At 35.3% G+C, this 144,179-nt stretch overlaps 1 protein-coding gene and 1 long non-coding RNA gene across 3 annotated transcripts; both read right to left on the bottom strand.

Annotated features, from left to right (window-relative positions):
* Nucleotides 1-29,500: 29,500 nt before the first annotated feature.
* Nucleotides 29,501-140,334, bottom strand: PUM23 (pumilio 23). Of its 2 annotated transcripts, XM_089800506.1 has the most exons (10): nucleotides 139,980-140,334; nucleotides 128,809-129,184; nucleotides 128,383-128,688; nucleotides 127,405-127,575; nucleotides 120,262-120,405; nucleotides 84,229-84,348; nucleotides 61,085-61,270; nucleotides 31,227-31,375; nucleotides 30,733-30,915; nucleotides 29,501-30,370 (listed from the first exon to the last, which is right to left on the bottom strand). In XM_089800506.1, exons 1-10 carry the CDS (start codon nucleotides 140,174-140,176, stop codon nucleotides 29,707-29,709), a joined length of 2,496 nt encoding a protein of 831 aa, XP_089656632.1. In that variant the 5' UTR covers nucleotides 140,177-140,334; the 3' UTR covers nucleotides 29,501-29,706. The 2 variants fall into 2 exon arrangements, with proteins under 2 accessions (XP_089656632.1, XP_089656633.1); XM_089800507.1 differs by lacking the exon at nucleotides 120,262-120,405.
* On the bottom strand, nucleotides 32,929-34,154 carry LOC149539180 (uncharacterized). Its single transcript, XR_016356169.1, has 3 exons — nucleotides 33,920-34,154; nucleotides 33,167-33,812; nucleotides 32,929-33,019 (listed from the first exon to the last, which is right to left on the bottom strand). It is a non-coding gene; the product is annotated as an uncharacterized LOC149539180 (long non-coding RNA).
* Nucleotides 140,335-144,179: the final 3,845 nt, after the last annotated feature.

Below are 144,179 nucleotides of genomic sequence, written 5' to 3'. Positions count from 1 at the left end.
AAACTCAAGCTAATCTTCACTTGGCTGTAAATATTTTCCATGCTACTAAGGCTAAAGATCCCCAACCTTCATGTGCTACTATGCCTACTCCAAGAACTATTCCATTCCCTCTTCATTCTCCCTTGTCCTTAGAAGTAGCTAAATGTCAAGAGGATTCTCAAAAATGTTAAGAAAGATCAAGATCAAGGACCCCTTCATCTCCTTCAAGATTTCACTCTTCCATATCCTATATCTTACCCACCTCCTAAGTATGATGAAGACATCATTTCCACTATTTCCATTAAGCTTACTAAAAATTATAAGAATAGTGCTCTTTCTATACTATCCAAAGAAGCTTGTCAAGATCAAAGTATCCCCTCTTGTTCCACTTCTCTATATCCACTTCAAAACTATGTTCAAGCTTCAAATGCTCCTATAAAATCTACTCATGAGTCTTGTAAGCATACTTTCAGCACTCCATTTTCAAACTTCAAAATCAACCTCACAAATTAATCTTAAGTTGGTTTTTGTTATTAATGATGCCTTTGTAAAGTTCAAACTATGCAAAAGTAGTATCCTATGCTCATGATTAAACGTGAACTTGAACTTGAACCCAAAAGTTCAAATGTTCAATGTTCAAAGCTTGAAATGTAGTTCAGATATGTAAGGTGCATGATTCAAAGTTCAGATTCAAACTTCAGGTTCAGTTGCAAAAAGTCAAGGTTCAAAGTTCAAAATTCAAAAATGTTAGTCTTAGTCTAGAGTCAATATCTCCAAATTCAACTATTGGATTTTACTCCATTTTGGATATGGTGTTAAGAGACAAATTTTCTACCTTCTTACTAGAGTGATTGGCAAAATTTTATCAAATGTAAAAGATATTGATGTTTTAGTATGAGCCTATCAAAACAAGTAGATATCCTAAAGTTCATGTTGAACTTTAACCTTGAACAACCAAGTTCAAGTTCAACTTCAACTTCATTGTTCTAAATGTGGTGGTTCAAAGTTGCAAGTACCCCAGTGGTTCAATTTTTGAGGATAAACTAGTTCAAATGGTTCAACCAGTTCAACTGTTCAGACAGTTTAGAATCATCTTGGTTCAAAAGTTTAGGTTAGCAAGTTGTCATTTTGATTTTGAACCTTCAACAAACAAGTTCAAGTTCGCAGGTTCAAAGTGTCTAGTTTTTAACAGCAAGAACCTATAATTATAGATTTTCTGATAGGAAAAAAAGGGTCTCAGTGAAGGCATAATAACTTTTAGTCCAATTGTTTAATTGAGCTTATTTTTGGATATGATTGAGAAAACCTAGTTCTCTAAAACTTCTCCAAATAATTTTTTCATATTCTCAACTAATCAAAAGTTATGTGTGTTTTACTATACCACTATCAAAATTATCTATGACAGCCACAAAATGCTGACAGAAATATCATTCTTAGTATGTGGGACATATCTCTTGATACCACAGTTGGATCAATTTCATTTTTGGATATGTTTGAAAAAACTTAATTATCTAAATCCTCTACAAATATATTTTTCATATTCTTAATGGATCAAAAGTTACACATGTCTAAGTGTAGTATTATCAAACTTATCCATAAGAGTTGCAAAATGATGACATAAATATGTGTCAAGGGGCATATATTTTAATCTAACAATTGGATATATATGATTTTTGGATATGTTTTATAAATCCTAGTTTTGTAAATCCTCTCCAAAAAAATTTTTCAAATAAGTTACAATTTAAAAGTTATGAGCATTGGCGTGAACTATAAAAAATGTCAATGACAATTATGAACTCATGATAGCATCTCATCACCAAATTGCATATTTTGACAGATATATTTTATAAAGTAGAAAAATGAGAGGAACTTGAAAAGAGGAGGGGAGAAAAATTAGAGATTTTCCAAGAATCAGTTATGATAACTAAGAAGTCACCTAAAACCTAAGAGGATAAATATGTAGCAAAACATCAAAACAATGGGTTCTTTTTCACGAGTCGTGTGGCTACAAGGAAGAAGACATTTTCTATTTGTAAACATAATAGGGAGAATTCTTTAATTTTCTATAGATTGATTGTAATAGTAGGGATGAAATAATAGTATTGTTGTTTTGTTATGTTTTTGGAATAAAAAGAAATATATTTATGTGCCAAATCTTGAGGTCTAGGTACTTTTTTTTTGGAGGAAATAGATCTTATGGGCTTTTCTTTCCTTTTTCAAATGTAAACTTGCTTGTCATAGCTTGCAGTAATGAAACATTTAATCTCTTTCATTTCCTTATTTACATGAAAGGTTCAACAAATGATTGTGTGGCTATTTCGTATACTTTCCTCCTTTTTCTTATTCTTAAAACTTGTAATCGCATTTGTTCCATGTTGATGGGCAGATGTTAGAAAACCTTTCTGTCTTCAGGTAAAAGACATAACCAGACATTTAATTCTTTGTAGATATTTATAAGAGGGAGTTGTACCTCTCAATTTAGAGGATGGTTATCAATCAATGATAACCCATCCCACTATTAGTATCTTTGTGTTCTTCTATTTGGGTGTCTTGAGTCATATATTATATTTCTTTTCAAAGGACAAATGTGTTTACTAACAAGTCTATTGATGACCTTGGTCATGTTGCTTACTCTAAAGATGTTGATATCCATATTCATTATCCATTTGCATATGCTAAATCTATCCTCGGTCCTTATCCATCAAAGCTAAAACCTTCAAATCTTCTTTCCATATTTGGGTCGTATGTTCCTTCATCTCCTACATTTTCTACTCCTAACTATCCTATTATAACTCAAGACTAACAAAGATACTCATCCTTGATGAATATTCATTCATCTACCCATCTAAACTAGTCATATGAGCCTTATTCATCCACAAATCCCAAGTCTTTTGAAAGAAATTTGGATGTACAACATAAGAAATGCAAGAATCCATTAAAAACTAAAGATCACTATATTCCATATAATTGACATGTGAATGTAAAGAAAGAAAGAAAATTTAAGAGACTTTAAAGGTCCACTATTCAAAAAGAAAAATCAATGCGAATATGGGTTCCTAAATCTATCATTGAAGAAATCCGCTCTAAAGAACCCAAACAAAAGGAAAAATCAAAAGCTATATGGATTCTGAATTCTCTTTTGAAAGACTTGAATATCGAAAATAAATCAAAGTTGACATTCAAGATTCCAAAGGCTTCCACTCCATCTTCTTCTAAACATCTTCCTCAAAATATTTTAAAGCCTTGCACTCCATCTTCTTCCAATAGTATCTTGGCATCTCATATATCTAAACCTTAGGCTATTTCATCCATGATTCCTCCACCATTCCACAACCCTTCAAGGTGTGTGTCAATGTTGATCTTGCCTACTTTCTCACCTACCCTTATGCAATATTTTCAAGCCTACACTTACCTAATATCCATACTCCTTCTATCCCTCCATGGTATGAACTCTTCTCCTCCATATACCTTTCCTATTATCATCTCCCTTCCATCATTGTATCAGCATCATTGTTCATACCTTTCTATGGACTTGTCCTATCATGACTTATCCTTCCTATAGGAGCATTGTCCAAATTGAAAAAGCTTGAGCTCTTTCTAAAAAGGAAAAGAAAGGGGGGGAAAAAAAAAGAAAAAAAAAAGTGCCCTGGTGAAAACCTAGTAAATAGGCACCTTTGTAGCAAAATTCAAGAGAAATAAATTAGTCCTATGGTGAAAACCACTTCTTGTGGTGCCTTGAATAAGTACCATAATGAAAACCTGGCAAATAGGCATCATGAGTAATCTTCCATCATCCATATTTCCTCTTTGATTTTGACAATGTTGAGCTATCCTTGCATATTGACTATCTTATCCATCAACTTCCCCCATTGTGCTTGCTCATTCATTCATAGCCTCCATACCTAGATTCATTATTATTGTTCCATTCTTTCACTATCCTATCTAGTTGACCCCTTGGTCTTGATCACATTAATAAAAACATAGTTCTCATAGGTCTCTTGACATACCTACTCTTTTAGATTACACACTTTCATGCTATCTTTCTATTGGCTTCCACTTCTTATCTTATATTTTATCTCTCTTATTGGCTTCAACTACTTATCCTACATGATATCTCATTTATTGGCTTTCTTGGCTTGTCCAACACATACTTCATATGGCTATCTTTACCTAGCTTAGGTACTCTTGAGGAGTCAGTGCTTAAGGATCACCAAACACTTGCTTCATGCACTCTTTCTTTCTTATCCATCTCTACTTATTCCCTAACTTGCTACTCCATCATGCCCTACACCTTGCTAAACATTGGGAAAAATCGATGTGATCTTGCTTGAGAGTGAGTAATCTCTAAATCATTATAAAAAATTCAAAAAAATTATATATGATGCTGAAAAAAACCTAAAAAGCATATAATGTCCTGAAAAAATGATCATCTTAGTGAAAACCTAGCAATAGGCACTTTGATGTATCACCAAAAGAAATCAAATATCTCAAAAATCCAAATAATGTATAAAAAGTCCTAAAAAAGATCTTGCCAAGTGGGGAAAACTTGGAAACATGCACTACTCGAGACCCTTGTACTTATGTTTATTAGCATATCGCTTTGCACTCTAAGCTTAATCCATTTCATTTCATTTGTCCTTTAGTATTCCTGGTTTGGAGTTGATCCTAGTCTAGGTCTAGGGGGCATAGCTAGTCTTTTGTTTTATCTAGGGTCTCTTTGTTGCATTAGTGTTTCTTTGGAACCTCTAGAAAATAGTGTTTCTCAACACTTATTGTTGGCATCGAGTGTTTCTCAACATTTATCATATACCTCTATTACAGTCTAGAATGTCATGATGTTTCTCATTGGCAGATTTGATGTCCTAGGAAAACAACTTTGTGACACTCACACATGCATGTAAAAAAACTAAGACTTACTTGAACTTATTTTCTTTATGTGTTGTCAATGATGATTTCTTTGTTGAATGTTCTTCCCTAATAGTCTCTCGGTGATGTATTGGACTAGAGGACTGGGGCATGGAGCATGTTTTCTTTTGATTTATGACTGTGGGTGTTCTCTTTGATTTTATCTTAGGTATATTAAGCATTTTTCTTGGTCCCATGGACAGGTGGGATTAATTAAAAGGCATCATCCTTGTTTTTTTTGTGAGTGCATACTTGTGGTCATCTTGACTTTCTTGTGGCTTGATGCAAGCACAATCTTGCTACATTAAAACTAGGGAATCTAATTGTGTAGTCATATTGACCTTTATGTCTTTGATGTATAGGTTGGACTCCCACATTTTATCTGATATAGATCATATTCATATCTTCATAGGTCATCCTAGTGATGGTTGTATGATCTTTCGATGTCCCTAACAAGGCTCTATGATAAGAAAATACAAATAAAGAGGAACTACTTTTCCAACCCTTGCATCATGTAGCTTGCATTTTAGGGTTCATTCTTAGGAGTACTCTTGCATTTTGAGTGTTGGGAGAATCTCCTTCATCTTTTATGGAATTATAGTCAAATCTATTCATCTTCACTTTCTTCTCGATCATATCTTTTCATTTTCGTGATCTTTCATGATGCCTCTTTGTTATCCTTTCATCACAAGGAGTTAATCTTATCATCACATCTATCTAACCTATTTTGACTTAAATTCAAACTCCTTGGATTTGTACAAAACTTGCACCCTTAACTAATTTCAACATTCTAGATCCATTTTTGGGATCAAAATCAAAATATGAGTTCATCTTTCTTATCCAATTGGCTTTTTAAAATTTTCTCTTCCTTGGCATAGTTGACTATTCTTTTGAGGCATTATCTCGTCTTTTTCTATTTTTTTGACCTAATTTTAATGCTCTAACATTCTTGGTCAACTTAATTACACTGGGACATGTTCTATCATTCTAGTGGTCACTTATTTTGCATCTGTTAATCTATTATCTTGGACTTAGTTTTATATCAATTTGATCAAATCTATCTATATGGGTTTCTGCATCTCCTCTATTATCATTTCAATTTTGATCCTAAGGGGGAAAACATATCTATTGCTTGATACTTGTTGTCATTCTAGAGCAAGATCTTTGTTTATTTTGTTCAGTTTTCTCAGTTTCCAATTGGCCTTGCTTAGTCTTTGCTCAGTCTTTGACCTTCTTTTTTCAACCTTCCTTGGTCTTCGATCTTTGCTCAGTCCTTGCTTAGTCTTCTCAATTCTTGCATAGTTTTCTCGCATAGTTTTGCACTAATGAAAATACTAAATGAATTTCAGATTAGCATTTCCCCCCTTTTACATTAGTGAAAAAAACATTTCTATGTAGATAAAGCTTGTACTTAGTGAATAATTTGATAATTCCCCCTAAACAAGTACTTCTTGGTTCTTCAAAACTTCAAAATCTATTTCAAAAATGTTTTGCATTATCTCCTCATATCATCTACCTAATGTGACCATATATGTATATATTTTTCCTTACTTCATACTTATCTATCCCATACTACTTATTATTATCCCCCTATTTGACAATAATCCCAAAAGTAAAACTATTTACAAGGTAAACTTACATTTTATCAAACAAAAATTTATGTGCAATCTTTGCACTCTCCACTTGGATCTGTCAAGCTTCTTTTATTTATTCTAAAGTTAGATGTTGTGAATGTATATGTAATGAAATTTTTATCATATGTTCATTCACAAACATTTCAGTGGTTTCAATAAGCTCTTTGGCCTTCTTCACTTTTTTATGTATCATCTCTAGAAGTGGTATGAGGAGTGCCTAAAATTTGAGTATCTCTTATATTATTGTATCCTATTCTTTCCTCAAATATACCTACAAGCTCATTAAATGCTTGATCTTTTGATAGTGAACCTGAAATGACCAATGTTCCTCGGTTAACTTTCTACACATATCTTCAAATATTCATCAATATTTTTCAATTTATCCAAATCATCTCATGTGAAATGTGGTACATCACACAACTTCTTGAATAGTTAGGTTATATCCTTAAGAATAGTTTCCACCTTGGTAGCTAAAGTATCAAGTTCAACTTGTTGAACTGCAATGCTCTCATTTAGGTTCTCCATGATTTATTTCTTCATCATCTTCTTTTCAGTCTACATCATTTTCTTAGAAGAATCAACATCAAGTGCATTAAACTATTCTACAAGTGATCCAAGTTGATCAATTATTGGAGCTTTATCAATGATTGACGCATCACGAGTAATTTGTAGGAAGATGTCTTTTATATCTAATAATATATGTTTGTGTTTCACTTCTTGCCTCAATTTCTCTTATGCAACTTTCATCTCCATGCTTCATCATTGCATCTGGATCCAATTTGGTAGGATCATAGACTGGAACTATTATCTCTTCATCTAATATTACTTGATCTTGTCTCTTTATTTCTTCTTCTTCTTTCCCTAAGATTGTATAGAGCTTGTGCTAAGTGATATCATTGGTTGCATTGGAACCTTCTTCTCCTCAAATTTCTTTATTTTCTCATCATGTGAATACATATCTTCCTTAATTTCACTATCATTATGTTTCTCATGGGCCTTTGTGCCTTCATCTTATGCAATGTTTTCTTCCTATTGAGATTGTTCCTTGGTGTATTATGTAGGAAAATATTCCTCCTCTCATTCTCTTTCTCTTTCTCTTTCTTTGGGTCCCAATTTGTTGAGAATGTGCCTTTAGTAGATGTCCCTAATGCATTCTCAATAGTTTTATCCTTATTCTTCTTGGGGGAAACATTCTCTTCCATTTTTTTCTTGGTGGTCTTAGGATCTTCAAAATTATGTGTATCTCCAGGTTTCTCAGTTGGCATATTAGTATCATTTGCATCCATAAGAACATTAGTGGCTAAAAAATCAATAGAATTATTTACATTGTTATTTGTACTAGTAGGGGTTGTATATTCATGAACTTGTTGTAAAATGGTAGCTACCTTCATTAGTTTCCCAATGGTTGACTCGAAAAGTGGTGTTTCTTTACGTAGTTGTTCATTACTCTCCATTACATCTTGATCCTTATTTACGCTTCCATCTAGATCACTGTGTAGTATCTACAATTTATATCCTTTCTTCCGTACCCTTCACCAGCTGAGGTATATTATTAATTACTTCATTCGTCATGTCCATAATATCTTCACTATCCAATTGACCATGTTCTTGTTATTTTTTTCAGTAGCATCTTTTCATTGTTCTTCGTACAGGTGATTAATCATTCTCCACAGGTTTTTACTTTCTTCTTCAACTACCTGATTGCTTCCTTCTATGATTCTTAATGATCTAGTATTTTTTAGTAATCTATTCTTGTTTTGTTTTGAGACATCATCAATTTCAGGTACTATTAGGTTTGACATTGTCAATACTAATGACCTTTCCCTTAACTAACACTCGATGTCAAGTGCATATCTCCATCTTCCAATTATTTTATTGTATAGTTCATCAAGAATCTTGTTTGAAATTTAAATAGGTGCATACCTATTACTATACATATTTTCAATAACAACTTCTTCAATCTTCATTTTGTTTTCATCATTTAGCTTATGAAATTTTAACAAGTGCATTGACCCAATTGCTAAATTTCCTTATTAATTCAGCTAAATGGGATTTATGAATATAATTTTATTTTTTAAATTTATTCCTTTAAAAAATGACTTGGAATAGTGCATCTACCTTTATGCATGTTCAATTTCATTATGTTATGTAGTGATCTATCATCTTCCAATGATTGATTTCATAAAATTTGTCCTTAATATTTTCTTGCTAGCTTTGCTCTACTTTAGCTTACCTATATCTTCAAACTATCATCCTCTTCACAAATTCAAATCTATTTTCAATCCATTCTTATATATAAATCGTGTAGCTTCCTCAATAAGTGACCTAATTAGGGTTTTAGATCCTTCTGGAATGCTCATAAAATTTTTCAATGATCCTCATTAATTCTCCCTAACTAAAAAATAATACTTTATTTTTATTGATCCATACTTTTTCTAGGGATCCATAAAATCATGTACCAATCCCAATACATCTTACCAAAAATCATCTCCTTGATCTCCATAAGTTATTTCCTTTCTCGGTAGGATTCAATCACATAGAATTTTGTGCATTTACAAACTCTAATATTCAACCTGTGTTGCTCAGTAACACTAACTAATCCACTAAGCAATGTTTTGGCCCTCGGTAATACAAATACTCAGTAGCATACTTCATTCAATAATATGATATGCTCAATTAATACAGTGCTTGGTAGACAGACATTGCTTGGTTCCAATTCATGTTCGATGTCTGACTCTGTTCAGTAACAAGGTTTGTCGACCTACCTACCTCACATTCATTGACCTTACTATTTAGCATTTTTTTTTTCTAATGCAAACACTAAATGAATTAACATGAGTGTGTGTGTGTGTGTGTGCGTGCACATGTATGCGTACATGTGCATGTGCATGTGTGTTTGTGTTTGCATGTGTGTGTGTGTGTGTGTGTGTGTGTGTGTGTGTGTGCGTGTGTGTGTGTGTGTGTGTGTGTGTGTGTGTGTGTGTGTGTGAACATTATTATTTATATGTACACATATATACATTAATATGTAAATATGTGTATATATTTTCTTATATGTACATATAGTGTGTGTGTGTGTGTGTGTGTGTGTTTGTATGTGTGTCCTTATCTATTTTTTTGTCTTTTTGTTCTTGTACTTGTTAGTTTTTTTTTCATTTTTTACTTTTTTTTTTTTAATTTCTTTTAGTTAATTATTTTTAGTTATTTGGTTTGTGTTGAAATTGATGAAATATCAACACCACAACTCCCAAGAATTGTATGCATGCAAACACATATCACGGAAAGAGAGAAGCAAAAGTTATCAAGGTGGGAATTCCCAAATCCATAGATGAAACATTCTTGATGAGAAAAAAAAAAAGAAATTTCTATTTTCAAAGTGAATGAATAAATTACAAAGAGACCAATCCTTATAAAGGAGATCAAAACCCTAAAAGGTAAAAACTAGGTTGCATGATAATAATTAATAAAAGAATTAATTATTATATACCCAAATTTTAGCTTAAGTGAACTAAATAAGTGACTTAATAATTAAATCAATGTGATTTAATTAATAAGAAAATACTTTATTACTCTAACAGTTTATTTTTATTTTTATTTTAACAAACTTATAAATTGTTAGGTTTCCTTTACTTATTGGTGTACCTATTTTCCTTTTGTGTCACTTGGCACTATCTCTTTATTCCATCCCCCCTCCTCTCATCTCTTTTTTCTATTATTAACTTGTGAAGTCTAATACTTGTCTTATTTTTCTCTTAATGTTCTCTTTCTTTCATCCTAATGATAGATCACAAAGTGTGATCCAAAATATTGATGCAAAAATTACTAACATAGTCAAATTCAAAAGTGATTGACAACTCATACTGTGGATTACTAACAATACATTAGAGTCCCAATTACAAAGTTCCACCAATTTTGAATGTGACTGCAAAAGTCAGAGTGTGTACTCTGCATGATTACATAGAAAAATTAATTGTCTTATATTTATATGTTCTTCCAATCTAGAAGAACAAGAGTATGGTCAAACATAGTCCTATGGAGACCTCGTAATCTAGAGTTAAACCCAATATCCCAATTGGAAGAGCAGAGGAATATGTCTAGCCTAACTTGAATTTTGTTTATGTGATTTAACCAAGTGAAGTGTTTCCCTTATACACAATGTCAATCATACTTATATTCATGATGAGATTTTATAGGTCTCACACAATATCAAAATAATCACCTAAACCTCCTAGTTTTCCTAAAGGGACAATAGATAACTAAAATCACTAGTGAGAAGCCAATGTCAAATAGAAAATTGTTAGATCAAGAGGTCTCCTTCTAGACTCATTTCCTACCAAAGTAAGAGTTGGGTACTTAAACATTGCCTATAGACTAGGCATTTGTTGGACTAACTGTCAATATTCCCTTTCAGGATTTGTGACATGTATTACCCACCTCCTATGTTATGTAAGTCTAGTGGGTGCATTGAGCATTGACAGGTCAATCTTTTGGTGCAATGATAACCCTAGCTTGTACAAGTGGTAGCAAATCTTAGTCACATGTTTGGATCTCCTTGGGTAATGCTAAGAGGGGTTTTTTGGATTAACTATTAACATTCCCCTTCAAAATGTGTGGCATGGCTTAACCACCTCCTTTGTTCTATAATTTTATTGATTATATTGGGCATTGATGGGTCAATTTTTTGATGCAACGAAAACCCCATCTTGTAAAATTATTACCATCAAAGGATACATTGACAACCAAGAACTTTTTTGGGTAGAGAAAATGAGTTCCTCGTCTAATTTCTATGGATTCTAGATGGTAGCTATACCATGAAATGGGCCATTAATTTCACTTATACAATACTAAGAACTTGACCACAAGACCCTCACAATACTATTGAAAGAGAATTATGTCATATTTCTTGTAAATGGAGGACATTGATATATTTTCAAGAATATAGTCTCTTAAGGAATATTATTTATGCATTCTACAACTATGTCACATTCAAGTCTACAACTCCATCACATTCAGTGAAAGGAAACTCATTTCTTAATTTTGGTTGTGGAGTTCAGGGTCCTCTATATGTCATTGGTGACTTCCCTTGGGACTTTTCTTTACCTTGTAACCTTAGTGTTTATCCCAAAATCTATATTCTTGCTTTTATTTACATTTTTTTGGGTCATACAACCATCATCATTCCTTAGGGTATTGGTCGATGCACCTGATGAAGAAAATGTTTTTCTTAGACAGTGGGGTGTAAGAAATAACTTAGATGAAGTTGCACCCTCAACCATGGAGGAGTGAGATAGGGTATCCCTAGACTATGGTAATCCCTTAGAAAGGGGTGATATTTCTAGTTCCTCCAATGAATATGTTCGTTCCATAGTACTTGAAAACAAATCCTCCTAATCTTCTTTCTTAGTTGTTTCCATAAGTTTCAATATCTCATTCATAAAGGGATATTCATCATTTTGAGAGTCGGATCCCCCCACCTCATGGGATGCATTGACCCTTAAAGGGAATTAGTGATCACCTATAACTTTTGTGGTTTCTTATTAGGTGCCTTATTGTAACAAATAGCAGGACCTAATATTGAGCATTTGTAGTAGAAAATCATGTCATTCCATAATTTGAGTGATATTTCTAGCATTCTGATCCAAATTGGGGTTGTTCAACTGAGATCAACTATAAGAAAAAATGACTTCTATTTTCTGAAAGAATGAAGGTGTTTCCCATAATCCCAAAAGTTTGAAGAAAGGTAGACACATTGTCAACCATTATTAACTTCTTCTTTTTTAAAAGCACATGCATTGTACTGGTCATAGCACTCCCCTTGATTTTTTATCTCTATAAAACTCATTGCTTAACCATATCAATAGTTAGTTGAAAATAGAAAAATCAACCGAGGTGTAGTTCATCAAAGAGATAATATGGTCAACAATAGCATCAAGGACCGTGATAGTTGTTCCCTCCATTTTTGTGCCCTTTGAAAAATAAATTCTTATGCCTCCCTCTAAAAATAACCCACCAGGGTATGTTTCCAATCCTAAGGAGTTTGGATCTAACACTGGATCCCACCTTGTAGGTCTCCCTTTTTTGTGTAGAAGCACAGGCAGTGGAATGCACATTTTCAAGTCCAATAAGATCCCAAAAAAAAATCAACAATCCTACACCTACTATTGGAGGCTCCCCCAAAAGGGGATATGTCCCTCCTTACTAGCAATGACCATGAATCTGAGAGATTCAGATTATCGCATAGTGTAAACTTTCAAATATTGACCATAAAAAGAACTGTGTACTATACTATAATATAAATATTATAAGAATATGGATTTGATCAAAGATTGATAAACACAATATTGTTAATAAATAAGATTTAATAATGATTAATTAATCTTATTTATTATATAAATCACAACATTACAAAGTTGGTTAAGAGACTTGACTTGAAAAATATAAACCTTTGTATTAATTTATCTATTTAATTATTTATTTCATCTATTCTTTCATTATTATTTACATTTTATTTATTTTTCGTTAGATGTTCAAAACCCCATGGAATAAGAGCCAAAAAGTAAGGGAGATTGATTCAACTAAAATTCATACAAAATAGTATTACTTATTAATACATAATTTTAAATGGTGGTGTTAGAAATTGACCGATTGATTAAACCAATTAGAAAAAAATATTAATTTAATTTAAAATTGATAATAAAATACATTAGTAAATTGATAATAAAATACATTAGTAAATATGTTAAAATATACAACCTCATGGAAAGCTCTGCTCTGTTATTGCGAATAATGCCGATTCCTCGATTTCTCGCGAAGTCTCAAAGGAAAAGCTTGCGAAAGTATGCAAAATCAAACGGTTTTGGGCCGAATTGGCAGAAGACTTCAACAATAGAAGACACAAATTGGCTGCAAAAAAAATCACAAAACACATCCGATAAGAGATATTCAGTTAAAACAGCGAATAGGTTTGAAATATTTTTAAAAGATGCTGAGGACACTCGCAGCTAGTGACGTAACAGAGAAAATGAAGACCATGGGAATTATGCCCAAAACCCTCTCTTGCAAAACCCCTTGATCCTATCTAAGGTGAACAAAAGTCTGAATCATCAGTTTTTTATGGTAGAAAAATTGGACAATCAAATTCACATCTTCAACCTCACAAGATATGCCCGCCCCAAGAAATACAAGGCCTTGGCACTAGATTCATACCAATCGGTTTCAACCCAAGCAGGAAATCTCTCTCCTAAATCTGCTTCTCCAGGATCTTACATTCCCCCTCATCATAGAATCAAAGATTCATTCAATCCTGTGAACCCTAGTTCATCACCTAGGGCATCTCTGTACGACACAAAGGAGGATCCAACCAAAATTTCAAGCAAGGCTATTGAATCCGCTTGGGATAAATGCTCAAAGGGAGGCCTTTTTGCTATATGGAATGGTCCACAGGATGATTTCCCTCTGTTACTCGAATGGCTAGAGGAGTTGTACGAAAACCAAGTAAGTATTTCCACTTTCTCAGACAACACACTATATTTACAATGCTTAAATGAGTCTATCAAAAAAGAGTTTTTACTATCACCAGAATGGTTTTCTAATGGTCACTGTGTTAAATTTACAGATTGGACACATAATTTTAAATTAGAAAATTTAGATTGCAAGATGCCCTCTTGGTTTGTCCTGACATCCCTCCCTCTGGAGCTTTGCCATGAAGATATCATTAAAGCCATAGGGTCGGAGGTAGGAGAGGTCAGAGGCATTGATGCTTCTTTCTACTGTTGTAATAATGTTAAAGTGTTAATCAGTGTTCAGCTTAATCACCCAGTGGAATTTAACAAAAAATTTATAACTAGTAAAACATCTTATTATATTAAGTTTCAAACTTATAAAAAAAGAATAGTAAACATATTAAAATTTTATAAACATCATAAAATCATGCCTAAGATCCTTCCCCTTACCTCGGATATTAGCAAACAATTCTCTTGGTTGAGAGCAATGAAGAACAAAAAGATGGAAGAACAGATCTCCCCTACAGAATTCCAAATTCAGGCTTATCAAAAAGAAAGGAAAGAAACAAAAGATTCAAATAAGATATTACCTAAGAATAGGAGTCTTAAATCCATTATAGTGTCTATTCCTAAAGAGGATACAGAGCTGGTTTTGAAGGGATCTCATACAAAAAGACAAAAAAGGAAAAAGAGAAAGGTTGCAACTGAACATGTTAAAGAGACTTGCAATTCTAATCCCTCAGCAGAACAATTGGTAACCGAAGACAAAGATGCCCTAGTGAGGAGTGTCACAATGTCCACAAAGATCAAAAAAACAAAGTCCAGAGCAAGACACAGAAATACTTAAGGTTCTTGCAAAGCACAAAGGAAGCGATAATATGGAAGATGAAAATGAAGAGAGTCATTGAGAAACTGATACTATAGAGGGGTCTTCTTTGTATAAGTATCAGACGGAGCTTCATGAGAATAAGGAAAATGAACGAAAAGGAGGGATACTTAATAGAACTTCAAAATTATTGACTCATAAAGACATAAGGGAAGTGGAAAATGATATGCTTTTTTCTTCACCCAAGGATAGGATGGAAAAAGCAGTTTCAAGAACAGAAATACAGGAAACTCAGCAGCTGAATGCTGATTTAACCCCTGAAAAAGAGTCATCCTATCAGCAACTTGAAGGAGCCAGGAAAACTTCAAAATTTTGGCAAACTCCAGATGGACAACCCTCCTCGCATTTCACCCCAATGAAAATTTAGTCAACAATATGGAATGTAGGTAAGAGCTCAGAAGTCTCTATTATTAAAATTCTTCAACACTTTTTAAATGAGGATCTAGATTCTACACTAGAGACTGGAGTGACAGAGTTTGAAGATAACAATCTTGAGCAGTTATCAAAGGAGCTTATTCAAATCTTTGACTTTGATAACCTAGATAAGAGTACCACCCCTCAAAAAGAGGAGCCGATCCAAAAAATTATTAAATTAGGAGGAGATGATTATACAGTTGAGGATCTCCAGAAGGATATTATAAAGATCCAGTTGAAGGAATGTGAAATGAAGCAAGTCAAACAGAGTGGGACTAAGCCAAAAGATAAGCAGGAAATAGATAGGACAAACATGGGAGAGTCTACAGCAATAGCGAACAAAGAATTTGAGGAGGACAGTCTCAGGAGTCAGATTTGCAAGGAACTGGAAATGGAAGAATTTGACAAAATAGAGAAAGGCTTTGCCTTAACAGAACAAGAATTGGGTATATTTCAGCAAGAGCTTGGCATACAAATGAATCAGGAAGGTCTAATCTTTCCAAATTATGGTAAGCCTAAAGGAAAAAGGGGTAGGAGATCATTGAAGGAAGTACATGAAACTGAAGGCCTAGCCAAAGAACAGAAGAAAATTGATGAGCTTCTCAACATGAGGAAAGGGAAGTACCTTCCTAAGGCATTATGAAGATAACATCTTGGAATGCTAGGGGCCTTAATGCCCCTAGTAAAAAAAGGTTAATCAAACAATATTTTAAAAACTTTAACTCAAAAATTATTTTAATTCAAGAGACAAAACTTAATAAGGTAGAAGGAGCTAAAATTAGCAATTCGTGGGGACTATGGGATTCAATCTTTATAGAGGCAACGGGTGCTTCGAGTGGCTTAGGAATTATTTGGAACTCAAGGAAAGTATCTCTAACCTCTCTAGTAAATAATAATAATTGGTTGTGTGTCAGTATTCAGAGTCTAAAATCAGACATGAAATTCATTCTTATCAATGTATATGGTCCTAACAGCATAATAAGGAAAAAAACTGTTTGGGACGAATTAAGTACGGTTATTTCAAAGCACAAAGATAGTCTGATTATATTAGGAGGTGATTTTAATACAATTCTAAGTTTAGATGAGAAAACAGGGGGAACTAAACACCTGTCACTTGCATCTATAGAATTCAAAATCTGGATTGATAAACTTAGGCTGTTAGAAATCCCATCAAGTAATGGAATATTTATGTGGAATAATAGAAGGAAGGATAAGGACTACATTGTGGAAAAGTTAGATAGATTCTTTATTGTAGGTAATCTCTCTTCTTACAATAAGGATTTTCAATCCTCCATTCTGCCTTTCGCAAGATCGGATCATTTTCCTATTTGTTTAGAGATTTCAGAACCATCTAAACCTCCCAGAAATCCTTTTAAATGTGAGAAGATGTGGTTTCAAGATCTGAGATTTTTGGAATTGATTAAGACTTGGTGGACTCAAGCAAAATTCGTTGGGTCCAAAATGTTCGTGTTCGTTTCCAAACTTAAATTGTTGAAAGAAAATATTTTGAGGTGGAACAGAGAACACTTCAACAATATTTTTAAAGAAAAACGGGAAACTGAAGAAAAACTGGCAAATCTAAATCAGGAAATTATAAAATATGGTATGGATTATGAGAAATATACTTTAGAAAAAGAACTCCTCATGAAACAGGAAGCTATCTTATCCAAAGAAGAAACCTTCTGGAGACAAAAATCTAGAGAAAAATGGTTGGATGAGGGAGATCGAAATACAAAGTTTTTTACTAATTCTACTATACATAACCGATCTCTAAAGAAAATCACGAGTATCTCAACTCTGCAGGGTTTACGTATAGGAAACCCACTTGAAATAGCAGACATAATAGTCTCTCATTTTAAGGATTTACTTAATAATTATGAAGGGTCTAACAGGGAGGCACAGTCTCAAATGCTCAAATTTATTCCAAAACTGGTCACTATAGAAGACAACAAAATCCTAAATAGATCAATAACTCTAGAAGAGGTAAGGACAGTGGTATTTAATATGAGTCTAGATAAATCTCCAGGCCCTGACGGGTTTCAAGCCTTCTTTTTTCAAAAATGTTGGGATATTCTAGGGGAAGATTTATGGAGAGCAATTGAAGCATCAAGGAATGGTGGATCCTTTCTAGCTAAAATCAACTATTCCTTCTTTACTCTTATACCCAAGAAGGATTGTCTGGATCATCCTGGAGACTTTTGGCCTAGAGCTCTTTGCAATACTATTTATAAAATATTTTCAAAATTTATAGCCAATAGACTCAAGGTCATCATGCCGAAATTGATTTCTGAAGAACAGACAGATTTTGTTCCAGGAAGATCTATTTTGGATGGTATAATTATTATTCAGGAAGTCATCCACTCGGCTTCCATAGATAAAGAAGCATGTATGCTTATGAAGTTAGATATACAAAAGGCTTATGATATGGTTGATTGGCATTTTCTCTGTAAAGTCTTAGAAGCGTTTGGCTTTTCGCAACAATGGCTTAACCTAATATTCAAGTTTATTTCAACCCCAAAGATTTCAGTTCTCATTAATGGGACGCCCAAAGGTTTTTTCGATATCTCTAGGGGTATTAGACATGGAGATCCACTATCTCCCTCTCTCTTCATTCTAATGGTTGAAGCTTTCGGGAGAGCAGTCTTCTTCGCTTATAAGGAAAGAAGGATCTCCAGTATCTCGGTTACCAGGAATCTTCCTAATATTACACATCCACAGTATGCAAACAATACCATTTTACCTGGCAAGAGCTCCATCCAAGAGGCTTTGGGTTTTAAAAGCATACTTCAGCAATATATGAATGCTTCAAGTCAGAAGGTTAACAAAGAAAAATCTGAAATTTTTTTTTTGAATACCTCTCTTGATTTGGAAAATAGGATATGCGGAATTATGGTTTACAATAAAGGAAAGTTCCCATGCAAATATTTAGGTATCTCCCTGGAAAAGAATTCAAGGTACACCAAAGTATGGATGGATACGATCGATAAGGTGGATAAGCGGATTGGTAGTTGGAAGAATAAGTGGCTCTCTAAGGCTAGGAAGATCACCAAGATCCGAGCAGTCCTATCAGCCACTCCAATTTTTCCCATGGCATGTCTTCCCCTCAATAATTGGATGTCCAAGAATTTTGAATCAAAACTTAGAAATTTCCTATGGAAGGATAAGGAAAGTGACAAGAAACTTGCTCTCATTAAGTGGGACAATTTATGCAAACCCAAGGAGTGGGGGAGTTTAGGTATTAAGAAACCTCAATGGCAAAATGTGGCTTTAGGAGCTAAACTAGTACGGAGGTTATATCAAGAAATTGAACAAAAATGGGCCAAAATATTATATTATAAATATCTAGACCCAACGGACCCGGAATCGGTGTTCAGGATGGAAAAATTACCCAAAGGGTCGGTGTGTTGGAATTTCATGACAAAATGCCAGGGAATTATTAGTAAATTTCTAACTTGGGATGTTGCGGCAGGGAATAAAGCTTTGTTCTGGGAAGATTCTTGGGATGGGCTACCCCCCATCCATTCATCCCCCATCCTAAAAAACCTTATTTCTAAGTTGAAAACATTATGGGGCAATAAGGTTAAAGATTATAAAGTTAAAGAGATGGTGGATGGGGAATTGCGATGGAGATGGCGCTCTATCGAGGATTTAGATTTTGATCCAGATTCAGTTGTAGCCTTTGAAAAGATCATCTCAAATAGGAAAATTAAATAATTTGAAAGGTTGGATAACCTCATCTGGGCTGGTTCCAAGGATGGCTGTTACAGTGTAAAGCTTGGGTATTTATCTATTATTCAATCACAGTAGTGGAACTATGTGGAGATCCCTTTAAAATTATGTTGGGATCCTGGATGTCTACCCAAGGCGGGTTTCTTTTTATGGATTGCCCTTCAAAATAGAGCTTTGACTACAGACAGATTAGCCAGATATGGTATCATGGGCCCTAACTGGTGTGTCATGTGTAAACAGAGCAATGAAGATGTAGACCATCTCTTCCTAAATTGTCCTTTCACTCAAAATTGCTGGGAATGGATTAAATACAGACTTAAGTGGTCAACCCCTTTTCAGAATTCCCTTAAGGGGCTCCTTTGTTCCTGGCCTTCACATTTGGTTCATGGGGTATATAGCAAACTTTGGAATATTTGCCCATCCATAGTGGTTTGGGAACTATGGAAAGAAAGGAATCATCGTATTTTCAAAAACAAAGAGAGAAATCTAGACAGTTTTCTGATAAAACTCGAAGTATCTATTACAGAAGGTATGAATTCTTCCCTAAGGAAATCCTCTCATGAAGAAGGCTCTTTCTCCTTTGGGATGGAATGATGAAGAAACAATGGACCAATCTGATTAATCCTCCACTAGTTTATACAGCCAGCAATAAGGAGGCAAGGGCCAATTGCAAATGGGTTCCTCCTCCTCTAGGATGACATAAACTGAATTTTGATGGTGCTGTAAGAGGGAACCCCGGTATAGCTGGTGTTGGTTGTATCATCAATGATGAAGATAGTCGATGGATAGCAAAGTTAGCATCTCCTCTTCCTCCAGTCTCAAATAATATGGAAAAATTTGAACCATTGGAGAAAGGTCTGCAACTTTGTCATAATTTCGGTCTATCTAAAATTGTCATAGAAGGTGACTCTCAAATAGTCCTGAATGCTATTAGGAAAAAAAAGACTCCTAATTGGGCCTTGAACTCTGAACTCCAAGAAGTGTTGCTACTACTGGAAACTTTTGAGGATGTCCTAATTAAACACATTTATCGAGAGGGCAATAAGTTGGCTGACGGACTTGCTAATAGGGGTGCTGATGGAGAATCGCTCTTGATATACAACTCTGAGCCTCCTCCCCGATGTAGTTTCCTAGAGAGTTTTTCTTATTTTTTCATACTTTTCCTCTTTTATAAATATATATACTCTTATAAATGCATAAATTCTTAAGTAGGCATACGCATAAGCTCTCTCTCTCTCTCTCTCTCTCTCTCTCTCTCTCTATATATATATATATATATATATATATATATATATATATTTGTATATACATATTTAGTATTCTTAGATATATCCAATATTTATACTTGAAAATAATCAATTATATATATTTTAATATAATATCTAATAATAAAATACAGAAGAAATTGACAGTAAGAAGGATAAGAAAAAAGAGATATTTGAAAGTTTTTTATTTAAACCCTTATCATCAGTTCTTAATTAACCCATATTAATAAGATAATATTAGTATGTAGCTTTTTTTGATATTCACACTAATAATCAGAGATTTTTCCATTCAAAGTCTCCTACATTAGTGTTCCTTTTGCAGTTACGGAGGAGCCCGATTCCTGTCATAATTGTTCCCCCTTAGGAACCTTTTTCATATTCTATGGTGACGGACTGATTTAGTATACAGTCTACACTCAGTATGAATCGCATAAGGCTTATCTAAAGCATTAAGGTATAGAGATTAATCAAATTGATCTTTTTCCTAACTTACCACCTCTTTAGTCTAGTTGTTTCATGCTTTCCAGCTGTCATCCAGCTCAAGATCTTGTTAATTGCTATTACTACTAACTTAGATCCTTGGAAGATATCTTAATAGGTTATGATTACAAGATTAGGATGGAGAGGGTTTGGAATATGCCACCTGGCTCATAAAGTTAAGGCTCTGCAATATGTGATCAAATACTCAATGCTAAGTGTGAGTGGCTGAGGTCATCGCCAAATTGAAGCCTTTGATTAAAGGACACATAGGAGAGGTCGAATCATGATGGTTTTCCTTTGTTAAATAGAAGTGTATGTTGAGAGGGATTACTGATTGAGAGTGATAGTCTTTGATTACCACCTCTATGTGTTTGCCTATTGTCACGATGGAATCCAATGTGTATGTCTACCATACGACAGAGAACAGGATGATGGCCTTTCTCGGGAAGGCAATATCGAAGAGATGGAGTCATCTCCTGAGAAATGCAGATGATATGACGCATTTTTCCATGAGTAGGGTGATAGGGGAGGATGTGTTTGATTATAGGGCGACTTGGAGAACCAACAGTTCGATAATTGGATCATTAATTGGGGTAATGGTGAGGGCGAAGATTGACAAAGAAGAGATTGTTAGACTCTGTGTAGACATTTTTAACCCTATATGGAGATGAGGGTTAGAGAAGGTGGTTTTTAGTATTGATGACAAGGGCAGAATCCCGTACCTTGAGAAATACATGGGTCTCCTCTTGAGAGCGGAGGAGTTAAGGACGGCCCCTCGACGGCAGTGTTTTACGGTTAGGGATAATCTGGTTTTTTTTAGGGCTTGGCCACGAATGGAAGCAAGTGTCAATTTCCTTCTGGGCTGGCGTGGAATTAGGGTACCAGAGAACATGGAGTGGGTAGTCAAGTGCATCAAGATGTTCAATACTTATGTGAGTCCAGGAGTAGTATTCAACGACCTCAACGCCTTGGAATTCTGCATTCTCAACGCGGAAAAATCGAGCAGACTAAGAGTTGATTATGTGCTCCCTCCTAATATGGTCATGGATGATCCAGAATCTGTCCCAGAGGTGATCATGGTTTCATGGAAGTAGTAGAAGCTGTTCACAATTTTGGACTCTAGCATTAGTCTGTTGTTTTGTCCATAGATATTATGGCTCTTATAGTTAGCTTACAATTTGTTTAGGGTTTTTTATATCGGTATAATACAGGGTGTTTATCGATCTCTATTATAGCAATATATTGTTCTATTTCTGTAACCTTTGACTATATAGAATGGTTTTGTAATTAGTATGGAGCTGAAAATCTGTGACATCTATGTAATGAAATGTAAATTTATAATAGAAATATATTTCCATATGATTTTGGTGTTTTGAAGAGATCAGATTTGTAGCCCTGTTTAATTAGATAAGTTTAGGAAGAGATTTAAGAATATAGTGACTGATTAGAACGATATCAATTTAGGGATTGCTCTGTCAGCGATAGTTGATTTTCAGATATGGGATGTGTCTTCAAGAAATGGTATTTTTCTTTTAAGTTACAAAGGAATTTGATTACTAGTATAGATGGGAACCTTGATGGAGTGTCTCAGAATCACTTCAAAGGTGACATTATATGATATTTCCTCTGTTCTAGATTTTGGTTTTCGTTCCTTATTAGATCCAAGGGTGTCGGGCTGATATACAATGCTGTAGAAATCATGTTACCGGCTTTGACTAGATTAGTAGGGTTGTTTCGTTATTTATTAATAAGGTTTGTAGATGTATTAGGCAGATTATGATATTTGATAGTTTGGATAACTTTAATATAAAATTGTTGGGTTGCATTAATTTATATTTTAACATTGTGATTTCTCGGGCTTCCTTCTTTATCTTGGTTCCAATTTGATAATAATTACTCCATAAGAATGGGAGATTAGCAGTAAGATCTCCTCAGTGAATAGATTTGTTTATAATTTATTAGGGATATAGCCTAGTGACCAGGAATTATATTCGATCCATTACATTAAGTTCCATTTTGACTGTGTCAATAGCTCTGGGGGGCTGGATTTTCATTTATAATTTTCAGTTAGGAAGATATATAAGGTAGAAGTAGGTTAATGTGTAGACTCAAATACTGACATTAAGATCGAACCATGGCTTATAAGGGATTGAAGAGTAATGACATTTGTCTTAGCTCGGTGATCATAGAACTCTCATGTTAGATCAATTTCACATCTTAGCTTAAGCTAAGGGTTAAATAATTTATAAATATGATTAATAACTATGACAGATCATGATCTGTAGAATGTTATTAAAAAATAAATAAATAAATTTTATTTCTGTTTTTTTTTATTGAAATTTTTTCTTTGTTCTACTAACAATCCTTATTTCTTGAAGTAAGAGTCTCTAGACAGGTTTTTTGACATTGGATCTTCTAATTTAAACAGAAGGATACTAATCGGAGACAATTTTCATGGGAATGCCCATGTGATTTCATGTAATTCTTATATAATTTTACGTAATTCATGTCACTTATGAGATCCAGGGTATATGCCCCTATGGAAATGTAATAATATAGGACATTAGTCCCGGGCAAGACTGGAGGTTTTCTTCTCCGTTCTTTCCTACCAATGCCCGTTTGAACGGAGTAACTCTTTGTAGTTTGTTTTTTTTTTTTTTTCTTTATTTAATATATGATCCAAGGCTTTGACCGTTTATCGATCAAAAAAAGAAAAAAAAAAATGTTAAAATAAAGTTGTTAAAAATTAATAAATTAATAAAATTAACTAAAAATCAAATCAAATTTAATTACTATTTAATAAGTTGTCCATTCAATTTCCACCATTAGATTAATGATAGCCCACCATTAGATTAATGATAGCCCTTGGATATGGGACAACCTATAACCCTGGTTTCCTTAAGCATGGTAAGCATGGCAAAAAAGGGATTTTCCACCTCATTTTATTTCATTTGTACAAGTGAAGATTTTGCAATAAGAAGATACGTTGGTGAGAGATTATTGTATAGAAATGACACATATAAAGGTATACTTTCATTTTTATTTTATTTTATTTTTCATTGGATTAAAAACTTTTTTAATGGTTATAAATTTTTGTATCAACATATTAATAAGAAGTTGTTCTATGGACAAAAAAAAAAATTGAGAAAAGGTTGTTATGTTTGATCATGTGAAATTTTATATTTTTTAAAGACTAACCTATTACTCCTTCAAAAATGTATAATAATAGAATATATTATATTGTTCACACAATTATATGGTACAAAATTGCATATATATATACACACTTGGTTCAAGAATATCTTATATATGAGATAGAAATTTCTAAGGAATGAAATATCTAGCTAATTATATCAAGAAGAAATGAAATGATTTTCTGCTAAATATTAACTCACACAATTCATTACTTAAAGAAGTGACAAACGCTACAAGTTTTTGTTTGACAACTACTAATGAAAGAAGAAAAAAATTGTTCAAATTTTTCAAAAATTGATAGTAAACCTAGAATACATTATAATCTAACCATTATTAATCTAGGGAAGACATATAGATACAATAGATAAGTTGATATATATACTTAAAAAAACTATCATTATCAAAGATCAAACTCATATTTTTCCTATAAAAAAGTATTCACTACCGTTGTATAACTAAAAGATTTGAAACTCAACTATATGATACTTTGCCACATTTCATCAAAATATACTACTTAAATGTAATTTACGTATAGATCAAATAATTTTTAATCATAAATAAATAAATAAAACTAATATATAAATCACAAAATGCGAGTGATATAAAAGTTAGACATAGAAAATTTTTAAAATACTATTAAACAATAAAACAATATTTAAATACTACTAAACAATACACGTTTTATATGTAAAAAGAAAGACAGCAATTTTTTTAAATGGAGAGGACAAAAAGGAGGTGGAGGGGAGCGTGTCTCCCTCAATAATAGACATGTATTGTGCCATTATTATTATTATTTTTATTGTCATTCATGTATTGTGCCATTATTATTATTATTGGGCGGTGCCAAAAAAAGTGAATATCTATTATTCGCATGTTACCACCTTAAAAAGTAGTTTTGTTAGGATTCACATCTGTTTGTCTTCTCAATAAAGTTGACATTTTCTTCCTCACAAATCAATGAGACACCTTGCAATTTAGACAAAAGCATTACTCCATTTGTTTGGAATTGATTGATGGGTTGATTCTATGGACAAGTATAAAAGTATTTTAGACAATATTTGTTAGTTATTGGTAATGGAGTTTGATTTTCAATCAATTTAAGATAGAATATTTTATAATTCATATGTAAGTTTTAGTTTGGATTATATTTCATTAAACTAGAAATAAAAAGTTGAGATGGATTATAAAGTTAGTTTTTATAAAGAAGTAAGAGAGGAATGTGAAAAATCAAGAATCAATGTATATAAAAAAGAAGTTAATAGAAAATAAAAGTTATAATACAAAAATGAGTGTCTAACAGAAAATGAAAATTAATAGAGAAATAAAATAATGAACATGCATAAAGGTTTGGAGAAAGATGGTCTAATAGAATAAATAAAAACCAAACCAATAGAAAAAAGAGACAAGTAAACGTACCAATAAAGAGGGTCCACTACATAAAATAAAATTAGGAGCAAATAAAATATGTGGTGCAAAAATGGAGGGTCCAATAAAGATAATGAAAATTGAAGGTGATGGGAGAGAGAAGGGGGAAAAATGATAATGAAAGAGGGTCTAGTGTGGAGAATGAAAGTTAATAAAATGTGAAATAATGATGCAAAAAAGGTGGGTATGAAAACGAAAGGTAATATAAAATAAAACAAAGAGAGGCTCAACTTTAGTCCTTCTCTTCAACTCCCCAATTCATTAATATAATTAATTAGATAGATAATTAATTAATACAAAAAGTTTCCACCATGAAAAATTATATTTTTGTTTTTAATTAAATAATATATCCTATACTATTTCTAAAACAATGGGTACATTGATTTTCCTTGTCAAAATATAGTAAAAGAATTGTCAATGTTGAAAAGAAAACAACACACTTACCTTGGTATTTGTTCGGTAGGAGAAAATCATGGTGATACTCAGTGATAAATCCTTAACTCATGTTGGGTTGTTGCCTTGTTTGAATTGAATATAATGACATTAATCTACTTTCTTAAAATTATATGATAGAACTTTCTTCCAAGAAGATGAAGTAATCTTAAGATCAATCAGCTAAATAAAAATTCAAGATTGAATTATATTTTAATTAATCCCATGATATCTATTTCTCATGATCTAATTATATAAATGGAATCAATATTTATGCTAGTGATATTATGATACATAATTTGCCTTACTAGCCAAACAATGTATAAGGTAACTTTGCAATGAAAAGTGTAGTGTTTAATTGGTAGGACATTTACATATGAACATATTAACCATCACCTTGGAGTTGAGAAACTCCTCTAAGATGCAAGTCAATGACACTTCATCTAGAATATTCAAATTATCATTTCAAACACCTTGACAAACCACAAGCTCCTCTAGAGATGCTCACCAAGTCTTCTTTAGCCTCAAAGAGATTTTGTCCTAAAGCCTTCACCTCATCATCTCCACCCAAATTTGAATCTCCCATGGTGTGTCCCTCTTCCTTGATGTTAATTATATCTATTGCCTTTGCAGTCTCATTCTCTATAAGGGCCTCATTTGTTTTGTAGGATTAGTAAAACTAGTTTTTTATTCAATACCAGATTTTATCAAAATCAGGTTTTGTATTTCAAAATCTCATTTTGGGAAAATTGTTTGTCCCGTTTGGTTCACCTGGAAAATGATAGGAAGATACAACTCCTCCGTTTGGTTCATAAAATTAGAATTCTAAGCTTGTGGAGGAGGAAGTTGGGGTGCGCATGGAGATTTGCAGGGGCGTCGAAGAAGTGTTGCAACAAAGTACAACACAAAAGATTGTGAGGTTATTCATGGACAACAACTTGGAAGTGTGTTGCGGAAAATGGTGAGACAACTGAAAGATATTGCAAATATTGCAATTTCTAAAGGGTGGGTATCTACAGACAAAAACACATGCAAGAGCTCTTGGATCACTAGCATTAAAGACTTTGTAAGCAAAGTAAATTTGTTTGTTTTCTCCACTCAATCCTAAGTCATAAATTATTTTTTGCTATTTTATAAGTTGGGATTTTCCTTTTTGGCCTTTGGACTATGGTTATGTTAGTGAACATTTTTTCAAAAAGAAACTTCCTGTGAATAGATGTTTCATTATTCATCTACTCAGATTTCTTATATGTAAGATGAAATGAAACATTTGTGACCAAATATTTGTCTTATATGTTATCAGAGAGTAGAACACACAATGTACAATAATATAATGAAAAATCTCGAGAGCCGAACGCACAACGCTCACCAATAAAATGTAAAATGGTTCAAAAATTAATCCATTTAAAAAAATTGCAATCCTAAAAAAGTTAAACCTAGAATTCAATTCCCAATTCCACCTATCTAAATGGAAGTGTGGTAACCTCATTTTGGGGCAAAATTAAAATGCTGCAAATCTAATTCCACTTTATCATTTTCGACCCAAACGACGAATTTGACAAAAAATAGATTATCAATATCTCGATTCCAATCCAATTCTGTGAAACAAACGGAAACTTAACAAATGGGGCCTAAAAGTTCGCGCAATGTAGAATTAAAAAAACTCATTGTGGTGGTAATTTTGGTAATATCATTGCAAATCTTTTAAGAATGTCCAAATTGGAAAAAAAAAAAACGTAAGAGCATTACAAATTTCATTCAAAATAATTCAAGGAATAATTAGGATAATAGTAAAAAAGAGTTAATATATCACGAGCCATTCTATTAATATAGAAACAATAATAATAGTAGAAAAAGAGTTATTCGACCTTTTGGTTCTATATCATTACATGGTATTTATCATCACGAGACATTCTATTAATATAGAAACCATACAAAGTGGAAAGAAAATATGATTAGGCAACAATTCTAGAGCACTCATATTGCATTTTGCACAAGTGGTAATGGAAAATATCAATAATAAACATAAAACATATTTTGAGGCCTTCGGAGAGGAATTTGCGGTTCAACTCTCATCGGTTTTATAAATGGAAAATTCTAAGGCGTTGGATTGATGGGCAACGTCTATACAGCCACGAAAATGCACTTTCATACGAAGGAGAGGACTTTGTCAAATTTTTAAGAAGTTAGAAAAAGCAATGTAAAGGAAGTGCATTTTCGTGGCTGTATAGCCACGGGCGGATTGATGAGGCTGAAATTTGAATTCTTGGACACCTTTCCAATAGTATAAGTGGTTTCACATTTCACCCACCAACTACCAAGCATTAAGTTATGAACTTGAAAATTTGGAGAAATAAATATATAATATTTTTATAATAGAATTTTTTAATTTAATTTTTTACATCCAAACTATTCATCCAAGGGGATATTGTGACTCTTGGAATTATTTGCATTCTATATAAACTAACTTCTTAAAATTTACGAAGCTCCTTTGTGTTGCATACATCTCTTTTCGAGTTTGTTACTTTCAAGTTTATTTTGCAAAATCAATAATTTTGCAGGTTGTACATCAGGTACAATCCTTTCGATTAATAATTTAAATCTTTATATTATATTACTCTTATACATCATTTTATTACCTCATGATGACTTTGTGTTTAATAGGTATTAGAAAAAAATTGTTTAATATCATAAAAACATAGAAAAAGAAGAATGTTGTTATAGTTTTTTTTTTTTTTTTTTTTAAATCCATTTTTTGGACTACAAAGAGACGTTTGAAGGATATATGGTTTGGGGTAGAGAGAGAGAGAGGAGAAATTAAATGAGTAATGCAATGAAAAATCATATAATGAGCAGAGTAGCTAACAAAGATTAGACAGAGTGTTACGATGATTTTCAAAATAGGAACTTAATGCAATGTGTACATTATTTGGAGTTGGAAAGTTTTGAATACTAGTTTGAAGTATATATGGTCTGGTTCAAATAAATAAATAGGTGATTTAAGGAATGTCATGACAAAAAGTTATGTAACGTGGAGACCAGCCCCCTCAGAGGTTAGTAGTTAAAATGTTTTGACTTTGATTTGAGTGGTGATAGTTCATTTCTCCAAAGAGTTTTCTAATAGATGACTTTAAAATCGCACGTATAAGACGGAGTTAAAATGTCCTCCCCTTTCACTCACTCAAAGCACAATATCTTCACAACTAATAAGAAGAGTGCCAAAATGTCATGTTGAAAAGGTAAAATGTAATATGTTAAAACAAATAACTGCATCTTTAGATATGTTAAAAAGGATCTTTTTATAGACCATGATATTGTGCTACAGGAATGTTGTAAGGAAAGTAGGGAATTTTTTATGATGTAATGTGGAGAATTTTGTGAATCCTTACTGTAGATATTTTGGCACTTAACCTTAGATTTGAGTGGTCAATTGATAGTTCATTCCTCGTTAAAACCATTTCATAGATGACTTAGGAAGGTATATAAAAGATGGAGTTGAAATGTATCAAGTCATTTATTTCAGTTGCTTGCTTCACCATCTACTGAGAAAAATTATTTGCTAGGATAAACTCATGAATGCCTAGAAATCATGAATTCAAGCCAGAAAAGTGAATGTGTCTGCAATAGCTTCTATGCTACCTAGTGCTATAAAAGTCCAAGAAAATATTTTATGTCCATACATCTTTCAGTGACTTAATCTTCCTGTTAATACAAGAAACAAAGACTCGAAATATATTCCTGAGAGACATATCCGCTGCTTCATATAAACTCATATGTTGAATAATATTTTCAAACTTCAAGTACCAAGAGCATAAATGCATTACCAAAAAGTAAAGTTGCATAAACAGAGAATAATGTTCTTAAATATAAACCATTTGTTTCCCCTGTTTCTGTTTCTTATTAATAGAAGTTGATGGATCCCTGCCGTGACCCCTCTTTTTCTTTTTTGAGCCCCTTTCTAAGAGATTAAGGACATTACTTAAGGAAGGATCAATACATGGTTGATCAGGCACAATGCTGACGGAATTTGTGTGGGCTTCATTCACCTCCCTCCCTGTAATTGACTTGTATGTTTTTGAATTCTTAGAGAAAATCTCGTCAATATCATCTTTTCCAGGTTTTTCTATAGAATCTCCTAAAACTGATGGAACTTTCTTGGCCAGCTTAACCCTGTGATTGTCTGATTCGTTTTCATTTGATCTAGATTTTCCATATGCATTTTTTGCCTTTGGTTGTTTATGCATGTCAAACCCTAACTCAGCCATTAAATTCTCAAGTTGTGATTCACCTTGCTTATTCAAAAAATTCTTCTCCAACTCAATCTGTATATTGTCTAGCTCTCTATCCCTCTTATTTTTACCTTTCTTTTTAACCACTTCTTTGACTTCCTCATCAAATGGCATCAACCCATTTATATCTTCCTGCCTGGCCTCAACATCAGAACCAAACACTTCACTGAAAGCCTGACGTGTTGATTGCTTTGAACTTTGGGATGACCTCCACTGTTCGGGACCTTTTGAATACCTGTATAGCATTCATGTAAATGATAAAAATCAGACTGCACTGATATCCATGTTCAAAAAAACAAAGAAACATGCCAAATGTAAAGTATAAACATTATATAAAAAACATGTCATTCTGAGAATTAGAGATTTTCAGGGTCCCTTCCTCCACAATCCCAACCATAAGAAACAATGACTTTTATAAAACACAGAGCAAGCATAAATGAAAAGCTGATATATAAGAAAAAAAATGCCAGGAATCTGATCTCTACTTTCAGAAGTTGCATATATAATTATATTCCAGAAAGTTGTGTTAAGACAGAAATGGAGGTAATCTAAGATCTTAAATGACCACATAGGTATGTCTTCAAGTAAGCATTATACCTAGTAATATCACAAGTTTTTAATAGATGTGGACCATGTTTTAATCTTGAGAGTTCTGCTTGCACCAAAGTGAGTTCAGATGCTATCACTTCTTTAAGAGCCACATCAGCTGCAAGAAAGCATTTTGACACTGTAAATGAGCTAGATGGCTGCTGCGCCAACTCGCCAAAATGGCCACGAAACCTTCAAGAGAAAAAAGGAGATGTTAATATCATCAATCGAAGCTTCTTAATAGTGGAGAATATTGAATAAGAATGAAATGGTAACAATAATGACTAAATTTCTTTTCTATAAATCTATTAGTGATGTAACCCATCAAAACTCCAATTTACTTACAAAATCTCCAACAAATTCAAGATACACTTTGGAGCTTTTTAATATTCTAGCATGCCGTGAAATGCATAAAACGTCTCGCAAGTTTCTAGTAACCTCCTCAACTTCCCACAAAGTACAATATCCCTGAGAATAATTAAATTAGTGTAAGAGAAACTTACTTAGATATGAGTCTAAGTTTATGCTTCAGTGGAGCTTTTGAAGAAAGGAAGGCTTCAATAACTCGACTACCTCCAGGATCTTTTGCAGCTTCTAAAATATAATCTATTTCCATTGATGCAATGCTTGAGCAAATTTGTTGAATGAAATCCTGTTTAGAGACGCAGCAACCTCATTAAAGCAAACCATCACAAAGGTGCCAATTACAACTCTAACTTTAAGAACATGTTTCGTTAAAGGAAGCAAATAGCTTACAAGAGATTTTCTACATTACTTGTTTTCTTTCAGTAGAGAACCAATTTAATAAGATTCGATATGAGAAAGAAAAATGTCTTGCCTGCTTTTAATGCAAAGAATTGAGCATAAGAAAACATTGTGTCTTATGTGGGTGCACTTGGGTTTCAGAATCTATACTGTGAGATTTAGTTCCACATTTCTCGGTGTTGTCAGTAAAATTAGCTATTGTTAATAATTGTTGGTTAGTCGAAGGGGTGGGTAATTTGGGATGGTCACGACAGTTGGTAGTCACATCCCTTCAGCACTGATATATGGCATGACTTGAGACCAAGAATCATCATTATTGTGGAGTAACAATTGTGCTGCCATTGTGAGTATGTCTGGTATATATGTATAATGTGACTATAAACATTCACTGATAATAATAAAGAAGGCTTTGTGAATTATCTGATTAATTGTGTTGCATTATGTTTCTTTCTGTTACTATACACTCTCCTATGTATTAATCCGTTACCCTACAGGCAAACACTCAGTAATCTCAAGTGTTCTGGAGCAATAGTAACACCAAGTTGTAGAGACAACTTTCCATACACAATTGTGGGCAAAACAACATGGTGAATGGAAGCTCCACAAATTGTTGAGAGTCTAAACTCAGTAGAATCCAGAAAACTAGGGAAAGAACTTTCTATAGGTCCAACATTTGCTACAAAAGAACGATCCTCAAATCAACAAGTGCACCTACAACTGAGAGCTGCCTGAATTTTTTGCCACAAATCCCATTTGATGCCACATTTGAGTAGTAGAGTGCTAAAGAGGTTTCAGGAAGCACAGAAGTCACTAAAGTCACGAAAATTGTTGAAAGCATTTTATAAATCACTAAAGGTGCTTGACTCGCTCTGGAAGCCCAGTGAAGTGTACAAAACCAGACATGACCAGCATCAATCTGGGAATTGGGTTTGGTTTTACTAGAGCAAAACTAGGCTTCAAGGGAAAAGCACGATGCTCAATCCCATAAGGTACAAACCCTATCTGGCACAAAAGTTATTCTAATGCCTTTAACTATGTTGCTGAATCAGGTACAGGAATGTGAACAGGTAAAAAATACTGACATGGCAGAATTTTTTTGGGGGCTTGGATGCATTTTTGGTACATTAATACAGAAACAATATCATATATGCAGCTACAAAATTAAATTAAATTAGAATTTCATTTACCAATACATGCTAAACAAAATCATCATAAATTTCAAATTTTGGAACATTAATTCAATTTCAGGTTTCAATATCAACAAGGTCAAACTAGAATCTCATGATAGATAAGTTCAGAGTTCTCTAATCACCATTGTAGGTCTTACGAATATCAAATGACCAAACTAAAAGCACTAAACATTATGGCATCTAAAAACATGAGCCCTGGGTGCACCCACAGGAGATTTGTTTCAGAATCCAATTCCAGTATGTTTTGTACCTGGAATCGTCTGAAAAATGCCACGATTCAGCAACTTAGACCTTGACACTATAGTCCTCTAAAAATGTGCATCAGTTGTCAACATGGCCACCTATGTTGGATAAGAATGAAAAAGCAAATATTTATGTTAAATAGAGACTTGTACTGTGATTCTTAAAGACAAATGATTTAGGACACAGAAAATATCTTTGACAAGGCAAACTTAGTAGTACCACTTGAAATTTGTTTCAAGGGGTACCTGACAGAAAATGGCTACTGCATTTGTCAGAAGCAATTTTGTCCCGCAAACAGGTGCTATTGCCCAAAAACAGCAGCGAATTCCAAAACGATCAAGAAACTCTAATCTCTTCAAAGCCCCAATAGTTGGGTGTCCTGTAGTGCCTGAGGAAACATCTCCAGCATTTAATTAAAAGATGAGCTTCTGCCCATTCAGAAAGCATGTGTAGGAAGTGAGAAACTAGTGAATTTAGAAGTATAACATAAGCACAGAAGGGCATCTGGATGTTGGTACATTACGCGGGGGGATGTGAGTGCTGTAATATACTATACATATAGAAGTTGAAGTGCTAGTTATGAAATGATGTATGATAGTTTAGAACTAATAACTAGTTAAGAACTAATAAATTATAATGCCAAATACTGGGAACAGAGCAAAATTGCAACATGAATATCAAAATATTACAAAGATGGTTACAATGAGTGATACGATATCAAAACATGTACATACATTCATATATATAGTTAGTGTGTGTGTGTGTAGTAGTGACCTTTACAATAGTCAGTAAACCCCCTTTCTATCACTAGTGTTGGAGCTGCAACTTTTGCTTGCAGAAACCCCCAGTGGCAAGATGGTGGAGCAAAGGTGGTGGTGGGGGGACGAGTCCCTGTGTTAAACGGGAATTTAGTTAACTTTATAAAAAAAAGGATCTGCCAATATGTGTACATATTAAAAGGGTGAAAATGCATACAAAAACCAAGCCCAATTTCATGCCTTAAGCTTGGAAGAGAGGTCAATATATAAAGCAGCACTGCTGGAAATTAGTCATTTTTATGGTGGTTGATGTCTCTCAGAGCATGCTCATTTTTGTTCATTGGCCCATCCTTCAAATCTTCTATTGTTTACCAAGTCTTCCTTGACCAAATCTTCCATCTCCAGGTATAACTACTCCCATTGTTTGTGGTTGTGACGCCACCTTTGTTAGTAACTTCTGCAGAAACTATTGAAGCTGCAAGGAACACAACTGAAAATGAGCTCAGTATATTACTCACAAACTAAGAGTAATAAAATGCTTTGAGACCTTATATTTTCAAAACAACAGACTCCATAAGGGAATGGCGGCACAACCCCAATCATTCTTTCACCAAGATGACATATATGAGGTATATGGTCAACTTCCACCATTTCTCATATTGTAGCTGCCAGAAAGTTACAAGCTTAGTTCCTAAACAAAACTTAGCAAACCAAAAAAATGACTTGGACTTGGGACTTGGATAAATCGTGTCAAAAGCTTGGGGAAAGAAAACATAACAAAAACATGAGAAATAGCATGGGTTTATTTTTTTCTTTGTAAATCAATGATCAAAATATTGTAATGCTTTGTAAGTTTATTTCTGGTCTCAGTACAGCTATTCAAATATTGGATATTTGTGCTATGGAGCCCCTTCTTATTCTGCCTGTTGGATTTCTTCTGCTTGCAACTGTGAAATGATGTCCTTCTACCCGCAATTGTATACAGTTTTCCATGTTCCTTCATTTATGAGAGTAAAACCTCCATTTGTTTCTATGGAGAGACATTCAGACACTTGATTCGAGTTTAAAAATCCCTATGACTACTTGCAAAATGCAAGAAAAAAACATGTGTAGGTCCAAAAATAAAACTTGTGAATCAATCTACAAAAATCACACATTTTTAATGAAACTCGGGCAAGTCACAAGTCTCTTGATATACCATAGTTACACCACCCTGGGGGATGGGGGAATGGGGAGGCAAGTTTCCGGGACAAGGGGACAGAGGGACCTTAATTTGGGGACGACAGGGGGACGGCGGGGGGACCGAGGGGGTTGTATATTTTATACATATGGTACTTAAAATGCTAGTTATGACAAGATTTATTGCAATATAAGATACTAAGATGTAAAAGAGTAAATACTTGAACATTGCATTGAATTGGAAAATCAAACATTGAACATAAATAGTCAAATCAGCAAATAGTTAACACCGGGATGCCCCCCCATCCTTGGCCAAGGTGGTGGAATCTGGTGGCACTGCTGGGGACAAGGTAACGAAGTCCCCAAGTACCCGGTGCGGGGGGTGAAAGGGGGCGGACGGATCCCCATGTTACTATATGATATACTATATATATGGTGCTAAAAATGCTACTTATGAAAAGATATATAAGACATAAAGATGTAAAATAGTAAATTATAAGATCTGATATCTTTCCTTATTCAAGAGACCAAAATGCAAAGTGAGAAATTGCATAGGATTGAGTTCTGCTTGTATAGAGACTAAAGCCTCCATTGTTGTCATGTTGATGGTGCTTCAGGGCGCATTGCTACTTTCTAGAACCCCAAAACTATTAAGGGTGCACAGATTTGTAAGAATCCCTGCAAATTCTATCCTCAAATTCTCAGTCTAGTGAAATTGGTATTTTGTTGAACAATTGGTGTGTAAGTTATGATTTGACATTTCCAAGCTCTTAAGCCAGAAACGCATAACAAATGACCAACTTTTCTCATGGGCTTTTTGTTTTATATCTTAAGGAACATCACACAACGAAATAGTTGCAATAATGATATAGATTCCCAAGGTAAATAGCATAAACATTGAGTAAACATTACAGAAAACAATTGTCTGACATTCATGCAAGTTCTCATAGAGCATATACATATAGACATTACATCATAAAGTTAGCATTCATCCATAGATAGTCCAATGTTCATTTATAGAATATGGAAGATCTGCCCACATCATTAACAGCCTTTGAACAGTATGCAAAACATTCTGATTATTCAGATTCTACCAGCAAACATTCAGTCCTTAATTGCAAACATTTTAGTTCTGATTTTAATACAAAATAGGAGGGTTTTATCTTGATGTGTGCCCCTGTTAACTACATATTCACATACAGAATGACCTACCCCAAATCGCCGTGTCATGAAGGTATCATCTACGGCTGTAGCTAGAAGTTGTCTCAATGTGGCTCATGTATAAACACCAGCAATGCCAAGCAAGGATGCCAAGTAGATAAAGGACGGGTTTCTTAGTGATGTCTCCTTGGCTGAATTTTAAATCCTCCACAATCAATATGCCACTTGATTAAAATCTAAAACTTGAACAAAATGATGAGAAACCATTACCATCCCTCTAATGAAAGTTCGACCTGCAAACTCCACTTGGGCACTTGATACCCAAATCGTAAATTCAGATGCAAATTCACCTCACATGGAAGGCATGGGTTTTCGACCAGCCTTCACTAACTCCCAAGGGTTTTTGTCGTAAGAGTATCCAGTCACTAATTTCCAGCAACAATGGAGAAATGGTTTCAATATCCAAATCACATAACATATCCCAATAAAAGGATACCCCTGCTTATATAACTTCTTAAGTCAGTGAAAACTTGTACTTTTTGCAATGTGGGATAAAACATTCTTTACTTTTAATTCCTCCTTATGAAAAAGCTTCTCCAACAAGCTGGAATAACTAAAGTGACTTTATATCATAGCTTTATTATAGTCACTCCTTAATTCAATTAATGATACACCTTTAATAATTATTTATAATTAAAGTACAGATTTAATACTAATTATAATATTGCAACTTCATAACAAATTATAAATCAAATCTGACTTCACTAGGAGGTAGCCCACTACATTAACTGCTAACCATGGCACCTTACTATAAATAGTAAGCATCCATCTCTAACAACCGTTGACTTACTATAATTAGTGAATGTTTGAATACCTAAACAAATCAACGGTGCCAAGGGTCAACACTATCACTGAGGCCAGTCCAGGAGCCCTGCCAAATATAGAAATGTTGGATATATGAATCACTATAAATACTAAGTGAACCAAATGAAGAGGAATCCTAAATGCTTATGGGCTCCAGAAGGGAAAGGACCTCATGTTTTGCCAACTAGGAAGCCTCTAACCATCTGACTTAGCCTATGAGAGTCGATGATAGGCTAATCCAAGCAAACTCTAATGCTTGAGAAATTACCGTCTGCCCTCCTTGAGATTGCTTGTTCTTAAGCAATTACGACAGCAAAAACTCCACTATACTAGAAGTCTAAAGGAAGGCTAGAGAATGTCCCACACTGAAACACAACAATCTAAAGAACCAAATTGCACAAAAATGAACAACAATCTATATGTCCAACCTCTACACAATGAAACTGTGCATCTGAAACAAATCATGTACATGGGGATTGAAAGTGAAACTACAAATAATCCACACCATTTACACACTGCAATACTCCCAAATGAAACCCCACAACACACTGAAGAATGTCCAACCAAATATAACTAGATCCCAAATCCTGAATAGAAGCCTGCCAAGATCATCCTCGGACTTTTGTTACATTAATCAGATCACAACATCACCGCGTTGGAAACCATAAAGCAATCAAGTGGGATCCATCCAAGTTGTAGTTCTATCCCACCTAGATCCCAGAATAAACAAAATTCACATCCATACATCATAAGGAGGTAAGAATATCTATAAGATTTGCTCCACCAATTCTCACACTACACTTTGTTAGTCCCCCGTGGATGTGAAATCCAATACATCCAACTACAAAGGTGTCAAAATTCAAGTACCCAAGCCTTTTGTGCCATAACCAACTTTCATTCACCTGTCCCATAAGGAAAACATCTTCATGATTGTTAGTATTTGTGATATCTTTTAAATTGTATACATTAACTTTAGATATTTTACCTAATGCAACCAACTGTCCGGACTTTAATTTGATTTGACAACCATGATCATCAAAAACAACTTCATATCCATGATCACAAATTTGACTAACACTTGGAAGATTGTACTTTAATCCATCAACATTCTACACATCATGAATGGACATTTTGTCACTAAGCATCAAAGAACCCAAACCTTTAATTTGCCTTGAAGAATCATCACCAAAACCAACATCGCCACCTTTGTAGTTAATGAATTTGTCAAACTTTGTTTTATCTCCTGTCATGTGTCTAGAACAACCACTATCAATTATCCACAAGTCCTTTTCTTCAGAATGTAGAGCCATTTGAACATGCATAGATTTATTAATCTTAGGCCTCCATATCTTAATCACTTTAGTATCAAATTCTTTATCAACTTGTAGAATAGCATAAGATTGATCATTCTGAAATGACTTAGTTTTGCAATTCCTCATAACATGACCAAAGGGATTGCATTTGTAACATCTTAGACCATTCATTTTAGGAAAGGAACTGCAATTACTTATTCTATGTCCATATTGATGACACATGAAGCAATACCCATCAAAGAAAGAAGTAAACTTGTTTGTGCATCTCTTACCCATGAATGAAGTACAAGATATAACCTGATTTTTATCATTAGAAATCTGATTAAAATCTGCATTTTTACCTGCATTTGAAGTGGTAGTATTCTGATTTGTATCCTTACTTTCATATTTAAATATCTCACATAAAGATTTATCCTTCTTAATCACTAGAACATTGTCCAAGTTCAAAACCAATTTCTATTAGATCATCAGTTCTTCTTGGTTTCCTTAACATATCATCCAAAGTAGTGTTCTCATATTTTCTAACTTTCTTTTATATGATACTACTTCATTCATTATCCTTGTACATTCTTGAGCTTTAGAACTTAATTCTTCCTTAGTGAAAAAAGAAATCTCTTTTGTTCCTCAACTTGTAATTTCAATTCTATAACTTGTTGATTTAATTCCTTATTTTCTTTTTCAAAGTTATCTTTTTCCTTTAAGAATTGATTTTCTTGAACACTTTAATTCCTCTTTAATTCCTTGATCTTTTTAAGTGCATAAAGAAATTCACATTCTAAATCAGCCTCAACAAGTTCAACATCGTCATCACTATCTAATTCTTAACAAGTAGTTTCTATAGCCATGAATAAAACTTCATTTTCATCACATTCAAAACTACTAGATTCACCATTTGATGCACCAGCAATCAAACTCTTCTTCTTAAAGAACTCTTTTTGTTATAGAATTTATTTTTACTTAATTTCTCTTTCTCATCATCTACTTCATCATGACTATTATAAGGACATTTAGATGCAAAGTGTCCTATTTTACCACAATTAAAGCATTTGTAAGGAAGTTTACCTTTGTATCTACCTGCTCCTTTCCTTAATTTCCTTGATAAATGTGCTTCAAGAACATCAAGATCTTCTAATTTTGAAGAGACTTGCTTCACTTTCTTTTCCACCTTTAATGTTGCTTCTTTGCTTGTGGATTCCTGCTTGCCAAACTTTCTCATTTCATAAGCTACAAGTGCTCCATGAATATATTCCATTGTATACTTGTTAATATCTCTAGTTTCTTCTATAGAACATATCTTAGAATCAAATTTATCAGGAAGAGATCTCAAAACTTTCTTTACAACATCAATATCATCATTTTTTTCACCATGTCCTCTTATGCCATTTACAATTTCATCTATCTTAAGGAGTCTTCTATCTTTTCATCATCATCCATCTTAAAGTCTTCAAATCTTGCTTTCAAATGTTGTATCTTGGCTTCTTCAACTATATCATTACCATGATATGTGTCTTTCAATTTGTCCCATACTTCTTTAGAAGAACTGCAATGCATTACCTTAACACTAAAATCTTTAGATAAACTATTAAGTATAGCAAATTTAGCTTTCACATCAATTTCGTACTTCCCCTTTTCATCGAGACCTGTAGGTGAAGTATTAGAAACTTTATAACCATTAACAACTGAAGCCCAAACCTCAACATTAATAGATAAGAAATATGTTTGCATCATTACTTCCCAAAAATCATAATCTGATCCATCAAAAATAGGAACATTTGAAGAACTATCTTGAGCGATAAAAGAAAGTATTCCACTCAACCAAAATCTACCCAAAGTTGTTAAACTTGATGTAGGGAACCTTTCTCTGATTCAAGACAAACCCTTAAGTGTTATACAATTAACACTTAATGTTCACATTGGTTAAGAAAACGGTTATCAAAAAATAGTTTTGGTCTATGTGAAAGTCAACAAGCTTTTTTATTAGTTAGACCCTAACTATCATACGTTTTTGGAAAGGTCATTGAATTAACTAAAATGGGTCTCTGTTAGTTTTGCATAACACGTGTACAAAAAGAGAAAAACTCTGTTTATCAGAAGCAGTTACCAAATTGTTATGACTGTTTTAGCAGTTTTGAGCAGTTTTAGTCCAATTGAAGTTTGGGGTATGTACCTACCCCCAAAATGTCGACTTTTTTGGTTTATAAGTAGAGGATACATTCCTCTAAAACATCCAACAAGTGGTTTTGACAGAAGTTACAGGATTTGTGTGGAATTCTTTGTAGAACGAACTATTTGCAGGAAGATTTTAAACAATAAAGAAGAGGGTAATGCTTTATGTTTCTATTTTCCTATTTGTGATTTGATTTTCATTGCAGAAGTTTATCAGAGGTAGTAGAAGGGTTATATATTGCTTCTTTATTCATTCATATCAATATTTGATCAGATCTTTTAATAGAAAAAGAAAACATATTTGGATACTTGATGTTTTGAGGAGAAACAAGGGTTTATCATTTAAAGAAAGTTAATAGTTTGAAAGATTTTAGTTCAAGTCATCTTATTGCAATCATATATTTTGTTTTAGATCTGATTATACAAGTCATCATCTGATAAATTCATTAGAAGAGGCTTGTATACTTTGGTGCAATTTTTGATGTAAAAGAATCAGTAAGAGAGAAGAATAGAAGTATATCCCTAATGCCCCCAAAAGGGGTTATTACAAGTCCTCACTCCTCGAGATTGCTTGCCCTCAAGCAATCATGAGTCCACAAACTAATACCAGGGTCCCATATCAATCTCAAGGAAGTTGCTCCACTAAGTCACTGCATCACTTTGATACAAACATGCCTCAAATTGTGAAGTTGCGCATCAATTTTCCACCACAATGCACTGGTCATACTAATATCACAATCCTAGGTAACTCCATGTGCATAATCTATCAAATCAACATGCCAAGTGTCACTATCATATGTGATAAAATCCTTAATCCAACTGAGAAACTCACTACAATTGAGGTCACAAGCATTGCTAGAGTCAAACAAAGATGGAAATAATACTGACCATGTGACTAATCCTCCTAGATCCCACAAATAAAAAGGTCATCCACCTTCCAAACTGTCTAGAATATCCTGTTGCTCCAAAATATCCCACCGCTACAACACTACTCCTCTAACATATATATCAAAATTGTGATTATACTGAAGAGGCAAGCTAGATACAGCTTCGTCCTTCATGAACAGAAGTGTAACAACCCAAGTGCTATCATCATGTTCAACATCTATGACAGTAAAGTGATTGTAGGCACTAGATAAATGAGAAGAAGAATTATTCAATGTATACTCATCAGCACTGTTCTCTCTCCCAATCTGCTCCTTGGCCGTCCCGTTAGCTAAGTTACTATCCAAGGCTGATATGTAATCAGCATTATACCCCTCTGTCAAATGTAGTAACTTGGCTGCAATCGGTATCAATTTGTGACTCGATCAATATCAAAAGGTGCCTTATCACTCAAACTCAAATAGTGGATTCTCTAGTATCCATTCAGCATCCATCTCAAAAAGTGAATTACTCTGCTTCATCCAATCAACATTATGCTGGCTGAAGGTATTATCGTCATACGAATTATTATTCTCAAGTGCTGCTACACAAATAGTAGATCCAAAAGATACCTCATCACTTCTAGAGTCATCAACCAATGGGCATGAAATCCTAAGGCATGGATACTCCATCACATTTCCAGTTGGCTGATCCATAATTGATTCTTTTTCAACCTCGTGATCCCTACTAACACCATCAGCTTCAGCCCTGCTAAGCTGCCCATACGACTGAGTTTTGTCTATTTTTTTCATCCCCCTCTATACACTGAAACAAATCTTCTTCCCTTCCTTCCTCAACCTTGCTTCTTGTTAAGAATGATTTCAACATTGTTTGATGACATTGGTAATCATACTACAAGAATCCGAAGAAGTAATATGTGTTTGTTTCAAATCAACCAATATGGTGGAAAAGAAATTTTGTGAATCATCATCACTCTCTTCAATGATCAAGGACATAATGGACTGTATAAAGGATAAGACATCTCTTTTGTGGCCCCTTTTAATAGCAATCAAGAACTGATGAAACATATCATGAATTAATTCTTCACAACAAAGATCCAACATAATCACAGAAGCATGAAGTCTTGCTACTGATTCCAAAATTTGGACTACCTTACCAAATAATGGATTATGGATATCACTCAATCCTTGAAAGCTTTCTACAACCAATTGAAATACCCCTTTCATCACTTCCCTATTGTATGGATGATGTGGCATTGTTATCCTCATAACATGAACAATGCCTTGAGTGACTACAAGTCTCATTTCTTTATCTGGATGTCTCAACAACACGGACTTAGCCAAGGAAATCACAAGAAGGGCGTTCACCTTCTTACCTTTAGAGCCTATTTGTTCTATTGTGGATAAACAACTCTCTATTGCTCCTGAGTTGCAAAGTAATCCATACTTTGATTGAGGCAAACATGCAAGTTTCCTTTCGATATTATAAAGCTCTTCTTCAAGGATTTGTTCCTTGTCCTTGGCAATAAATTTTGATATATGTCTGAACATGTTGGTTTGATGTTCTAAATGGTTTATTCTACAAATACAATATACATCTGCCAATTAACAATCACTTGACTTGCAACAGGAGCTAATGGTCTACTCCAAGAAAGGAAATCACATATATTTGTAGCTAAACATCCTTGCCAAATATGAGATTTTACCAGCCCACATTATGTCAAATAGTTGGCAGATATATTTATTAGCTTAACAATTTAACTCTACTAACAATGTGTTGATTTCCAGTGATACAGGCATAAGAACAGAAGGCAAAGCCTTTTGCAGTTCGCAACTGTCAAAATGACCTCTTAGTGAACGATGGGTTGCCAACAATGACCAGTTAACGACTGAGGGAACTCCGTAATCACTTTCATGTAGAAATGAATGTATAGAACCTTCTGGAAATCTCAACTAAATAGATTCAAGATCTGTCCAAGATTGCATAGGGTGCTCCAATATACCCCTTTGTTTATCGAATTAAGACAGGCAGTGATATCAACCAATACAGAGTCTTCAACAATTTGCAACCCAATTGTTTCAAGTGAATGACTCTGGGCATCACAAGATGTTCAACATATGATCACCCATCCTCTGCACATCCATTGGAGAATAACACATAAGCCTGCAATTCACGACAGCTAGAAATTATATTTATTTCCGGCCAAGGTCTTATCGACGACAAGCTAAGTGTCGGGTTTCTCAGAGATGATTAGAGATCAAACTTAATATGTGAAAGCGGCCAATACATAATCTGCTAGATTAAAGTCCATGATTTTCACATGATAAAAATGAAATGATAATTGGGGTGAATCTCCTTCTCAGCTCTGCGATGGTCTTCTTCCAATTAGAACACTGTTTTTCATATATTGAGCCAAGAACTATAACCCTCTGTATGAAAATAAGTCTTTGTCGTTTCAACAATAGTTCAGCCTACTGAAAATTTAATATTTGAATCTAGTAAAATGAGCCAATGACCTTACACAACGGAAACTTTAATTGGGCCTGACTATAATTTCCCTTAATCATAATATTTATCACCACTTTAGGAGCTGGAGGGCCCAAATCAATCACACGCATAACAATATTTGTCGAAATATTTCCTTTTGAATTTATTAATTCACCCACGACATATTGAAATATTTTCTGTGTAGTTTTCCATTAATGGAAAGGTGGTAGACTTTTATTTTCTCAATCAATATACTTGACTTCCCGTCAATTACACACCATGTTCAAACTGTAAAGTCCTCTGCTGGCTACTCCTGGCAGTTGCAGATGTATCTGGAGAGCTTGAAATATCGCAAATTTCAAAACTACCTTCAATGATTCCACGTCAAAACATGCACCCCCTATGTGGCCAAAAACTCAGTTATATCCTTTTTGAATAATCTACGCCCAGAAACGGTTCTACAGTAGTGCTCAATAGAATTGGTAACAACTCGGATGGGAGCATTACAATTCAACATTTTTCAAAGACTCATCCAATAGATAAACTCCTTATAAAATATCCCCCAACAAACTGTGGTTCGGACGGCTTGTATTGCTCTGCACTCTGCAAGGAATGATAATAGTTCCGGTGGCATTTTCCAGAAATGAGTATTATTCATGCCAAAATGTAATCTGCAGCAAGATTATGTGTTTCCAGCACAATTTAATTTCCACAAGTATTATAATCAATTCACCCAAAATTCAATGACGACAATTGCTCTAGTTTCAAAGAACTGTCGACAACCAGTTGCTGTAAAACCCAAAACTAAGTGTCTCTAACCCACCTCAATATCAGAGAGATTTTATAAATATTCTTGAAGATGAAGGAAGAGTTTGATGTTTGCAGGATTAGTCACACAGTGATATAAAACAATCTAACCCGATGATTTTATTTTCAGTACATCCAAGAGTCTCAACTATAGTCTTGGATTTAGAAATAAAAGGGTACGCCCCAATATATATAATATCCATAACCAACGATTTGTTCTCCTCTGTGATGCTAAGTTTTTCTATTAAGCCACGATACAATGGCAAGGACCTTGCAAGTTTTCACGAGTATTAAAGATGTTAACGTGATGTTCATTCCGAACAAGAATTTTTTATCCACGACAATATCATACAATGGAGCAATACAAAAATATGAATTTTCCAGCAATCGGCCAATTTTTCTTATCACTCAAAGTTGTTCATCTTCACAAAAAACTCACTAATTATTCACCAACTCATTGCACAGGTTGAAGGTCACTCTGTAATCTTGCTTCAACAATCTACATGGTTTTATCTTCTAAACTGATGGAAAGAATATCGTAGGTGCCCACTTAGCAAAACCAGACAAAAATATTCAGAATCAATCTTTGAATAAAATGTCTTCCAAACATTGAATTATACAACCTCCGCACTATTAGAGGTTTTGACTAAGGGCACAACTACGATACAAAGTCGCTTCCTCTGCCAATTTATTTCCAATATCTTTCATTGCAACAGAGGAAAAAATTCTTAAATTTATCTTGTTGGAAGCCTCCGAAAATTTTATTCATGCAAAACATCAGAATATTGCAGTCTGTGGCCTTCCCAGGACAATACCATCAAAAAGGAATACTGCAATAAATAGACTTCCCAGAACAATAGCAGCAAAAAAGAAGGAAATATTATCTCTCAAAATGAATTAAAACTTCTTCGAATACCATCATAAACTAAAGGTTGTTGGCATTTGCTTGAAGAAATATGAAACTTCTCCCACAGGATGGCAGGGTCGATGCTCTGATACCCATTGTAATATCCCAAATGAATATTCTCCAAAAATTATCTCAAGAATAAATTTCAGAATACAACCATATAGTTTATGCAATAAACTTTCAGATTTGACCAGACAATAAACAACAATTGCTCATATAGAAAATCTCAAAAATGTCTACTATCTTATGATATTCAGCAATTACAGTAGCATGACCAACAAAGTTCATATAAACTCTTTAGAATATGTTATTGCATTATACATCAGCAATACAATAACCAGCTATCAAGAATCCAATCTTAAACATAGTATTACAGTCAGATTGGAAAACTAAGAAAAAACCTGCAAGAACACGTAACACCCGGTATGACGTCTCCATGGACAATGAGGTTGCATCCACTGTCTACCGACACAACCAACACGAGGGATTCCGTCCTCAAGCTAGATGAAAGCTGAAGCTTTCCAAATAACTCTCCAAGAGATAAAATGAAGTTTGTATCATAAACCAAGCATGTCCAAATGAGCTCATTTTCCCTCTTTCAAGGACCCAACATGTGACTCTTGAGCTTCCTTCCTCTCCTTTCGTCCTTTTCCTTCTTTGACACCTTTTAACTCCCTCTATAATATTAAATTGACCCATTTTATAAATTTGTTTTAAACTCTCATAAGACAAATTTAATATTTTACGAATTTAATTTTGGAGTTGCTAATGCCCCCAAAAGGGAACTTTACAATCAACTAAAACAAATAAACTACTTAACTCTCAATTTCGACAATAAAGGGAATCTTCTTATCATGGTGATTTTGTACTGTATGGATAAATAGCAATTAAGATTAGTCTGCACAGATAATAACAACCAATAGGTGAATCTTAATTGACAAAGAGACATCGTGAGACATTGTGATTTGGATGCTCATAGATGAAATTAACTTTGGAATCCCTAATGCCCCCAAAAGGGGACATTTCAATCGACTAAAACAAATAAACTACTTAACTGTCAATTTCGACAATAAAGGGGATCTTCTTATAATCATGATTTTGTAGTGTATGGATAAGTAGCAATTAAGATAAGTTTGCACAAATAATAACATTTTTTTCATGGCCCCAAGCTTAGAATTAAATTCTTACCAATAAGAATCTCTAGAAGAGGCAATTCATCATCCCCAATAGATGCTTCGTGTTGAAAAAGCTGAAAGCACTTTTCATATCCTCTTCAATTGTAAGCATGTATTAGAGGCTCGGGAATTTTTATAGGACCTTTGAAATCTATCTTGGGTCTTCTCAAGTTCCTTTATTGAAGGTTAGTCTCGATGGTTGGCTCCTACAAATAATCCCTCTCTCCACTTTTTGTGCTCTCTTGTGATGCTACATATTGCCTTGGGCATGTGGAAAGAAAGAAATAACAAAAAATTTAGAGAGATTGTTTTGCCAACATGCTGGCTTTCAATATTTGTTTGGCTATCAAAGAAATTTTTGTTCCTAGGATTCCTAATTCACCCCTTTCTGGACACAAGTTGTTGGTGTTGGTGTGGAATATGATAAACAAGTGGCTTTCAAATGGCACCTTCAGTGTGATCCTTTTGCCCTTATCCACAAATTTAATCACGCCAAAGACAATGTGGTAGGGAAAGCTCCTCCCAAAGGTTAATTTAATATTAAAATTTAAAATAGATGGTGTGTCAAACGAGTGGCTCATGATCGCAATGGTAGGTTTGATTCAGTGGTGGCCCTCCCCTTGGGAAACCAAACAAAACACTTTGCCAAAGCTACTTACATTGGTCTCAGTCTAGCCCTATCTAAGGACCTTGGGAAGGTGTGGCTTGAAAGTTGATTCCTAAATTATTGTTAATTGTTTGAAACGGGTTCAAAATCCTACTTGGTTCATTCTATGCACTTGTTGGAAATCTAATAGGGAAAGTGAGATATTGAGAGGGGTTGGGGGCGAATCAAATCTATAAAACTTCTTCATTTCAAACATCAAACATAATTTACATCATCATATAAACCCTCATTAACACATTTATCTCACATCAACATAATATCAGATCTACCTTCTAACTTGATGAATGTAAACTAATAAACACATCAACACACAAATTTGGTAACCCAGAAATCCTCCAAGCTGAAGGTAAAACTGTGGTGTGGATGACACCCACAAAATTTTCACTACTGTAGCAATAAAGTTGTGCATGTTAAGGCTACAAGGTTTTGATCACTTCTGATGAACTACCCTATGAGGAGTCTACCCCGTTAAAGGCTAAAAGAACAACCAAGTTCTACCTTGGTTAAAGGATTTTTACATCACAACTGAGTAATATGTTAGGAGATTTACATAAGCCTGTTAAAGCTACTCTATTAAGAGATTTGAACCCTGAAACACTTGTTAGAATGTTCAGTACCTGATCCTTCAATTAGCACTTCAATGCTTGATAACAAATCTCCTGTACGAAATATATTATCACCTTATTGTGATAGATCTTCTCTTCCTCTGCTCAAAACTCTTCACTGCACTACTCAATCTCTACACTCTGAATCCTAATTCACCTCCAAAATTTCACTCTTCATCCATACACGCTCATACATACTCATACATCAAACTAGGTCATAAACCCTCCTTAAACAGATGATTGGGTGAACCTTCTAGATCCAAATCAACAATCTAGAATCAATCCTCGACACTTACATCACACTAACGCTCGGATAAACTATTTCATCATGTTGTCCCTCGGCCTTAACAGTGCTCGGCATGAACTAAATAACTCAGCCTTTGTATCACTTGACATCAACTATTATCTCTGATGGACTCGACAGTCACTAGAGTACTCAGCAACCATTAGCTCACTCGACAGTAACTATTGCTCGACACGTGACTTGGAATATGTACAAGTCTTCACTCCTTAGCTCGGCCTATATAGGATGACTCGGTCGTAGTGATGACCGAATAACCCTGCCTTGTGAATGACTAAGTGTTTGACACTAATAGACAACATGACTTAAGGATCAACAACATTGTCTTTGGATTATTTTAACATGGTCATCTCTTTAGAGGAATGCATAGTCTCCCATATTTACAAGGAAACTATGTGGCCGATTATTTTGCCAATGTTGGAGTTGCCAAGAATTCAATTTGTTGGCGAGGGCCCTACACCCCACTCCCCTTGAGGTTAAAAACCAATGTTCAATGATGATCATGGCTGCTAAGGTGGCATCTTTATGTGCATCATGTTTGTTCACTACCTATGTCATTTCCTAAGGACTTGAAGTGATATCTCTCCTTTTGAACCCATGGATTCTCATTTTTCAACCCCTAATTTAAGCATGGTGTTATTGCCCTTGTTGCTCATTATTACCATTGTTTTCGTCTAACTTGACATCTCACACTTTGTGGACTATTTAAGCCCAGTTTTTCCCTTATTTTTTACTGAAGATTTCCAGTTTCTATAGTGCCTGCCCCTAGTTCGCATTTCTGTTATCATTGCCGAACTCTTTTAGGCCAATTTTATGCTTGATGTTTAGTAGCATTACTTTCAGATTATCAGATATTGTTTCAGATTTAGTTGATTTATGATGAGATCACTTGGTACTCTATACTTCATGTATGCATGATGATTATCGCAGTGTTTGCAGTTATTGATGATGATTAGTTAAATGGTTTATTATCCTATGTGTTTTCTTATGGATACTTACCCCATATTGCATGTGTATGGTGTGCGTATTTGTTTTCTTTATGTATGGCATTTCTGATGTGGTTAAGGAAGGGAGTCGTAGTCACCTACTAGTCGGGATCTACACGATGCACTTCCTGCCATTGTCTATTTAGCTTAGTATATATTGGGTTTGTGCATGTGTGGATTTTATGCAGGTTGCAAATACCGGGCATCGACTTCCCTGAATTGCCACGATGAGCGTACCCTATCGCATTATCTCAATGGCAAGAGAGGGGAGATAAATTCTTAAGTCCAAATCCTAAACCCTTAAGCCATTCATCTTAATTGATAATTAGGACAAGTATCTAAGTCGAGTACCCTCTGAATGCGTCGGATGACGTTAATTCATGATTATAACCTTTTAGTTTGATTTTGCATGTGTTTTGCTATGATGGATTTTTGTATGTTGTTTTATGAGTCCTTGATGATTTTCTATTGATTAAGTCTAATTAAAAGATTTAATTAATGATTTAATTTAATGAAAATTTATTATGACATTTTAATATTTAATTAATTGGAAAAATTAATTAAATAAAAAGAATTAAAATTGAAGATAAAAGTTATAAGTTTAAATTTAGAAAGTGATAATATTTATTTAATTTAATAATAATATATTTAGAGTTCATTTTTAAATGTTAAATATTATTATTATTTAGGTTAATAAATATTTTATCATTAATTTCGAAAATAAATTTAAAAGTAAAAATATATTAATTTATTAAAAAGTTTTAAGTATGCATGATATATGCATGAGATTGAAATATACGAAATTAATTAAAAGATAAAACAAGTGAGTTTAATAAAGATATTTTAATTGCATAAAATGCGCATGGGATTAAATTCAATATTTATTTTTAAGAAGTCAAGTGGAAATTTAATGAAGTTATTTAATAATTCTTTTAACATGCATGAAAAAGATTAATGCAAGATAAAATAAAGACAAATAAAAATTAATTATGAGTTAAAGGTTGTGAGCAAGGAGTTGGGTGAACGCACAATTAGTGCCCCGATTTAAGGAGAGAACTCTTTATCACAATTGGAAGGTTCATTTTCGAGAGAGACGAATTTGAAAGCAAATTTTTGGAAGCAAATTTGGAAGTGAACTTTGGAAGGGAAATTTTTGGGAAAATTTTCAGAGAGAAGTTTTGGGTAGAAGCGAATTCTCTCGCAAACCTTCAGGGCGTTGCGATTTTAACATTAGAATCCAAGTAGAATTCTTATGTTTTAAATTGCACAGTTAATAACGTTATTTAAATAAATTCTATCTTCTTCGTTACTGTGAATCTGATTGTTTGTATTTCATTGCAACGAATCTTTCAATCTTGTAATTTGTAATTTGGGCATGCATGTTGTTTTCATCTGGTTATGGGAGATTAAAATATCATTGCAATCCTCCCTCAATAGAATCAAAATTTGGAAATTAAATCAACATTTGGGTTGAATTAAAATGGAATTGAGAAATTAATTTTGGGAAGGGTTTGAATTTGAAAATGAAAATCCTAGATTGAAAATTCGAATAGTTGATAGTGATTTTTCTATCAGACTATATTTGCCAATTATATTAAATATATATATATATATATATATATATATATATATATATATACATATCTAAAAATTATTAGTAAAAAAAGAAATTTGGATTGTAGGGATGAATTTTTTTTATAAAAAATAAATTTAAATAAAATAATTTATATAACCTACAGGAGGAAATAGTTTTAAAGTTTTATTAAAAAAATAAATTTAAAAAAATAAATATGACTTGGGAGGAGGTGGGTTCCACCCCCCCGCCCCCACACTTACCTCTTACTTACCATGTTTCAACAGCTCTCCCCATGCGATTGCAGTGAATCACAGCATACCTACCTGCTATGGGGGTTTAGAAAAAGGCCGCATGGCTCATATAAGGCCGACGGCATTATATATTTAAACAATGTTTTTTTTTTAAAGGTTTGTATAAAATTTATAAATTTTATTAATATTTTATATCAATTTAATAGTAATTTGTAATGAGTTTATAATATAAAATTTATTATTTAATAATTTTATTAATAGATTTTAATATGAATTATAATAATTATAATAATTTTGTTAATGTGTTTTATTGATAATTTCATTATTAATTTAATAAATTTATTAATATTTATTATTTTAATAAATAATTAATAAGAGTAAAATTATTTTATTTTATTTCTACATTATTAATTAGTCTAATTAAATGAGATTAATTAAGTTTAATTAATATACGAGAATACTTAGTGAAATTTAGATTTACTTTAATGAGATTGACTTTAATAAAATTGAAAATTATTTTAATTGGAAGAACAATCATTATTATTTTAAATAAATGTTTATCCAAAGTATATTAGGGAAATTGACTTAATATAAAAGGGGTTAATTTTTATATTTTAACCAAATTAATGAACGAGTTAACTTGTAGAATAAACTAAGAATTCTTCTACTTGAAAGCGTATATTGAAACTCAAAGACTAAAACCTCACATTTAACTCGTCAATATGTTTTCAAACTTTAACCAAACTACTAGACTATTATGTTCTCTGTGTATTGTCTATGCTTTGGGGGTTTGGTGGTTGATTAGATGTTGACCAGTTTAGGTTGTTACCAGAGGCTCGAGGGTTGTGTGATTGTGATGCTATGTGATTTTGTTCTCGATCTTTCTAAACCCAACCATGGTAATGTGATGGTATGCTCTATGATATGATTGTATTTACTGTTCGTTATTGCTTTCCAGTGATTTTCTGTGGCACTGAGGTGAATGTATGACCTTCTTGACTTAACCATTTTTGAGTCCTCGATCAGTTATACTTGAGTTGATTTTCAATCGCCTTGACGAGACTAAAGTGTTGCTTTGCTCTTGATGATGTCATGTTGTGACATGTTTGACTTAACCATTTTGACTCATTGATCAGTATTCTTGGGATACTTTCTAGTTGCTCGTTGACAACCAATGGATATTGTGATTTATCATTTGATGCTTTCCTGTTGCTCGTTGAGAACTGATGTGATTATTGTGGATTATCTTGATGCTTTCCAGTTGCTTGTATGAGACTGAGGAGATTTTACTATGATTATTTGATTTGTACTGTTATGAGCCTAGGGTAGGTTATCTACTTGTAGTGTCGAGAAGTGGCTTGCAATGGGGGTCGGGGCCCTAAGTGGTTGCCAGGGTAACTCATTGTAAGTTGTTTTAATGAGTGAAAACATCACACTAAATGGGGATTAAAATGAACCTAATAAGATAATTGTATGTTCTCGCCCATGCCTCGAGTGCTAGTACAAACTAGGATGGGAGAAGAGAGAACACTTGGTTGCGACCTTTCATTCCGTAGTATGCCTTGTCACTACGAGAGGATACTAGTGGCCGCATGGGGATCACTAGGGACCCTGGAGTCCTAAGAAACTGTCAAGGCAACTTCTACATGATTCATGCGATGACACTTGCCTGCTTACATAGTAGGTTTCCTACGTGTCTTGTGTGCTTCTGGGTATTAGATGTCATTCTTTATTAGAACCTTTAAGTTAGAATACTTTTAGGATTTCCTGGACTTAGAGAGTACTTGTGATATGTGATTTGGTATCCTGTTTGGGACTTGAGACTATCTCCTCAGCGCAGTGGGAGTGGGCCATTTAGGTTCCATGCAGTCGGGTGGTAGTGCTTTTTCACTCTTACCATTGAGATCCGTCCGTAGTCATCGTGGCTGGAGCTTCTTGGGATGCTTGTTATCATGATTAGATGATGTTATTACTGATGCATTTCCTTATATTGATGATTAGCATGTTAGATTTCCTTATGCTTATGTTGTAGCATGTTTTAGTAGTGACGTCCCTATTATGATAGTACCGACGATCTTTTCGATGGCTCGAGATGTTATGCGCAAGGGATGGCTAGGGCCCACGATGGTCTAATGATGCTATTGACGGTTGGGAGGAACTGCGCACTTAGTTGTGTTTTATGATGGATAGTTATATTTCATGTTAGATGTTTATGTCTTTTATGATGGATGGATGCATCATGTATATTATTGGTTTCATTTATTTTTACTGTACTTTGTATCATGGATTCGAGGAGGATGTATTTGTACTTCTACATATGTATATTCTTTTAAGCCTTTCATACCCTGTGACATGTACAGTGGATGATTGAGCATTCCGAATTAATTTGCCAAGAGGCATTCGGAACAATTGTATATTATGGACTTTGGACTTTCTATTATTCTTTCATATGGATGTGGTAGTTGTTAGTGTTAGTATTAGTTAAATTTAAATGTAATTCAACATCATGAGATCCTTAAGGAATGTAACCTGTTATGTATGCTTTTAGTTGATTGTATATTGTTGCTCTTGCTACTATGTGTTTGATGTGTATGTTATACTTTCTTGTTTCAAAAAAAAAAAAGTCTAGCAAACTTAGTAAAACTTTAGGTTAATTCTTTTGGATCCCTTGGCGAGGCTTACAATTTCTCTGTTATGTTTGCTTCTTATTGTATTGTGAGTGGACCCATACTGATCATGAAAGGGAGCAAGAATAGAATGGTCCCTTTATTTACTCTCTACAAATAGGTTATTACCTTCATGTAGAAACTTTGTGGTTATGATTCATTCGTCACAAAAGCACTCTTGAAAAGGTGGGAAAATGGCCCTTTGTCTACATAGAAGGTGTAGCTCACCATCTCAGAAGGTTTCATTTAGGAAGTGTATGGTCTCTTTGTTGAAAGCAAAAAAAATTATAGGAACTGTAGAGCCTCTAAGGAGATTGTCTCTATGTTCTTCAAGGATGATGAGTGGGAGGAGGTGAAAAGAACAAAGGTGGGTGGTTATGAACGTGGCACCATAAAATCCCTTTGGGCAGAGGTGGCAGAAAGCTATTATGAGGTATTTCACCCTTGATGGGTGCTTTACTAGCGTCATTGGCAGCCATTTCATTTTTCTTAATCACTTCAAACACATTCGTGTTGTGTCTTTTTCAATTATCTGTTATCCTCTCTTTCATATTTCTTAGTCACTTCAGATACAATTGTGTTGTGTCTTTTCCTTTTTACCTGTTATCCTCTCTTTCTATTAGTCCTATTAGTGATATCCCCTATTTGCAATATGAATTTAATAAATAAGGAATAAATAATTAAAAGTATAGTAATTAAATACATTGATTATCTTAATCAAAGTTATTGTTAAGTAAATAACTAAGTAGTTTGATCAATGAATATGTCAATGATACATAAATATATTAATTGTTAAATGAATAATTAATAAATAAATATTCATGGACAAATAAATATAATTATAATGTTTAAAAGGAATAAATATAATATCACCATATGAGGGACAAAATATTAATGCCCAATATGACTCTGTAAGAATGAATAATATGATTCATCAATGGTGGAGAACTAGGTCATATGCTCAAACATGAAATGGACAATTCAGACGGCTTGATGAAGCAGATGAAACAGAATAAGACCGTCTCCCTCCATTTCAGAGTCTAATCAGCCACTTAACAGACAAAGGAATAAGCTAATATGAATGCGGGTGGTTCGTTAAGAGACATGAATGACAGCTGAGATTAGAACAGCAAACTGGGGTTACTCAAATGTTGCCTGTCTAAAGGTCATTAGCACCAATTATATTATTAAGTGTTGAAAATATCATAACTAATAATAAGGATCTGTGATAGTCAATCATACATTGATAATCGATAAACAAGGACCTGTTATAAGCAACAATTGCAAATTAAATCTTAAGTAAACTAATCAGAATTTAGATCCCTTGGAGATATCCAATCCATTTAGAAGATATATATTGATTATCAAATCTATTATCAGAGGGTGAGATTACAAAATACACATCAGAAGAAAAAACATAAATATATTTGATACTCGTCACATGGGAGGACAAATATAAAACATTTCAGACCAGAATCTGAGATCATCTAGAAAGAATACAAACAGAAGGTTATATAAATAAATAATAGCAGAGCAGAGCTAAATTACTGGTTGTTACAGCCACTGGCCCTGTTATTTAGAGTTAAAATAAATTATATGTATCTGAAGAAACATAGAAATGTATAGATATACTTACACACATAAATAAAGTGTAATGAAAATAATGCTGAAATCTTTGTTATTACTCTGGTAATAAGGAAGGCTGAAGCAACTCAAGTAATAGTGGTCTAAATCCCAAAAGGATAGTTCCCAAAATAGGGTGGGGATCAGCGATCCTGAGCGCCTTGCATGCATTATCCCAAGAAAGGATTAAGGGGTTAGATCTGTAAACTTTGACGGAATCTACCAAGTGGTCTCTAAGTGCCTTGAATTGTATTTAGACCTCTCCTCTCCTTATAACAAAGTAATAAAGGATCAGACTTAGAGACAAGAAAATTTAGACAACATATGAAATTGAATTACTTCATATGAAATTCAAATAGATAATTGTCCCTACTTGTATCATATATTAATAAGAATCGATGTATTTACTTTCATTCAATTTGGAAATTAGAAACTAACATTAATTTAAAAATTAATTGAACTAAAATTACCAGGGGACATTACACTAATGAGTATAGGAAGAATGCCAACTCCCTGATCCTCCATGAGAGCCTTATTTTACTCATAATGGAGTATACCAAATTTGTTTCTATTCCCCTTAAGCGCTCCCAGATTAAATGCAAAATTGAGTATGTTCAAAATGTCCCCATGCGCTACTTTGATATGTCCGCTAATCAAGAGGATGAAGTTTTAGATGAGGAAGCATGTTTTCATATTGGAAATAGGAAGAATTTGAAGAAGGCTAAGAAAAGCTCTAAGCCTTCTTGGTCAAATAGATATGAGACTGATGGGGATGATGAGGACAATGCCCTCCTATTTCTCATGCTCAATGACGATGAGGAGTTTGCCTCCTCTATTTCTCATACTCCTTGCCTAGTTAGGGCTGAGAAAGATAGAAGGATCACCTTTAATCTCAGGGAATCATCTAAGCCTTGAAAGGGGGAAAGGACAAACAGGGATAAATGGCCAAAAGGGTTAGAAAAGGCAAACATGAAAGACAGGAAAGAGAATTTGGCCCAGCCTTTCATTGAGGAGTCAGGACCCTACCATTGAAAAGATGGAGATGGATATGGAAGTGGAGGTGGATTGTCAGGTTACAGGTTTTTAATTCAGCTCCCAAGGAGGCTGAGGGAGATTTCTATATTGATATCCCTATGGATGTGGATGATACCCCTGTGGATAATATAGTCGATATGGTGTTGTTGCTCAAGAATCGTACTGATAGTCTAGCCAATTTGGCTGCTTGCATTAAATCTAGCATTAACTCCATCAAGATAGTGTAAATTCCTTTTGATAGTAGGATGAATGACTTACGGAATGTTGGCAATAAGGGGTTGGACAAGGAGAGCCAGTAAAATGTTGGCTTCAATTGAGGTGTTGCCAAGGATGTCAAATCCATGATGATAGATCAAGAGGAAAAAATTAAAATGCTTGAAGATACTATTGGCAAAGTGCATAGTTAAATTAATACGATTGTCTCTGTTGACAGATCTATAATCCAAAACAATGTGGTGAGCCTCTGGATGCTAAGCGTTAGAGCTTACAACTTGAAAGATGGTGCTAATCAGAACTATGGTAAGTTTGTGTTGGAAGGTGTTGATACTACCATTAAGAATGTGGACACTGTTGACCATCTGTTTAATCACGATAAAACAATTTCTTCCAAAGCGCAGAGGTCTTCAGCTAAGAACTGTAGCCAATCTACAGTTGCCATTGACCATTCTCAGGTTATCTAGGAGGTTACGGATATGCATGACCAAATGATAGATAAAAACCTAGAGACAGTGAAATCGCCCAAAGAATTACAATATGTTTGCTTCGATATGTGACCTTGTTTGTTTGGTGTTGAGTTTTATGTTGTCTTGCCAATGGTTAGTTGTTGGTTCTAGTTTCCTCCGCCTTTGTTGTTGGCAGCTTCTTGTAGCAAAGGGTTTTGAGGCGCCTTTAAAATCTGTTTTACCTTAATCAAAAACATTATTCTTAGTACACATTTGCCAAAGGGTACTGGTCATTATGGATATCCATCAATACAAGAAAAGAGCCTGAAACCTCACAAGTAGAAAAAATCAGCACCAAAATTCAATGGATCCTTGCAAGCACTACAGCAAGATGGCAAAGTCGCCTACAAATTGGATCTCCATCTCTCCACCACATACATCATGTTTGAAGATCCTTGGATATCATGTTCACATTCAATCACCATAACTTGAATTGAATAACAATAGTTTCATCATACTTGAACATGAAGCTATTACGGCTATCATTTTTGCATCCTCACCAAACAAATCATCACCAATATTTTAATCCAATTACAAGGGTTGCAACTAGAAGCGCAACTTGGAAATTTCTCCACTGGCATCAACAATAGTTTCCATCAGTCAGGCTTTGAGGACAAATCTTTTCAAAGGAAGAGAGCTTGTTAAGGCTCTTATGCCCTAGCCTTCTATATTACCATTAGCATTGCAATAATCATATTTTAGTTTTTTAAACAATATATGTACTACATATGTATCTCGCGTTCATCACATGAAGTTAAAATAGTGTGATGAATTCATGGTAAGTGTGGTTATATTCCACAAGGCTTGTACCTAATAAGTCACTCTTTGTATTAAGGGTTGAAACAAAGTTCATCTTGAAATATCTATTGTATTGGAGCTTTACTTTTTATAAGGCTACCCACTCAAAGAGGCCTGCAATACTTGTTCCAAATTCATGAAAAAAAACATATTTGAAGCTATTTTCCAAGTGTTGTGTTATTTGCCACATGAAAACAGCTAAGATCTGATTTTAGAGTTGCATAAAGTGCATCATACTCCTGTGATGACTTCAGAGCTTTACACTGCAAAAACATCATCCCAGATGTCGAACTGCACAAATTCAGCAAATCCTGGTCAACAAAGAGGAGTTGTGAAAAGTTGAAAAGGGTCCTACCAGCTGATTGGATTGTTCACTGCAAGTATAAAGATTGAAAAAATTCAGAATCTTTATGCGGAGGGATTTCACCCCTTGCTGAGTTGAGCCCTGGCTAGAAATCTTCTACTTGGCTTAAAAGTGTAGTAGGATTGACCTATACCCAGGGTGGTGATTTGACAAAACCATGCATTAATCAAACTTCAGCAGCTGGTTACAATACGGTCCTACATGGACTAAAACCTAAGGAACCCTCCAATGCTAAATCAAATGGAAAATGGGCTTCAGCATTGACTGCACACTTGAGCTATGTTTAGAGGGCTACACAAGGCCAGGCTGCAAAGACTAGTAGAGTGAGAGCTTCAAAAGGTTCCCAAACTAGGTTCAAGGAAAGGATCTCAATTCTTATGGTTGTAAATTGATCAAAGGATATGTCGATGTGCAAATTGAATTGCCCAATTTGGTATATTAGGGATGGAAAGGAAGACATGGAACTAGGTTATATATAGGAGTGAACAAACAAGCTTGAGATAAAACACAAGGACAATGTATCATTTCTGTGGAAGTTGTCAAGGGACAGGCCCAAGCAATCCAATATCAGTAACAAAGACACCAAAGAAATAGGTAAGTAAGATGCTAGGTTGAAAGGGGAAGGAGAAGAGAGATGAATGTAGATCACAAGGCAGATGCTAGAGACCAACTTTGAAAGTGTAAGAATTGGGCTCACAGTTGGCAGCAATCTGGTAGCATCTTTGACTATCTAAGAGCTACAAGAAAAGCATATCGGTTGGCATGCCTTTTGTGTAGAGACACAATTTATTGAATTGAGAAAAATAAATAAAAGGAATTTCTTTGTGCCAAACAAAGGATTTGTACTGTGGAATGTAGTATAGAGTAAACATCAAAGAATAGGAATGGGCTTGTTTAATAAGAGTAAAGCTGATAATATGAAATAATATTCAGGTGCCTTGAAAGGCAAACCTAGGGTCCATGACAATTGAAAGTGTTGTACTCAAGTGGCCAAGCCTTTTTGGTGCATGCTACAAAAAAAGCATCTTAAAAGTTTTTTCTTAACAACCTTATTATTTCCCATATTTCCTGTATAACTGTTTTAAAAAAATTAAGTCAATCCAATGCCATAACCTAATAGGATTTATTTCTAAATTAATTTAGAAAACATTCAAATGAGCCTGTTAGGACAAATAAAACCTTCAAAACATTGTAACTTTGTTGTCTAAAATGAGTTTCCATTGAAACAAACACCTTGATTTGGACCTTTCGCGGCACAGTGTCATGGCCAAACATGCCAAAAGAACACTCCAAAAAAGGAAAATATTGTGATGTGCTTTCACCAATGTAACTTTAACTTCATAGCATAACCAAACAAAGACTGTAGGACAGCATAACTACAACATTTCTTCTCATGTTCTGAGAATGGAACATGTCAAAGGTGATGGAATGTCATGTACCTTGGGATATAATAATAGTGTATGAGGTATTAATGAATTACAGCTTGATCTGCATATGCTTTGCAAGTCATCCCATTAGATCATTAGAATAAAGATATTTATCCCTCATGTATAGGGAAGTGGTGATGAGGGGTAGTGGAGTGCCATATATTGAAGGCAAGAGAGTTTTAATATGTGAAGGATATTGTCTGTGTTTGGGATTTCATATGTTACATAATGTGAAGCAGTATCATCCACCAAGAGCATTGCGAGATATTACCCTGCATCAGGGATTTGATCTGTTTCTGAATATATTAGAGTATTTGTACTATTATAAGCAGGTTCTAACAATTACTCTATAAAAAAACTGCAGGGAAGACAATGTAATTAATAGTATTTTGTCTGCATCCAATCCAAACAATAAACCAAGTTCGATAAAGTAATTAGACAACGATCTCCAGAGTCTTCAAGATCTTTCACCTAAAGTTGTCGAAGAAGATTGCAGCAAAAGAAAACAGACTTGTGGGCCCAATGAATACTAGCATAGTGTGGAGGCTCAGAGTGATAAGACACAACATGATCCATTTGACTGATTCAACAAATCATTTATCATGGATCCTTTCCATCTTTTACAATGCTTTAGTGAATACATACCATGCAATAATCAATGACAAATAGTGCTTAGTTTACATATTTTCGTTTAAATTCATGAAACCTGCTGGAATATTTGTTTAGAAAAATGTGTCCAAGCTTTAAAATGGCACCAGACCTGAATGATGTGAATGGTTAATCAAAATTAAGGTAACTATTGTAATATTTTAATTTGGGATCTATACACTTAAGAGTGGGCATGACTGTCAAAGCATCAAATCAAAGGCTACAAATTGCAACAAACAACTATTTTGTCTATGAACAAACAAAAACTAACAATCCAAAGCCCTTGACTCAATAGAATATGCAGCTCATATAATAAATATGTGACCCCCAGTTTATATTTCATTTCTATATATCTTCTGTACAATTAGACTGACCCAGCATTGTGATTCCCAGTATAAATGCATCAAATCATCTCCCAGGTTGCCTTGCACCTGTATGAGACCAATTAAAGTGAAAACAAGGGTGTCGGGCATGGAAAATATCCAAGGGCGAGAAAATGAACCCATATTAGACAACATATATGGTCTCCCATATCTAATAGTTGAAGCCTAGTTGTTATCTGATGCTTCGCCGACTTTTTGCATGGCAAGTATTTATAATTTTATCAAGATGCCAAAAGAGTCATGTAATTTGATGTTTATCTTGGAACAATATACAAATAGACACTACCAAAAGAAATTAAAGAAAACAAGCATAGAATTAGCCTCAAAATAGTATCCAGTTGTTCACATAAGAAAACATAATTGGTGAATATTAGAAGAACAATGCAGAGAGTTGACCTCAAAACCTTACATTCGGATAGCTGAAAATGTTTTGCAGCATTAAACAGCCAAGAACTGACATCTTATTTCCAGATGGCCACTGCCAGTCTCCTCTTTTTGCATTGCATGAGAAATCCTCTAGATGTAGAATGCGAGGTACAATGCAATTTGGGGATGCAGAATCTAAATTCACAGCATGGGCTAATGCTCGACAACACTGCAAAATTCAAAATCCATGGGATGGACTCATCAGGATCATGTAAATTTCAAGCTAATTTAAATTAATTTCCTCTCTAACTCATCATAAATCATAACAAAAAAAATAACTTTAGATTCATGGAAGCAGAAATAATGTGGAGCTTAGCAAAGTGTTTGAACATCTTTCTCAAAACATGTCAGACTATCAGTGTGAGTGAGATGTTGGAAAGTATGATTTGTATACCATAGACTTTTAAATGCTGTGAGAAAAATCATCTCGACTATCTCTTGTCTGTTAAACTAAGTCAAAGTTCATGGTGTTCAATGTACCATTTAATTCTCCCTAAGTTTGTCCCATGAATTTCATCTTTGTATGTTTGATGGAGACAGCTACAATTTATTAAAAACAAAAGATAATCAAGTCTTATTTCATCAACAAGAGACTCAGTAGTTGCATGATGTTAAAGTATCAGACTGTAATACTTGTATTACTCAGATCAACTTCTTAATGTACAGTTAAACTATACTGTAGAACAAAATTCTCTGGATGATGATTAAGGTTTACTGAGATAGTTTCAGATCAGACCACTGATCTACAAAGCATCCACTTGAAGACATGTTATATTCTGTGTTCGCTGTGTGCTTTGAAGATCCGCGGAGGTGAAAATATATATGCGCGGGAAAGACACATAGAGTCACGACCGATAGCCGTGACTCATGTTTGAGTCACGTCTATCGGGCGTGACTTGCTATTAACTGAGACAACGTGATATATCAGTCGTATATGCTATATTAGACTTTAACATATTAACACCAACATAATAAACCGTCGTATTAAACTCGGCATGTTAAATTGCTAACAAGGTTAACGATTTCATATACTTTAATTATTATAGATTATGATTATTCTGTTTACTTTATTAAAATATACATATAAGTTGAATCAGTATATACATATATATATTTTAACATCTAAACATAAATAATAATAACATAAGTATACATAGGAATCATAATTAAATCTTTATAACTAATCTATACATTAACACTCCCTCTTAGATTAGTAATAAAAATACATAGAAGAAGTCTTTGATCAAAAGACTTCTTAATGTCAGATATGGTTGATTCATCAATCAAATGATATTCATCAACTTATATTTGACATCATATAACATGAGAGTTGGTCTATCAGAATATCTATAATATGATATTCACCAAGCTCCCGAGAGTAATGGCCTATCAAAAACATCAATTTAATGATGATCACCAAGTACTCAGAATGGTATTGGCCTATCAGAATCTCAGGGCAAGATATACACTAAGTACCGAAAATATATCTATACAAGCAACTTGTAGATAATCAAATTAATGATATCAACCACCTAGTTGTTGATTTATAAGATAAAGCCTTTACATGAAACAATTTTGCAAAAATGAATCGTGCTACAAGTTATTGTAAGGATGTCACTTTACAACTTCTCCTCATACAAGTGAAATCATTTTGAAGTCGTCACTTCTTAATGATTTAACACAGGTTATATAAATTTATAATATATGAAATGTACAATAATCAATTTCTCTAAGACATTTCCTCAGATTTTACAATCATACAAGTTCTTTACGAAAATGCTCCACTTTTGTTTTAGCAAGTGGTTTGGTAAGAGTGTCTGCAGTTTGATCCTTTGTACTAATATATTCCAAATTGATTACATCCTCCTCATCCATGTCTTGAACATAGTGCTATGGTATCTCAATGTGCTTTGATTTGTTATGAAACACTGGATTAAGAGATAGTTTGATGCAGCTCTGGTTATCACGATAAATAGTAGTAGGTGGAAGTGGCTTCCCAAATAATACAAATAGAAGTTTCCTCAACCATACAACTTCTCTTGCTCCCATAGATGCAGCTACGTACTAGGCTTCTGTAGAGCTCTGTGCTATTGAAGACTACTTCCGACTAAACCAAGATATCATTGTTGAACCCAAGGTAAAACAAAATCTTGAGGTGCTCTTACGATTCTCTGAATTTCCTACCCAATCAAAATCTGTATATCCTCTTAGATTTAGTTTAGTTTTAGTGTATTTGAGACCATATCCAATTGTACCACTGAGATACCTGAGAATGCGTTTGGCTGCTACTAAATGAGTTTGTTTAGGTTTGCACATGAATTGACTGAGAACATTTACAGCATAACAAATGTTAGGTCTTGTGTTTACCAAATACATTAAAGAACCAATTATCTGTCGATATAGAGTAGGATCAATACTTTCAAAATCTTCAGTTGCTTCTTTTAGTTTCTAGAGGTTTGTTTCCATAGTAGTTTTCATTGCCTTGCTGTCCAACATTCCAAATCTGTTGAGAAGATTCCAAGTATACTTCCCTTGATTTAAGAAGATTCCTTTTGAATGCTCCCATACTTCTAGTCCCAAGAAGTAGTGCAATATTCCTAGGTCTTTCATTTAAAATTCAGATATGAGATCTTGTTTACATTTTTCAATTAGATGATCTTCTCCTGTAATCAAAAGATCACCAACATATAGAACCATGATTAACATATCCCCCTATATTACCTTGTAATATAAATTTGGATCTGCAATATTTTTTGAGAAATCAAGTTTAGTTAGATGCTGATCTATCTGTTCATACCAAGCTCGGGGAGCTTGTTTCAATCCATATAAGGCCTTTTTTAATTTGCATACATGAGTTTGTTTATTGTGTACTCCAAATCCTTCTGGTTGTTCAAGATAAGCTTCCTCTTCTATAACACCAATCAAAAAATGCAGTCTTTACATCCATTTGATGAATTTTCCATCCCTTGGATGCAGCAATGGCTAAAACAGTCCTGACTGAAGTATATCTGGCTACTGGAGCAAAGGTTTCCTCATAGTCTATTCCTTCCTTTTGGGAAAATCCTCTTGCTACAACCCTTGCTTTGTACTTGTCAATACTTTCATCTGCATCATATTTAATTTTAAATAGCTATTTAGAAGAGACAACTGATTTATTTTTGGGTCTAGTAACAATATCCCAAACATCATTTTTAAGTATGGAGTTATATTCTTCTGTCATGGCATCTTTCCAATGTTGATGTTTTATTGCTTCTTTTACATCAGATGGTTCAGATTTGGAGATTTCACTCATTAATGCAATGTAACTTGAGTATATGTTAGGACGTTTTCTTTCCCTAATGAAATCTGAGGGAATGGAATTGTTTTCTTCAATTAGCTTTCTGGCCCATACAGGCCTTTTCTTTTCCTCAGTGGTGAGTATCATGTCCATGGGTTCAATTGATTTATCTTCCTCCATTAGAGACTCCCTCTCATTATCAGATTTTTGTTCTTCTAGAGTTTCTTCTAGGGTTTCTTTTGAATTTGATTCATTTTCATCTTTAGATCTTTTGTAGGCCAAATTTTCATCACATATTACATCTCGACTTAGTTCAATATTTCTTTGTCCAGGGATATAGATACGATAAGCGTTGGAAGTTTCACTATAACCTACAAAGATTCCTTTCTTTCCTGAGGGCTCTAGTTTGGTTCTCTTCTCTTTAGGAATATGTACATAGACAAGGCAACCAAAAATTCTCAAGTATTTAAGATCAAGTTTCTTCCCGGTAAATACCTCTTCAAGAGTCTTGAATTCAAGATAAGAGTGAGGACATCTATTTTGGAGGAAAACAGTAGTATTTGAAGCTTCTCCCGAAAGAAAAGTTTCAAGATTTTGATCATGAAGCATTGCTTTAGCAGAATGAACTATTAATCTATTCTTTCTCTTAGCTATTCCATTCTGTTGAGGATTATAAGGAACAGAACACTCCCTCTTGATCCCAATAGTTTTACAATAATTTATGAAGATATCAGAAATGTACTCTTTACCATTGTCTGTTCTTAAGACTTTTATTTTCTTTCTAGAAAGGTTTTCTACAAGGGCTTTAAACTCTTTAAAATTAGTCAAGATTTCTTTAGATTCTTTACTTTTAAGAAAATAGATCCAAGTCTTCCTAAAGAAATCATCCACAAATATGATATAGTATGGAGAACCTCCTAGAGAAGGAACTGACATATGACCACATAAGTCTAAGTGAATAAGTTCTAGAACTTCTTTGGATTTGATCTGACTATTTTGGAATGTAGTTTTAATATTCTTCCCTAGAGCACAACCTTTACATGTTCCTTCATGGTAAGGATTAAGTTTAGGTATACCTGTTACCATTTTTCTTGTAGAAGGTAATCCTCGAAAATGAAGATGACCTAGTCTCCTGTGCCAGATTTCATTTTCTTTAAAAGAATCATGAACTAGAGCTAAATGAGTGAGAAAGTTAATCTGATAAAGACATCCATGTCTAGAGCCAATTTTGTATGCATTTTTTATGTTAGAATTCTTAGGCCAAGCTAAGACCTTTCCTTCCATAAATGTAACTCTGAATCCTTCATCTTCAAGAGCAGAGATAGAAAGCAAGTTTCTTTTTATACCAGGTACATATAGTACCTTAGTAAGTTCAATTGTTTTCCCTGATATCAGATGAATGGTACATGTTCCTATTCCCATTACGAGATAGCTTGTATCATCTCCAATGGTTACTTCATCAATATAGTCTTCTTTGATAGAATCTAACTATCCTTTAAAACCTGTAATATGTCGAGAGGCTCCGCTATCAATTACCCAAGTACTTGATCTGGTTGATGCTTCACTGGAGAGAGCAGAATAGAAAGCATTGTGTTCAGAATTTCCATTTGAGTTTTGAGTGGTTGCAAATGAAGCTTGTGGTTTAATTCTATCAGGACATCTGGATGCCAGATGTCCAAGTTTATCACATCTATAAAGTGCAGAATAGAAAGCATTGTGTTCAGAATTTCCATTTGAGTTTTGAGTGGTTGCAAATGAAGCTTGTGGTTTAATTCTATCAGGACATCTGGATGCCAGATGTCCAAGTTTATCACATCTATAACATTGCATTTTGGAGAAATCAGTTTGCTTTCTCTTTCCTTTGAATTTTCTTTTCTTCTTATTTACTTGAGTGGAGAGAACTTGTAACTCTTCTTTTGAGGAGGAAACATTTTGGCCTTGAGCTACTTGCATTCACTCTTCTTGTATACAGTCAGCTTTAGGTCTTTCAAATTTAGGTAGTTTTGACCGAGAGCATACCCCTTGTCTAAAAGTATCCCATGATGATGGAAGGCCTTTTAGAGCCATTACTGTTAACTCCTTTCCATCACAGATGTGTCCTATGGAAGAGAGTTGGTTTCGAAGATCAATTATTCTCATAAAGTAAGAGGAAATTTTCTCTCCTTTATTCATTTTAATATTTGAGATTCTATCCTTTAATGTGATGATCCGAACAGCATTATTTATCTCAAACATATTTCCAAGAGAATTGTACATCTCATGTGCAATGTCTAGTTCTGAAATTACCGGTAGAAGATGAGTTTTAACACCATCCACAATAAGTTTCATAGCTTTATTGTTGTCACTCTCCCATTTTTCCAGTTCATTAATTCCTTTAGGTGGTGGGTCAGAATTTTCAATAAACTTATTTAAACCATGTTCTTTCAGTATAAGTTTCAGTCGTAATTTCCAGCCTACAAAATCTGAATCACCTTCTAATCTGTCTTCCAGCCTCATACCATACACCATTTTTTATTTTATTTTTAAGTATTTTAATTTAGTTTTGATTTCAGTCTGATTTCAAGATCACTTCTTTAAAACTGCTCTGATACCATGTTAAAGTATCACACTGTAATACTTGTATTACTCAGATCAACTTCTTACTGTACAGTTAAACTATACTGTAGAACAAAATTCTCTGGATGACGATTAAGGTTTAGTGAAATAGTTTCAGATGAGACCGCTGATCTACAAAGCATCCACTCGAAGACTTGTTATATTCTGTGTTCGCTGTGTACTTTGGAGATCCACGGAGGTGAAAATATATATGCGTGGGAAAGACACATAGAGAGTCACAACTGATAGCCGTGACTCATGTTTGAGTCACATCTATTGGGCGTGACTTGCTATTAACTGAGACGATGTGATATATCAGTCGTATATGCTATGTTAGACTTTAACATATTAACCCCGACATAATAAACCGTCGTATTAAACTCGACATGTTAAATTGCTAACAAGGCTAACAATTTCATATACTTTAATTATTATAGATTATTCTGTTTAATTTATTAAAATATATATATAAGTTGAACCAGCACATATATATATATATATATATATATATAATAACATAAGTATACACAGGATTCATAATTAAATCTTTATAACTAATCTATACATTAGCACATGATCTAAACTCATAGCTGAGAACAAGCAGTAAGTCTAATGCGTACTTATTGGACATCCTTAATCTTCTAATCATCATATGGTATTGGAAAATTAATCAATTACAAGAAGAATTCACTGAGTTACTTGCTGTTTTGCATACAGTTTGTCCATTGGGGAATTTTTCTGTGTTTTCTTGAAGGTCTGCTATTAAGTTACCTCCTACTCATAAAGAACTAATCCATTTAAGTCCTCTGGTAATGTTTTTAAGAACAAACTTCAGCTAAAGCATTTTACTAGCTACTTCCATTCACATGCAGGTTCTATTTTTTTAGCATACAGCAGGAATTAAAGTCAATATATTCCAACCATTGTTTGCTAGAGATTGAGAAAACTGTGTTAATTATTGGTAGCTTCAGTTGGATAAACTCATGAGACTAAACTGAAATTATATATATGTGATATGTGTGTGTGTGTGTGTGTGTGTGTGTGGTTAAATAATATATTATGTGAGATATTATATTTGTTAATATCTAACTATAGAATAGACATGTCCCATGAAGGGACATGTCTCTTCGTAGCCTTTGCTCATTAAAAATTAGAGGTTGCTGCCATTTGGATACATATACCAAAGAGGCAATGTTAATACATTTGCAGCGATCCTAATAAAACCAACAGTTTGGATATAATTACTCTCAAAATCGTTGCTATATAATTGATGAGTATAACTAAAATGCCCATGCAATTCAGACACCAATAAATAAGATTTTATAGCTTCCATCAAGGCAACACTAAACAAACTAAACCTATTGCATAAAGCGTGTCTCAAAATCTTGGAGAAACAATCAAGCATGTACAAAGATGTTGACAGCATGCCTCTAAAATGTACTGCAGAACATAGCATTGATCTGCAATGAAGAGTGATGTTCACAAACTTGATTTTGCATTTGATTTCAGTTGTCAAAAATGAAGAAATTAAAAAGCAATTGCAAAACCAAGACCAAAGCAAATCCAGTAGTCACAATGCAACTCAAAAGTGAGTCACCGTGCAAAATAGTATACCAGGATATGTAAGGACTTTTATGCAAGATGCTGAATCAGGATATGTAAGGACTTTTAGCACTTTGACCAATCAACTCATAAAAAATAGGCTCTTGTTACCAAGAATTCATGGTATATACCACTAGATACAAGAAAGCAAAATTTTCACTATGATCAAAAGTCAGTTTAACCCCATGGACAGATCAAAGGAGACAAACTTCAAGACAAGAGACCTACTTCAAGATTGCCTATCCATTGTTGCTAAGCATCACATCAACTAAATTCATGAAACTGTGCTTAGTACATTTATATTCACCACAAGATCGTTGCATTTACATGATCATAGTAAGAACACCTTCGACGCGTCAAGTTGTTGCCTCAAGCACTGAGGTTGGACAGGAGAAAGAGAGTACGCATACAAGAAAACTTGAAGGAATGTGATTTCGGTATATTAAAACTCATTAACCTTGTAAAAAAAGCAAATATCCTTCAGATATGATCATAAGTTTGGTCAACTGTAAAATTTCCCACTATGGCAAGATAATGGACAAGTATTTTACTATTTAGATATTACATTGCCCCTCAATTTGCTAAAAGAGGGAGTGCAAAATTCATCTTCCCATAAATGCCAATGAGCAACCTTTCCCACATTGAAGTGATCTGTACTGAAGTAGGCAAAATCAGCCTTGTTATCCCTGTAGTTCTGAGACTTGTTCAAACAAGTCATATATTGTTGGGCATCACTTCTTGATGGTTATTAGTTCAAGTAGTAGTGGCAGGGACGAAATGATATAGTCAATCACAGGGACGTATCCTTTCTACACTTCTTTCAAAACAATGTTTGTTGTTTGTCCCTTGGCTGACCCTTTTCAAGTTTGTCAAAACATTCTCTAATTTTCATCCTCATGTAGTTGGCGTACAATGCTTATTATTATGTTTGATAATAGTGGCTAGTCATCAGTGTATTAATTGTTAATGTATTAATTGTTTGTCAGTTGTTAATCTCAGGTGGTTGCAACCGTTGGTTGGTTGATGGTTGTGTTCCTCTTCGCAACCATCGGTTCATTTAAATATGTTGTGTACTACCAAGGAAAATAATAGTGTATACTCGATTTAGTCTTCTTCTCTAAAATGAATTTGTGAGCAAATAAAGATATGTTTTACTCCTATATCCGGTACGCAATACCATCTATATAATTACTCCATGTATGTAAATTACCAACTCTAGAATGATGTCGACAAAATATTGGGCGATGAAACATGGATAGGGAAAACAAATACAAGCAATTTGCTAGATAGGGACCAAGGCGGATGTCCTTGTTGCCTATCAACAGGACCAAGAGGGCCAAAGTTCCACTCTTGGGCTTAGTGTGGGATGACTTTGAGAGAACCTATCATGCTTCTCTTGTAATGTGTTTGCAGTGGTACTATAGATATTATATGAATTGTGTGTTATGAACTAACCCTAATAGTGGGCAGTTATATGTGTGTGTATGTTTCTGGAATTATGATGGTAGGATTCAAATCCAAGATTCCACTATTTGAAGAGATTTTATTCGGTAAGAGGTGACCCTGGTCCCTAACCATACTTTATTTTGATTGTGATTTGAGGGAACATTTGAGGACAACCTAGGTAGGGGACATCACAATCCGGATTCTTAAATTGTTGTTATCAATCATGACGAGATTAATAGGGAAACACAAGAAGAGGGGATTGTGTTGTAAAACACACAGACCCCAATACAAATGGAGACCCCCACCTTTTTGTTGCTAAATTGGTTTAGTTTAGTTTAGTTGTCATGGGCTTAGCAATGATTTTGTCATTGAGATGAGAAGGATTTCGCTTTGTCAAGTTTATGAATAAACATCAAAGTTGAGAGGTGAGTCAAAGAAAGAACTCCAATATCAAAATTAAAAGTCCAGCTCAAAGTCAAATTTCCACTCATCAATCTACAACCGCCTCAAATTTCCCATTCGAAATCCAAGAGCTCAAAAAATCCCAATCTCCATTTAATATCGCCCTTGACTAGAGCAAAATTCCAAGGATTAATATATTTTCGTCCAAAAACGCCTCACTAGGTTGATTTTGCCTAGGCCTTCTAGAATCCATGATAGTAGCGAAAATCTGCCCAAGGAGTTAATTTTAAAATCAAAGGTCTTGAAAGGTAACGAAAGAAAGAAATTCAAAGAAAACTTCAAAATTGAAAACAGTACTTGTTTGCAAACTAAATTCCGAAGCAACAAAAAAAAGGTAAATCCTTGATTAAGATTAGCATTTCTAAAATTAGAGTGCAAAGTCCTTAATGAAAAGAGGAATTCCAAGAAAAAAAATTAAAAATCCATAATAAAACTAGGAATTCCTTAGATGGAAAGAAAAATCCTTGTTTGAGGTACGAATTCCAATTTGAAATGACGTGATCAGATGGAATTCCGGTTTGAAATTGCAGAATTTGAAGCAGAAGGATATGACTATGAAGGATTAGAGCGAGGAGTCCTATAAGTTGACTATTCGGTCTAGACATACAAAACTATCCAAGGAAACAGTGGCTAGATATATTAATGGTTTGAGATTCAATATTCAGAATGTGATTGACATGTTGAAGATTGATTCAGTTGAGGATGCTTATCAAGATGCTCAGAGGACAAAAGAAAAGTTGAAAAGAAGACATCAAGGTAATTCTCGACGAAAGGAGAAGCAGGATCACTTGGTGAAGAACAAACAGATTGTTGAAGATGAACCAAATGTTTTAAATGTGGTGAAGGACATAGAGCTTTTGAATGTCCTAATGCTGATAAGAAGGCTGGTGATAAAAAGAGTTATTGTATGAGAATGTGGATTCAGTAAATGAGCTCGAGAAAGAGGAGAACTTGTTGGTTCGGTGAGTATTGCTCAGTAAGAAGATGTCAGAACCTTGTCAAAGGAGGAATTTATTCAAGACTTGTTGTAAGTCTAGAGGTAAATGTTGGAATGTGATTGTGAATGGTGGTAGTGTTGATAACCTAGTTGTTAAGGAGATGGTTCAAAAATTTGGTTTGAAGAGAGTAAGACATCCTTGTCCTTATAGCATCAGTTGGTTGGAAGATGAAGATGCTTTGGAAATGAGCGAGCAATGTCTTGTTGAATTTCAGATTGGGCAGTATGCGGATCAAGTGATGTGTGATATTGTGCACATAAGTTCTTGTCACATTTTACTTGGTAGACCTTGGTAGTATGATTGCAAGGCAGTGCATGATTGTTTTAGGAATGTGTTTATTGTTGAGAAGAGTGGTAGAAAATTTTCCTTGATTCCTTTGCAGAATGCAGGACTTGGTAGGAGGAACATTAAGCTTTGGTACGTGAATTGAGTTGAAGGATTTTTGAAAGGTTAGAGATCAGCGTGGGACACAAGCCTATAGTACACCGAGGAAGGATGTGAACAAACAACTGAACAAACAAAGTAAACAGTTGTTTGTTGCAAGAGAAGATTTGCAGAAGTGGAACAAAGGCAAGAATGTACAAGTTGATGATTTGGAGGACATATATGTGCAGAACCAGTTCGGAGTAATGTGTTGAACCCTGGTAGATGTTCTTCCAGTTGTTAAGAACATCTTTTCTTTGCACTTGAGGTGTTTGGTGCAGGAGCATCCTGGGGTAGTCAGCAATCTTGTATGCAGGAGCATCTTGCTCAAGTTTCTCGACTTATGGTTTGCGTAGTTGGGGATGTGTTTGAGGCACATTGGGGAACCTTGTCCTAAGTGTGCATAAAGTTTGGAGTAATCATGTTGGAGTAAAAGTTGTTTTGGTGTTTGCTGGTAGCGTGTTCCTAATTTCTGGACAGACTTTGGTGATTGTTTTTGTGAGCTTCGATCTGTGGGAGTTGGCTCATGCACTCTAGGATTTGGATAGCTGGAAGGCACGTGGACCTATGCCTAATGCCACGTACTCTTATGTTGTCAAATAAGTTAATTATGCATTGTAAACCTGGGACTTCTCCTAAATGTTATTTAATTTAGTCTGTCAAGCCAACTTGTGGCTTGAGGGTTTATTTGATGTAAATTGCTAAGCAAACTTGTGGCTTGGTTTAGTATAAGTAGACGATCTTGTGATGTCAAGAGTCATCCAGTTCAGCATGGAGTAGCGGAGAGGAGTGAAGTTTGGCAAAGTTAGTAGCTAAGTGTTGGCTTGGGAAACAAAAAGGTTGCTTGGTGGCTTGCGAACACAAGTTTAGATTCTTCTTGGTCTTTTCTACCAGATTGTGGATCTAGGCTAGCTAAAGATTGGATCTTGTGAGGGCTTGCAAAAATATTATTGTAATTGCTTATGTATTTGGCTGTAACCTGGAAGGCCTTACAGTCGGGCATGTTGGATGTAAATCTTATGATTCTATTATGAGAACTAGTGTTATTTTGGATCAAAATCTCTATGTTATTGTTTATCTTCCACTGTGTGGTTATTTGTAGGGGACTAGAACATCTCCTTTGGGGATTCTCCTGCCTTGTACTGCATCAATTTTGCATGTTGATGATATGCAATAAGTGATAAAAACCCCACCTTTGTACATTTTAAGTGTCTCATGTAATTAAATTTAATAACTAACTATAGTTTTCACTAAAGAAACATTAAAATAAACTTAAAAAGGCGAATTTTCATAAAACATTAAAAAATATGATCAAATCAACTTAGAATAAGCTGAAATATTAAAGTGGATGTCAAAATCCACTTTAAATATTTTTTTTAAAAATTATTTCATACAAAAGCCAATAAAAAACCCACTTTTGGAGGATTTTCTAACAAGATGTGTTCTTGCCCTGGAAACCCCCACCTTTTCCTTTATTACTTGAGCTAGATAACTCTCTTTGAGGCCTAGGTTAGCTCAAAACTAACAGTATTGCAAAGGCTATTATCATAAAGCACAAACAAGATTCAAAACTATTTACAACAAAAAGAAAAATGAAGAAAAGACATGAAAGTTTACCAAAAATCAAGCGTTTGCAATCAAAGAAGAAAAACTCTTTCTTACAAGCATTTGGGAATTTTGCTTGACAAAAATCTTGAAAAGAAATGCACAAATAAAGTTACATAGAGCAAAATTCAAGGACAACGAAATGCCTTCATGATGCTTTTCTAATACATTAAAACAATGAGGATACACCTACAAATTCATGAGAAAATTGCAATGCCTCAATATTCTGATGTCAAAATTGGGGACAACAAAATGGTGGTTAAAGGTATAAGTGAGAGGTAAACGTTCCAAATGCAAAGCAGATGAAGGTGAGGGATGCGAGATGCCAATTGCAGATTTAGTTTTAGAAGTTCTTCTATATCTTCCATTCTCTAGTTCTTGATTCAGGGAAACAAAATAGAAGTGTCTAGCATAGTTTTTGGATGATTTTATAGAAAATTAATAAACAGGTTCTCGCATTAGTGTCAATTATTTTAAAATAAGTCAATAAAAATGTTACAAAAGTTGTCTCCATGTTTGTATTTTCTGATTTCACATGAAAAATGATATCAAGGATAATTTAATGTCTTTACAATTTCCTTGTAATTAAGTGATTGTGTATGTGGTTCCTTCAAGAAACCATTTAAATGCTATATGTAGGTCACACTGAATTAGAGAAGATGACTTGGATCTGTAAGCATGATCATGTAACAGCACAAGAAGCTGCTTTGATGCATTAATGTCAAAGGGCCCACTAATTTGAAGTGATATGATGTCTGAATTTGCATTCATGATCTTAGATATGACTCCATACCCTAGGATTAAGCACCGATTAATGATATTTCCTATAGTCTTTCTCACAAATTATTCAAATCTGATAATCTTTCATTTTTGTCTTGTCATGCTCTATAAATAATTCTATTTATTATGTTCTCTATACTGGCGACTGATAATAGCCCAATATCTAAGCCAATTTTGAGAAATCTTGCATGTTTCTTGGCATATATTTTGTGAGAACGGCATCTTTTTCACAACATTCTATTAAGTGTGTTAGTAAATCCTTTAAATATTGCTGGAAGGTCACCCCCCAGGTCCTACAAAGCCAAAAGTGCAGGAGAAACTAACCTTTGGTTAATTTTTATTCATTGGCCAAGTCCAACCCTGGGTCTAAGCATAAGAAAGTGACTAGTCTTTAGGATTGAGCAGATATGTTGATTTGGGAACCAATAGGTGGCACCATGGATTGATAACATAGGGCCATCAAAACATAACATCCTATGATGACTTAACTGACAAACTCATTGAGAGATTTGATCAAAAATACCCTGAGAGGTATTTCAAAGAACTATCCTGATTAAGAAGGCAAGAAAAAACTGTGGAAGATTATGTGACACAATTCCAAAAGCTCTCTATCATGGTTCCCGGAATAATTGAAAACAGTCACCTGCCTATTGAATGAATGAATGAAAGATTTTTAATGACGTCCATGAGGCAATAAGCCTAAGGGACCCACATAAAACTCCTAGTCAATCTGATGCAATTTCTCCAATTGTGAATCTGCATAAGTAAAATGGCCCCCTTGAGGAGTCTTGGTCCTTTGAAAAGGTCTTTTATGTTGTTCACTTTTAACATTTCTTTGTGTTGGCTGCAAATGTCTTTGTACGCCGTAGAATCCTTCAGATAGTGCCACTCTATTTCCACCACACCCCCATTGTAAAATCTACAAATTCTGTCCTCCCACTCTTCCTTAGGGACCTTCCATCTACCAGTTTCACATCTCAAATAGTGGGAACCAGATCTCAATTGAGCAATTAGGATTTTTTCCTTTCATTTGATCTCAGCTCCTAAATATTCTTTGTCGTCATGTTCGCATGTGGGATTAAATTCTTTGACATAATAGGCTTTTTTTCTACCTAACTGGTTTTCCCACATGACAGATCTGACTTTTCCTACCACCCACTTTTTTATATTAGAATTGTTTTCCGAGCATTCTTGGTAGTCAATGTTCCACTTATTGAACCATTTTTCATTTTGTTTCTTCCATGTCTTCTTCCAACGAGCCAGTTCTCTGTCATCCACCCTACTAGGCCAGCAATGTGCATCCATTTTACTCACCTTCTTTAGATAACTCAACAATCTAACAATTGCCGAGGCCTCCACCAGGAACATGCCCGCCTCTGCTAAAATAATCTCATATGGGACTGTGGATTTGATTCTGAGATTAGTTGTAATGAAGTGTTTCTGAATCCTTTCAATTTGTCGCCATTTATGGTTTGATACGCTGCTCCCCCATACCTTGCTGCCATATAAAATAACTGGTATCACCAGCAACCCAAAGAAGGTTTTCTTAGTCTTCCAATCCCATAACTCTGCTGTCCTACACCTGTTTTGAAGAAGATAAGATGCCTTCCATCCTCCTTGTATCCTTTTTGATCTGCATGTTTCCCAACTAAGCTGGTAATGGAAATATATGCCCAAATACTTGTATTCTTCTACAATTTCTAGTGCTTTGTCATTAATTATTAAAGTGCATTGTTGTTTTCTCTTCCTCAAGGAGAAGACCATGATCTTGGTCTTAGAAGTGTTGACCTCCATCCTTACCTCCGTGCAAAAGGTTTCTAAGTTCTTCAAATGTTCTCTCAACCCTTGTGCTGTTTTAGCAATGAGAATAAGGTCATCGTCATATAAAAGCAATCTGATCACATAATCAGCCAACTGAATTCCCTCTCCATTGGCTTTGTTTAGCCATTCCTCTAACTTGTCAATATAGAGGCCAAACAAGGTAGGCGATAACGGACATCCCTATTTGACCCCTATGTCATTGCCAAAGCATTCTGACATGCCCACTTTGGTTCTGATTTTTGCTTTAACCTGTTCGTAAAGTTTATAAACAACACTCTAAACTCTATTGGGAGCTCTAATTCTTCCATTCTATTCCATAACTTATCCCTAGGGACAATGTCGAAAGCTTTCTTAAAGTCAACAAAGCAGCAAAAAGCCTCGTCCCCTTGTTTATCCCACATTTTTTCTATGAGAAACCTTAGGGTAATGCAGTGATCAATGGTGGAATGTTTTGGTCTGAAACCTGCCTGTCCCATAGCTCTTTTCCCTTCTTTTTCTGCCCATCCCCTGATTCTCTACTCTACCATACTCCCGTAGAGTTTGCTTAATAGTGGGTTTACCATGATGATGCGGTAGTTGGAAGGGTTGTTGACATCCCCACTCTTATGGAGAGGAATAACTACACTGATGGTCCACTCTGTGGGAAAGCAACCTTGCGTGACCATGTTAAAAATGTTCCTAATGTGTAGAGTCAACAAATCTGTCCCCCACTTTAGAAATTCAGCCTGCAGCCCATCAATATCTTGAGTTTTTCCACTTGCTAATCTCCTTATCCCTAGAGTAATGTCTTCATCAAAAAAAGTTCATCCAAATTGTTGGTTGTGGGAAGTGAAACTTCGTTCTCCGGTCTCTCATAAAGAGTCTTTGCATACTCTAACCATTGAGAATTCGTAATTGAAAGGCTATCAGGATACATTTGGGGCCTAGTAAGTGCCTTTGATCCTACCACTCTACAAGATGCTGTCCTAAAAGCCCCACAACTTGATACCAGCAAAGCAAAGGAAAAATATTACTATAAAAATATGACATCAAAAGATAAACTATTCCATGAGAAAGATGGCATAAAAGAACATTCCCCCTAGAGATTACCAAGAAAAACTTTGAATCAAAAACTTATGTTACAAACGTACAAAAATTTGGTAGCGTTAACATGTTCTTAAGCAAGTAAGAGCTTCTAAGAAAATATTTATGCTTCACATGCAAATAAAAATGAAAGTTGATATGTGTGTGTGCGCATGCGCATGCGTGTCGAAACAAAGCCAAGAACGCAATATAAAAGCATTAGCCAGCAAGGAAGCATGAAACAACAAAAAAGAAAACTCAAGCAAAGGGATAAAATGTGATGTAGAAGAATCACCAAATTAACAAAGAGCCTTCAATGTTAAGGGGCACATTTAGATTAACAAACAGTTGATCTCAACAATGACATGTCAACTTGAAACCCCTTCATAGGATCCCTAAAGTTCCTCTAACAAATGAAGGGAAAACCTCTTCATAGAGGCATTATATAGATTTGAGTCATACTTCTAGTCCTCAATATATGAAAAATTCACCCTTCTTTCAATTCAAAGAAACATCTATATTTACAACAACCAAATGTATCCCAATTTATGACAAGAGAGAAATGAATTTACTGAGTGATGATTATTTGACATTCCTTTACAAGGAGGATAAACAATTATTAAGATATCTAACTTACATATCAAAACATATTCTACTCGAAATTGCAACAAAGATAATAACAAAGTTGTGCAACGGAAGCTAATTGGCACCATAAACACTAAGGGTTGAGCAAGATCCACCTAGTAACAAATAAATCATTGAAAACTAACTTAGCTCAAGCACAAGCAAATCTCAAGAAGGGCAGACTGCCATGGCCCCGACTATGACATGATTGTATTCACTATATGGAAAAAGAAAATTGTCTTAATTTCATAAGACTTCAGATTGAACACCTATAGGTCTCCATTTGACCAATGTGAGTAAGGATGAAACAATCATCATGGTTGAAATATCTCGTTGATGTCAACATATGCATATGTGACAAGGGTCGTGGAAAGGGGTTACAGCTTCCAAGAAGAGTCTTAGAGGAAGCATTCAAGAGAAGACAAAGAAGTAAGCGAGCATAATACTAGAATCGATATTACATCTTTCAGGACCCGGAGATCCTTAGGAGGGTTAGTAATCCCAATCTAGAAATGTCTTTAAGGTCTGGGATTAGGATAGATAGTAGAGCATTATATTTACAATTATTATTGTTGGTACTAACATTTTTTTTGCAAGTATTAACTGTCCTGAGCAAAAGTTAGCAGCAAGAACATTACATCATCAGACCTTTGCTTCCACGACTTCAATCCCCACAATTCATGTCTATCAGTCACCACAACGATTTTTTGATTTAGATTATGTTCCTATCACCACTAGGCCTCATATTTTTTACCATCAATTTTTTTATCTACAAGTAGCGTTCTCAACACAGTTCACCACGATTTCTTTAAGATAGATTTTTTTGTTTTTTTTTGCAATGAAACCCAAGGAGTGACACCCCCCACACCTCAAAATACCCATCCTTGATACGTCCCCGCACTTGGTATGTAGAGTACCCAATTATCCCCACCTCCACCACTACAATAACATTGCTGTTGGGACGGATGCTTGAGTTTCTATTTGAACTTTAATTTTTGAATATTACTTTTTGATATGTACTGTGTTACTATGTTGAATATTCAATGGTTCTACTTAATGATGCAATTTTATTATGTTCAAGTATTTCAATTTGGTATGTCATGCTGAAACATCATTTCAAGTTCTCTAGGTATAGTATATAGCCCTCACCCTGCCCCCACGCAAACCATCCCCCCCCCCCTCCCCCCCGCCCCCCTGGCCCCTCTGCTGCAGTAGCAGAGTGGGAAATAGAATAAGAAAGGTTTATGTTTTGTGTATTTTAAATTTAATGTTTTCAATAAACATCCTACATGTGGTGGCATACCTAGAGTAGCAGTTAGATGAGCTCTCCAGATATAGCCACCTAGGACCGGGTGTAGATTCTTTAAATTAGAATAGTTTTAATGATTGTCAGATTCCAATAATAGGTAGTAGGCAGTTTCGGATTCTTATCCTTTTCTTGGATAGAAGACGGAAAAAAACATGTGGCCTACTGCATGATTGTCAGATTCCAATAATAGGTAGTGGGTGGTTTTCGGATTCTTATCCTTTTCTTGGATAGAAGACGAAAAAACGTTTCTCATCCTTTTATTAGAAAAGGAGAATCAGTTTTAAATAAGCCGGTTGGCTATGTAAGAGAGGCATTCGAATTTGGGTAATAGAGAAAGTTTCAGTTTTTGCCTTAGAAAGGATATAGATAATCGACTATGGAGTTTGGCAGCAATTCGATCTTGGTCTCTCTTGTCAAAGTGCAAATATATTTTCTTTGAGGACATTCCGGGTTAAAGATCTTGGTGTACGGGTGAAGATAAACTATGGAGATTTATATATTCTGATTAATCCAATCTTGAGTTTGGTTCGAGTTCGATCCCGGCTGATTGATGTCGTGCCCCTTGAAGTAACTCAGTTGAGTGAGTATTCCTCCTGAGCTTTCCAAGGTGTGGCTCTGCATCACCCTCCCCCCACCCACCCAGTCACCCACCATTGTTGTCCCCTTACCGTCCCAAAATTGAGGCCCTTTGTCCTCTTGTCCCGAAAACTCATCCTAACATACCCCAACACTAGTGTTTTACCAATTTTTGGCTTGAAATATTTTCATCACTATACTCGCATATTTTGAGATTATATTTCGCCATCTAAATTTTATTTTTTAATTCTATGGTGATTTTTGGAAATTCTTATATATTTTTTTTGAAACCCTAATCTGCCAACTGGGTCATCTATTTTGGGTTTTATAACCTTAAACCAATCTAGGGTTTCTTGTTCTCTTTTACAATATTTTAGGAAAAAAATAATAATAAAAGAATTTTTATTTTGATGTTTTTCTATTTTTGCAAGATAGTTACAATATAATTTTTTATTTGAGTATTTTTCCAACGTGTTACGTTTTGCAGTTTAGTGCTGCATCTGTCTCAATTTTTGTGCCTTCATCAGGTTGATCAACAACCTTCATTTCACCAATGGCATCTTTGACCAACATTATGTTGGAAGACAGTTGGTGGTTTAATGGTCACAATTACAACACTTAAAAGTGGCATATGATAACATTATTCAAGTCGTTCTCTTGATATATCCTACTCAAGCTCAGCCAGATCAGGATAAACGAGATGAACATAATCAAGTTGCCATGTTGATCAAACTCTTAGTTATAGATGATCAGCTCCCTCAGGTGTCTTCCAATAATAACAACTAATGAAATTAGGGATATCTTGAAGGATCTTTATGAGACGTCTGACAAGGGTCACTTTCTGCAAAATATGTTGTTTTCTATCATGATAAATGAGAACACCCCTCTCCAAGCACATCTTACAAAATTCAAGGACCTACATGACCATGTAGAGGCTATTGGCTACAAGATGGAGTAAGAAGATATGGTAGTGATCACACTTAAAAGTGTGCCTTGATCCTACAAGCAATTCATAGAGACGCTCAATATCACTTCTACTAGTGCACCCTAACATTCTCTGATCTCTGCATCAAGCTTCTACATCAGGATAAATGGAAGCAAAAAATTCGACGTCGTGATAGTTCCTTCTCTTCTGAAAAGGTAGCCAATTTAATGCAAGCCTCAAACAAGAACAAGGGAACCTCTAAGTTCTCTTAGCAGAAAGGATTAGGTGAACCTCTGACATCTTCAAAGAAGAAGAGTGTCCAGTGCAATTATTGTCACAAGCTTGGCCACATGAAGAAAGATTGTAGGAAACGGTTGGTAGTCGCACAATCTTCACATGAAGGGAATCAGCAGAAGGCCCCAACTACTCCATATTCAGATGACATGGAGGTGGTCTCCTATACCTTTTCATCAACTCATATTATAGGAGGGTTTTAATAATTTTTCCTTGAAAATTATTTGATGGGTTTTCATAAACTTTTCCTTAAAAATATTAGTTGGGTTTTACTATTTTTCCTCAATAACGGATTTCCATATTCTACGATCTATATTCTTTGATTTGCATCTCTTCTTATGTTTGGTTTTGATTGATTTTTTACCTCAAAAATCATGTTTGATTTTGGTCAAATTTTCTCCTCAAAATTTGTTTCTAGTTTTTGTAATACATGAAGTTCATGTGGGATGTTGTTTCAGGTATTTCACCAATTTTTTCCGAAAAATTATGCTTTATACTCTTGAAATCATAGTATTTTGCAATCCATTTTGGGGCATCCTTCTCATCTACAATAGTTTGGAGGGTTACACAGTTGTTCTCAGTGTCTCTGTTTGCGAGGAAGTATAGTTCCATTATCTAACATCAAGTTGGATGTACCTATGATGAATTATGGTCAGTTGTTTTGCAGTCTTTGAGATGGTCAATGGAAGAGTCAGTGGCAAGCTCTACTCTCTCATTGCAAACCTATCTGAAGAAGAGGACCACCTTCTCTATTTTTTATAGGCTACTCTTGGTCATTAACATTTTGTAGATCCAGGGAGGGTCTCAGCAATAGTAGAATGTTCTAAAGAAATTGTGACCACAAGACATGTATAGTCTTTTGTAGGGTAGTATGATGACCATTAAGGGAAGGTATTGAAATTTATTACATTTATGGTCATCTTAGGTTCTGTATTTAGATTCAAATATTTTTAGTGTTTTCGTCCACTATTTTTAGTTTTGCTATTTTTAGTGAATTTTGGCTTGTAATTTGTTATTTAAGGATACTTTTATGCAATCACGAATTTTGTATTTCTGTTCATATGATTTTTAACAATTTCATCAATTTTCACCATATATGTTATAAAAATGGCCATGACAGAAAGCCAGAAGTTGGGAACAATGTAGTGGAATCTCCACACCCTATTTATGAATTGGTTGGCTTCAAAAACATTCAAAATGCTCAAGGATTTGGTGTATATGCACATTGCATTTTAAGTTATGTTGCCTCTCAAACAAGCAAGTGGAACATGAAGGGCTGATGAGACAATGGAAATATATCCCCTACGCATCCAGACTTTGATGCATCTTTCCTCAATCAGTCAAAGATGAGGAACACTTATATGATAGAGTTAGTGAGAGTGGCACTAGGACTAATCGTAGTTCTTACAAACCTCAACAAACTTGTGACACTAATGCTCTCAAAATAGAGCAATACAATTATTATTTATTATACTGATTTTACATGTTTAGCTACACTAATATATAGTTTAAGCCATTTTGATTCATCTTTAACATTTATGATTTGATGATTGACATTGAAAAAATCAATTATAAGTTGTGTTCCCAATTTTGCATTTAATATTGTACACTTCGTTGCGGACTCAAAAACCCAAAATAGGACTTGAACTCCTCGGGACCCAGCAAAAAAGAGAACTATAGTTTTACAAAAAAAAATGAATTTAGAGAACATAAGAACCATAACTGAAACATTACACGTCATATAATCTCCAAACACTACAATTGAAATTCCGTCATTCATACCCATAGTTTCAAACTTTAAAATGTATGATTACAGCATATAAGTTTATCAATGTTTACAGACTTACATATAACAATATGGCCAAATAAGAAAAAAGCCAACTCAAGTCTACATCTTCCTCTTTCCTATCCTAAGGTAACTCATAGTAGGTGCTGTAGCATCAAAATGATGAGTTGATTCTTCTTCAAGATCTAAGTCCTCATCTTTGTCCTCTTCCATTTCATCCATTTCCTTCATTTCATTGATGGAAATGAAAATAAAGAAAGAACCAAAATCACTTACCTAGCTCTCTTTTGCCACTTTGATCTTGTTTTCTCAACTTTTTAAAACCCTAACCACACCTCAGACCTATTTTGACCAATAATGAGTGACTGAAATAAGGAAAAATGAAAAAGTGTGTTCTAAATCTGATTCAGTGTTTCTAGCAAGCGCCCTTAGTCCATCAAGACTCATGAGTCCTGCTAAAAAACTCATGAGTCCTGCTAAAATCTCATGAGTCCCTTGAATGGATTCACCAGGACTCGGCTCAAGACTCCATGGTGATTTGACTTGGAAAGTCACAAGAATTGTGAGTCTTCCCGAATATGTATCGAGTCCCACAAGTTTTCAATCTATGGTACACTTTGTACAAGCTATGCTTGTGTGTGTGTGTGTGTGTGTGTGTGTGCATGCATGCATGGGTGTGGATGTGTGCGCGTGCGTGCATTCGTGCAACGGTGTGTGTGTGCATGTATGTGTGTCTGTGTCTGTGTTTGTCTGTGCGCACGCCACTTCCATTTGACCTACCATGTAAGTCTTGTGCAGCAACTTTGTGTGTGTGTGTGTGTGTGTGTGTGTTTCTGTGCGTGTCTCTGTTTGTGGGTGTGTGCCACTTCCATTTGCTCTACCATATAAGTCTTGTGCAGCAACTTTGTGTATGTGTGTGTGCCACTTCCATTTGCTCTACCATGTAAGTCTTGCGCAGCAACTTTGTGCCCCTCATCCTCACCTAAGTAGAAGAATATTAGGCTGTTAAACCAAAACTAACATGGCAGAGCTACTAGGAGTGGCACAAGGACTGCTTGTAGTTCTAACAAACTTCCACAGATATTGGTGCTCTCAACGAAAAGTAATATAATGATTATTGACTTGTATTAATTTTCCATGTGCGACTGCACTAATATATAGTTTAAAGTTTAAACCATTTTTGTCTATCTTTAACATTTAAATTTTGACAATTAACATTAATTCCAAATTACTACCTATGTTCCCAATTTAGCATTTACTGTGTACATCAAAACCCAGGGAAAAAAATCAGCTTACAGCCAAACTGAATCCTGTGTCTGAACCATCAACAGAGTGAAACTGACAAAGGAATAAATATTTTACAATAATGGAAACTACGAATTTTCTATGAGGAATAAACACACTTTAAATATCTTCTATGAGTGCAACATAGGGAGATGTGAGAAGTCTATACTTGAGCATCATCTTAGCAGCACTTCATGCTATCGAATACACAGATTCATAAAAGCAATTTCTACAAAAATATTATTACTAAATACCCACCTCACGCTCATGTGTATGAAAACGGCGGCAAGCAGCAATTAAAGATGCAACTACCCCCGATTTTCTCTCTTTTAGTAGCTCTGGGAACTTTGAAGCAAGCTCCCCCCAAATCATATTTACCTGTGTAAAAATGGGAAGTAAAATTATTTAATCATTGACCATTCAACTAAATTATTATGGAAAAGGAGAAAACATGCACTTGTCCAAATAAAGTGGATAAAATTGAATAAATTATGGGATTCAACTAAAGAAAGCCCTCCACATGGTAATTTTAAAGAACATAGAGAACTAAAGGAACATAAGAATAGTCAACATGTGCATATACATTATACGAGTTTTAAAAATAAAATATGTCAAGGTGCAGGTGTATCCTACTGCCTCTTTCAATAAATCTATACCTATTTATCCTTATGTGTATGCGCCCCTCTCCCTTCTCTATACATGTATGCCATTTTTCAGAACCAATTATATTGAGCCATTTCTATGCCATTTTAGAGTACGTGTATCACTTTCCACCAGCTAGATGTCAATGTAACTGGCATATATCCAAGCACGATCAATTGTACCATCCCAAGTCGAGATATCATCCAGGGACAATCAGCAAGCATACCATAATCAGAATTATTACCATTTACTTTAGATAATATTCATGAGTAAGAGGCCAACATCTAATCCTATACTAGTCTTTGCTGGAATCAACAATCATCTTCCCTGTGAAACCAAGAGTAAAAGGAACTAAAAAAGAGTTGAGAAAAGCAAATCCAAGATGCACGTCCAAAATTAGGAAAAAATGAAAAGAGAATAGAACTAACGTAATACAGCAAATAATTATGCATAGAAAAATACATTGGAGGACACTTGATGAAGGAAAAAACATGCAGTAACCATAAAGTGGGCATAGCTAAGTTGGAATTAGCACAGGAAGAGTCGCTTGCAAATGACCTTAGTGGTGTAGTGTTTCCAGCAATAAATACAAGATGAGAAAGACATAGAAGCTGACAGTATGGTGCTGGTGAATGCAGAAGAAGGAAAACCTTCTTAGTGCACCCCGTGTAAACAAGATGGGGAGTCACAGAAAGAGAGCATATCAGAAGCCTACATGAAACCAGTAGGGAACAAGCCCATTGTGGATTGTCCTAAAAGGAGAATGGCCACTTTAGGAAAGAAAAATGTTAACCAAGTTGCCGCTACTTCTATTTTTCCTTCATTTAACCTGATACCCCTAGCAAATTTACTACGCTTCAATAATCAATGGATGATGTTCTTCAAATCTTATTGAGTGCTAACTTGATTACACTACCCGTGTTGTTTCTATTAGACACCAATAAATCACTTCCTAGAATATATACTGACCAAACATACGACAACTACCACAAACATAAGGGTAATTTTACTCAGTCATGCACAAGCCTTAAAAATAATGTACAAAGCCTTATTGAAAATGACATGATCAAAGCTGCAGGCATTAACGATAACAGAAATCCTCCCACGGCACATAAGAATCAATCCTTTTTGGCTAAGTTACCGATTCGGATGCGGATCTGGAAGCGGATGTGGGAAGCGGGTGCAGGATTTTTTTTTGGGGGGGTGCAGATATGTATGGATGCACGTGTGTGTGTGTGTCTATATATATAAGAGGAAATTGATGACTTCCATCTCTGAATTTGGAATGTTATTTACATTTCCGGCTGGGATACAACCTGTGGCACCGGAACGATTCAGATTGTGAAGGAAAAAGGTATTGAATTGGACTGTTACTGTGTGCAACTTGTTTCAGGATTTGATATTGTGAATCCTGTCAGTGGACGCCCAGAATATTTGTGGCTAGACACATTTTTATCTGCAATACTGTTAATATTCAACTTGCAAATTTAGGTATCGAATTGCTTGTTCAAATTGTGTGATTTGGCTCTGAGTCGGGTGCCTAGAATCTTGCCCTAGGCATCAATCTTCCCATGACAAACTGGTGTATAATTATTTGGTAGTGAGCACCATCTTCTCCTGCAATTGGTGCACCCGTATTTTGTGATTGACTGACATAGTTTTAGGATGCCCGACTTCCCAGCGCTTGGACTTGTTTTGGCGCCTAATTTGGACAACATTCTAATGCCCTGGTCTTCTGTGATTGACACTACATCATCAGGGGTTGAAGAACTCCATTGGGCTGTATATGAATTTATATCAGATTAGCGTTTGGATTAGCAAACTGGGACAGGCCTGTGTGTGGCGAACAGGTAACTTCATCTGCATATCGCTGTCTGTGAATTACTGACTTCAGCAGATTACATTTTGAAGAAATTTGCGCAGAAATTTGAAGCCTGTGGAGAGCTTCCGGGAAGCATCCACAGGGCTTCCGGTCACATCCAGCATCGCACGCACCAGCTTCTGCATCCACCATATGCCAGGACGAATCAGTAACTTAGCTTTTTGGTATAAGCCCTCGAGACTTTCAACTCAAGAATTGTCATGAGCTCTTCAATAAGCAAAAATGAGCTTCTTGCTGTACTTACTGTAGCACATTAATTCCCACAGCCACCTAGCAAATACAAGTCCAACATCACTGTACATGATAGGAAGTAGAAAATGGGATAATCAAGTTCACTTATGGAGCTACTCCACATAGATTATTGAATATTGTCCTCTTCCCAACCCACAAAGTGATTTTTTTTGGGAACACCCGGTTTTCTAACAACATGGCACAGATCGTCAAATGATGTGCACAAGGGCAAGGATGTTATGGCAGACATGATAAACTGAAAAATTCAAAACAGAAAAGTCATAAGTTTGAATGTGCAATGTGTCTCAGCTAAAAACTGCATAGGCATTAGGGTAAACAAAAAAATTAAGCAAGCACTAGATTGGTCCACCAATCATGCCATGATAAGGAATAGAACCTCAGTCATAGGCTATAATTTTTTTAGTGATTGAGGGGTTTGGGGCCACGATTTTGTTTTTACTTCTTTATAACACACATTGTGAACATTTTTCCACCACAGACCTTGTGGTGCTCCATCATTTGATGCAGTTGGGCAAAGGAAGGGCTTTACAATTCACCAGGAAAGTCATCAAAGAGCAACATCCAATTGAAGACTTGTCTAACGACAAAGGATCTGCAAAGTGGACTTCGAAGAGCATCAAATTCCTATCAATACCTACGAATTTAAAATGGTACTGAGTAACCATCTTTGGATTCCTAATAAGTTAAAGGAAGCGACATGATGACACCTCAACATCTAGGCCATTGTCACCAATATTGCCATCAATGTGAAACATTATCATGATGCTGATGTTTACTGTCCATCTAAAAGAGACATGTCAATTGTAGGTAGATTTGTTTCATGCATGAAATATTACTCATATGAACTTGGCTATATTGATGGTGAGATGTGAAAGCTACACATCTCCAAGCTGTAATGTAGATGAAAAGGACAGATTAAGATACCATGTATTAGAGATCAAAATGATAGACCAAAGTGTAGCCAAGTGGATGTCAATCCCTTCCACATGAACCAGTTGGCATTTCATTTCACATGAAATATTCCTCTTGTACATATGATGATACTATAGAGTCATACACATCTTATGGATAATTTTCTTTCAATTTTTATAAAATAATTGTTAACAAACAATGTTTTCTTATGCATTCTTCCCAATAGTGTAAGGGTGCTAAAAAGTATTCCTATTCCCTTGATATCCGATCACTTCTAATCATTAATAACTCTATATCATAGACAAAAAAGAGCATGGAGATGTGTGTTTCATTCATTCCAATTGAGACACTCAACAAAAAGTTATTTTTGGCACATCACATTTAAGCATTGCCATTCTGTAATTTTGACATTTGTAATCAATATTTCTCAAGCTTGTTTGCACATTGTTATTTCATTAATATTGAGAGAATAAAAAAATTTAAACAAATTAGAATGTAATGAATCAATGATTATTAGATGGATTATAGGATCAACAGAATGACATTGAAAACTCAACGCATCTTATATTTTGAAACGTTTCAAGTTCATTTGGCTTTTTACTTTAAGTGCTTTTAAACTTTTTTATTCATTTTATTCCTTAATAGCCATTCAAATACTGGCACAGATAAAATCAAAACGTTAGTTCCTTGTTTCTTATAACAGTCAACAATATGAGATTACTCCTCTTTCGTGCTCTTTGAAGATTCGTGATAAAATTACTACTCGTCTCATAGGAAGTATCCAGAAATTCCAGAGAGATTCGCCGAGGCTTTATGCAAGAGTCTATTTGTGGAGACAATGAGGATCCTTGGCTACAAGAAGAGGACAGGAATACCCACTTCTTGCATCAGTCAAATGTGGTAAGAAGACAAATCAACTGAATGGATGCCTCTCGTTAGATTGATGACTAGTGAAGTGTCAACTTCTGCCACCAAAATCTGTTAAAAAGTTGTATACTTGTTTTCCGAAACATGTTCACGGCTAAATTGTATCTTCTTAATTACATTCCAAGACTGATCTGAGAGGCATGCAATCATGTTAGGAGTATTACATTATTCGTATTCCCATATCTAGGTTTCTTAGTCTTTAGAAAACATACAATAATTATTTCTTACAAGATCTGTTTATTTCCATCAGTGTTTGTTATCCCATGCTTATCTATTTAAGGGAGTAGTTATAGAACTTACTTATAATATAGGGGAGGAAAGTTCTCTAAATTTGTAATATGTCTTACTGAACAAAATATAGAAGAGCAACCTTGTGTATAAAATTTGCAGCCAGAATTCCAACAAACCAGTCCCTTAAAACACCATTCCGAAAGGCTGAAACAAAGGTTTCTTTTTCCATGGAGAAGGATAAAACCCCACAGCCAAACTGATTCAGCTACACTACTTTTCATGGATTCCACAATGAATCAAAGTTCATACAACTCCAAGAAGATTATTAAGGAATTCAATGGTACAGTTCTCATTTTCATTCCCAGAATATCCAAGGCCCACAACATCACTGACTTCCTTCCAATTGCATGTTTTAACACATTTTATAAGATCATCACAAAGGCTATATTACTCAGATTTGAGACGATTTGTTAAATATTATCTTCTATTAATAAAATATTATATCATGTGGAAAAATGTTTTTGACTGCATTATACTATACAATGAACTCATAAACTCCACTCTTTCCAAACAGGGAGGTATACCTAAAAAGCTAAACATTAGCAAGACATGTGATTATGTCACCTACATATGAATGTTCTGCCATAGATTCTTTCATCATTAAACCTACAAACCCATCATATGAATGTAATAACACTCTCAGCTGGTTGTATAAATCTTTGGAAGGACAGCAAACGAGCATCCATTCCAGCAATCGTAAACTCATTGCATGTCCTCATAAGCCACTTATCCCCTGCTTTCATGACACATCTTCCACTTACTCCACTTCCTCCCCTTCTGCTCCCATCGCTAGTTCCTCCTCCCTCTATTCTACATAGAAACTAATTGCCCAACCTCCTAATGCAATAATAAAAACAAAGCACCACCCCCTCACCCCAAACCTACATCCATTCTTCATCCTTCCAATCCACTACCCCTCTGACCCAATCCTAATGTAGCTACTACTAGTTCCTATTCCAAAACCTCCAGCACATCAGCATCCTCCATCTAAACACAAGAGACTTCCCCGTTTTGCTCCTAGGCATAAACTCCACCAAGCCCCAACCTCTATCTCAATCTGACTCCATGAAACTCTTCCCATATTTCCTACTACCCAACAACTTCCTCTTCTTTAATTGTTGGCGAGCTTGCTTTAACCCCATGCAGACCTCCCCATAAACACGGATGATAGTACTTCTTCTTCAATTTTGAGTTTTCAGTTGAGGCTTGCTTTGTCCTTCTTAGCCTCTTCTTTATAAGGAGCCTGTCTCATCACATAACAATCCTCTTGTAAGACTATTGGTGATATTGCTTCTATAGCTCCTGTTGACACCTAAAATTGCTCTTAGGTACACAACCTATGGGAAGCTTCAGTGAATGTAGGACCTAGTGCTTTTCACTGAGCAACCTTCAGAATTTTAGAAGTTGGCTCTTCATTTCATGTTGAAGTAGAAGGGAAAAAGGATACCAAACTATTAAAGCAATACGTCAAACTTTAGAATACTTCAAATAAACCAAATGCATAGGCTATTTCAAAAGATGGAATATCAAGGCAAACCCTGGGTCAAATACAAATGTGGAACAATCACAGATCTAAGAACAACTATTCAAACATCAGACATAAAGAAAAGCATATAATGACTATTACAAAACAGAGAAGCTGATAGCATAATCCACTCAATAATAATCACCTATGCATATATTGAAGCCAATAATAGTACATAAAACATTCATGAAACAAATGAATCACAAAAGAGTCCAAAGGGCTGATAGCACAATTGATATATTGGTATGTCAAAAGCACACTACAATTTAAAGGCTTGCAGTAATAAGTCTCGTTCTAATTACATGATTTGGCCATATATACTAGCTTTGAAAACAGCCATGATTACATCCAACAGCAAACAGTTCAAAGAATGATGCGTGGCGAGCTCCATGGAACTGAGAAGATGAAATCTCCATCGCTGGTCTGGAAACATGACAATTGGTTCCTGATCTGTTAGCAAAAATCATATCTTTCTGTTTGCTCTGCAACCACCTTTGCACACCAAAAACACAAAAAATTCCTTAAATGTCACACACACAATAGAAAGCAAACTGAGTTCACAGATGCTAGATGCATGAAGATTTTCAGTTGCAAAAAAGAGACATGTGGCACTCTGGTACTGAAGCTCCTTCAAGCCAAAAGCTTAAGTTCCCAAAACATGTGCAAGACATCCACATGTACCACCTTTAGAAAATGTCAAACCCACCATCAAAAGGTATCTCGGTGCAAAGAATAGTGATATGCAGGCACTCTGGCACTGAAGTTGGCTCTTTACCAAAAAGGAATTTCCTCAAAAGCCTGCCAGACATCCACGTGTAGAGCTTAGGACAAGCTTGGGCTCATCATCAAAAAATATATGTTGTAAGCACTCAAAGGACACGTGGCACTCAGGCAGGGCCTTTAGCAAAACAAAGAAAGAATGTCACTCTGAAACAACATCATGCTGACAGATGGCAATACCCATGTTGCTCCTTCAAAATTAAAGCCGCAAAGGGCTAAAATAAGGCAAAAATAAATTAGCACACCTAGGTGAAAAATGAGTTCGTAATCTGGTGACTCTTGGGGGAATCCTACCTGCGAGATTAGAACCCTAATCACTAGTTTCCAAAATGACAGCCTATGAACCAGCACTGAGGATATCGTTAATGGCCTTCTGCAGCGGTTGCTAATCATCTTTGTGGACAAAGACCAAACCTTTAAGGACTGATATTCCTAATCTGATTCCATTAGCTCTCGGAAAGATATGCAACCAATGTCACCAAAATCAGACTCAAGAAGGGTCTGCATTCAAACAGCTAATAGATCATCCTCCCAAAATAGTTTGCCTCAAGGGTCGCGCAAAATGTTTGCAACTCAAACTTGTTTAACTGTTGCTCAACTCTTGAGACTACCACCTTCGGCTACATTATGGACTCATCCAAATGGAAAGAGTATAGCAAACCATGTTCCTCCAATTCTTTAAAAACGCCACTTTGCCTTCTCTACAGTGCATTCTAAGTTGGTCAAAGCTATCTAAGTTTGTGGAGTCAACATATGGCATTTAATTATTGCGTTGATCAATAAAATCCAATCCTTTCAATCCCCAAATCCTGCATTAGTTGCCTCTTCGTCTAAGGCTATGTATATCCACCTCACAAAAGACTAAGCACTCTAAATCTTGGGCATTACAAAACCAAAGAAATGCTCAAGGATGGGTTTCACCTTGGCAGACAAAGAATGAGCCTCACTCAATAATCTAAAAGTGGGTTGGAAAGAACAAAATAAATTGCTTTATTTTCGCGCACTTCATGAAAGGATGCCTTTTAAAATGGGGAAAGGTTCAATGGGAGGGATAGCTTGGGAGCTTTGCGCTAGCATTATTTTTTCTACTTCTTTCTTGACTACCTTCTTTGTCAAAGTCTTTTCGTTTTGCTCCACATTGCTTACATTCAGCCATAAGTCACCCATCTCCACACTGTGCTCCTGTAATTGCTCATTTGTCAAAGCTAGGTTCTCTTTTTCCCTTGTTAGAGCTTCCTCCAGCTTGCGCTTGCATTCTTCCACTTCTACCAGCTTGTCATTAAAATCTTTAAGCTAACTCTCCTTAGACCTCTACTCTTGTGCGAGGAATGTTTGCAAGGAGCTCAGCTCCTTTTCAACATGTTCCTTTTCCTCTATTAATCCTTTTACTTCATCCTAGACTTGTGTTGTGTTTTAGAAACTAGGTTGTAATTGAGCTAGCTTGGATTCTTTTTCAATAAGCCTCTCCAAAGCTTCAGTATTCTCCTACTGCTCTTGCTGCAGCTTTGTTGTTGTGCCCTAGACCTACAATGGCAGTGCATCCTATTCCTTTTGCATAAACACTTTGAGTTGCGTGATTTTTGCCTCCAAAGATTTTTCTTCGATGGTGAGACAGTCAATTATAGCCTTGACTCGTTCTAGAGTTGCGTTGTGTTTTACAGACTAGGTTGTAATTGAGCTAGCTCGGACTCTTTTTCAATAAGCCTCTCCAAAGCTTCACACTTCTCCTACAACTCTTCTTGCAGCTTTGTTGTTGCATCCTAGACCTACAATTGCGGTGTATCTTACTCCTTTTGCGTGGACACTTTGAGCTACGTGATTTTTACCTCCAAAGATTTTTCTTTGATGGTGAGACAATCAATTACAACCTTGACTTTATCCATCTTTGTGGTGGTTTTATCTTTTCACGTATTTGGAAGACACAATCTTCTACACATCCTCGGCAAGCACCGCCATATCTTCCAACTATGCAAAACTAAGATTGACACCCACATCATGAACTATATAATCATATGTTGTCATCTTGTCCACTAATTCTATTACTTTGGGTTGTAGGAATGCAAACAATAGGTGTTGATCGCACCCTGGGCTCAAAGGGCTTTAATGCATCCTTGCCTTCCTCTTCTCGGCTCACCGAGACGAGGCCATCTTCCCAAAATCAAACTATTGTTGCAAGTCTAGGGAAGAGAGGGCATACTGCTCAACAAATAGTACTCTAGATGGAAGTGCGTAAGGGATAGACTTCAGCACTTGGGTTTGTAGCGGTAGAGTCATGGTAGTAGGAGAAAATAGAGGGATGCCTTACAAAGTTGGAGGAAGTTGGGCAGAAGTGGAAGCTACCCCTGATGTAACCAAAGGCAAAATGGAGGGTATTGACCTTTAGAACACCAGAGAAGTAGTGTCAAAGTTTAATTATCTAGTCATCGCAAGTGTGGGAAACAAACTAAGCAGGGAGTTGACCGATGCAATGGGTGCAATCAATGCCATTGTGAATGTGGAAATTGTGGCCACGCTTGCTACAGTGCTAGTTTAAGTAGAGGTGGAAGGGGCATAGGAGGCACAATGGAAGGCAAAGTGGAAGCAATGACAGGTGCAACAAAAGAAATGAGAGACTGAGTGTTGAGAAGAGGGTGAAACCTACTTAAACTGAAGTCGCGATTGGCATAGAAATGGAAAGAAATGATACAAAGGCACCTCTTGGGCCAATGTCAACTTTTTGCTTCTTTGATGGCAAGGGTGAAACAGTAGTTGTGAATGAGGAGGATGTAGGTTCCCTTCTTACCACCTTGAGTTCTTGACCTTGTCACTGCACCAAAGGTCATTGAAACCTATACAAGCTGGGTAGGAGTTATAACCTTCACAGGTAGTAGGAATGTCAATTGCCTCAGTTGAATCAATTTTGTCCAGAGGTGGGGGATGCTTTAGACTTGCAGGCTCATCATTTGTATGTGGGGCCTTCCAAATTCTTTCAAACTACTCATCCAAAGAATGAATGTCGATATCAGTCTACATTTGCATGACTTCCTAGTAAATCCAGAAGGCCAATTGTTCTCCTCTGACCAATCTTCATCATCCAACATGTGTTGCATGTTGATTGGAATCTTCTTGGATAGATCTACATCCTAAGATGACTTTTAAAACTTGTGTCATGGAGGACACTAATCCGTGGGCACCTGCGTGAGATCAATGTAAAGGGCCAAGTTCTCTAACTTTGGGCTTATGCGAGTATCCCAATACTCACAAGCTACATGCCTTATGGCATTCTTCCTACTAAATAGGCAGTCATCGGATAAAAACCCCACTTATCACCAATCAACAAGAAACCAATTTGAAGAAGTTTTAAATTCAAAACACCCTCAACATCATTTTTTTCTGTCTAACGTAAGTGGCCCTACTAGAGTCCTTTGCCCTTGTATTATTTTTAGTCGTGCTTCCCTATGTCGCAAAGTTCTATAGTTACCAATTGTCACATCATCTCTAGGGCTAGAGTGTGGTTTGAAATGAAAACTGGTAAGCGGATTGGTTCCTCAGTAAAACAATGCACTCTTATCATAGAAAAATCTGCCTCGCATAACCATTTGCACTTTGGCTGGAAAATGGTTATCTTGCTCATCTGAACATCAATGAAACGTGGGGGTGATCTGACATTCCATACCTCAAATCTACACACCACAAGAACCAAGAAACCTCGGGAGGTGTGAAAATCATGCGCAGCCAACGGAATGTGCATCCACATGGTCACAAAAACCTCTTGCCATCAGCATCAAGGGTGGAAAGGCCCATTACACACCCAACGAATGCAAAAACACATGTAACAGGAAAGACAAGAAGTGGTAAGTGAACTTTTGGCTGAAACAAGTTAGTTGGGAAATGATTTCTTGAGCCAAATCCTTGGCAAAATCATACAACAGGGCTCTCTTTACTTTTGGAGTTTAAAAACCATACCCATTTGAAAGTGATCAATGTTATAGTCATGGTCAAAACCGGAAAAATGATCTAGCATAGAGCACACATATTGCATATCATCATGAACAAAACCCTTGATTCCCAAAGAAAACTTTGGTGAGGCTTCATTCTTTGGGTCTTTGCCGAAGCAATTGTTATAAAAGCCTTGAGCATCCCGCCTCATGCTCCAATATGCCCCCAACCCTTCTTTGTCAAATACTTCAATGCAAGGTACGGGTGGAGGAATGCATAATACATCACGAATAGCTTTAGGGCTAATAATCACCCTCAACTCTAAGTCGTAGACGATGCCACTCTACATCGAAATCAACTGCAAAGAGTTGGATGAACTCTGGGTAATGTGGAACCTTTGGCATCACGTATTGAGTAAGGCCACATTTCAAAAACCCGATGGAAGTGCAAATAGATTCCGGCTTATTTGTGTTGGCCAGCATCCATTGATAAACTCCCTTCTATTGAGTATTGGTTTGTTTTTGTAGGTCAAGTTCATAAACTTCTTCAAGAACATCTACCAGAACTGACACATTCTTGGTCAAGCCTTTGTCACTTGTCTGTCCTGGCATAAACACGTTTCAGCGCCATCGCATGGCCTGCGTAAGATACATCATTAGATATGTCAACATAACCGTGGGATCCAACAGCCTCCATAGAGATGCTTGTTGCGCCTATATCTATCACCATTTTTCTTGTGTTTTTGGTGTGTCTAAAATGTTACAAAGACTTAATGTGCTCAATTTGCTCGAAACTAACTTCAAATGCTCAAAGCTCTCCATGCTCAAATCTGCTAGAACTCTACAAAAGCTATGTGTTCAATTTTCTTTAATCTTCAATGACAAGCTTCGTAATGCATACCTATGAGCAATCTTTACAATCCTTAAGACATTAAAAGTCCTTTCAAGATGCAATGTATACATGCTCCACCAGTTAATGTCGTTAACCCCACTCAAGCAAACTAATGCATTTAAATACACACACGTTGCCAGCTCATCTTTCTAAAATCTTGTGTCACCTTCAACATAAAGCCAAATTTTCCTAAATAATCGTTCACCAACTTAAAGATGCATTATTAAAGCTCTGGTGAGTTACAAGGAAACACAAAATGTATAACAAGTACATGGCCCTCAACAAAGAACCACGAAAGAAACCGCTTATGAAAAGCGTCATCACTTGAAAATTCCCAAATCTCCACGAGATTTTGTCGACTTTGGAAAAAGAACAAGAACTTTGAAAACCAAAAGCCTCGCTTAACAAGAACCAATCCCTTAAGCTTTATCGAAACACACTCTGAAAGAAAACACGCCAATATATACATATATACAGCTTTGGCCTAAGGAATCAATGATAATGCTTGAGATGGATTCCATTAACTAAGACCCCGAGAGGTTCACCATCCATGCTTTTGAGCTTGGAAGCATTGTGTTGTTCGCACGCTGCAATGCAAAAAAGGCCTTCCCATAAGCTAGCAAACTTTGCATGCTACCCAGGTTTAGCTATGTGCTTATTGTACTTCAACACTAGGTCGCCTTGTTTGACACGGGATCAAATTTCTTCTTATCTAACCGCTTCACTACATATTGTCTGGTATTCATAGCAGCAAAAGCTTTCTCCCACTTCTCTTGCAACTCCAACAACTCCCCTAGTCTAACCTCTACGAGGGAATTTTCTTCAAGCTCAACAGCTTTCAGTAATTGCAACGTCAAGAACTTCATAGAAATGGGAAATATAGTGTCTTTCCCGCACACAAGTTCAAAAGGTAAAACTTTCAAGATTAGTTTCGGTGTGATGCAATTGGCCCATTGGGCACTCTACAAATGCTTGTGTCATTCAAGCTATCTTCAGCTCCTATCCGCTTGACCAAGCAAACTAAATTTTTATTTGTAGAATCCACGAGGCTGTTACCTTGAGGATAATAATTGGAGAAGTCTTCAAGAAGCTGCTATTGTGAAGCACAAACTCAAATAGCTGAGAACCTAGGAAAGCTTTGGCATTATTAGAGATAATGGCCTTCTGCGTACCAAAACAAGCAACTATCTCATCTAAGAAATTTAGAATCTCTCTTTCAGTTGCATTCTTCAACGGGGCTACTTTCATCCACTTGGTGAGGGAGAAAATAGCAATGAGGATCCACTTATGTCCAACGCTTAATGTCAGATTTATCATTGAAGCCTACACCCCATTGTGTGAAAGGTTGATCTACCACAATTAGATGTGAAGGCATGGCCAAGTTCCTTCTATTGTCAATATAAAATTGGCATTCATCACATTGCAGACTAAAGCGTGTGAATCATTGAAAAGAGAAGGCCAAAAGTATCATAGACGAGTTATCTTCATGTTGGTAGTCTATACTGAGAAATGCACTTCATCTGCACAATTATGAAACTCACTTAGGAGCCTCTTTGCTCTTGCTTCTCTTCATAGTGGAGGACACCAACAAAATTTCTTATAAACAAAATGCCATCGATCAAAAGGAAACCAACATTTTACAATTTGTAGTATCTCCTCTTGTTTGCAGGGAGATAAGGACGACATCTTCTGCTTTGCCTAAACTCCTTTCTTTCAGCCACCCAACAAGTCTCAACTAGAGCTTTTTATATAAGGATACTTGCTTCCTAAGCTATGTATTCACATAGCCCCTTGCCCCAGATTACCTTGGTGGGTCTCAAATCAATGTCATATTCCATTATCTTGAAAATCAAATTAGCCTCTTTTTTAGTAATCTAGCCTTCCATTATGTACTCACGGACAATAGGGTGTGCAACGAAGATTGTTGTTTTGTTGGAGGCAATGAAGTGCCTCTAAGCCTTTCACAATTGCAAAAGCTTGCTTTTCCACAAAATTGTATTTAGTTTCATAACCCTTTAGAATCATGGAGTAGAAAGCAATTGGGTGCTCGCATGTACCTTCTTTGTCCTTATGTGCTAAGAACGTGGCAATGCTGAAATTACTCATGTAGACATACATTATGAAATCACTCAATAAATCAAACAGGTACGGATGGAATAGCCTCTTTTATCTTCCCAAAACCTTCCCTTGCTTCCAGAGTCCATTTGAACTAGAAATCATTTTTTCAGCATTTGCATGATAGTATTCACCGATCTAACAAAGTTAGTGATGAATTTTCTAACAAAATTAACCTTTCCAAGGAAATATTGTACTCCCTTTTTGTTTACCAACAATGACAGCTCTCTAATGGATCTAACTCAATCAGGATCAATTGTCACATTGTCTTTTGATACTATGCGCCTAAGTAGTTTGCCCTAAGAGACTCTGAACATGCATTTCTTTGGATTCAAAGAAATGCCTAACTCCTAACATTTTTTGAGTACAAGTTCCAAATGACAGAAATGCTCCATAGAAGACATAGAAAACACACTAAGATCATCAAGTAGGTCAGGATGATCTTATTGATGAGGTCCTTGAAAGCAATGTCCATTGTGTGTTTGAAAGTTGCGCCAACATTTGATAAGCCAAAATGTATACTTTTTTATGTGAATGTTCCCCACTTGGCCACTTAGTGGTGAACATTATTTTGTACTAATCTTCCTCCTTCACAAGCACCTGGATGTACCCTAAGAATCCGTCTAGGAGAGAAAACATCTCTGACCCAACAATAGACAGCGGAATCAATTCCATAGATGGCAAGCACTAATGATCCTTCAAGGACGCTCTGTTCAAATCACGAAAGTCTACTTACTGGTGGATATCTACGTTCTTTCAAACAATAACCAGATTAGACACCCACGTGTTGTGCTTTATGGGGTAAATGATACAAGAATCAGCAAGCTTTGTCAATTCCTGAGCCATTACAGACTCGATTTTGGGATTCACAGGCATTTACATTTGTTGGACCTGCTTGGTTCCTTCTAACTAATGGATCGTAGCCTCTGAGATCATTATACAACCACACGATCACACCTTTGTATTTTTTGCATTACTCTATTAGCTAGTTACAATCATATTGAGGAACATTGTTCTCAACCTTGAGCACTTTCCCTTCTCCAACCTCCAGGTCGCTATAATTGTATTCATTAGTTGTGAACTCCATTATGTCGGTGTTGGTATCATCGCAATCAAAGATGTTCTATAGAGTAATCAACCCTCTAGGGAGCTTGTTTCCTCTCAATTGAATAACTTGAACCTCACAAGCTTCCACATTTTTTCGCTGCAATTGATGGGCGAGTTCCCTTGAATGTTTTAAAAAAGAAGCAATATGTTGATCACTTTCAAAAACCTGCCACTTTTGATCATTATCAAGCACGGGTGGCCTTACAATCACACAGACAGCATGCTTATTCTTCAGAAAGTCAGAAGCAAGGTTGAAACTGGAGTGAACAGAAGCTAGGCTATCTGCAACAACATTCATTCCGTTAATTCCCACACTCAATGGCAATAGGAGCACATGTGCACATGCTCGGCAATAGCCATATTTCGTACTTGGTGAACCACTAACTCAGAGTCTCTGAGCACTTTCAATTCCTTGATTCTTATTCACTCTACAAGGTTCATCCCATGGATGAGACGTCCTTATTCTTCTTCATTATTTGAACAGGGGAACAAGAAGTGGAAAGATCTCAAAGTTCTTTTGCTAGTAGGAGAAGCTAGACAAAAACCCGTACCGGAACCTTTCTTACACCGACCACAATCAAGGTGTAGAGTCAAGAGAGTAGAGCTTTTGTTCCTGTTGTCTTTGACCTCGGTTGTAATATCTTTGGTCACCTGCGGAATAACTTGATCTTCATAGATCACATAGGTACCAACACCAATGGAGTGATAGTTTGCTAACTAACTAGCATTGGCATAATCATTCAAAAGCACCTCCCCAGTTGCTTCATAATCGGGGATCTCATTTTCAAGAAGCTCCTCAAGATGCGCTTCTCAGGACTCGTAATTGGTCAAAGCCACGAACACCACATGCTCTGTATTTAAAGTTTCAAAGACAATTTTGAGCTTAGCTCCATGCTTATTCCTTACGATAAAGATGCGACCAATCCAAGGAGAGGTACTCGTCTATCCTAGCCATGAAATCACGAGAGAGACAAAGCCTGAAAGCAATGGAGATGTCTATTACAAGCACTTCTTGTAATATCAAGATACTTGAACAAGCATACAGGGTGAATGGAAGCCTTTTGATAATCCATACGCTCTGGACTCGATTTCCATCAAGTTGCATTACACCTTTATTCAAGGGCTCATATTGAAGGTTTAATGCCTCAGCAATTTGCTTGGACATGACGATAGTACCGTTGTCCTACATTTTGTCACCACAAAATGTTGGTAACAGCACGAAACTTTTTCAAGCTAGTTTCGCATTTCTCTAAACTTGAATTTGATATTCAGTTGATTAATATTCATTGATCAATCCATTCCAATTCGTATATCAAATCTTTTTATTGAAGGCCTTCATCAAGTCTTTTTTGTTTTGTTCCTGTCAAGCCTTTGCTTGATTTTTGAAGCCTTCATCATCCATTCTTTGCTTTTGAGTTTGCGTTTGTTGATTTTTTGTCCTTTGGTTTTGCTCATGTCATGCCTTTTACTTTTCCCTTCGATTCGGTCTAACCTAGAGCTCAATTGGAGTTGTCAGTCAAGAGATATGCCCATTTTAGTGCCTCAAAAGTGGACTTTTTTGATGCAACAGCATGAATTAAAAATATGATGTTATATTTTCAATTTGACTTCCACTTTTTTCATAAATATAACTTATATTCACCTTTTTTTATGTTTTTTAGTTACTTCAACTTTAAATTTTTATCTTAAAATGACTATAGTGCACTTTATGTTACAATTTTAAGTTGAGTTACTTTTTAATTTTTCACTTAAAGTAACTATATAACTATATAGTTCCAGTTTAATTTTTGGTTTTTAAATCAAATGCTTATTTAAATGTTACTTTTTAAATGATGTTTATATGTTATATTTCTAAATATGATAAATATATATTGTTTATGGCCCATTTTGTAACATTTTTATAATTTTAAGTGAATTAAATGACTAAAAGTCTTCGAAAGTGGACATTTTATATGCAACTACATGTAAAATTCATCAAAAGTGGACATCTTACATGTCACTGCATATAAAGTACATTTTGGTGAACCTTTTTGATGTCATTACATCAAAAGTCTATCATAAGTGGACCTTTTTGATGCTACTGCATCAAAAGTGAAGTTTATGCTTTTACATCAAAAATGTGAGATGCATTTTAAAACATGTATCCTCCTCCAAAAGGTCTGATTTTGTTTATGTGCATATTTTAAAACATGCAATAACACCCAAAAAGTGTGATTTTGATGAGATGCATATTTTAAAACATGTAAGTGACCCAAAAAGGTCCATTTTTTACCAAAAACATGTTTTAATATATGCAATGACACTCAAAAAGTCCGATTTTGAAGAACACGTTTTTGCCCTCCAAGAACCCGATTTTGATCATAAGTAGAGATTTTCTCAATGGATTTGCATGAGATTTCTTTTATTGGAGGCTTTTTTGATTGGCAATGATTTATCTTGCATTTAAATTGGATTCAACAAGCTAAAAAACCGTTTTCGGAAGCTCCCATCTAGGGTACATTTTTGGAGAAATCAGCAAATAAATCCATTTTTGCTCCATGTTTTCACTCCAAAGCAAATCGATCTAGCTTCTTTTTCGGATTGCATTACATATTGATGCACATTTTGGTGTTTAAACACCAAAACGTTTTGATCTTGCATCATGGAGAAACACTTTTTTTGCTAAAAACGTCCCAAGCATTTTGTTCTTCCAAACGTTGGATCTTGGATTGTTTTTGGGGCACGTTTTGGTATCTTGTACCAACTTCTCCTTGATTGCTGCCTTCTCCCATTCGAATTTGTGGAAGTTTGAAAGATTCAAACATTTTTGAAGAATTTTTCAAACATTGGAGCATCTTTTCCCTTCATTTTTGGCACATGTAAGTGGACTCTTTCTTTCTTGCTTTTAATTCATATTTATCTTGCTAATTTTATGCACGTAATTGCTTCATGATTGCCACTTGTTGAAATCTTTGCTATGGAAAATGCATTTTTCTTTTAAAAATGAAGTTTTTGTTTTTTTCCATGCTTTGGTTCGTCCCCAAGTCCCAATTTCGAATTTGTGTGTTGAAGTGCATTGCATCTTTGCATGTTTCACTTTCCAAAGGTACGTTTTTTCTTTTTTGTTCTGTGCTTTGTGCTTGCTTGTCGGTTTTCTCCACTTGGAGAAATTGCAAATTCTTTCCCACGAACTTGTTCTTGCTTCACTTCATGCGAAAGCATCATCACGTTCCACTTTTTGTTTCCGTGTCACAACACCTCATCTCTCACTCAACAAATGTGATTACATGTTTTCCATCTCATTCATCATTTGCACATACATGTAATTTCATTTTCCATTTCCATTTTCACTCGTCTCACTTTTCGTATCCATTCGCACGACACAATTACACGAAATGCCTTATGTGTAATTGCATCCAAAAGGTCCAATTTTGATTAAAAGTCACATTTTGAAAAGTCAAAAAGATGTCATTTTCATCTCCCATGTACTTTGACTTCCCCCTTTCACCAAAATGACTATAAAACTCATTTTTCCTCTTTCATTTTTCATTTCCATCCCTCCATATGCATTTGCGCCTTCATGAGCAAATAATTTTTTTCGCTTTTTTCCATGCTTTTCATCTCATCCTCCATTCGCACTTACATGTGAAGTGCATCTTTCACCCGCATTCGCATCTCATCTCACCTTCCATCTCCCATTACATGTTGCATTTACATGTATTCATTTTTCATACAATAATGTTTTGAAAACACTAAGTCACTTGTGAAATCAGCAATTTTCATTAGCACACATTTCCATGCGTTTCACCATCACACATTCTCATTTCATTTTTGAATCTTCACTGCTGATCCAAAATACACTTGTATGGAGATTCCTTCTGATGATGTATTTGTGTTTTGGGATTTCTATGTTGCAATGCAAGCACAAGAAATGTTGAATTGGCTCATGTAGCTCCTTCGTCAATCATATCTATTATGGATAATGTGATGGACACAAAGATTGGTTTTTGTGGACGTGGCTGATTTTCTACAGAGAGTTGAAGCTCCAGCTAGTCAAAAAATGAAGCGTATCAAAAGAAGCAACATTCACCTGGTGCCTACGTTTCCTATGGCGGCCATAGAGCCTGACTTCATTCTCAGATGTGTACGACGGTTTACTCCAAAGACGAAGACTATCAAAGATGTTGATGACAAGGTTATCATTAGCCTTGATCTTGAGGTCATAGAACAAATCTTCAAAGTTCTGCATAAAGAAGAATGTGCTGATTTGACCATAGAATCATCTTTGGCATGCTAAAATAGGCAAAAGGGTGATTATCAAAAGTATGTCAACCTTTATTGGTTAAACAATAAGAGAAGCAACTTCTCCAGATAGCCAAAGACTGTTCATCAGTCTAACTTTAAGCAAGAATATAAAGATCTCAAGAGAATTTGTGGCCTTAAAGATTCTACTGATTTCAAATAAGTTCATGTTTCAAATTATGGAGAATAAAGAACACATCTTTTGGGGAGAGCTCATCAGCACTGCACTTTGCCAGCAGATATGCAACATAGAAATTTCGATACCTTTTTACATGAACTCTTACTTTGTTTACATTGTTGTTGCTATGGGATCTTTCTCCGATCTTTCAACCAAGGGAGATCATCTTCAAGTTCCTATTTGGAATTACTATGACCAAATCACTTTGGCAAATAGTAAATTTCATTATAGAAGAGTCCAAGATACCTTCTTTGGGCATTTTCAGTGCTTGTTCAATAAATAGTTATCTATCAAAAGAGTATCTAATACAGCATGGGAGAAGGTGACTCAATACGGCTGTATTTTTATTCAATTTCCTACTTTCACATAGTTGAGAGTTGGATATTTCAAAGGTGAGCCGTATACCTTACCTAGGTATGCTACAGATCGACTCATCTTGATGGAGCTAGCTAGACAGCTAATGGACGTGCAAAGTGATCAGCATGCTTTGCATAGGCATGGTTTTGGCATTACCTTGGCTAAACCTTTGCTTTTTAGCAATTATTTGATCATTTTTGTGCCTAAAGCAAAGAACATGGAAGCAGAATTGCAGTTGATCCCCTTGAAGAAGTTCAAGGCCAAATTCGATTTTGACTACCGTAAGATGAACTCTCAAATGAAAAGAGCCTACAAACATGTTCATTGCATCGAAGACATTTGAATTGATACGAGGACAGAATTTGACATCATGAAGATGGACTATTGCAGATTAACCCTGCAGCAAATGATTGATTTTAACATGTTGGAAATCTAAAGAGATTTCCAAGTTGAAGATGATGGCAACATCCTTGATCCGGAATTTCATCAAGCCGGCTTTGATAAGAAGTGCCCTTTTCCTATTCAGTGGCAACAAAAGGAAGGTATGTCTATCATGGATAGATTTCAATCCATCTTGGTAAACACCAACAAATGGTTGAAAAGTAAAGGCCTTAAAAGAGTAAATCCTAAGATGGGCTTCGATTGTGGAAGTTTTGGTCCTCCTAGCAGGAAGTCACAATTGCAAATCACAAGGAAAGATGGTGCCTCATCTTCTAATGCTAAGGGTTCCCTCAAATTCAAATTGAAGGCTGGGAAAGGAGCTAAATCATCTCAAATCTCTGAACCAATTCAAGAATCAGAAGAGGAATTGGAAACAAAATCTGATATAGAATATTCGAATGAAGAAGGGGAAATCATGATCATATCTCCTCCAAAGCCTACACAAGCTTGTACATCTTCTATTCATGAAGAGCCTTTTTCTGCATGAGGTTGATGATGATGTGGATTCATTCTCCACTATTTTCACTCTTTCCATTCCAGTCTCGGAGGTTAACACCATGGCTCTTCCTATTTCCTCTGCTGCTCCTTGCATCTCTGCAAATGAACAATATGAACATTTAGCGAATGTGTTTGAGGATTTTCCAACTCTTACCAATGGTCAAGTTTCCCAACTTGATACATCTTTAACAGGGTTTGAGCTTTCCATGACGAAGTCTTCTCAGCATGTTCCTACGTCTTTAGTTGTGCAAACTGAATCCTACTCTATTACAACAGAAATACAATCAGGATCAATGCCAATGGTCTCCACTGTAACTACTTCTACGGATGAAGGTTTCAGCCTACCTGCATGGTTGAGCAACATAACAACGAACAGGGGAAAAGTGGTTGTTCCTGTTGGTTCCCAAAACCACAAATTGGAATCATACGAGCCTTGCCTGCTAGATGCTGGGATATCCAACTAGTTAAGGCCGACTTGACAAGATCGATCGATGTGATCTAAATCTCCTGCGCTTCTGACTCTACAAAACCGATGCGAGTGTACCTGATCTTGGACAACAATCTTATATCCAAGATGCTTAAAGCGGATCAATTAAAACACAAATGCGATGAAAGCTTTCAAAATGGAAAGAATTATAGAAAGCTTTAAGATTGCAAATTACGACTTAAAATAAAAGTAAATAATTGTATAATTTTTTTAAAATAAAAGTGATTATTACAGATGATTGCAACAAATGAATATATTAATTCTTCAATGGAAAGAAATGAAACAGTTGCTAGCATATGGATTATGAATCAGGAGTAAAAGACCAGTGCTTAATTAAATGGGCAATCAAAGTCAATATTATAAGTTGAAATGTACAACTTTATAAAGTTTAATATATTTTAACTATAAACAATTTTAATAATTTAGACGCGACAGATCAATTATATAAACGCAATTTAAACAAGTCTAAAATGCACTTTAACACCTGCAGAGGCAAATTAGACATAAATACGAAAATAATTAAATATTTCACAATATTTATGTTTATCTAATTTAAAATGCAATAATGACCCAGTCCACTTATCTGAATATTAAAATATTTATAGAAAATAATAAAAAACATTTATAAAGGACACAACTTATTACTAATAAATTAGAACTCCAAAATTTTTAAGTAAATAATAATGTTGGAAATAGAATCACAATAAAGATATTCCTTACAAATGATCCATCTATTGCGAATATATCCAGATCACACAAAATCCACCCAATAACTCAAATCCACAGGCTTAGTTCAAAAATTCATTTCTCCGCCAATTGGAAAATATAATACATCATAGAGCATAGGATAGGTAAAAAAAAATTTAAAAATATAAGAATGAATATTGTCTCGTAATATGTTTGATTTTCTATTACATATATTTATAAAGAACCTAAGGGTGTGGGTTGTCTTATGAAACATCACACCCTTTCATAAATAAAAACTAAATAATGTTTATATATCAAAGCCAAGAAAAACTGCCGGTTTATTCATACGTTTTATATATCTTAAACAGCAAATGTTTATAACTCTTGTATTTGTTGTGCTTGCACGTAACTCCACTTTTTCTCCATACGCGTCCACAGTCCGACATCCGCAAGTGAAAACCCGTCCATATCTCGACACTCCAGTAGTTCCAACAAAATCCGATTCATATTCAGGTCTTTTGCCAATCTCCCCACTTTCACATATCATCGGCTCAACCCCGACATGGCTCCTCCCATTTCGTCATGTAAGAAGAAGTATTGGCTTATCCTCCTTCGTTACCCATTACTCAACCTCTTGACCTCCCTTTCATTCGCGTACGTGCTCCTAACCCTGCAATAGATACGCCAAACATTAGATATGACCAAATTAGAGAAAAATACATCCTACCTGCCTCAAATAGATTGCAAAACGATGAATACACGGGTCTCCTTGCTTTCACAAGCAGGATACATCCTACAGTGTTCCTCAGATCAAACTCCTCAGTCCCACACACTTCAAGCCTACAAGCCTGTTCTCTTCATCATTGTCAAACAATCTATGCAAGAGCTCCTTGGGCACAATTCTGAAAACAAAGCTACAGACAAGTGGATCCATTTATTTAGCTGCTCAAATAATCATTACTAGATATATAGAATTTCTGAAGGACGGAACTAAACCCAATGGGAACGCTTGAAATGCATCGGTAAAATGCATCAGTACTGAGAACATGCTAGAAGGAAAGAACTGAGACAAAAACATGTTCATGTTCCTGTGAATGGAATTGTCCTTGATGCAATACATCAATGCTGCTCACACCCCGATTGATTTTTTTATTCTGTATCACTTGCAATACATACATATTGCATTGAGAATGAATAGATCCTAAGCAAAATAACAACACCCATAATACTTATCTCTTCTGAATTCATGCAGTTTTCTTCATTGTCATCTACAACCTCTTAATATGAATAGAATCCCACATAATCTCTAGTTCGAACATGCAACAGACATGTAAGAAATGCTCATTTCAGCATGCACAAACTCTTTACCTCCTGCTGGTATACACAAGGCAAGTTTTACATATTTCCTTAGCAAACTCCCCTTGTATCAGATTTTCTGTAACATTTATATCTAATGTGTTTCTCACTGTCAATATTCATTATGCATTCTTTTGTTCTGAAAATGTTCCTTATGCATCTTGGATACCGGTCTAGAAACATTCTACCATTTCTTGATATAATACACATTTGCCCTTAGAATTCCTTGCCTAAAGTGAAGACAGCAGCTATATTGCAGGCCTGAGGTTGTGAAATGGCTGCATGTGATGAACAACTTCCAATAAATGCTTCAACCTCTGACATTATTTGACATGATAATTCAAATAATGCCTTGATAAAAGAACAAAAAGATCAATTTGAAAATCCTGCCCAATGGTTGGAAAAATGCCTATCACAATAATCTCATTCAATCCTATTTCCCTATGGGAATTTGTTGTAAAGGATATGAAAGCCTCCACTTGTAGGAATTTTTCAAAATCTTCACATAGGGATATTTTATCAAATTTTCAACATCATTTCACAAATGGAGACCTAAATTTTTAGGCTCCATCAGTTCCTCCGGACAATCTTCTTGTTAAGAAGACCAAATCCAAATCTTTGAAAGACAAGATTGTTTCCAAAATTTTGGTTGATTCAGATAAAACCAAATTTGTTAAAGTTGTTGAGCCCTTGGTAGATAAACCTATTGAGGAAGTTACTCGTTCTGACTACAAGTTTACTAAGGTTGAAATCGGAAAGCAATCATGTTTGAGTTGTTTGCAAGATGCATTGGCTAATGTATCAAGGAGCAATCATGAGCTTTCAAAAAAGAAAAATCAACTGAAACAGGAGGTCTCTCGTCTAAACAAAGTCATTCGGCAACAGTCTTCTCAGAGTGTTGTTGTTATATCTCAAACATCTAAAGAGAGAAAGCTGGTTGAAGCCACCAAGTCTTGGATACAAGAAATCATTTCTGAAGGAGTTCCAACCATCACGAAGACATTTGCAGTTCTTAGGCGTGTCAAAGGAATGAATGAAATTGAGCGAAATTTAATCTCTTCTTTGACTCAAGAAGCAAATAACTTGAAGGAAATCCTTGATAATTGGGATGAAATGGTGAAATTCGATCTAGATGGCTTAGTCTCATGTGACATTCTTCTGTCATGTGAAATGTTCTTTAGATCTCAAGGACTCATTGGTTACAGAGAGGAGACATTGAGGAAGCTGATCACAAAGTTGCAAGTGGTCTTTGGAGATTGTCAAGCAGTTGAAACAAGGGTTACTTGTGATTTGGAACAGATGGGATGCCATATTAATAATGAATATAGTAATCTTATTGCAGTAGAGAGAGTAAATTCATAATGTACAATCAAGATCAATGCTGATGTAGATTCTGAGGATTTTGGTTCGCACACGATGAACAAGTTTGTCTTGTATAAATCCTTGACAAAACACTTGTTAGATACTATAGCAGCAAATTTCAAAGTTGTGCAATCAGCATTTAAAATGCAATGTGTAGAAGCCATATCAAAGACTATGGAAATTGTTGATCTTCCCACAATGCGTGACATCATTATCAAATTCAAGCCACTGAGAAACAATCTTTAAGAGTGTTGTTTTCGTTTTTATTTCATGTTAGTAGTTATAAAGGATGCATTACATTAAAAAGTGTAATTACATGTAATGTGAGTTACATGTATGTAAAATGATGTAATGCGAGTTGCATGTGCAGTTGCATGCAACCCTTTATTTTCTCCTATAGTTAAACTAGGTCAAAGTTGGTTGAGTTACTGCCACTTTTTCCTCCAACTTTTTCTCAACACCTGTGCCTATATAAAGGAGTGCCCCTCATTGTAAAATCATCATCTTTATGCAAGAGAGCTCTAGAGAAATTGTGTCAGCAGAACTTTGTTTGTGTAAACACTATTTTGAGAGAGTGAATACAAAGGAGCATTTGAGACTTAACTTTGATTAAGTGAGATTGTTATTTGTGTGAGTTGTAAGCTTTATCTATAATTCATCCAAGTACTTAACTTTGATTAAGTGAGATTGTTATTTGTGTGAGTTGTAAGCTTTGTCTATAATTCATCCAAGTTATCTTTGATTCATGTTATCTTGTGTTATTGGTAATTGTATCTCGTGAATTGAATAGAAAAGAGTTAAGAAGCAATTGGAGCCAGAGCTTTGCCCAGGAGCAACTGTGGAACTGTATAGTTGGAGGCTTCATCTGTAGCTTACATCTTCTTTCTTATTTCGCAAAATAGTTAAGTTATTCTTACTTTTAGGAGTCTTTGTTCCCTAATTGTAAAGTTTTTTCATATAGAAGTACGACCAGACTTAGAGCCAAACTGGTACATTTTCAGCTAGCCTTTGAGTTAGTGAAAGTTTATCGATATCACTATTTCCAACTCTTGATAGAAGTGTAATTAGAGATTCACTCTGCCCATTACTTGCTCTACGAGAAAGTGGATTCTTTCTTGAAAGTTAAGAAGAAAGGATATTGGTAACACCCATTTTATAAAATCTTTCGACTTCTTGCTTACCTTGAATTGATCCAAGGAACCGTGAGAAGGGGGAGCCTTCCCTTTAAGGTCGGAGAAACTCTGTCTCACACGCTATGGCTGGTCATCCTATTTTTGGTAACACCCATTTTATAAAATCTTTCGACTTCTTGCTTACCTTGAATTGATCCAAGGAACCGTGAGAAGGGGGAGCCTTCCCTTTAAGGTAGGAGAAACTCTGTCTCACACACTATGGCTGGTCATCCTATTTTGCAACTGGATTTTTTACCCAAAACTGTCGGTTGCAAAATATCCACCCAACAAGTACTAACTCCACTGTCAATCATGGTAGTATACAATAATTTACCGTTAACAATAAGAGTCAAGTACAAGGGCTTAGGTTTGGGTCATTCCAACTTCACGCCTGTACTAGGAATTACCCTAATTCATGAGAGCAACGTGAGTATTTGCCTGACAACCATATTCCTTTGTCTTGCTTGACGACCCTATGTCTTTAACCTGCATTGTGGTGTTCAAATGAATAGACTGCGGCTTCTTCATGAGAGATAATGCTTCTTGCAACAAGGACCTATGTCCAGGAATTGTTAGAATATCCTATAGGGACATGCTCGTCGAAGCCTTCTTCAATTACTCGACCACATTAAATGTAGCGTATATGGTTTGCCTTGGCTCATGTTTATAAGTTGTTGCCTCTTTCAGCTTTAGGTAGGGAGGAACAATAGTCGGCTTAGGTTCGGATTCGCTTGTGCTTGGTTTTGCTTGACAGTCACTTACTCTCTTGTGTTTTGCCTCTTGGAGTGAAGATTATAATAAGGCTGCAATTTTGGCGTCTTGGATGTACATGTGGAAGCATCACTAGAGTCAAACAGGCTTACGAGCACCACCTCCTTGTCCTCCATCCAAGAGAACAATACATGATCAAGGGCAATCTTGTTTTCTCTCTCCATAAACAATTTGCATATGAACAGCTACTACAATGGTCTCCATACCAAGAGACGCGTACACATTGGGGTCAACAGAAATACCTTGGGCTCTTTGCTCCGCCAGAAGTTGTTGCAAATTCCCTCATGGGCAATTTCGCAATACATGCTCTACGTTGCAAGGGAAGCACCATGCATTAGTGTTATCCACTAAGTTGTTCTAGCCTGCAACCAAATCTCTGTTCTAGCTAAAAGTAAAAGCTTATAAGGGATTTTGAATAATAACCAATTGATATTAGCATGCGGCTAACTCAATTATGAACCCCCTTGATTCTGGGTTGCATGGTAATTAGGCTTCCCCAAGTGATAGTTGTTCCAGTAAGGAAGCTTAGAAGATGAAGGTAGTTGTCTCTTTAGGTCGATGATGTCGTTTGATAGCATCTGAAGCAGGTTTTTCATGTCATTTACTTCAATTGATAGCGCAGCGGGAGCCATTGTACTATTAGACTGAGCATTGGAGGTATTGGGTTGCGCATTTGGGTAATAATAATAAAATTGAGGTATGGGCACAATCCTTGGGCCAATGCTTGGGCACAATCCTTGGGCCAATGCTTGGACTGGCTTCAGATGGAATAGGGGTAGCTTGCGAATCTAGGAATATAGGCATAATGGATTTGGCAGAAGGCAACCAACATCTATAAGGCTATTTTTAGCCCTTACAGCAACTACAAATGTGACAAATAAAGTATGTCCACCCAAGGATTGGATCATTATAGAGAGATAAAAGACAAATGTCATGTCAGCTGGAGGGCGCATGATAATAGGGATCTTGTGTCAGCTCTGATTAAACTATTTAAAAATTTGTGATAGCCTCTTGCGAACCTCACTTGCTAGTGAAAATTTGTTGCTAAAGAGAAGATCTATCTCTTATCAAAATATCACTCAAAGAAAGCATTTCCCAATTGGTCCCACTTTGTTGTGGAGTTGGGTGGAAGGAAGCTATACCAATCTTGTGTTTTTCCTTCATAAGAAGCTGCCAATAATCTCAATGTTGCATCTTACTCTATAATGCTATGTATTGTACAAACTTATATTATATCTTGCAATTGCTCATCAAGAGTTATAAGATCTTTCCCAACAGAATTGGCAAATCTTTAAGCATTGAGGTAAGAATCTATCCTCAAGAAGCTGGAAGGGTGGGAGGAACCAAAAGACTCACATTATTCCAAGACATAAAGTTCGTAGGAAGATTTTGTGCCATTGGGTGTGCTTGAGCTGGATGTTATTGGTGATGGCCCCTACTTTGCTAATTAGGACCTCTATAAGTTTCAAAGGCTAAAGGAGAGTCGAGAAGATGAAGTGCAACTACAAATTATGGCCTAGTGACCACTCTGTGGTCAAGAAGTTGAAAGTCTTGTTCTAATTACAAGATTTGGCCATACATACTAGCTGAGAAAATAGCCATGATTATATCCAATAGCAAACAGTTGAAATATTGTGATGCATGGCAAACTCCACAGAACTGAAAAGTTGAAAGCTCCATCTCTAGTCTGGAAACACAATAGTTGGGTCATGATCTATTAGCAAAAATCGTATCTTTCTATTTGCTATGCAACTAGCTCTGCAAACCAAAAATGCAACAGTTTCTCAAACATTATGCATACAACAGAAAACAAACTAAGTTCACTGAATTTTGACACGTAGAGTCATTTGGTTGAAAAAAAGAGACGCGGAAAACTAGAGTTGATGCTCCTTTCCCAAAACAAGTGCAAGACCTCTACATGTACCACCTTTAGAAAATCTTGGACCCACCAACAAAAGGTATCTTAGAAGAATACCGACACCTGACACTCTAGTGCTGAAGTTGGCTCTTCATTGAAAAGGGACTTCCAAAAAAGCCCACGTGACATCCACGTGTAGAGCTTAGGACAAGCACAGCCTCATCAACAAAAAAGGTATGCTTTGAGTGCTCAAAGGACATGTGGCGCTTAGGTGGGACCTTAAGCAAAACAAAGGAAGAATGTTGATTTGTAATGACGTTGTGCTCACAAATGGCAATGCGCATGTTGCTCCTACAAAATGAAAGCTGCTAAGGGAGAAAATAAAGATAAGGCAAAAATACATTAGCAGACCTAGCTGAAAATGGGTTTGTACATCCCCCTAGCTCACTTGGCTAAGATCTCATCTACTGATGTTGAAAATGATCATTGTCTGGATAATGATTGATTCCTCTTCCAAACCACATTACTTTCCTTTCCCTACACTTGAACTATCTTAAGCTTTTGTCTCTCTCCATTCATGCGGGATGCATTCCACCCTCATGGATGCATGTTAACTAATAGGGGAGGGCAAAACACCTAGGTTGTGTTTTTGTTATCCTCTCTTATTGATCCACTTGTTGGCCCATATTTGTCCTACTACCTTAACCTATTAACCTATGAATTAACCAACTACACAAAGCATTGAGGTGCCCTTGCCTTTTTCATGTTAACCTAGAAATTATAGGGCTCGTCATGTGTCTCTTTCCTCTATTTGTACATCATCCACTATGTGACTTCTACTCTATGTTGTCATCACTCTATGTCTTTTCCTCTTTGTGATTTGGGAATAATGCAAAGTATTATTGTACTCTTGTATGTTCCATAAGACCCAAAAAACATGCCATGTTTTTATGTATTGTGTAGTGTTGTTCTACGAATTGGGGGTGTGATGACCACTCATGGCAGTAGCAATACTTCACCTTCTGAGTAAGTTAAATAAGGATAAAATGTTTGATGAACTTGGTTTATTTTAATATTAATTAGTATGAAAATATACTCACATTGTTAGAAAATTATAGAAGCATATTATTTAATATTAAAATAGTGGTAATAAATAAATATATAAATGTAATTAATTATGAAATAAATAAATATATACGTATGTTTTCACTTGTATATATATTTTTGGAGCTATACATTTGAGAAGTATAATAATGTAAATTAAATAATAAGTAATTATAATAATAGGAGTTATATTACATCAATATATATATTGTTAATAGGAATAAGACAAACACCTAAAGATTAATACTATATTCTTAGGTCTAAGAATCAAACTACGAATTGTATGAATCTATCTCTTATCTTTTATTAAGGTATCCTAGGGTAAGGAGTTAGTGCAAAGGAGAGGTAGAGTAATCTCAAGCAGATGATGGTTGTCCCAATACTGGGGCTAAGCCTTGAGGGAGGTTGATTGTAATCTATTTCACACCCCCTTGGCACTATAAGTCTTCCACCTCATGATGACATTAGTATATAAAAGAGAAGAATTCCTCTGATCTATATGAAGAATGTTGAATCTAGAATATGTTCATTAGTTATTTGTTAGCAAGAATGATTCTCTAATTCAGTATTCCTAACTTGCACTAATTTTTGGACTACAAGTCAAGTGGTAGAAAACGGATCATTACAAGGACAAATCAAAGATATCTTCAAATATCCTTGATGCTTTTTATTAAGCTAGCTAAAATTTATAATATTTAATTGCATGGTTGATTCACTTTAGTTTGCAAGCCCGCTAAGGTGGAGTAAAAGCATAGAATCAACAGCCGCATACTTTTGCACCCATTTTAGTGTTTGCATCCCTTAGACACATTTAGGATTCATTTTGCAGCTTTTTACCTATTCCTTAGCCTTAAATCCCGTGAGGATGTGCCAAGATACTCAAACTAGGCTCCCTCCACTATCAACCTTACAGCCCCCAATACCTAGAAAGGCATAATCAAGGGCTGGACTATCAGAAGCTCCTAAGAAAATCACCCAATTCTTCATCCTCCCTGATTTGATTGGTCGTTTTATAGTTTTGCAACATTGACAACATATGTCCAGATTCCACAAGTTTCACAGAGATCTAGGAGTTTAGCAAACAAACTTTGAAAATTGTAGATCAGGGCAATCCAAGGTCACTACTGTATGTTGTAGGTCATGACTGCATCCTAAGGTCACGGTCATGTCCTAGAGGTCGTTATCACATTTGGAAAAGTGTCCCATCAAATCTGAGCTCCAAATTTTCTGTGCACCTCCAGAATTCCTCCTGATTGCTCCCCCAGCCATCTGCAATCACCAGACACCATACCTCCTATGATGCTATTTCATTTGATTCCAGACTTTAGTGTTTAGTCTGCTTAGATTAAATCTAAATTTGACTTTTATATTGTTGTGAAATCAGATCACTAAGTAAATTAAATGTCAACAAACAAATATTGGGTCAGTTACACCAGTGAGCTTAAATGGAATGCCACCAACCTGCACTTTCCCACCATCACACCCTCCTCCAAACTACTAACACTACATGCTATTTAACTTTCTTATCCAGCGTGTGTTGCTCCAACTATTACTTTTCCCAATTCATCATATATGTCTTGCAACTTTGGGGCAGGCATTGTCTCAGGAAGAGATGATGAAAGGTAAAGCGTGTCAAAATAATAATGCACTAGACACGGTGTACCCTTGTAAAAAATGTGGAATGTAAAAAAGTTGTGTTTAAGTGAAGATTGTGGTTGTCAACTAAGGAATGTGTGTAATGAAATATATATAGTGAAATCCACGTGACCAAGTCTTCAATGCTGAAGTATAATTAGCCATTTTTGGAAGAAATCATTCAAACTTACCACCTGGTAGAGATCTCCTTGGAGGATAAACATAGCATTTAGCATTCCAGTAATCACATTGACATAGAGATTGATAGTCCTGTTGAGAATGGAAAAGATATTGTCAGCATGAAATCAAGTTAAAAATTTATAATGTATCCATCAACAGTAATTGTTGATATTTGCAGCAATACAGAAAGCTGTTGCAACAAGGCTACTCTTTTGGATCATGTAAACTATTGACCATGTCCTTCATTGTCATCTATGTTTTCATGACCAACAGTCAACAAAGAGGCAGTCAAAAGTGAATAGACACATAATCTTTCAGTTGAAAGTGAATGGACACGAAATCTTTCAAGAAGAGCTCAACAATTGTTGATGGCAATGTATGTCCATACAGGTGGACAGAGAAGACAGAGTCAAGAACATCAATGTACTCAATGCTTGCTTTGCTGTCATTTTGATCAATAGCATTCCCGATTTCCAATTGAATGTTAGAATTTAGTGTTATTCTTCCAATGCCATTGCCATCAGACTCATATGGATTGGATAAACTTTTCAAAATAATCTTTCCATGCTCAACGTCTAAAATTAGATCATCCTACTTCTATTAGAATTTATAGTCAGTGATTTACAGTCGGAGTCCTTTTTTATTATGAAATAATTGGAAAATATTTGCTTGTTATTAACAGTGATCAAGAGATCAATTTATACAACAAACTGAATGATATTTCCTTAAGAAACAATCGTAAACAATAGAAACATTCTATTCTAGAAACAGAAAACTAAATATTAGAACCATTCTAATATTTACAGAAGATTACAATAGATAAACAAAAGATTACAATAGATAACCATTAGATACTAAACAGAGATGATAGAAATTATCTATATCGTAATACCCTCCCTTAATGGTTAATCTATCCAGAGCACAAAGCTATCAAAAAGTGTAAAAGGTAAATTATGTCTGCTTAAGGGGCTCCGCACTGTTTTCTATGGGATGTGAACCAGATGCTTAGATAGGGCAGCTAAGTGCTTCCAACATTCAAACTTCATGTGCCCAAACTTGTGGCAATAGTTGCATTGAATGTTTTTCTTCTAGGAGCCTTCTGAATCTAGAGCAAAGGATGTTTGTTGAGAAAACTGTTGATGGTAACAAACCACAAAAAGCCATGATTTTTGAGGTGAAAAATCAATCAAAACCCAACATTACAAAGCTTGGTTTTTTAAGGAAAAACAATAAAACCCAACAGATAATTTGAGGAAAAAATTACAAACCCACAAAGGAATCCCACAAAACTTTACAAATTACAAAATCAAAAATTTTTAAGGGAAAATTTATAGAAACCCATAAAAAAAAGGGGGGAAAGGAAAAAAATATGAAAACCCATCAATTTTTTTTTTTAGGTAAAAACTAATGAAAACCCACCAAAATTTTTAAGGGAGGCAAAACACGAGACTTTGCATGGTAAAGCAGCACATGCAAACAACATGCAAGTACATACAACCCTCAAAAAGTAGAGACCCAGAAAATTTGAAAGGTGACACACAAGAGAGCTCAAAAAACCCAAAAAGAATATGTTGTCAATTTCTGGATTGGTTGGCTTCAAAATGGAGGCACCCAGAAAAATCAGACGACAACCCAGTTGAGCTCTTGAAAAACCCACCAAGAATTAGACGTCAACGGATTCAAATCTTGATAAGTAGGAGATAATTTCCACAGCAAGTCAAATTGTGATATTGCTATCGGGATATAACTGTGTGATTTTGAGTCAAACTCATTGACCAATGTTTCACGAGTAATGATTCAACATGAATCCATCTCTCATGAGAATAAATGGAACACTTAGCACTCATTGGATCTAGGTAATGCTCACCAGGGTGAAGCATCGGGACTTCCCGAGAGGTCACCCATCCCAATACTACTCCAGCCTAAGCGCGCTTAACTACAGAGTTTCCTCCATGGTTAAACCCAAAGCTTGCAACCCCATTTGCAAAACCTTCACCAAGTGTTGTGCCTTATGAACCATTCAATAGAAAGCCCCTTAAGCTCATCAATTGATAAGTAGGAGATAATTTCCACAGCAAGTCAAGTTGTGATATTGCTATCAAGATTTAGCTGTGTGATTTTGAGTCAAACTCATTGACCCATGTTTCATGAGTAGTGATTCAACATGAATCCATCTCTCATGAGAATAAATGGAACACTTAGCACTCATTGGATCTAGGTGATGCTCACAGGGGTGAAGCACCGGGACTTCCCGGGAGGTCACCCATCTCAGTACTACTCCACCCTGAGCGCGCTTAACTACAGAGTTTCCTCATGGTTAAACCCAAAGCTTGCAAACCCATTTGCAAAACCTTCACCGAGTGTTGTACCTTATGAACTGAACAGAAACCCTAGTCAAATTATAGAGAGAATTGGAAGCAAATATGCATATAAATAATTTTGAAAATAAAAAGACAAATAATTTCAAGCAAGAAATTATAATTATTTCCTAAAAAAATTCTAGTATTGGCCCTGATACCATATTACGAAGTAATTGGAAAATATTTACTTGTTATTAAAAGTGATCAAGAGATCAATTTATACAACAAACTGAACGATGTTTCCTTAAGAAACAATCGTAAAGAATAGAAACATTCTATTCTAAAAACAGAAAACTAAATATTAGAAACATTCTAATATTTACAAAAGATTACAATAGATAACCGTTAGATACTTAACAAACATTAATAGAAACTATCTATTATCATAATATTTTTAACATGTCACTCATTCAAAGAGATCCCTAGTAAAATAGTTACAAATTAAGAGAGGTGGATTTCTGCATAAACATTCTCGTGATGGAAAGTATCTTAGATTTTCTAGTCGTATTTAATATTTTACTCTAATTGTGAATGTCATTTGGTATACTGAAAGCATGCAGCAATTTAGACCTCTCAGCTCCACATCTCAGAGCACACATTCAAAACCATTCTTGGATTCAGACAACTTATCTCACATACCGAACTTTCACATGATTTTGGGGCATCTCCATTTGCCATGCAACATGAGTGGATTAGAACATATGATGCAAAATGTCATTCAAAAAATAGCATGTAGATAATAAGTTTTATCTTCCCTAATGCTAAAGTTCATATGAGATCAAAATTCGTAGAAATTGTATTAAGAACTCAAGGTACGGGTGAAATTGTGTATAAGTAAATCAGATCAGCACAAATACTTACAATCTCCACTTCATAGAATGGTTGGCAAGTCCTACAAGCCATTAAAGACATTGTATTTGTATGCATACCCATGATCAATAATTGTCCAACAAATTTAGGAAAATATGAATTAGAGCCTCTGGATAAATACTTTAAAGAAAGAATCATTGTTTACTAGTCATAAGAAGTTTCCTCTACTTGCTGTGTGATCTCTTTGGTATGCAGCAATTGTGAAAAGTATACCTGAAACCTATTGACAGAGTCCAGTCTCAATGTACCTCACTGGATGATTAACTGTCATCAGATGAATGTGTTTTGCCCGCTCAAAGAATAACAAGTAAAGATTACACAACCACTCTGTTTATTTCCAAATTTATCCAACTAGCAATTGGCAAAATTTATTACTCTTCAATAAGGACCGCTGTTGATGAGTTGGCAAGGAACTTTAGTGTTTTAGATTTTTCATACTCCTCCAGTTTGTGTGTTGCCAGTTTCCATCATTTCTCTTGTTGGGCACATAGGTGCTTCATGTTCCAGTGCTGTTTTTTTATGTCAAACCAAGCTTGTATGTTACAAGTCTCTTGTGGTTCCAACCCCTATGAAAAGATCAAGAAGAAGCCTCCTATCTTGGACCAGGAAAAGTTATTCAGGCTATGCATGAGGACTAAACATCATGACAAGAATGCCTCTGGTGCTTGTGTTGTCAGGACCATATGAAGCCTTTTTGCTTAGCATCTTTTTGTTTTCATTGATTGCCAGCTTGGTCTGGATTAGATCAGTTGGTCAGGATTGAAGGAAAGATGTTTCTGAGATAAGTCCTTCAATCGGATTATGGTTCTACAGCAGCTGTGCTTAGATGTAGCATTTCATGCATCTTTCTCTATAGGGGCTCTGTATGTTATGTTGCCAGAATCTTGGCCTCCAGCTCTTGTCAGGATGCATGCACTACTAGCTTCTTATGAAATCTTAGACCTGTTCCTCAAATACTGCTTCTATACACTGATCATTAATGATAATGAACAAGAAAAGACTAATTATTTCAGCTATATATACTTAAAAGATAAAGTTGTTTTAAAATGCAGGTCAGCCCTAATGGGACAAATCAGCTCACAACTCAAATCATAATTATACTAGGTAAGCCCAAAAACCTAAAGCTGATATTTTGAAGTAGAACTTTCAGCAGGTTGTAACGGGGTGTAACACAACACAAATTTCTTAAGGTGAATTTCCTCAATTAGGTTCATGAACTCATTATGGGGTATATTTTACTTCTTTCTAGTATCTACCATGTTGACTTTAAGTTTATTCAGATACGGTAATGGGTTCATAATGCAAATCTTTTATCCAAGAATTTTCCACTAACGACCAGAACAAAAAATTCAGAAAGAAAATTAGTATCCTACTTCACTAAGTTAAATAGCAATGGTGTAAAGCTATAAACAAATTACTAGAAAGTGAGAAACAGCAGGCAGGAGAATATACTTGACCCTCATCTCTTGAAGAGGAAATCAATGATTGCACAACAAAGTTGCCCGATTTATGAGAGGCAATTTCCAACAAGGAATGACGAAAAAAGCGATTAAAAATCTCCATGTAGATATAACCAGGTGCAACTTCCAAAATAACCTGTACAAATAATCCAGAACAAATTTACCATTGTGAGAAGTTAGATTTGCAAATGAAAAATCTAGAAAGAGATCATCCTGAATAGACAAATTAAAAGCTTCCATAAATCACCTCAAATTTTCACATTCTAGTTCTACTAATATGCTAAGTTACCAAGTCGATGCCGATACGAACAGGTTTTGGATGCATCCGGAAGCCCTGCAGAAGCTGGCCGGAACCCTGTGGCTGGCTTCTCTAGCTTCCAAATGCATCCGGAAGCCTATGGCTGGCTTCTCTAGCTTCCAAACACATCCGGAAGCCTGTGGCTGGCATCCAGAAGCCTATGGCTGGCTTCCGGCCAGCTTCCGCAGGGCTTCCAAACACATCCGGGAGCATTCGTGGGCCTAGTGGCCAAAACAAATTTAAAAAACTTAAAAACAACTTAACTTGCCCATTATGCACATGTTGTAATTAATTTTTTTAGGTTTTTTTTTGCTATGAAACCCTAAAACGACCCTGAAGGTGAATGTTGAAGAATTCACAACTCATTTTGGAAATTTGTTTGCACCTACAACCACTTCTCATTTGGTCTCTAGTTTGCATTGAGATTGTGAAGCCAAGTTCAGCATTTTCGAAGAGGATCGATTGAAGGGCGAGAGATAGCTTTCTCAAAGGAGTTTAAATCATTCAAAGTAAGTGATCTATCCCATTCTTGAGTATTTTGATGAATTGTTTTTAGTTTTTGATGAATTTTTTCAAGTTCTTGAAGAAATTTTTTTCGTCTTTTTTCAATATTTTTTTTTGAAAGATATATAGAAGCAAGTTTGGGTATCTATTTTAGTAGTTTTTTCTCACTTCTTTCCACTTGAATGCATGATGTTCATAGTTGTTAGGACCTAATTAAAATTTATTTATTTTCTTATAGAATAGGTTGCAAAAAACTAGGCAAGAATGGATACCGATGGTAGTACTAGTCAAAGTTTAGTGGGAGGCCAAGGAGGGGAAAGGACTAATAATTTCAAAACTGATATAGGTTCTCCTTTGTGGAGACATACAACACGGATATCACAGGTGTCAGGAGGTGGCTCATACTATTGGAAGTGTAATTATTGTCAAAGTAACAAAGGAAAACCTTTCAATAGCTCATATTCTCAGGTGAATCTTCATTTTATGGGCCCTACTGGCAAAGGATTTGGAATGTGCAAAGGCAAAATTGGTACTTAGATCACTAGTGCAAAAATTCTTTCATTTGTAAGAGAACATGAAGCTACTGATGCATTGATCAATAGATCAAAAAAAAGCTACTATCAAGGTCCATCCTCATAGAGCAAGATGCATGCAAACACTAAACCAATTGCATCCTCCCAACACCCATTCTTGCAAGTACCTGTGCCAGGAGAGGATGAGGAAGAAGTGAGAACTTCAACTCGCAAAAGAGGCCCATTGCACACCGCAAAACAGAGGGAAGAGACCGCGCTAATGAAGCTATTGCACGTTGCCTCTATGTGAATGGGCTTCCTTTCAACTTGTTGAGATCACCATATTGGAAGGAAATGGTGGCAACAATCAAAGAATCACCAGCTGACTATACAAGCCCGGGGGTATGAAAACGTGCGTATGACTCTATTGCAACAAGAGAAGTCACATATAGAATCAACCAATCAAAAAAATCTTAGAAAACTTCAGGTCTAACTATTGTGTCAAATGGTTGGAAGGATACAAGAAACCAACCACTGATTAATATGATTGCAGTTTCCCCCAAAGGGACAATGTTTTTGAAGGTTGTTGATTGTGAGGGGCAAGTGAAGGATTCCGAATTCATTTCTAGAATTTTCATTGAGACCATTGAGATGGTGTGTAGTGAGAATGTGGTACACGTGGTCACAAACAATGCCAAAAATTGCAAGGTGTGGGTGCTTTAGTTGAGAGTTGGTATGACCATATTTTTTGGACTCCATGCATTGTTCACTCCCTTAACTTGATCATGCAAAAGATTGGCACTCAAATAGATAGATTGGGTGAAGGATGCCCAGATGGTTGGAAGGATACAAGAAATCGGCCACTGATTAATGTGATTGCAATTTCCCCCAAAGGGGCAATGTTTTTAAAGGTTGTTGATTGTGAGAGGCAAGTGAAGGATTTCAAATTCATTTCTAAAATTCTCATCAAGGCCATCGAGATGGTGGGTAGTGAGAATGTGGTACAAATGGTCACAAACAATGCCAAAAATTGCAAGGGTGTGGGTGCTTTAGTTGAGAGTCAATATGACCATATTTTTTGAGCCCCATGCATTATTCACTCCCTTAACTTGATCATGCAAAAGATTGATTGGGTGAAAAAAAATATACCAAGAGGAGGAGAAGATACAAATGTTTGTGACAAACCACCACATGTCACAATCTATTTTTAAAACATACTCCATTTTGGAGTTGCTGAAGGTAAATTGATTTTTTAAAATTATTAAGTTTCATGGATTTGTAATTTAGTTAAAAATTACAATTTATAATTTTATTGTCAATTGGCATATTGTTAACTTGATTAGGTTGTTGAAACCTGTTTTACATCTCATACAATTGTTATGAGACAACTCCTCAAGGTAAAAGATGCATTGGACCAAATGGTCATCGGTAATCAATGGGACATATGGAAGGCCTCAAATTCAAAAAGAGCACAAAAGGTCAGGGATTTGATCTTGAATGAGAGTTGGTGGACTCGTGTGGCATATGTATTGGATTTCACCGAGCCCATCATGACTATGCTCCATTTTGCTGATACAAATACACCTTGCTTGGGGGATGTGTATGATGGCATGGACACCATGGTTGAGAAGGTAAAACATTCTATACAAGCACATGAGAGTGACCCCACAAAAAGCGAAGCCTTATGCAAACAAGTGCAAGCAATTATCCACCATCACTGGAATAAGATGACTACCCCATTGTAACTGCTTGCATATGCCTTATCTCCTAGGTACTATAGTGAGGAGGTACCTGGTATGCCAGGTAGAGTTCCACCATTTGCGGATGAGGAGATTGCTAAGGGGTGCCACAAAGCTCTTACAAGACTCTTCCCACTGGAAAAAAAATGCATGAAAAAGTGAGGGTAGAATTTGGGCTGTTTGCTTCGAGGTTAAAGCATTCTCCATTCGCACTAAAGGACTAAAATAGAATGGGAGCTGTCACATGGTGGTACATGTATGGTCAACCTTTCAAGCATCTTCAACCTCTTGCAATCAAGGTCCTATCACAAGTAAGTTTTTTATTTTTTTTGTTTTAAACTTTAACGTTTACACTTGCATTCTAAAATGTAGTGTTTCACACATTCTTTAAAATTAATTTGTTTTTCATTTGTATGTTTTGTGACAACTATCTAGGTTGCTAGTTCTTCTACTGCTGAAAGGAATTGGAGTACATATTTCTTTATCCACTCAGTGAAGCGCAACCGGTTGGGCTCCAAGAAAGCTGAGGACTTGGTCTTTGTCCACACCAATTTGTGTCTTTTGTCACGTAAGAACGATCATTACAAGGGGTAACAAAGCTTTGGGATGTAGCCCTTGAGTGTGCGGATTTGGATGCAACACTCCATGATCTTACTACAATCGGAGATGGTGATGATGATAGCGTGGCATGTGGTGCATCTAGCATAAGTGGAACCATGTTTGGTTCAAATGATCTTTCAGCAGTTGGAGATGATGATGAGAAACTGGATTTTCTTGCAAATCCCTATGATTCAAACTCTGATGCAAGTTGATTGAATCTTCAATCAATAACTAAGTTTTTATTTTGTTGGAATCTTGAACATGACCTATTTGAACTTATTGTCTAAGACTAAACCCTAATGTTGGACAAGCATGTATTGATATATCATATGAATTTTGAAATATCTTGAATTTTGATGAAGGGTTACATATCATAGTCATACTATCAAATGATTTGTTTTTGTATATTTCTTGCATTTCTTTGCATATTATACATACATATATACATACATACATTTCCTCCCACATCCATATCCAAAAACAAATCTCCGCATCCCATATCCGCTTCCGGAATCCGCGTCCAAATCAGTAACTTAGCTAATATGCAATTCGTAATGGGATCTTCTCGATGCAATTGACAACTAGGAAACAAACATTTAAATCTAATCCTATTTTAGTTTTTAGTTTTTGCTGGCACTTCCAGTATTGGCCAAAATTTCTTCACACCACTACAGAAATCAAGTTTCTCCTGCTTAAGTCCCCTGGAACACTTTTAGGTCTCATGACTTCTGGTATCTAAGGATGAGGAGATCCAAGGAAAAAAATTAAAGAAATGAGAACAGATACCAGAGTAAATTTGGGTACTCAACCCATCCATTGATGGAGTAATCAATAAAGTATCAACATGAAAACTATCCTTTTGGATGCTGCCAAGCAGTGGTTCTTTCAAAATAAATTTTGATGGCGCAGGTAGAGGAAACCCAGGGTTGGCTGTTGCAAGCATGATGTTTCATTCTTTAACCAGCCAATTTATTAAAAGGGGCCTCTTTCTTTTTAGGTGTCAAGTCAAACAATGAAGCAAAATCTTTAGTTGTTCTAGAAGGGTTCAGCTTAGCTGTCTCGTCAGGGGTGAAAAGTTTGGAAGTGGAGGGAGACTCCCTTCTAGTGATCAACATTTTGAATGGGAATAAGTTATAATACTGGAGACTGCAAAGCATCTTAGAAACAGCTTAGTTTTTGTGCAATCATTTTGAGAAGGATGTGTTTGACCAGTTTCCCTTCTCTGCCAAGCTGAGCAATGATCCAGGTGAGTGCAATTCATGCAATTCATGTATAAGGCCTCCATTCATGACATTGAGAAGAAATCATTGTTCCATTATTTTGATCTCTACCCATATCTTTGAATAAGTGTAAGTAACATAGCTTTAATTGAGAATGGATTTGTTTGAAAGGTCTTTAAGTGGAAATAATTGCCCCCACAATTTTCCTCTGCGCCAATGTACATATTGCACATTTTGCTTGTGCATCTTCAAGCTTATATCTCCCACACTGCAGCAATTTTGCCTTCTGTCTTGTATCATGGTTCTTCTCTGTGCAATGTCTATAGAAATGGGCTTGTTTAGTTTGTACAATGCACCATGAAAAGGGATTTTCATCCAAAGACTTTCCACCATCCTGAAGATCTAACATACTTATGTCTGTCCTAGAGGTTTTGATGAATAATTTATCGTATTCGTTAAATATTAATTTTGTTCTTGTCTCAACCATTTTTCAGACAGATGAAATGATCGTGCAATCAAACTCTGTAACACTGTGTCCTTACAAGGTCTTGATAACCTTCAATTCTCTATCAAACATTTTCTATATATATGTCAACTCACCCAGCTTCAATTGTATAGACAATGGTGTCAGATATGTAGGTTGCCTAAATTAGATAGGCAATGGTAATAGAACAATTGAAGTTCTGGTATGAAAAATAAGAAATGTGGCAGTAAGGAACAAAAATGTTATTCCTATAAAAGTCACGTATATCATCTGCCCAATGTACATAACAAGCTATAGAAGTATAGAGATATGCTTATCATTAAAAATACTCATTGTGGTACTGATCATGACTTGAATATTAAAAAATACACCTAAATGGTGAAAATCTTAAAACACTCAAATACAATAATATGACACCATGGAAACCACCCATTACTCATGTATAATAGATTTTAATGTTATAAAGTTTTTATTTTAATCTTTATAAAGTGTTTAACATAAAAACTTGCCCCTTGCATTGCATTTCTGTAAAGTGTTTGCGCAGTTCCTAGTCCCTCTATTATATCTTCTAGTTAATTCCTTTTGTGTTGAAGCCCAATTAACAGCCTCAACTCTTCCACATAGATGTGATTTGATACAAATGTTGGTACTTAGGCACCATAAAAGAAAGATAATGAGATACAACAGCAAATAGACAAGAATTGCATTTGAATGTGTTAAACATGCAATCAAATTATGCTTGATTGACAAGGCGGTGGTGTTGATGACTTTCTTAAGTGACAAATACATTAATTTTCTTATATGTATCAAATACAATTAGTGCTTTTGTTCTTAGGTGATTGTTTGCAGTTGAATCCAGAAGAAGACTCTTACATAAACATTAATGCTACTAAGTTACTAACAATAAATATATTGTTACTAGCTGGATTTCCAAGTGCCATTGACCTAAGACACCATAAAAGAAAAATAATGAAATACAACAGCAAATAGACAAGCATTGCATTTGAATGTGTTAAACATGCAATAATATAATGCTTGATTGACAAGGCGGTGGTGTTGATGACTTTCTTAAGTGACAAATACATTAATTTTCTTATATGTATCAAATACAATTAGTGCTTCTGCTCTTAGGTGATTGTTTGCAGTTGAATCCAGAAGAAGACTCTTACATAAACATTAATGCTACTAAGTTACTGACAATAAATATATTGTTACTAGCTGGATTTCCAAGTGCCGTTGACCTATTTTGGTCATGTGTGAGCATTGAAATAATTTCTTTCTTTCTGACTGTGATCAGCTACCACTAGATGAAACTGTATTACATGAAAAAATATATCATGCTAAAAAATGCCCAAAATCTTCTGTGTAGATTTCTTGTCGCTTTTGGAGCTTAGATGTCTTGTTCACATTGCTAATTTTGTTATCACCTTTGGTCAGTTTTATTTCTTGTGAATTACTATCATTATGAGTAATCAGTAACTAGGAACTGTTCGCCAAACATGTCAAGTTTAAACCATTATTTTTCCCCTTGCTAAATAAATAGGAACTGTTCCCCAAAAATGTAAAGTTTAAGCCATTATTTTTTCCCTTGCATGAAAATTTACATAGACTTTCCGCAGTAATAAATAACAAGACAATGAAGAGTGCATGCATAACTCAGGTAATAAACAATGTGTTGCTACAGAATAAAAACTTGTGACATTTATGATTTCTGTTATGAAATTATAACCTACAAAAATGAATAACACCCTGATGGAAGTCATAGAGATAGCCATTACCTCCATTAAATGACTGCTAGCTGGATCCATTATAAGATCCAGCACATTCTGGCGTGAAGCGTCTTCTAACATCTTTCCCTCCTTTAAGATGTTCTTTTCATGACAATCCAAAAGGGCAGTAATTACTTTTACCGCTGCTTCATCGTCCCCTTTTAATAATCTCAGAATGGTCTGCAGGCAATAAGTGATTTTTGTTGTAGCAATGTATATAACTCAAGAGGAATCGACTATTTTAGAAAAAAACTAACAGGATTTCTCCGAAGTCCATTTCCAGAAAAAGATATCAATCATGTCTAAGCAAAAAAAAGAATGGACACAAAAGTAATTTACATTCAATTATAGTTCAACTCATGTATATCACTTTGTAGAATACCAAAGATGAATAAACAACACAGCAAAACCTGATGTAGATAATAGAAAAGAAGCTAATATAATCAGATATATGAATAAGAAGCCAAAAACTAAGGCACAGACATCAAGAAGTGTTAAAAAGTTTTAAATGTTTAACAGCAAATTCAAAACAATTATTTATAAATGAAAATATTTCCCCTCTCAAAAAGCAAGCCCTTGGGAATATTGCAAGCAGATTTCCTCAGGTTAATAAAAAAGAAAACAGGGCATTATGAACATTGATAATGAGTAATAATATCTAGATAAAAGATTTCTCAGCAGCTTAGTTGTGTAATTTTAAAAAAACCAATCATAATCATAATCACAAAACAAGGAAAGAATCAATGGCCACAAAATATATCCTTAAAAGAATAGATCAAAAACAAAAAATGGCACTTAACAAATTGATTTGCAGTAAAAATTGGCAAAAGCAACTTTTAAGGCCAGCCATCAATCAATAATGCGATAAAAGAAAAGCAGAAATTATTCTCACCAAATTCAAAAAAGTGTTCCAAGGTTGGTACAGTTAATCAAGCTAAAACTCAGAATTACATAACTCAACCAGAAGCAAGCATGTACAATAATTACCTGAAAGACAAGGCCACCAGAAGTGTCTGCTCGTATTACAGAGATGCTATCTTTGGAATATTCAAGGATTTTGCTAACAATGAATTTTAACAATTTAGGAAAAGCCTGCGACAGTGCAGGGTTGAATTGCTTTGTAGGCATTTGGAATGAACCACTCAACCTGCTTGCTAGAGTTGAGGCACTATTTCTCACATGAAATTTGTCTAGAGACTCGAGCAAAGTACCATTGCAGAGACATAGAAGACTACGCAAAACATGTGATCCATATTGGTTACACATAATATCTAGAACATTTTCAGCAACTTCCTGCAAATCAAATTATTAAAGTTTCCATAATTAATAGTCAAAAGTGCTTTTAATTCCTACCTTTATAAACAATCCTTCAATTCATTATCAATGGACCCAAAAAAAGATAATACCGCATACCTTGCATATATTAGTTAATGCCTCCTCAATGACTGTGTGACTCTCTGTCCTTGCATCACAATCTTGGAGAGCTAAAGCTAGTGATTTCAATGCAGCTTCAGCAACATGTGATCCTGATTGATCCATTGAAATAGAAGGAAAAACTTTGACGCATCTTAATAAAAACTGGCAAAGCTGGTCCCTTTCACAGCTTGAGATGAGATTTTCAAATAGTCTACTGAAAACTTTATCGCACACAAGTTGGAACTCTTTGCCCCGACTTTCTTCGAGAGCATTTGAACAAAGGATAGCCCTCTCCTCTGTGTCAGTGGTACTCTTTGCAAGAAGAGATGATATTTCTGTATAGTACTGAACTGTTTCAGGATCAAGATTTTTCCTGCAGGAGAGAAACCAGAATTTCAACTTGATTATTTAAAGCTTTACCACAAATCCAAAACAATTAAATTCTTCTATGCAAGTTAAAAAATGCAGTATGATTAAAGATCTACCATTGTAAACTTATTACCAAACAAGGCATAAGTACTATCCATGTCTGGGTGCACCATTGATGTTGAGACTCGATTAAATTTGAATAGAATGATTAGGGTGAATTAACACCTTCAAATTCAAACCCTTTTCACAACCTTTTTCACTGGAGAAAAATCTGGTATCAAATTATTACGAGTGTCAAGTTCACAGTCAGCTTCTAGATTGGGCACACTACAAAGCCTTTATTTAGGAGTTTTATATTCTTTAATATAGAGTGCCACATTCAGCAGTCCAAGACTATGTTTAATAGATTCTATTTAGAACAGTTTATTCTCAGATTTGAGGCACCGCTACTTAGGAGTTTGTTTTTCCATTTATTATTTACAAATTTGTTGCTGGTTATTTAGTGTCATTCCCTTTTTTATATTATTTAAGTTGGTCCCAACAACTCCCAATTTAAGGGCAACTTAATAATATTATTATAATTAAAATAAAGCTTATTTTTAAACAATATTATTATAACAAAACCAATTTTGAATATTTAAAAAGAATAAATTTTAAATGAGCAATGTATCCATTCTAGGGCATCTAAGGACAAAAATCTTTGGTAAGTTCAGGGTTTGAGAGGATGAAGACCCTCTTGAACTTGTTGTCGGAATTAGTGATAAAACTCTCATTTCCTATAGGACATCCTCACACAGAGGTTGCATTGAGGCTCATTTTGAAGAGTTCATAGCAAGGTTTACAGCTGGCCAATAGTTTTTGGGCAAATACTAAGGGCGTCATTGCTGATCTCAGAGTTTGGGGCATCATTGATCATTCACTGCCTTCATATCATTCATTGGACTAATATTAAAATCATTCATTGCAGTAATCAGATGTTATTGGGAACATTTTGGACTGATTCAAGATTTGCAAGTGAACTTGGTGATTGGCATTTGAAGATTTCATGTTAGTTTTTCAGAATTCATTGCTGATGATTATCACCATTTTTGGCTAGATCTGGAGTGCCATTTTGTGGAGGAGCCTGACAATATTATTTAATGCCTTACTGCCATCACCACGCCCAAGGTTTCTGATTTATATGTTCTTTCCGCATATTTTGTTCCTAATTCTGACACATTTTCTTGGAGCATCTGAATTCTGGAGAAACTAGATGTTTGGTTGCTAAGATTGGTGATAGTTGGCTATGGCATACGAAAGTTTGTCATGTAAACTTTGATTACATTGTGAAGATCAGTTCTACTAATGTTGTTAGAGATTTGCCTAAGTAGATGAAGCCTACTAATGCAATATGTAAGGAATGTATGATGGAAAAGAAAACAAGATCCACATTCAAGAACAATACATATATTGCAAATGGGATTTTAGATCTAGTTTATACAGATCTAAGTGACCCTACTAAGAGAAGAGCTTGCTGTGGAAAGATATTTCATTCTTTTCACTGATGACTATTCTAGGATGATGTGGGTTGCATTTTTTAAGGATAAATTAGAAGCTTTTAAAAACTTTAAAATCTTCAAAGCCAAAGTTGAGCCTGAGATAGGTTTGAAGATGGAAATGCCTAGGATCAGACAGAGGAGGAGAATTTACTTCAGGAGAATTCAATGCATATTGTGGAGAACATGGGATAAAGAGACAGATGTCAGCCCTTAGAACCCCTTAGCAGAATGGTATAGCAGGATGAAGGAACAGAACAATCCTTCACACTGCAAGGACTATGATGTTGGAAGTAAAGGTGCCTCAAACATATTGGAGAGAAGTTGTTTCTACAGCGTCCTACACTTTGAATAGAGTTCAGATTACGCATGGAATTGATAAGACACCCTATGAGTTATGGTATGGTCATGTGCCTACAGTCAAGTATTTCAGAATTTTTAGAAGCTAATAGCTACCTTAAAGAGATGATGATCTAGACTTGATCCTACAAGTGATGAAGGATTTTTTCTTAAATATTCAACCAAGCGCAGAGCCTATTGATGCTACAATCTCAAATTGAAGAGGCTAGTTAAGAGTGGTAATATGAAGGTAGATGAAAGATTTTGGATTCAGAAAAGAACCTATAGTTATGGATCAGATGATGATGAAGACAATCAGATTGAAATCGCAGAAGATCAGAATAAGAATCAAGATCAGATTGAATCAGTTGAAGAAATTAACAATGGAACTGATGTTGTTGCACAAGAATCTATTGTTCCTAAAACTACAAGGTATGTAAAACTTAATCATACTGAAGATCAAATTAGTGGTAATAAGAATTGAGGAGTTAAGAGTAGAAACGGATTGTTAGAGATGAAATTTGTTTAATTTCTCAAGTTAAACCTATAATTGTTGATGAAACATGTAATGATGATAGTTGGATAAAAATTATGAAAGAAGAATTGGATCAAATTGAAAAGAACAATACATGGATCCTTGTTCCTAGACCTGAAGACAAAATTGTTATCGGAACTAAATGGGTTTCTAGAAACAAACTGAATGGGGATGGTGAAGTAATAAGGAATAAAGCAAGATTGGTTTGAAAAGGATGTTCACAAATCGAAGGGATGAATTTTGATGAAAATTTTGCTCAAATTGATAGACTTGAGGAAATTGGAATGTTTCTTGCATATGTTGCTTACAAAAACTTCAAGGTATATCAGATGGATAGGATGTCAGCATTCTTGAAAGGAGAATTAGAAGAGGAATTATATGTTGAGCAACCTAATGGATTTTCATTTACTTATAGAAGACATGGTTTACCAGTTGAAAAAAGCCTTGTATGGATTGAAGCAAGCTCTGACAGTCTAGTATGCAAGGTCAGATAAGAATTTATTGAAACTTGGAATCGATAAAGGTCTTGCTGGCAGTGATTTGTATTTCAAGGTTAATTCTGAAAGCATCTTTATTGTTGACGTAGTTTTACGTGATATTATTTTTGGTAAAAATGACAAAATGGGTTCAGATTTTGCTAATTAAGTGCAAAAAGAATTTGAGATGTCTATGACAGGTGAGATAAACTTATTTCTTGGTTTGCAAAGTATACAGGCTAAGACAAGGATTTTTATATCACAGTCCATGTATCTTAAGGAATTGCTATAGGAATTTGTTATGGAAGATTCAAAGCCAGTTGAACACCTATGGCTACAAAATATAAATTGACTAAAGATGATGATTCAAAGGATACCAATCAGACAAGACACAGATCAATGATTGGAGGATTCCAATATCTAACTCATACAAGACCAGCAGACATATCAAATGCTGTTGGAAATGCTGCAAGGTTTCAAGCTAAACCAAAGGAATCACATGTTGCAGTTGTTAACAGGATATTCAAATACCTTAAGGATACAGTAAATTTTTGTTTGTGGTATGGCAGAGATAATGATTTTACACTTCATGCATATACTGATGTAGACCGGGCAAGAAATGTTGATGACAGGAAAAGCACTAGTGGAGGCACATTCTTTTTGGGAAGAAGATTAGTTTCATGGTTAAGTAGGAAGCGAGATTGTATTTCACAATCTACTACTGAAGCTAAGTATGTTATTATTGTTATTAATTGTACTCAAGTTGTTTGGATGAAGCAAATGTTGAAGGATATCAGAGTTGTCATTAATGATCCTATTACTATTTATTGTGGTAATTCAAGTGCTATAATTATAATCTATGTTGCATTCTAAGACAAAGCATGTATCAATCAAATATCATTCTTAAGGGAGAAGGTGAATGAGAAAGAAATTAAGTTGTCATATGTGGCTACTAAGGAACACATTGCAGATATTCTCACAAAGCTCTTACCTAAAGATGCCTTGATTATATCAGACGTATGCTTTAGGTCATGGCCCCTCCTATTCAGAACTAGATGATGCAGGGATGCATCAGTACAACAGTCTTAATAGACTTATCTTAAATCCGGACTTGATAATTTGGGAGCTGCTCCTAAGGGGGAGTAGTTGGTACAGTTTGGCATGGATAAAAGGGAGAGATGTCCCAACTTTGCCATTGATGTCAAAGGGGGAGAGATCTAGGTGAAAAACAGAATTATGTAAGGGTGGATGATGTTAAAAAGAGAGACATTCTATGAAAGAAGATAATGATGTAACTTTGTGCATTGATCAGTTTTTCACAACATGTGTTACCATCAATGCCAAAGGAAGACATTATTGGATATTTGGAAAGATTTCTGATAGAATTGTAGCTGGTTACTTTTGTTTATGGTTTGGCTTTAGTGTTTTGTCATTGATGTCAACATATATGTTAGATAGACAATGTACTTGAGTTGATCTCATAGTTGCACCACCCTTGGGGACGAGGGGACAATGGAACAAGGGGGACAAGTATCCGTGACAGGGGACAAAGGGGCCTTATTTTGAGGACTGTGGGGGGACGGCGGGGGGACGGTGGCAAGGTACAGGAAGGGTTGTATATATTATACATATGGTACGTAAAATGCTAGTTATGAAAAGATGTATTACAATATAAGATATAAAGATGTAAAAGAATGAATAATTGAACATTGCATTGAATTGGAACATTGTGCATTGAACATAAATAGTCGAACCAGCAAACAGTCAAACACCAAGAAGTCCCCCCATCTTGGTGGAGGTGGCGGAATCTGGTGGTGCCACAAGGGACGGAGGAACGGAGTCCCCGGTGTGTCCCGATCTCTGCAACATGGGGCTAAAGGGGGGCGACACATCCCTATGTTAATATGGTTGATCTTTGTATTAGATTATTTTGGTGAAGACACTGTTTCTAAGACAAGGGCATGCGTTGATCGGATTATGTTATTGGATGTGTTGAGATAATAAGTTTGCCATCGCAAGTATTGCTGCTTTCATTTGCAGAGGTTTTAGTGAATTTACCGGAGAGTGGTTGCAGACAGTTAATCTATAGAACTGTTATGGACAGTAGTGTAGTATTTTCTTAGGAAAATTTTGGTGGAGCCAAATCTTGGTATACGAAGCTAGTGATATTATTCAAACATGGATATGCACTCACTACTCAATTTGTTCATGGATTGAAGACAAGGAAGACAGATTTTTCTTTGGATAGAAGACGGTGAAGTGTTTCTTGGCCGACTCAATCAGGAAATGTGTTGCTTTTAATTAATGTTGTCATAGCATATTGATAATGTTTGTATGGATTATAGATGTGTCCTATTTGACATGATAATTGTAATGGATGATGTAATTTATTTTGAATTATGGACTCTTGTTAGGCCAACCTAATGAAGAGTTATGGACTTGTTTTTAAGAAGAGGACTCTTTGGTGAATTAAAAGTGTGTGTGTGCTATGATGATGATGCAAAGCTGAGATTGCGAATGTGGATTTGATGAAAGGTTGTGATATAGAGGAAAGTCAGTGGTCATATTTCAGAGACCTTGAGAAGAGGTACTAGTGGAATCTAATAGAGTTGATGCACTTCATTGTAACTGTATTGACAGAGTTGATACTATCAATCAGTTCACTTTTCAGTGGATTGTTGCCCAAATCTGGATTGTTGTCCTATTGCAATTTGATTTTTGTCCCAATCAGAGTTGTTGCCCTTGTTATTTGAGAGTGAGCTCCAGGCAAGTGCCTGAATGCATGTGCATTCCCCATCATCCTTTAACAAAGTTTTATATGTACCGGTACATTATCTAGTGCGTTAGATCCCCACCATGGTTTTTCTCCTAACTAACAGGGTTTCCACGTCAGAAAATCTAGTGTTACGTGTTATGGTGTTATTTCTTGTTCATTGAACTTAATTATCCAAGTTTTGAGATTAATACAATAATTTCACCCACCTGCCTCCGCCCCGCCTCCCTCTCAACAATAGTATATTGTGCATTGTTATTCCTAACACTCACAATCCACAATAAGCTTAGTTGCCCCCTGTTAATGTTTGATCTTATATAACAGCGGCCACGAGAAATACTTTGAACCTTCATAATTTGGAAAATTTGAAAATTCTATTCCTTAAATTCATGGAAGTCCTGCTACGTATCCTCGTGAAAGTTTCTCCAGCTTCTATTTCCCACATACAATATGAAAATATCCAGGTTCAACATTATTAACTTAACTTCTCCTATTCAGTGCAACTTTTCTATGTTTGACTTCCACCTTATTGAACATTGATATGATATGATATGATAGATTTTAATGACATCCACAAGGCTAAAGTAGCCTATGGGACCCACACGATCACCCCCCTAAGGTAGGAGCAGAACTAATCTAGCTGCAAACTTTTGGTTAACTTGTCTCTCCGTTGTTAAAGTTTGATAATCAAAGTCGTCGTTCTCTTCACTTGATCCTCCTCAAATAAGTAGTTCAAGTCCCTGTTTTGTAATATCTTTGTATAACCAGATCTGATGTCACTGTATGCCAAGCAATCTTTGACAAAGCGTTGCTTCGTCTTTACTACTTCCATATTACAAAATAAACAAGTTTTGTCTGCCCATTCTTCTTTTGGAACTTGTCATCTACCAGTTTCACATCGCAGCCGGTGTGAACTAGTTCTGAGATGCGCTATCAACATTTTTGCTCTCCAATTAATAGGTGCTCTTATATATGCCTTTTCATCATGACTAAAAGTGGGGTTAATTTCTTTAATGTAATAAGATTTTTTCCGCCCCATGTGCCTTGTCCATATGATATTGCGAAATTTTCCCATGACAAACTTCTTTATTTCTTTAATACTATCAGGACGAGTATGGATGCTAATATCCCATTTTCGCATTCACTTGTCATTTTGCTTCATCCATGTGTTTTTTCACCTGACAAGTTTTTCATCTACGACTAGCTTGGGCCAGCAATGTTTTTCCAAACCTTGGATTTGCTTTAAATAGCTTAGCATCCGAATCAATGTGACAGCTTCTAGTGGAAAGGAACCCACCTCAGCCAATAAGATCTCATAGGGCACTGTGGTCTTGACTTTGAGATTGCATGTGTTTTTGAATTCTTTCTACCTGTCGTCATTTCTGTTCAGACATACTGTCGCCCCAAACTTCACATCCATATAGAATAACCGGAGTGACCAGCAGACCAAAAAGAGTTTTCATGGTCGTCCAATCCCATAATTCTACATTCCTACACCTATTTTGTAGAGAATATAGTGTCTTCCATCCCCCTTAAATCCTTTTTGATCTGCATGTATCTCAATTGAGTTTGTTATGAAAATCTATACCCAAGTATTTGTACTCCTCCACAATCTCAAGAGGGTTACCCTCAAACAAGAACTCGTCTTGTATACCCCTATTCTTTTTTAGCGAGAAGATCATAACTTTGGTTTTGTTAGTGTTCACTTGCATTCCCAACTCATGGCAAAAACTTTCTAGCACTTTCAAGTGTTCTTTCAAACCTTTAGCCATTCTAGCAAGTATGATGAGATCGTCTGCATATAGAAGCAATCTTATCACAAAGTAAGCCCGCTGTACCCCCTCACCATTAGTCTTGTTTATCCATTCTTCTGACTTGTCAATATAGAGCCCGAATAAGGTTGGAAATAGCGGACACCCTTGTTTAACCCCGATGTTGCTACCAAAATCTTTTGATAGCCCTTCGGTCATTTTGATTTTAGCTTTGACCTGCTCATACAACCTGTGAACAGCAGGCCTAAGTTCTTTAGGAGCTTCCAACTCTTCCATTCTATCCCAATGTTCGTTACGTGTCACTGTGTCAAATGCTTTTTTAAAGTCCACGAAACAACAGAAAGCCTCGGCCCCTTGAGTGTCCCAAATTTTCTCTACCAAATATCTGAGAGTGATGTCATGATCTATAGTAGAGTGTTTTAGTCTAAAGCCTACTTGCCCTTTTGCTCTTTTGCCTTCTATTTCAGCCCATTTATTGATTTTCCCTTCTACCATGCTGCCAAATAACTTTTCAAAGAGTGGATTGATCATGATAGTTTGGTAATTAGAAGGGTTGTTTATGTCTCCGCTTTTGTGGACCGCTTTTGTGGAGTGAAATCACCACACTTGGTGTCCAATTTATAGGGAAGCCTTCTCTATTGATGCTGTTGAAGATCCTAGTGATGTGTGGTGCCAAGGTTTCAGCACCCCACTTTAAGTATTCAGCCTGTAGCCTATCTATATCTTGAGCTTTACCAGCAACTAACCTCCTTATGCCTTGAATAATATCCTTCTAGCTGAATAAATCAGCTATAGTCTTAGTTATCATGGTTCTATGCTCTCTTAAATCACACTCGTAGAGAGTCTTGGCATATTCTAGCCATCTGGTTCCTGTGATGTTGTTCTATATCTATGTTTTTCTCTACTAAAGCTCGTTTCAAAACTTTTTGGGGCTGCTTTTTCCAAGATTAATCAACTCGATCCTTCTCATGTTCACATATTCCTCTTTCTTCTTTTTAATCAGTTGATCATATTCTTTTTGTGCTTTCTCTGTTCATGTTCTTTTTCCAACTCCTTTTCCCATTTTGCACTCCTCATCAAACCATGGATTGGCCGAAAAAGTGTTCTTGTCTTTTCTTTTGGCCTTAGATCTTTTACACTCATTTAGGGCTTTATTGATAGTAAGAACAAGATTATCCTTGTCCATGGAATGTTGTTTAGAAGGCTTGAGATATTTCCCCTGAACACTAGAAAGCCTACAAGAGAGTCTCGAAAAATATTATGGTTTTCTTGTGTCATTAAAACTTTGTCAGTCGGGAGCATCTTCCTCTTCTGCAAAGGTTTTGAGACATTATGTTGATCCTTAATGTGGGTGGTCACCCTTATCGAGATGGGGTTATGGTCGGACTTTAGCTCCATGGGGCATTCCTCTATCTCAAAGTTAGTTATCTTTGAGATAATAGTCTTGTGAGCATATGACATAGTCTACAACACTTTGCCCATCATGTCTTTTGCATGTGATTCCACCCGATTTAGGCCATTTTTTCATACCATTGCATATGACCATGTTATATAGCCAACATAATCCTGGTAATTCAGCCCCACAGTGGTTAACCTTTCCCATGCTGTCCTGCAATGATCCTTCCCATTTTTGTGTCCCCTCTTCCTCTAGCCAAACCAGGTCTTTTCTTTCCTTGCAACCCTCCTTAAGGTTGAGAATTTGGTTGTTCATTGTTCTAGCATTGAAATCACCTATTATCATTATTTCCCCTAGAGAGCTAAAAGCTGCTGGTCTTTTTTGAGTGCAGCAAATGGGTGTTCTCAATCCAATCTATGTTTTTTTATACATTTTTGAGTCTTGTGGGGTGAAGTAGCAGGCAGTCACCATTGTAGAAATCCGATTCTCTATTATTTTTATCCATATATACTGCTTGTTTACATCTTCTTTCTCCAAATTTCTTTAATCAGAACGGTGATGCCTTCATGCCCCTTACCATTTTCTATCTTCTAGTTCCACAGTGATACCTTTTTATACCCCTCAAAATCTGGAACCCTAAATCCATCATGTTCATGAGTTTGGGGTAAGCATAATGATGTCATTATCTCTAGCTATCGGCCCTAACACAAGTCCTCTTCTCCAAGGATAACCTCTACAATTCTAGTTGACTATAGTTAAATGTTCCTAGGTAGGCCCAAGTTCCTATTTATTGTGTGTAATTTTGTCGCTGATTTGGGCTCTGCCATTTTGTAGCCATGCCCATTTGCCGTTTTCTCTTGCTGTTTTCACTTTTTCCCATTCCTTCCTTCTTTCTTCCTGCTGTGTTAAAGTAAGGTCATCATCGAGATATATATGTGTGCCTTTGAGAAATTTTCTATTACTTAAGATGCTGTTTTTGTTTCCTGCATTCTTCATTGTCACTCTAACATGCCTATCCTTGCCTCCTCTTATCCATTTTCTGGTTCTCTGTGCCTGTATGGCTGTTCCATGCCAGTCTAATTGTTATTTAAAGAAATATTTAACTAGATCTTTAATTAGTATGGAAGTTGTCAGTATAATTGAGACTTCGCACACATTGGAACTGACACCCCTCTAATGTGGCAGCGCCACAGACCCTCTAGCCAAGTACATGGAGGTCGGGATACTGAGCCTTTTACGGTCTACAGGGATATGGGATGTGTAATCTGATCAAAAGAATCGCTTAGCATAGGTAACCAGTAACTAACCTAGCTAAAGTAACCCTATACAGCAAGGCTTTAAATAATATATTGGTGAAAAGTCAAACATCAGTATTATAAGCAACCTTTTCGCTTAGATGTCATTCCATCCAAGTTTCCCAGGACTTTTTACTTGGTCTTGTTCATTTTATTCAGATGACCTCAGACAAAATCAAACCTTGATAGGCAGCAGGCACATGAAAAACTATTTGTCAATCTGTAAACACATTTTAACGCACAAGTTTCCCATTCGATCTGTTAGCATCCTTCCTCTTTAGGACAGTCGCACTGCCGCGGTTTGGATGTATTGTAACTGGACTCTAGCTTGTGGTTATTGTCTTATGTAATGTTCAAGCTTCATACTTTACAAGCTATTTACTAATATGGCTGTTGGGATTTCGTCCCCATTGCTCCTCTCATTCGTTCTCGATGTCCATTGTATGAAAGCTATGTACTACTCTGGTATATCACTATGTTGGAATTGTGTTCCTCTATGAATAAGGCAAAAGATGGGTTGCATCATTTGCTTCAATTAACATGGGAAACTGTACAATTAGCTCTTAAAACATTAAAATGAATCAGAACCGTATTCATTTATTCAGCTACACTCACAAAATAGAAATAGACATCAAAGCAGGTCAATTGAACCATGTAGGTCGGTCAGGGAGTCCCTACCTGAGAAAAGATTTTTCAGAAGCTGGAAAATTCTCTTCTCCTCTAGGTTGCTGCTTCGGGTAGTTGTTCCTCTGGTTCTTCATTCCCCCGTAGTCGAAATCCCTTTGCCTTCTATCGCCGCCTTTCATTCTATGTTGATTAAAATCATTGTTATTTTTGGAATGATGAGTTTTCATTGTAGCCGCTGGCGTTGGCATTTGCAGAGGGTGTTCTTATGTACTCACGTCGGTTCGCGAATTTAAAGGAATTTGTTCACCGCTTTGAAACCCAAACAGGCCATACAACAGTACGGCTACTAAGAAATTTCATGAAAGAAATTTTCAGTAGGTGTTTTATGAAACATGATTTTAGGTCACCTGTTTGCTTGCGCTGCGCAGAGGTTTTGGTCTACTATGACGGTGGGCCAGTGATCCTTAGGAGAACGGTCATATGAAAATAGGGAAGGTGCCTCATCTTTTTTTTTCATATGCCCCATTCTCCCTATTTTTATTATATTACCTAGGATGACATTTTATTTAGTCACACAAGGTGCCTCATCTTTTTTTTTCATATGCCCCATTCTCCCTATTTTTATTATATTACCTAGGATGACATTTTATTTAGTCACAGAATTCATTTTTCATGGGCTTATTAAAACAAGGACGCATAGCGTCTAGTTCCTGCCGATGTATAATTTGTTATTGCATTAGTCATATATTTAGTTTGTAAAAAAATTTGAGTTAAAAAATAAATTGTATTATACTTGTATATGCAAATACAACATTGACTAATAAGCTAATACAAAATTTAAAAAATGAAATGTCATTGATACATAATGTATATTGATTTTGTTGCCGTAAAAGAAAAATATAGAAATACATTTAAATCATATGTGACCAAGAGAATATCTACTTTGTATTAAGCAATTAATGATGAGCAAGACAAATAATAGTTTTTGAAAAATAATGTAGAGGTAGATTTATTTTGTTTGGATAATTACATTGATCTATCTTGTGGTACAATTTTTGTCATTATGTGCCAATTTTGTTTTAAATTGAAATAAAAATACTTCAACAATATTGTAGAATGTAAAATAAAATAAAATAAAATAATTTCAAGATTGTTATTGTTCTCAAATGAGTACAAAATATTTATGACACTTTTAAAAATTCATTTATTATTGTCTTTAGAATAAATACATAATATTTATGGTGCTTTTTCAACTTTATTTATTACTCATTTTTTTTCCACATTGGAGTGTATAAAGTTCTTAAGTGAGCCAAAAACACTACTGTAACAAAAAGGAGCCAATCATATTGAAGATAAATATTTTCTCTATTTTTAAAAACTTCAATATATATTAAAACTTTAGAAATCTAAAAAGTTGTTAAAAAATACTCAAATCTCATTGGACAATTAAATGGAACAGTTGCATTTCAATGAATGCTATAGTATCCTGCCTTGGCAGGAACTAAAAATTATGTTACATAAACTAGCACTTGCACTTGAAGAATATGCAAGGGGTAAGTCATAGGAGAACAAAAGTGAAAATTTATATAAAATGGTTGCATTTTTGTGTGTTTAGAATTGTGCATGTTATTATGAAGATTTAGTTTATCATAGATATTAAAAGGTCTTGAAACAATTCAAATCACACTATGTTTGTTTTTTTTGACTCTTATCTCTCTATTATTTTTACCATAGACATTAAAAGGTCTTGAAAGAATCCAAATCAGACTATGTTTGTATTTTTTACCCTTATCTCTCTATTAGTTGTTTTGCCTTGATGCTAATTTAGAAGGGGAAGATTATAGATTTTATTGAGTAATCATCATAATTGGACAAATAAGTCTATTAGATTAAAATTTTGTACCTATAGATTGAAATATAAATAATAAGATAAAGTAAGCATGTGTAACTAAACATAAAATTATATTATTTCATGTCTATATAAATACATTAAAATATTAACATAAATAATGAGAAAACATAGTGAAGGTTGTATTTTTTGCTATTTATAAGTATATTGCTTTAATTTCATTCATATAGTTTAGTTTAGTTTAGTTTATGTTAAGATTTCTTTGGAATCATTCAATTACAGATTTTTAATTATTTAAGTTGATCTTCTTATTTATAAATAATTAATAAATATGTCAGTTTATATTATTATTTTTTGTATAATTTGATGTGTTAATAATTGAGGTAGTAATAATTAGATTGTATTTTTATATAATATTCAGAATAAAGAAAAGTAAAATAAATTAATACATAACAAATGTAACAATTTATAATGAATCTCTGAACATCAAACAAAATGTAGTAGATTACATTGCATCTTCACATCTTTGAGATAATTGGTGAATCCCCAAAAATCCACAATACTCTTTCTAAATATTGATCCTCTAGTACAATAGTGGTTGATCTTCTTTTGGGGCTTTTCTTTGAGCTCCTTCCCTTGTAAATATTTGGGCATTCATTTCTTTAGAGGGTCTAAAAAAACACAATTTTTGGGAAAAGGTTATCTCTTAATAAGATCATATCCTAGAAACATTAATGGCTAACCCTCCTTGGTAAAATCATGATGATTAAATTGATTTTGAATGTGATTCCTATCTATCTTATGTCGATGTTGGCTATGCCAAGGAAATCATTTCAGGAGTTACAATCTTGGGATTCCCTTTTGTCTTGGGATAAGGTTTGTCATCCTGGAGAATAAAGGGGGGCATACTTCATGATTTACCCCTTCAAAACAAAGCTTTGAGGGCTAAGTCATTATAGAAATTGTATCATAATCCAAATTCAAAATTGACCAGCCTTATGTATTTTGAGTGCTTGCAAGGGAAAGACTCTTCACTACTAACTCCTTTCCTAAGGACTTTAAGGTTTGGAATTGTATATCATCTCATAGAGACCTTATAATTCACTCCCTCTCCTAGCTCATTCACGATGGATCCGAGCTCACTTTTGGAATGATTTTAGGAATGGATTCATTCCTTTCATTGAAATTCAAAATTGGTCTCCTTTGGAGGATCGCCTAAAGGATGTGGGGTATTTATGTGTGCAACTACTTCATAATTGACACATCCTCTTTCCCCCCTTTTGCCAAGTGGAAGGTTCAGCTAATCTTAGATGTTTCTCAAGATCGATTAGGATCACAATTTTGTTGTCTGCTACTTTATGTGGCTTCTGTGTGGAATCTTTAGATGAATTGTCTTTACATTGTCCCTTCTCAATGAGTTGTTAGTATTGGTTATTTTCCAAGCTGGGTTGGTCATCAATAATGGGACCTAATATTTTGTCATTCTTTAAGGGTTGGTCATTTTCATATAGGGCCTCATTTTTTACTTCTATCTGGGAGATAAGTCTTTCCATTATTATCTGGAATATTTGTCTCTAGAGAAATAATAGGATTTTTAGGAAAAAATCATCACCATTATCTGAAGTCATTTGTAAGATTGAACAATATATCTCTCAGGTTGTTATGACTTACATCTATAAAACATCAATCCTCTTAAGACATTTACACATTGGGATATTCTTATTCGCAAGACCTAGCCTCTTTTAGAATCCATTTCATCTCAAGGGTGTAGGGAATAGGAGAATAATGATGACTTTAGGGCCTCTTTGATGAATCCATTACCTGTTATCTCCACTTTTAACTCATATTTTTCTTCATGTTTATTCATCTTTTGAATTTTAAAATTGATTGAAGTTTTAGTTTTTAAATTATTTCGATTCATTTATTAGATTAGTTTAGTTTTTCACTTTAAATATTGATTTTTAGTTTAGCCAATAAAATATTTGTGGGAAGAGTTGCCATTTTTTTATATTTCTCATATTAATTTTTCATAATATATTTTTTTATGGAGATTTTTTTTAAATGCTTATTTTATTCATATATTTTAGTCAATAGACTTTAAATTAATTTAGTTTTAGTTTTTATAATTATTTTAGTTTGTTTTCTGCTCTTCACTTTATAACGTCTATTTTTTCCATTTTATTTTCCTATTAATTTTTCATAATAGATTTTTTATGGGAAGTTTTTTATAGATGATAATTTATTAATATATGATAAATTAAGTAAATAAATAATATTTATTTAGTTTATTGAAAAAATAAATTTTATTTTACTTAAATTAAAAAAATTATTTAATTTTATGTATGCACATTAAATTATAGTTTTTAAAAATATTAGTAAACACCTATCAGCTCATCATTGCA

Source organism: Cupressus sempervirens, chromosome 9 (assembly GCF_028749045.1).
Source record: "Cupressus sempervirens isolate cs-2001-9-10 chromosome 9, ASM2874904v1, whole genome shotgun sequence".
Taxonomy (NCBI): domain Eukaryota; kingdom Viridiplantae; phylum Streptophyta; class Pinopsida; order Cupressales; family Cupressaceae; genus Cupressus; species Cupressus sempervirens.
This window is presented reverse-complemented; position numbering and strand designations above follow the sequence as displayed.

Excerpts from the sequence above, each read along its gene's own strand:
- PUM23 (XM_089800506.1), bottom strand. The coding sequence starts at position 140,176 with ATGCCAACGCCAGCGGCTACAATGAAAACTCATCATTCCAAAAATAAC. Across the intron at positions 129,185-139,979 it reads TCTGAAAAATCTTTTCTCAG|GAAAAATCTTGATCCTGAAA; the intron begins GTAGGGACTCCC and ends TCTCTCCTGCAG. Across the intron at positions 61,271-84,228 it reads TTCATACACATGAGCGTGAG|TGTTGTCGAGCATTAGCCCA; the intron begins GTGGGTATTTAG and ends TGAATTTTGCAG.